Source organism: Heptranchias perlo, chromosome 11, assembly GCF_035084215.1.
Source record: "Heptranchias perlo isolate sHepPer1 chromosome 11, sHepPer1.hap1, whole genome shotgun sequence".
Lineage (NCBI taxonomy): Eukaryota > Metazoa > Chordata > Chondrichthyes > Hexanchiformes > Hexanchidae > Heptranchias > Heptranchias perlo.
In genome coordinates, this window is record NC_090335.1 from 69,232,580 (window position 1) to 69,376,758 (window position 144,179).

Genomic DNA, 144,179 nt, shown 5'->3' on the forward strand with positions numbered 1-144,179 from the left:
TAATCCTACCTTCCATCACCCTGTCCGTAGCCCTGCAGCTTACAGCACTTTAGGTGCAGTTGCAGGTACTTTTTAAAAGAGTTGAGGGTCCCTGCCTCTGCCACCAAGTCGTTTACCCCCTGGGTAAAAAAGTTTTTCCTCATGTCCCCTCTAATCCTTCTGCCAATCAGCTTAAATCTTTGTCCTCTAGTTCTTGAACTCTCCACTAGGGGAAACAGGTACTTCCTGTCTACTCTGTCTGGGCCCCTCATAATTTTGTACACCTCAATCAAGTCACCCTTCAGCCTCCTCTGATACAAGGAAAACAACCCCAGCCTATCCAATCTCTCCTCGTAGCTGCAATTTTCAAGCCCTGGCAACATTCTTGTAAATCTTCTCTGCACTCTCTCCAGAGCAATTACATCCCTCCTGTAATGTGGTGACCAGAACTGCGCACAATACTCCAGCTGTGGCCTTACCAGCGTTTTATACAGTTCCATCATTACATCCCTGCTTTTGTATTCTATACCTCGGCTAATAACGGAGAGCATTCCGTATGCCTTCTTCACAACCTTATCTACCTGTACTGCCACCTTCAGGGACCTGTGCACATGCACTCCAAGGTCTCTCACTTCCTCTACCCCTCTCAATATATTCCCTTTTACTGCGTATTCCCTTTTACTGTTTGCCCTCCCTAAGTGTATTACCTCACACTTCTCCAGATTGAACTCCATTTGCCAGTTTTCTGCCCACTCCACCAACCCATTGTTATCTTCTTGGAGTCGACAGCTATCCTCTTCACTATCAACTACATGGCCAATTTTTGTGTCGTCTGCAAATTTGCCAATCGTGCCCCCTGTGGCACACCACTGGAAACGGATTTGCATTCGCAAAGACATCCATCGACTTTTACCCTTTGTTTCCTGTTACTGAGCCAATTTTGGACCCAATTCGCCACATTTCCCTGTATCCCAGGGGCTTTTACCTTTCTGACCAGTCTGCCAAGTGGGACCTTGTCAAATGCCTTACTAAAATCCATGTAGACAACAGGTTGCCCTGTCTGCCTCTGCCAATTCACTGCTGACCATCTGTAGCACCCTCTTATGGGCCTTATGCCCTCAGTGATGGAGCTGTGCTCGAATCCACCTGCTTTTGACTCCAAGGTTATCAAGTGAACCAAGCTGCCACTTATGGGGGGGGTTCAAATGACATCAACATCCTTGTGTTAGGAAACGGAAAATCAGTCAGTACTGATCTCTCTCCAGTGACCCCTGGTTGAATGTGTGCACACTGGGTGAGGACAGGATTGGGCTGTGTGATGATTTCCCCTTCTGTTGAATAGCCCAAAGCATGATGAATGGCTGCACCACAGGGTGACACCCATTGACGACAGGTGGGTGGGATTGTAACCCCTATTCCAGAATGGGTCAGTGTTTTCAGGAGAGAAGGGAGAACATTGGAATAAACAAAACAGGAAGTACAGGCCTGGATTCTCCTCCCATTGGTGGATTAGTGGTGGGGTGGTCCTAACACCTGCTGCTCACCCGCTGCTACTTCCTCCCAGAACCCTCATTAGCCATGTAGGGTGGTTTGTAGGACAGAAAATGCCTTTCATTGGCTTACCACCTCAGGGAGGGAGGGAAATACAGTTCTTGTGCAGCCTTCTAGTTACAGAGGGACCCGGCATTTACAGCTCCAGCAGTTTTGGGCGTGGCAGCAACAACAAGGACACCAAGGTTTTCAAATGTATTTGTGGAGGTGCTGCAGGCAGGGCAAGGAGGGACCGTCTCATGGGCACTGAGGGCATGTAACCCCATAAGAAGGTGGTACAGATGGTCAGCAGTGACTACCCCAAGAGCAGCCTCACAATGTTGGCAAAGGTAAGTCAAGGCATTCATGCTCTCCCATTAGCTCTCCCACTAGTTCTCTCAGCACCTGGATGTCAGGGGTACTCTGTAGTGCAAAAGGCATCCTGGTGTCCTGGCCAATACTTAGACCGCAAATAACAGCATTAAAAAACGATTATCTGGTTAGTATCTCATTGCTGTTTGAGGGACCATGCTGTGCACAAATGACTTACCACCTTTCAAACATTGCAATAGTCACTTCGCTTCAAACGTACTTCATTCACTGTAACAGGCTTTTAATACGTAAAAAGCAATAAATAGGTGCAACTTCTTCCTTCCTACCTTTCTTTCTTTCTTTCGTTTTTTCTTTCTTTCTTTGTCTCTTCCTTTGTCTCTTTCTTTCTTTCATTAGGCTCTCTCTTGCTGGAGATGGTCATTGCCTGCCACTTGTGTGCTGTGAATGTTACTTGCCACTTATCAGCCTAGGTCTTGCTGCATGTGGGCATGGAATGGTTCACCATTATGACAGGAAAATTCACCACAGTGTGTATTCTGAAACCCAACCCATTCATTGCTGAAGACACCATACAGTTATTCCTCTCCAATCCTTTCTCCCAGCAAATATCATGTAAAGGATGCCAATATTTTTAAAAGCGATCTGTTTAGGACAGCAATGATTAAGATTCTGATGCTTGATGATAAACAACATCATTTTCTTTTGCAGAACCACTGAAGTTCCTTCGTATTAATTTGATAAAGGTGGAAAGTGAAGCAATTTCCATTACCTGGGATACTAACGATGCATTCAAACAGCCTAGTTTCAATGTCACTATCTTCGCAGAGAGTGTTGCAGTGAATAAAACTCAAACTGAGCAAAAAGCAGCAGAATTTAGGAATCTCCAGCCTGACGTTGTATTTCAGATTTTAATATCCACAACTACTTGTGGTCAGCAGCAGACAATTACAAGGAAGGTCAGAACAGGTATGTTTGGTGAACAAAATTTTGCTTGCTCTTTGCATAGAATGTACAGCACAAAACAGGCCATTCAGTCTAACTGGTCTGTGTCGGTGTTTATGCTCCACACAAGCCTCCTCCCACCCCTCTTCATCTATCTCTATCAACATAAGCTTCTATTCCTTTCTCCCACTTGTAGTTTTCAAGCTTCCCCTTAAATGCAACTGTGCTATTTGCCTCAACTACTCCTAGTGGTAGCAACTTCCACATTCTAACCACTCTCTGGGTAAAGAAGTTTCTCCTGAATTCCCTATTGGATTTACTAGTGACTGTCTAATATTTATGGCCCCTCGTTTTGGTCTCCCCAACAAGTGAGTACATCTCTATGTCTACCCTATCAAACGCTTTCATAATCATAACGACCTCTATCACATTACCTCTCAGCCTTCCCTTTTCGAAAGAAAAGACCCCAGCTTGTTCACTCTTTCCTCATAGGTATTAGCTCTCAGTTCTGGTATCATCCTTGTAAATCTTTTTTGCACCTTCTCCAGTACCTCTATATCCTCATCACAGCACATCCTCCCTAAACATGAGCTGTGAAAATGGAGGAGTCAACAGGTAGCAAGCTTTAGGAACAACACCTCATCATTTCTCTGAAGCATTCTGGTCGCTCTCTGGTCTGATCATTGACTTTAGACACCAGACTTTAGCAAAATCCGTCACTTCCTTCGCAACAAGGATGGTGGTAGTTTGAGACTGGATCTGTCTGTGCTCAAGTAGGGGAAAAGACGGGCTGGCATTTTAGATAGGAGGGGTCAGTGTTTTGAATGGGAGGAGATTCTCATCAGAACACAGGGCTGGGAGGGGGAAGGTTGAGCCCTCCCTGTTGACCTGTTCTTACCTTCATCGGAGCTGGTGGACCCGCTGTACTTCATGATCACACCTGTTTTAATTTCATACTTGGTCCTCAGGTTTTCCATCTCTCTCAATTTTTTTCCCATTTAACGCAGGCCTCTCACTTCCTTATTTATTTGCATGTCCTTTATCTGTTATTTCTTTACTGATTCTATTACTTGATTGAGATGATACGTCATTCCATTGGCACTTCCTCCCTGGGGTCGATTTTAACTTACATGACTGGCGGAAACGGGGAGGGTGGGCAGTTAAAAACCAGCAGCTTATTTACCCGCCTGGAACTCGAACCTTTCCCACCGTCTCTGATACTAATCTGCAGGGTTCTAACAGGCAGTGCTGACATCCAACATTCAAATGGTGACGTTTGTATATCACTAATATCAATAAGTTTTGCATGCACGTTATGGGCAAACACCTGTCACATTGCTGGGCCTGCCCTCTGGGAAAGGGAGGACAGGAGCACATCGGAGCACTTTTCCAACCCATCTGCTCAGATACGCCGGTAAACTGGTGGGAAGGTGCCAGAAAGTCCAAGCCTCAGTAACCCCGATATGAAGTCAAGACGGGGTTAGCGGCGTCTGGAAGGGGGGGAGAGGGCTATCGGCACGCTTGCATGACAGTCCCAGCATGAGTCCCGGCTATTTAACATCCCGGGCCTCATCTGTGTGTTGAACATGGGACTCCCACCCGGTGAAAATCACAGGGTGGCTGGTGGGTGGGACCGGGATCTCAGGTGACAGGAGGCCACGGCAGAGGACCCGAGTTCACGGTCCCCCGCATTAAGGTGGATGGGAGAGGTTGGGAGAGCATTGTGGTCAGGGGAGGGTGGTGGAGCACAGGAAGCCCTAGGTTTTCTTGTGGAGCTGCTGCTCTGTATGGCCCACAAGGAAACCCAAGAAATTAAAAGTACTTACCTTTCTATTTCCCAACGTTCAACCACTTCCCAAAACCCGGCAGTTAAAATGACGGTGAGAGGGGGCACAGTGAGAACAGAGCGGTAAGGACTTCACCGTTGTTTTAACTCCCCACACGCATTCTTCTCATTGGGAGTGGGAGGTTATTATCGGGACTAATGTCTCTATTTCCATTTCAAACTAGAACTGCGTCAATTTACGATTCAGGTTTTACTCAAGAAGTAACATTTTTTTTTACTTTCCAAAGTTGCCACGGTGGTGGAAGTGTCGACAAGAATTACAAATGTGGAATTCACATCGGATTTTGAAGATAAAAACAGCCAGAAATACAAGGACTTTGTAAAGAATTTCACAGCCGAAGTAAGTCACTCTTGCCTGTGGAGGGAAAAGTGTCAGGGGACAGATTGGATAGAAAAAAAATAGACCGTAGCATGTGCATGTTTTTGCAAATAAGGTTACATGAGAAGCTATTTTTTCTACTTGTGAGATTTCAAAGTACCTTGTACTCACTGTAGATGGCGAGTGTTTGAATACTGACCAACTGTCCTCACAGACCATCGTTCTCCTCTACCTGATTCCTTTTTAAATTTCTGTTTGGAAAACAATCAATATACAGTGATAGCAATGGTTAAATCATGGACATTCTGGAAGATCTTAACTTTCCCACCATAACCTACCCACAGAGCACATTTTGTTCACTTAAAATGGAAAATTGAAAGAAAGGAAAATAGACAGAACTAGGTATAATTATATAAGGAAAATGAATGATTAGATATTACAGTACTCGGCTATGAATTACAGTATCTCTTATAGGCAAACACAGCAACAGCCACGTTGCACATAGCGAGATCAAGCAACAGACTTAATCCAGGGACTCAGCATTTAAACGAATAACAATTAATCCGATTTTGTTTGTTTGGCTACGAGAGGCAAGACCAGTTGCCATTTAATCCCAGCTGGCTATTAAGAGAGCTAGCCCCCTCCTCACCTCCCACCCCGGATATCCACAGATAGCCTTTGATTAAGGTTAGATGTGGGTAACCTTGCCTTATTGAAATGTGTAATATGAAGAGCATTTTAGCGATGCTCATGTTCTGTGGGGAAAAAAATTAAACAAATCTCAGAAATGGATTTCTGTTTCTTTCGTTTCAGCTGGAAAAAGGACTTACAGCAGATGTCCGGGATTTAATCAGGCGTGGGAAAATTAGAATCATTGTCACATCTATTGAACAAGGTAGCCTGATTGTAAAATTTGGTGTGACGACATCAACAAACGTGAATGTCACTGTATCTGATATCAAAGAAACGCTTACGGAATCTTTAAACAACACGCAACAGTTCGCTGTAGACCTTCAAAACACAACCATTTCAGGTAAGGAATTCCACAACAAGCATTTCAACCACTGGCCTCAGAGGACTTGGTAAATTTCTAGAAGATTTGAGAAAGGCCAAAGATTATCCTGCAGGTGCCACTAAAGATTAAAAAGAACAGAAGGGAGACAAGGCTGAATCATGAAGTGGATAAGTGATTCCAAACTTGGGTTTTAAAAGCCTGAAGAGTTTAGGAAGAAAGGAAGACTGGGGAATGGAAGGAGTTCCACAGTTTTGGGAGCCTGGCAAAGAATGATCCAGAGTAGGTGATGATGGGATGAGGCTTGATTCTAACAGTTGAATTCACAGGGAGGAGGAAGAGCATGCAGGGCCTGACTAATGTTAGTTTGGTGGCTAACGTTGACAAGGTTAAGTTGAAAGAAAATGTTGATTCTATGAGGCCTGGATTGATATTATCAGCAAGCAAAACATTTTGACTCGATCATACTGAGCGGTTACAGGCTTGCAGCTGGCTACTTCTGAATGAGCCTTAGGTTGTAGGTTAGGCTCAGGAGCCCTGTGAAAAACATTAAAAAGTGTAAAATTTTAATTATTTTGTGCTTTAATTTTTGTGAGCAGACAGTGTTGTGTCCAAGAAACTGATTAATTTGCAGTGTCTATAGTTGCCACCTGCAGGAAAAATAACCTGATGGAATTTAATCACCTCGTAAAGTGACCTCATAAACAGAGCAGGAGGGTTTTTTCCGTTTTGCTGTGTTCTAAATCCCAACACTTATTTCCTTTTGGATTCTTGCAACTGGAAGAGAGTGCAGACCTTTATTCTTTATGGCTGGTTCAAAATCCAAGCCCAGAGGTAACAGAATAGTGTTCTGCCTCACTGCACTATCCAACTCCTGTCACATGGGCCATCTGCCCATACTGTTCAGAGATCATTCTGTATTAATAATTTCCAACTATTAGGACATGACCTTTCCATTGGAATAAAGTAAGGAAAGAGGAGTCTTCAAATACTTCTAATCTAGTTAAATTCAAATGAATCAATTTTCTAACACCGATCTGCGCTTATCATTACAGACAGAGACAGCTGCCAACCAGGGCTGAATGACTGTTCAGGTAATGGAACGTGTATAAGATTAAATGCAACTTACACCTGTCAGTGTAATGCTGGGTTCACAGACACAAGCCCCAATACACCTGGAAGAACATGTGAAGGTAGGACATTGTCAGAGTTTAACACAGCTTTAGGTCATTGGGTTAAAGTAACTTTTGCTCCAACTGATTGTTTTCATCTAATTGTTGTTTCAGATGTTGACGAGTGTCAGACTGGGAACAACACATGCTCTGATTTTGCTGCCTGCACAAACACCCCAGGGAATTACTCATGTGGATGTTTCCAAGGAATTTTAGATACCAATCCGGCAAACCCAGGAACACAGTGCAGAGGTAAAGATCTGAAGTGTTGAAATGAGGAGTGTTGGGACAGTAAGGAAGATTAAAAGTGTACAGGTTTGAAATGATTCTTGGTGATATTAATACTGGAGTGCTTAATGTGTTTGTCTGACATTCCTCTCCCCACTATTTTAATAGAGGCATTGCCCATTTGATATGAATGGATTAACGACTTGGTTAAACTAACAGAGGAATGTCACAGAATCATAGGCCCTGATATTTACCGGGAGGCGGGGAGGGAGTGGGGGCGTGTGTCAGCGGCCAGGAAACCCGGAAATACCGGGAAGGTGGAGGTTCTGCAGAATTTAACGGCGCAGAATTAAAAGGCAGAACCTCATTAGAATTTTTTTACTCAATTTCCCGCCAGCCAGTCTGCCAAATTGATAGACAGGCCGGCTACCGGGCGGGATAGCCTGCTGTACATGGGAGAAGCTGGCAATCGAGAAGATTCAGGGTCGTGGTTAGTGGTGGTGGGGGGACTCGTAGTGAGGGGGAAGGGCTAGAGATCGCGGCGGGAAGGGCCAGAGATCGCCGGGGTGGGGAAGGGCTAGAGATCGGGCGGGGGGAGGGGGTAGGGCTAGAGATCGAGAGAGGGGCAAGTCGAGAGATCACGGGGATGGAAGGGCTAGAGATCGCGGGGGTTAGGGCTAGAGATTGCCGGGGGAGTAGGGCTATAGATCGCGGGGGGGGGGGGGTGGGTGGGGTAGGGCTGGAGATCGCGGGGGGGTAGGGCTGGAGATCGCGGGGGGGTAGGGCTAGAGATCGCGAGGGGGATAGGGCTAGAGATCGCAGGGGGCTGGGGTGAGAGATCGCGGGGCAGGGTAGGGCTATAGTTCGTGGTGGGGGGGGGGTGGGGAAGGGCTCGAGATCGCGGGCTGGAGATCATGGAGGGCCTGAATATTACGGGGGGGTTGGCAGATCGCGGGGGTGTGTCTGAAGATCACGGGATGAAAGATCGCCGTAGAAAATGTTCTTGGAGGGGCCGGGGGATGCACTCCTGCTCTTCCTGGCCCCTAAAATCTGAAGAATTGAGTCTGATTTAAATATTATAATTATGGACCCGCCTCTCCAGAGGCCGTCCACGGACCTGCCTCGGTAAAACTCGTAAGATGTGCTTTCCTTCTTGTTTGTGGTCAGGTTTCACATTTATAACAATTTAAACCCCCGACCAAACCCCTCCAACCCATTAGATTGGGGGGGTGAAGGTCTACGGATTGGGGGTTGGGTGTCATCAGGGGCGAATCTCAGTCATCGGGAGTTTGGTGGTCAATGGGGACCTCGGTCACCAGGGGGGCTTAATTAACGGGGGTCATCGGGGGGCTCAGATATTGGGATTCTTCAAGGGTCAGCAGTTACCGGGGGGGCATAGTCATTGGGGATAATCGGGGGATGGGTGGGTGTCAGTCATTGGGGAGCATCAGTCATCGGGTGTCATCCGGGTTGGGAGGTGCGCAGTCATCGGCAGGGGCACAGTCATTGGGGTCATCTGGGGGTCAGTCATCGGGAGGTCGGGGTTGGCGGTTATCACGAGGTTCGGAGACCGTGAGGGCGGTTCGGAGATCGTCATGGGGGGGTGGGAGATCGTCATGGGGGGTTGGGAGATCGTCATGGGGGGGTCGGAGATCGTGTCAGGGGGGACAATCGCGTTTGTAGGATCGCTGCAGGGCCCACAAGCTATCCTATAAAGACACTTACCTGCAGTTTCGGGCCTTCTCGCGTCCTCTCATGTGGCGTGAAGTCGAAGGCCTGGGAATCCCAGCCCCCAGGGGTTAAAAGCAAAAAATCTGTTAAAATGGAGGCCCACAGCCTCCTTGACAGCTTTTAGACACGCCTCCTAAAAGCGGGTTGGTCGCCCACACATCGTCCCGCCTCCGTTAAATCCATAAGTGGGCGGATTGGAAGTGGGTTGCGGGTGGGTTTTAGACTTTTAAAATTGTTACTACCCCCTGCCCCCAACCCACCCGGTTTCCAAGTTAAAATCACGCCCGTGTATTTTCAAAAGGAGTCACTGTATAGTGATCAGGAGCTAGAACCCTAGCTGATTTTCCTTTCTCTGGTTCAGGGGTGCTCTCCCAACTGAGATCAGATAATTCAACACGGACCAAGGATAGAAGACTAGGATCTTTAGCCCAAAATGCTCAGTGATGCACCAGGCAGTGCTTTTATCCATTGGGCCATAAGAAAGATTCAAGGGTCTCATTTGAATGATGTGTTTGTATTCCATTGACTCATCAAAGGAATTCAGGTTCAATATTGACTGAAATGTTCCATTTTTAACTTACAGACCCTAATACGTGTTTCGTAAATCTGACAAATATCTGTGCTTTGTCTGACTGCTTGACGATGACAGTCAGTGAATGCAACAGTAAGTACTTTACCTTCACTGATCTTTATCTGTGATGCAATCCAGGCTCTTTCCTACATCCATTCTAGTTGTCTCTGGCAAGTTTCCTGTGGCTACTTTAAATGCTTTAATTATATTTATAATATTACAAAATCATTATCACAACAACACTGGCGTAACACTCTGAATGTAACTTATTTCCCCTTCATTAACTTGAGCTCTTTATAAAGCCCAACTTGTCCATGACTTGAATATTGTTCTCATATCTGGAGAAGTTCTTCCAGCAACTCCTTGGATTCTGGGATCAAGGGAAAACTTGTAGTCTGACTTTTCCTTTCTTTGTATCGTTGTTCCTCTGAACTTCCCACTCCTGTTCCTCCCAATTTCCAAATATATTTCCTTCAGGCTGATTCCTGTTTCCTTCCATTGACCTCAAACGTGCAGAACTCCTTCCCTTAAACTTCCCTTGTCGTCCTACCCGGCCACTCCAACCCGGGGACCCCAAGACACTTTTAGAGCTGAATAAATGCGGTTGGTTAGTTTGCGATTTGCTCCTAATGGAGCAATATGTAGACATTTCAACGGAAATTGCTTCATTGTGGGCCTGATTACCATTCTCTTCGGAGTCTAGGGGGTCTTTCCTGGGACCTTACCAGTACTCATGCCAGCTCTGAACAGACATGAATATCACTGAGGCCTTTTAGGGTGTAGTGAATGGAATTTCCTGGAGAAGCCCAGAAACTCCCCCAGATATGCCTCCATGATGAGGGGCGATGGGTGGAAGATCTAGGACACAATCCCATCATAACTGGGTTCTGTCCCAAGTTAATGGCTCTCCGTAGGTGGTAATCATCCTGCCCACCCTCCCAGAGTGCAGGCATTTCAGGGCTTTTAACTTGAGTGAAAACTATATTGTAAAGTGACATTGTATCTAATTGCATATCACCATATATAAATGTGATATATAATTAGACACATCACTTTACAATAGAGGTTGGGGTTCTGTCCTAGGTCTGCCACCCGACTCCCCTCGTCAGCTTTCTCCATCATAAATTCCTCTGCCCACGTTTATTATGGGTATTGCCGATGTAAACTCTTCGCTCTGATTGCACAATCTGGTCATGTTTCCCTCAAAATGCCTTCTGAACTTCTTTCTTCAGTATCCAGTTTCTTTCCTCCATAACTAACATTTCTTTTGTAAAAAAATAAGCCTTTATACAAAGCAAAAATAAATCAAATATTATATATTTCACAGTAACATGATTGAATGTATCCATTGAATTATCTTTTGTGTCTTTTAATGCCTTCATTAAGGTTTCCACTTGAAGGCCTCAGGCTTTCCCGAAAGACTGGGCTTGCAGTTGATATTTTTGGCCAGGCCTGTGACTCCGTTGGCTGAATGTGGAATATGCAGTCTGAGCATGTGCAGTGTAACTAATTACCCAGGATGTATCAGTACCATTCAGTCAGCTGTACTGATAAAATATTTTTCTTCAGATTCTTCAACTTTCTGCTCAGTAGCTTTTCTTTACAGAATTTTGGAAAACAAGGGGACAAATTTCAAAAGCCTCATTCAGATAATATTTATATCGAGTGTTATTTTTAAAAGTGATTGTGTCACTGGTTCTCCCTGTCCCCATTCCATAACTCGTAATAAATTGGCAGAACCCAAGTGGAATTACAGGGCCGGTGTGTCTGTGTGAGTCGGTGAGAAAAATGACAGTGTACTAATTACACACCTGTTGTAGCTTTTGTTTTGTGTTCTATGAACTTGAGAAAAAGCCAGTTGGATTCTTTCCTCATTCTAATTTGAATTTTTAGAAAGAATTTTGAAAGGAAACAATGCCTCAATAAGGGAATTAGGTCAAAGGGGAGGGTAGAAGGGAGAAGGAAGCAGGGGCATAGAGAGGGTTGAGAGAGTGTGTGAGGACTGTGGGAGTTGAGGGAGAGGGGTTGAGAGAGACAGATGCAAATGTGCAAGTATGTTGAGAGAAGGGGAGTTGAAAGTAATAGCAAGGGTGAGTAGAGAGAAAGGGAAGTTTGTGAGAATGATACATTGTGAAAGAAGGGAGTTGACTGTGAGACGGGATTGAAACAAAGAGAGAGGAGGGTGAGAGAAGGGGTTGAGAAGTGGTAGGTAGAGAGAAGTTTGATGTGATGACATGTTTATGTAAACACTTCTCATTATAAAAGTGGAATCAGGAGTTTATAATGGAGATAAACACTTTCAGAATTTATGACTTTAAAATGGTAACTGAATTAAAGAGAAGGACAAGGAGAGGGAAAAGAAGAGATTTTGTGACTTAAAAATGGGGACTGACTTACGTCTGCGCACCATGGTCTAATTATTCCCCCTGCCGTCTAATTCAGTTTCAGCTGAAGACTGCTCTTGGTGTTGACTCTCCTTGTGCAATGCCACAGGGGATCGACTCGTAATGGTGAGTAATGATTAGTTGACTATTGTTTCCACAGACAAAAAAGCATTCAGAATGAAGGCAAGATTGAGATCCAGAGAATTCAGCAATGAGTTAAAAAATCCCAGCAGTGAAGCCTACAGGAACTTATCAGCCGAAATTACAAATGTAGTAAGTGAACTAACTTTTGAGTTTGTTCCTGTTCTTAAAAGAAAAATCCCCGTTACAATTGAAGTCGTAGACTCAGTGGGGGCTAATTTTGACTTTGGGTGGTAGTGTAAAATGGGCAATAGTGGACCAGCCGCCCGTTCTCCATCTCTCCTCATTTTCATTCCCAGGATGCAAAATTGTAGCTTTTAAGAAAGACTTGCATTTATTATGTCGTGCCTTTCACAACCTCACGATGTATCAAAGTACTTTACAGCCCATGAAATACTTTTGAAGCGTAGTAGGAAATGCAGCAGCCAATTTGTGCACAGCAAGGTCTCACAAAGAGCAATGTTGTAATCACCAGATAATTTCTACTAAAATTATATTTAACAGATGTTGCAAAACTCAGAATCATAAAGAGGAAAGCACGGGGTTTCGGGCATGAAAAATAAAAAATGAGTATCCATAAAGATTGTTTATTGATGACTCTCCGTCAGAACCGGAAATCAAAAAGGAATGTGCTCCTTTGTAGGATTGATCCAAATAAAGAGGAAAGGGGAGAACAGGAGGTTGGGGTCACAAGACAATAATATTACCTACTTGTACAAAGTGCCAGCTCAAGGGTTTAAAAGCCGATGGACAGATTAAGGAAGAAGAAAAAGTAACAGCAAACTGGAGAATTGTAATTTATTTCATGGGTGTTGCTGGTAAGCTGATTTGTACAGAGAAACTAGTGACAGTAGATTATGAACTGGCGGATGTGTTCTGAAGCTTTTATAGTAATCTTGCAATAGATACACAGTAATTAACTGCAGGGAAACAAAAGTATTGGAATAGTCAGCTGGTGGTGAATTTTCACCCTGTGTTGTGTTGCACAACAGATGTAAAATGGAACTCACGAATAAATACTTCATTTAAGAATCTTTTTTCAGCCATGTAAATGGATTGTGTAACGTTAACAATCACAAACAGTTCCTCGTCAAGGATCAAATGGGCCCCAAGCTCAGATTCTTGGTTTGAACCTGATTGGAGTAGAAACTAGGTGGAGTGGAGGAAGTTGTTCTCATGGGGGGAAGGGTGGAGAAGGGAGGGGGAGGGGTGGATTTCACTTTTGAACAATGTTGATGTGACAAAATTGCAATTTTTGCCTTTATTCCATTTGGTTTATGTAATAATGCTGAAGATGATGACTGCTCCTTCATTTAAATGGAAGACAGGAAACACTCTGGGTGTGATTTTGATGTGTGTGTGGTGGACCCGGGTGTGTGCTGCGCCTGCCTGAAGGGGTCGGCTTGAGATCCATGTCATTTACATTGATTTGGCAAGTTGCTGGCATAAAATGCGCTTCCCATAGGCTGCTCACTGATCTGGGGACGGGAAATCTGGTGGGGCAGCTGATTTTGTAGGACCGGCAGCAACACCTTAAAGGAGAAGGGTGGAAGTGTCAGATGTGAAATAGCACCAGTTTTGAGCAGCAGGAAAAAATTTTACAGCATCTAGAACAGCGAGGGTGTGAATTGTGGAAGCCCGAAATCAACAAAACCCACAAGGGAGTGGCATAAAAACGTCAGCCAAACTTCTGTCCATCTTTCCGTGACTGCAGCTGAGGATCCCTTTAATATATGCTTGGAATGGCTGCCTTCCTACTTCTACTGCCTTATTTGTTGAGCAGGAGCAGGAACTGGCAGTAATCTGGTGGGCAGGGACAAAAATGGCTTTGGGGATCATAATTACATCATCTGACCGTGATTAACGCACATTCATGAGGCTCCCTCCTGCTTCCAGTCAGATTTCCAGCTGCCTAGATTGAGGTCTGCCAGAAAATTGGAATGGGCGGGAACCAAGCAGTGAGTTAGAGCTTCAACCACTCGTGCTACTTTGGTCCCATCATTGCCCAATTTTGAAGTGCAAATGGGACGGTAAAGACATGAAAATCACCACCACTGATCTGTAAACCAAGCAAGCATGATTGATCAGGAAATTTGTTAAGTTAAAGGAGCTTTGTTTTTGGTATAAATTGTACTGTAGATTGTAAGAACTTCAGAAGATGCTGGTGACACAGATGAAATGTGATTAATTACTTATTGGCATTCCATTTCATCATCTAACAAACTGTACCTTTGATCATGAGTGATTGACAGCATTGTCTTCAAAGGTCACAAAACTGCAAATATCTGGGTTCTTCTTCAATAGTCTTTAGTTCTGGTGTAAAGCAACAAACTTCTGTGGGTCTTTGTAACTCACACCATCCACGTGTAACATCTCATCCCAAGATCTATAAAAGAGAAACCAGTTTGTTTCTTGCTAGAAGTCTGGAAGAAACCACTGACTGAAAAAGGGTGTATTAATCCCTTCATGGACTGGTTCTAATTCTCTCACTAATATTGGCTCAAATGGTATCTCTTGAATTTACTGCTTCTGTATGTTATTTTAAATCAGGACAAGTGATTTTATATCCTGTGGTTTGGTAGAAGGATATGTAAATGGCTTCTGAGATGGTGTTCTCCAGTAAGCAACTTACTGTGATTGAGTCAATTGTTAAATCTGGACTATGCGAATCTAATCACAGCAGAGAACTATGATGGAGGTTTCAGTTCTTGAGATACTTGTACGTTTTGTGAACATGAGAATGATGCTAGAATTGTAACAGTTGGGTGGGCCCAGCATTGCCAGTCTGAACATACTCAACATCACTAATGAGATGGGTGAGTGGATGAATAGAACTAGAAGACATTCTTGATAATGGTGACTGAGGCTTTCATTATTACTGGAATTAAAATAATATTTGTGTTTATTCTTTTCAGGTTATACAAACTGTACCAAGTAAATTGAACGATAACAGTTTTAATATCACCATCATTGGTTTTCAAAATGGAAGTGTGGTGGTAAATTTCCTGGCTTTCCTGAGCAACGACTCAAATGTCACCACTGCCACCCTGCAAAGTGCTATTGGTGATGCAATCAAAGCAGTTGATAAGGAAAGCTCTGTCACCGTAACAGGTAGGCATTCTTCGATAGAAAGAACTTTCATTTATATGGTGTCTTTCACAACCTTAGGACATCCCAAGGCGCTGGACAGTCAATGAAATAAATCTGGTGCAATCACTATTGTAATGTAGGGAATCGCGGCAGCGATTTTGTGCACATTTTATTTAAAGGTCCCACAAACAGCATTGGGTTAATAACCAGATCATCTGTTTTAGTGATGTTGATTGAGGGATAAATATTTTCCAGGACACTGGGGAGAACTCCCCTGCTCTTCTTCGAAATACATAAAAATACATTGAATTTACAGCACAGAAAGAGGCCACTCGGCCCACCAGGTCTGAGCCTCCTCCCACCCTTCTTCCTCTGACCCCATCAACATTTCCTTCTATTCCTTTCTCTCTTATGTACTTATCTAACTTCCCCTTAAATGCATCTATGCTAGTCGCCTCAACTATTCTTTGTGGTACTAGGTTCCACATTCTAACCACTCTCTGGATAAAGAAGCCTCTCCTGAATTCCCTATTGGATTTATTAGTTACTATCTTATATTTATTTCCCCAGTTCTGGTCTCCCCCGCAAGTGGAAACATCTTCTCGACGTCCACCCTATCAAATTTGTGCCGTTTAGTGTCGTTTGGTTACCAGCTTCAGGGACTGAAAAGTAACAGTGCTGGATATGGAGCTCTATGTGCTCTCATACCAGGATCGTTTTTTTTTTGGCAACACTACGGCCAAAAAATTGGTTGATCTCTGCGCTGGAATGGGTAGGCCCGAGGCTCACTCAATATTTGCATCAGACCAGCGAGCTGCAGACGCCTGCTGGGCATCCCCAGGCAGCTCGCCAGCAAAAATCGTTCGAATTTAGGGCCACTGTCGACGATTCAGGTAGGTCTTGCAAGAGAGGGTTGATCAGGAGGGAGGGGAGCGTCTGGGAGAGGGGGTCAATGCAAAGATCTGGAGGGGGCTCAAGGCAGCAATCGGGAAGGGAGGCAATTGGTGGCTGGCAGTTGCCCGTGGTATTAATGTGGAGCCTGGAGCAGCACTTACAGCTCCATATTCAGGTAAGTATCTTTAAAAAACGTACCTTTCTGGTGTCGGCCTGCAGCGGTTCCTTTAAGGACTGCTGGTTAGGCTGCACCTGGGCCTGGATTACCTGAACGTAGCCAGCCTGGCATTGGCTGTGTTCAAGGCAAATCAATTTGATAAAGGAGGCATCAAACAGATGTTAGGCCCCTTATTGCTTATGCAAAGAACCTAACCCGTTTCAGGGGCGGGCCTTGGATGGCTCATTTGATGCCTATACCAACATGGTGCGCAGTGCACTGCTGGCTAAAAATGAGCGTGGGTATGCTGCCCACCATGTTGGACACTTTGGCACACATTTTACTGGCATCATCGAATTTCTAGGCCATCTGTGGATTGCTGATCCATTTCTCTGAATTTTGGCATTTTCATACAATAATAGAAAGAATGGGCATCATAGTTTATTTTTATCACTTCATTTAACTGTCTGGTGCTAACTGTGCCTTTCGTTATTTTGCCATTATGTACCTCAAGGTAGCAATGCATCAGTGGGTAGTGGCCAGTGTTTACTGTCATGTGATTATCAGCCTGGTGATTTTCCTGTCAATTAAAATAATTGGGGGGGGGGCATCACAGGCAGATGAGTGAACCCACAGAAAACACAATAATGTGGGATTTTAATTCAATCGGAAAAGTAATGGACATTGGCATTCATTCATTACTATTTCCTATTCTGCCAACTCATCTGGTACTCACTCATTCCCAATGCATTTGTTCCCTCATGCCATACTCTATTTTCCTGAAACCACCTAATCTCTGCCCTCTTGCCTCATGATTTTAATACACTAATATCCTTTGCGCTCATTTTCACCACAACTGAACTTTGCTTTAGTCAAATGGCAAGTGGTAACCTGCAAAGCTGCCACTATTTGATGCAGTAAGTGGACACACATAGTGACTGGGTTATGGGTAGACTTCGAAATAAAAACTTCGGAGCAATTTTACAAATGTGCTTCTTAAAATTTTCTGTCTTTCACTTTCACTGCAGGTTCCACCACTTCTGCTGTGATTTCTACCACCATTTCCTCAACCAGTGCGACTCCTACCACCATTTCCTCAACCAGTGCGACTCCTGCCACCATTTCCTCAACCAGTACGATTCCTACCAACATTTCCTCAACCAGTGCGACTCCTACCACCATTTCCCCAACCAGTGCGACTCCTACCACCAATTCCTCAACTAGTGCGACTCCTACCACCATTTCCTCAACCAGTGCGACTCCTACCACCATTTCCCCAACCAGTGAGACTCCTACCACCATTTCCCCAACCAGTGCGACTCCTACCACCAATTCCTCAACCAGTGCGACTCCTACCACCATTTCCTCAACCAGTGCGACTCCTACCACCATTTCCCCAACCAGTGCGACTCCTTCCACCATTTCCCCAACCAGTGCGACTCCTACCACCATTTCCCCAACCAGTGCGACTCCTTCCACCATTTCCCCAACCAGTGCGACTCCTACCACCATTTCCCCAACCAGTGCGACTCCTACCACCATTTCCCCAACCAGTGCGACTCCTTCCACCATTTCCCCAACCAGTGCGACTCCTACCACCATTTCCCCAACCAGTGCGACTCCTACCACCATTTCCTCAACCAGTGCGACTCCTACCACCATTTCCTCAACCAGTGCGACTCCTACCACCATTTCCTCAACCAGTGCGACTCCTACCACCATTTCCCCAACCAGTGCGACTCCTACCACCATTTCCCCAACCAGTGCGACTCCTTCCACCATTTCCCCAACCAGTGCGACTCCTACCACCATTTCCCCAACCAGTGCGACTCCTTCCACCATTTCCCCAACTAGTGCGACTCCTACCACCATTTCCTCAACCAGTGCGACTCCTACCACCATTTCCCCAACCAGTGCGACTCCTTCCACCATTTCCACAACCAGTACAGCAAGCATCCCAAATGCTTCTGCCACAACCACCACCACAACTATTACAACAACAATCACCACACCTGGCAAAACGCCTACCACACTTAGCACCAACACCCCAATCACACTGCCTCCCTCCACTACACCTAATACCACAACACATACCAGCATCCCTACCATCACCACCCCTACCCCGATACCTACCACCGCCACTCCCAGCACCGCCACTCCCAGCACTGCCACCACTCCTAGCATTACCAACATCATTCGAACCACCACCACTCCTACCTTCACCACAGCTCCCAGCACCACGACTCGTGTTGCACCCTGTGGTAAGTGGAATATTATGTGCGATAACAAAGCCAGTATATAATCACTCTCCATGAATCACTGAGGAGATTCTATGTTGAAGTTTATTTATTTGCTAACATTCTTGTAAATATAGATCATAGGACACCTGTAACTCAATGGCAGGTCAGTATTATAGGGGAGGAGTTCAGGTGAATGCATGAGAATGAAATGTGATTTTATTTTCAATCTTCCTACCTTTCTTTCATTTTTTCTTTCTTTCTTTATCTCTTTCTTTCTCTCTTTCTTCCTCTCATTAGGCTCTCTCTTGCTGGAGATGGTCATTGCCTTCCACTTGTGTGCTGTGAATGTTATTTGCCACTTATCAGTCCAGGTCTCGCTGCATGTGGGCATGGAATGGTTCACCATTTTTCACCGTTATGACAGGAAAATTCACCACAGTGAATATTCTGAAACCCAACCCATTCATTGCTAAAGACACCATACAGCTATTCCTCTCCGATCCTTTCTCCCAGCAAATATCATGTAAAGGATGTCAATATTTTTACAAGAGATCTGTTTAGGACGGCAATGATTAAGATTCTGATGCTTGATGATAAACAACATCATTTTCTTTTGCAGAACCACTGAAGTTCCTTCGTATTAATTTGATAAAGGTGGAAAGTGAAACAATTTCCATTACCTGGGACACTAACAATGCATTCAAACAGCCTCGTTTCAATGTCACTATCTTCGCAGAGAGTGTTGCAGTGAATAAAACTCAAACTGAGCAAAAAGCAGCAGAATTTAGGAATCTCCAGCCTGACGTTGTATTTCAGATTTTAATATCCACAACTACTTGTGGTCAGCAGCAGACAATTACAAGGAAGGTCAGAACAGGTATGTTTGATGAACGAAATATTGCTTGCTCTTTACATAGAAATGTACAGCACAAAACAGCCATTTGGACCAACTGGTCTGTGCCGGTGTTTATGCGCCACACGAGCCTCCTCCTACCGCCTCCCCTTTATCTAACTTCATCAACATAACCTTCTATTCCTTTGTCCCACTTTTTTTTTATTCGTTCATGGGATGTGGGCGTCACTGGCAAGACCAGCATTTATTGCCCATCCCTAATTGCCCTTGAGAAGGTGGTGGTGAGCCGCCTTCTTGAACCGCTGCAGTCCGTGTGGTGAAGGTTCTCCCACAGTGCTGTTAGGAAGGGAGTTCCAGGATTTTGACCCAGCGATGATGAAGGAACGGCGATATATTTCCAAGTCGCGATGGTGTGTGACTTGGAGGGGAATGTGCAGGTGATGTTGTTCGAATGTGCCTGCTGCCTTTGTCCTTCTAGGTGGTAGAGGTTGCGGGTTTGGGAGGTGCTGTCGAAGAAGCCTTGGCGAGTTGCTGCAATGCATCCTGTGGATGGTGCACACTGCAGCCACAATGCGCCGGTGGTGGATGGGGTGCCAATCAAGCGGGCTGCTTTGTCCTGGATGGTGTCGAGCTTCTTGAGTGTTGTTGGAGCTGCACTCATCCAGGCAAGTGCAGAGTATTCCATCACACTCCTGACTTGTGCCTTTTTGATGGTGGAAAGGCTTTGGGGAGTCACTCACCGCAGAATACCCAGCCTCTGACCTGCTCTCGTTGCCACAGTATTTATATGGCTGTTCCAGTTAAGTTTCTGGTCAATGGTGACCCCCAGGATGTTGATGGTGGGGGATTCGGCGATGGTAATGCCGTTGCATTTTTGTACTTTTCCAGCACCCCCTTAAATGCATCTGTGCTATTTGCCTTAACTACTTCTTGTGGTACCAAGTTCTACATTCTAACCACTCTCTGAGGAAAGAAGTTTCTCCTGGCTTCCTATTGGATTTATTAGTGACTATTTTATATTTATGGTCCCTCGTTTTGGTCTCCCTCACAAGTGAAAACATCTTGGGCGTTAAATTGGGCTGTGTAGCGGCCGTTGCTTCAGCGCTACGCGGTCTCTCGAACATTCAAGATGGCGACTTGGCTGCGCATGCACGTTTCCAGTGTGAGCTGCGCCGGATGCCATCTTGGTATAGGAGTTAGCGTATGTGCAAATACCGAACACTGGAATCATGAAAAGTTGGAAGAAAATGCGTGCAATCTGTGTGCAATGCTGATTTAAAGTGAAAGACACCATTTTGGACCTTAACGCTCAACTCAATGCACAGTCTTAATCACGCACTCCTGAACCTGTCTTCGAGTGCCTGGAGGGACCATGCAGGATTTATAGGTTAGTTGCTGAATTATTGCTTATAGCTGCTGGTGGAATAGGAAGTGTTTTTTGAAGCACCCTATCCTCACTGAGAGCTCCTAGAGTATATTTGAGTGGTTCGGCAGGTACTGCCTTATGTTCGGAAAGTTACAAGCATGTTTGAACAACATTCCTGGCAACCATGGGTGGTCTGCTCGGGCTCCCGCTGGGCAGTGAGCATGACTGGGAGCATGCACCCACGCACAGCAGGTCAAACTGCGAGGAGAAGGAGGACGAGGAGGCACAGGAAGCCGTATCCAATGAGGGGTTCAGGGACCATGTCCCTTCCCTCAACATGACCGAGGAGGATTGCATCTGACGCCTGAGGTTCATCAAGGATGCCGTGACCGAGATCTGTCAACTGGTGCGGCCACAACTGCAGCCTCAGAGCCTGGCAAGGACAGCATTGCCTGTGGCTGTGAAGGTCACCGTGGTGCTGAATTTCTGCGGCTCGGTCATTTCAGGCCTCTGCTGGCGAAATGTGCAACATCTCGCAGTATGCAGTGCACTGCTGCAAAAGGGAGGTCATAGACGCCCTGTACGAGATGAGGAACAGATTCATCATCTTCCCTCTTGACAGACAAGCTGAACGGGTGAGCACGTGGGTTTCACTCGCATTGCTGGCTTCCCCATAGTGCAGGGTGCTATTGACTGCACGCACATTGCCCTGCGTGCCCTGCATATCAACTCGGCCGTCTTTGTCAACCAAAAGGGCTTCCTCTCCCTGAACGTGCAGCTGGTGTGCGACCACATACATCAAATCATGGAGGTCGATGCCCGCTACCCTGGGAGCAGTCATGACGCCTTCGTCATGCGGCAGTCCAATGTGCCAGCTATCTTTCACCCGCCTTGGCAAGTCGAAGGCTGGGCAACAAGGACTATCGCCGCAAGCCATGGCTCTTGACTCCAGTCAGGAACGCACGCACATGTGCACAACAGGCCTATAATGAGAGCCATGCTGCCACACACAACATGGTGGAGCACACCATAGGCCTCCTCAAACAACGCTTTCGCTGCCTGGACCGGTCTGGAGGAGCCCTGCAGCACTCTGCTGAGTGGGTGGGCAGATTTGTGGTGGTCTGCTGCATGCTGCACAACCTCGCCATCATGAGGGACCAGCCTTTGCCACCAATGATCGGAGAAGATCCTGAGCCGGAGGAGGAGGAGCAGCAAGAGGCTGAGGACGAAGAGGGAGAGGAGCCAGAAGAGGAAGTGGAGAAAGATGCGCAAGGATGCACCAGGGACCACATGCCTTGTCTGCAAGGGATCTGCGTGCTTGCCTGATCCGTGCCGCTATCAATAATGTCAACTACATCCCCCAACTCACCAACAGTCCTACATTCCCCATCTTTCTGCTCCCACAAAACAATCAAATCACCCTCCACCTGATTGCACATTGGTTTCCCCCTCCGCTCATCGTACAAATAAAAAGCACCACCAAATGCAAATTCAAAGTCACACTTATCAATGAATAAATGAAATTATGGAAACAGAACAGAACTATTCACCCTTGTGCATTGCCTTAGTGCCTGTTGTCCGTGTGCCTTTACCTATCCTAGTGCTCCTATTAGGTGCTTCACCAGTGGCTCGAGCATGGGTGGTAGGAGGCTGCTGGCCTTCAATGGAGGAGTGTGCAGATGGCCTTGGAGGACCACCTGGAACAGCTCTGGACCAGGACGGCCCGGCTTCAGACTGCACCACCTCAGCATGGGCTGCAGCAGTTTGGCCTGGCTGGCCGATAGGCAACAAGGGCATTGGCGGAGTATTAGCGGTTGGAGCAGGAATGCTATCGTCCTGAGAAAGGACAGCAGGTCCGACTGCCCTGGCACCACTGCCACTTTCCCGGGGCGGCACCTTAGCAGTCCTGGTGGTCAGCTGGAGTTCTGTGTCGCCCTGGAAGCCCTGTTCCACAGTGGTCCCCAGAGACATGAGTGCAGCAGTCTGAGCTTCCATTGCAGTAGTCTGAGCAGCAACCGTAGCTTGCAGACCTTTGATGATATCGGTTTGTGCTGCAATGGAAGCCGCGACATTGGCCATTTGACGCTGCATCGTGGTGGTTTCCACAGGTGTGCTGATGAAGGTGACCACCCATTCCATGTTGGAAAGGATGGGCTCCAAGCTCTGCGCAAAGCCCTATACCACGTTGGAGCAGGACTCCTCCATGTCCCTTCTCATTTTGCGCAGGCTTTCTGGCAGGCTTTCCAGTGCCCCAAGCATTTGGTTGTGTACGCCCATCAGCCGTCTTCCGTCGCCTGGCCCATCGAAGTCCTCATCTGACTCCTCTGCAGCAGAACCAGTGAGTGACCTGGCCCGCCGGCAAGCTGGCACCTGCGGTAGCCATTCCCCCCGCCCCAGCTCCTGTGCACTTGTGCCCGGTGTCTCACCACGTGCAGATCCCTTCTCTTAACTAGCCTGTAAACGACGCGCAGTGTCAGTCTCTGAGCTGGTGGAAGCGAGTGTCAGATCGAGTGATGGTGTGGCTTCAGTGTCCTCCTCCTCCTCCTCCTCGGACGGTGCTGCCATGTGTTCTTGGGTATCTGCAATGACATAGGGAAACAGGTTGAGTTGTAGGGGAGGACAGTGTGTCAGTAAGTATGCTGCAAGATTGGTTCGATTTTCAAAGTAAAAAATGGTTGGGTTGGGGGCAGGGGGGCATTGAAATTTGCCACCATTTCAGACCTGCCCCCAACCTGCCCATTTCTGGTTTTCACGGGAACGGGACGAGGGGCGGGAGGCCAACCCTCTCCCAGGAGGCGGGTTGGGCCGTAAAAGCTTTCAAGGAGGCATCAGGCCTCCATTTTTAGCTAATTCCTCATTTCTGGGGGGCTGGGATTCCCGGGCCTTCTGTTTTACGCCTCGTGAAAGGAGGCGAGAAGGCCCAAGACTGCAGCTAATTGTCTAGAAAGGCACAGCTTGTGGGCCCAGAGAAGCAGGAGTGCTTCCCCCAGGCCCAACAAGCCGACCTGCACCAACCCCACTCCCCACCTCGATCACGGACCACCAACCCCGACCCCATTTCTCCTCTCCGACCTCCGACTCCGATCCCAATCCTCCAACCCTGACCCCCGACCACGATTCTCCCCCTCTGACCCTCAACTCCGATCCTGATCCTCCGACGCCCGACCATCCCCCTCAACAATCGTGGGCCCCCGCGATGACCCCTCCTCCTGTCACTGACCACCGATCCCATCCCCCATGATTCATGATCCACGTGCTCATCTATGCCCACTCATGCCCACCTAAGCCCACACGAGCCCATTGCCCACCCACGTCCCTTGTCAACCAATGCCCTTTGCCCACCCGTGGCCCTATGCCCACCCATGCCCCCATGCCCCCGTGTTCATCCATGTTCCCCTGTGGGCCCCCCCCACCCCACATCGCTGCTGAGAGGCTGCACGGAGTTTGTAGTAAAGGAGGTGGAGGAGTGTGAAATGTTGGATGGGATAAACATAATGAGGCAGGAAGTATTAAGGGGTTTAGCATCTTTGAAAGTAGATAAATCGCCAGGCCCGGATGAAATGTATCCCAGGCTATTGAGAGAAGCAAGGGAGGAAATAGTGGAGGCTCTCACCATCATTTTCCAATCCTCACTGGATACAAACGTGGTGCCGGAGCATTGGAGGGCTGCTAACATTGTGCCATTGTTTAAAAAGTGAGGAAGAGATAGACCGAGTTATTATAGGCCAGTCAGTCTAACCTCGGTGGTGTGCAAATTATTGGAATCAATTCTGAGGAACAGCATAAATCATCATTTAGGAAGGCACGGGTTAATTAAGGACAGTCAGCATGGATTTGTTAAGGGAAGGTCGTGACTGACTGACTTGGTTGAATTTTTTGAGGAGGTAACAAAGAGGGTCGATGAGGGTAACGCGTATGATGTCGTGTACATGGATTTTAACAAGGCTTTTGACAAGGTCCCACATGGCAGACTGGTCAAAAAAGTAAAAGCCCATGGGACCCAAGGGAAAGTGGCGAGTTGGATCTAAAATTGGCTCAGTGGCAGGAAGCAAAGGGTAACGGTTGCTGGGTGTTTTTGCGACTTGAAGGCTGTTTTCAGAGGGGTTCCGCAAGCCTCAGTACTAGGTCCCTTGCTTTTTGTGGTATACATTAACGATTTGGACTGGAATGTGTGGGGCTTGATCAAGAAGTTTGCAGATGATACAAAAATTGGCCGTGTCATCGATAGTGAGGAGGAAAGCTGCAGACTGCAGGAAGATATCAATGGACTGGTCAGGTGGGCAGAAAAGTGGCAAATGGAATTCAATGCAAAGAAGTGTGAGGTAATGCATTTGGGGAGGGCAAACAAGGCAAGCGAGTACACAATGAATCGTAGCATACTGAGAGGTGTAGAGGAACAAAGGGACCACAGATCCCTGAAGGTAGCAGGACAGGTGGATAAGGTGGTTAAAGAGGCATATGGAATACTTTCCTTTAGTAGCTGAGGCATAGAATATAAGAGCAGGGTGGTTATGCTGGAACTGTATAAAACATTGGTTAAGCCACAGCTTGAGTACTGCATACAGTTCTGGTTACCATGTTACAGGAAAGTTGTGATTGCACTAGAGAGGGTACAGAGGAGATTTATGAGGAAGTTGCCAGGACTGGAGAATTTTAGCTATGAGAAAAGATTGGATAGGCTGGGGTTGTTTTCATTGGAACAAAGGAGGCTGAGGGGAGATTTAATTGAGATATATAAAATTATGACGGGACCAGATAGAGTGGATAGGGAGGATCTAATTCCCTTAGCAGAGGTGTCAGTGACCAGGGGGTATAGATTTAAAGTAATTGGTGGAAAGATTAGAGGGGAGCTGAGGAGAAATGTTTTCACCCAGAGGGTGGTGGGGGTTTGGAACTCACTGCCTGAAAGGGTGGTAGAGGCAGAAACCCTCAACTCATTTAAAAAGTTACTTGGATGTGCACTTGAAGTACTATAACCTGCAGGGCTACAGACCAAGTGCTGGAAAGTGGGATTAAGCAGGATAGCTCCTTTTTGGCTGGCACGGACACAATGAGCCGAATGGCCTCCTTCTGTGCCGTAACGTTCTATGATTCTGTGATTACGTCGAAACTATCAAACTCTTTCATAATCATAAAGACCTCTGTCACATTACCTCTCAGCCTTCTCTTTTCTGGAGAAAAGAGCTCCAGCCTGTTCACTCTTTCCTGACAGGTATTAGCTCTCAGTTCTGGTATCATCCTTGTAAATCTTTTTGCACCTTCTCCAGTGCCTCTATATCCTTGTCACAGCACATCCTCCCTAAACATGAGCTGTGAAAATGGAGGAGTCAACAGGTAGCAAGCTTTAGGAACAACACCTCATCATTTCTCTGAAGCACTCTGGTAGCTCTCTGGTCTGATCATTGACTTTAGACACCAGACTTGAGCAAAATCCTCCACTTCCTTCACAGCAAGGAAGGTGGGAACTTGGGAGTGGATCTGTTGGTGCTCAGGGAGGGGATAAGACGGGCTGATATTTTAGATAGGAGGGGTCAGTGTTTTGAATGGGAGGAGAACGTCTGTCAGAACACAGGGCTGGGAGGGGGAAGGTTGAGCCCTCCCTGTTGACCTGTTCTTACCCTCTTCGGAGCTGGTGGACCCGCTGTACTTCATGATCACACCTGTTTTAATTTCATACCTGGTCCTCAGGTTTTCCATCTCTCTCAATTTTTTCACATTTAACGCAGGCCTCTCACTTCCTTATTAATTTGTGCGTCCTTTATCTGTTATTTCTTTACTGATTCTATTACTTGACTGAGATGATACGTCATTCCATTGGCACTTCCTCCCTGGGGTCGATTTTAACCGACACGACTGGCGGAAACGGGGAGGGTGGGCAGTTAAAAACCAGCAGCTTATTTACCCGCTCGGAACTCGAACCTTTCCCACCGTCTCTGATATTAACCTGCAGGGTTCTAACAGGCAGTTCAGACATCCAGCGTACAAATGGTGGAGTCTGTATTTCCCTCATATCAATATGTTTTGCATGTCCGTTATGGGCAAACACATGTCACATTGCTGGGCCTTCCCTCTGGGAAAGGGAGGGAGGACAGGAGCACATCGGAGCATTTTTCCAACTCATCCGCTCAGATACGCCGGTAAGGTGCCAGAATGTCCAAGCCACAGTAACCCTGATATGAACTCGGGCATGATTGTGGCGGCTGGAAGGGGGGAGGGGGATCGCTGCACGCTCGCATGACAGTCCCAGCGTAGGTCCTGGGCCATTTAACCTCCAGGGCCTCATCTGCATGTTGAATGTAGGACTCCTGCCCCAACCCGGTGGAAATCACAAGGTGGTTGGTGGGTGGCACCTGGATCTCAGGTGACAGGAGGCCACGGCCGAGGACCCGAGTTAGCAGTCCCCGGCATTAAGGTGATTGGGAGGGCATCGTGGTAAAGGGTGAGTGGTGGAGCAGGGGAAGCCCCAGGTTTTCTTGTGGGGCTCCTGCTCCACATGGCCCATAAAGAAAGCCAAAAAATTAAAAGTACTTATCTTTCCACTTCCCCACTTTCCACCGCTTCCCAAAACCCGGCAGTTAAAATGGCGGTGGGAGGGGGCACGGTGAGAACAGAGCGGTAAGTACTTCACCGTTGTTTTAACTCCCCACACGCATTCTTCTCATTGGGAGCGGGAGGTTAATATCGGGACTAATGTCTCTATTTCCATTTCAAACTAGAACTGCGTCAAATTTACGATTCAGGTTTTACTCAAGAAGTAACATTATTTTACTTTCCAAAGTTGCCACGGTGGTGGAAGTGTCGACAAGAATTACAAATGTGGAATTCACATCGGATTTTGAAGATAAAAACAGCCAGAAATACAAGGACTTTGTAAAGAATTTCACAGCCGAAGTAAGTCATTCTTGCATGTGGAGGGAAAAGAGTCAGGGGACAAATTGGAGAGAAAAAAAATAGACCGTACCATGAGTATGTTTTTGCAAATAAGGTTACATGAAAAGCTACGTTTTCTCCTTGTGAGATTTCAAAGTACCTTGTACTCACTGTAGATGGCGAGTGTTTGAATACTGACCAACTGTGCTCACAGACCATCGTTCTCCTCTACCTGATGCCTTTTTAAATATCTGTTTGGAAAACAATCAATATACAGTGATAGCAATGGTTAAATCATGGGCATTCTGGAAGATCTTAACTTTCCCACCATAACCTACCCACAGAGCACATTTTGTTCAATTAAAATGGGAAATTGAAAGAAAGGAAAATTGACACAACTAGACATAATTATATAAGGAATGTGAATGATTAGATATTACAGTACTTGGCTAGTAAATATCTATTCAAATGCTAATGCATCTTTATTTATACTTAACAGAAAAGATTCCCTCCCAGTTGCTGACTATTGTACAGTATGAACAATGCATGTGTTAACATGTATGCCATTCCTCTGTTTATTTAAAATGATGTGGAGATGCCGGTGATGGACTGGGGTTGACAATTGTAAACAATTTTACAACACCAAGTTATAGTCCAGCAATTTTATTTTAAATTCACAAGCTTTCGGAGACTTTACCTGAGGAAGGAGGAAGCCTCCGAAAGCTTGTGAATTTAAAATAAAATTGCTGGACTATAACTTGGTGTTGTAAAATTGTTTACAATATTTAAAATGAATCATGGAAATGCTGACTCATTTACTGGAGCTTTCTGCTGTAATCTCATTTCCTTGCTCTTCCTTCTAATGAATTAGTACCTTTGTTATTATCGAAGAATTTCATATGAAAGTATTTTGTATGTGACCAATACTGTGCAGCATGATTTCAGCTGAGGGGATTCATTCAACCCCCAACGACTAAAAGTTCTTACGTGAATAATCACCTTGAGCATGCACTTGTCAAATGGGGTCCAGCCATCAAATGGTTACCATCATTGTTGCGTGCTGATATCCTGAACCTAGGGAAGAAAAATATTTCCGTTTATGTTGCACATTATCACAACTCTCAAATACTTCACACACAATAAATTACAGTAACTCTTATTTTACAATTGTAAACAATTTTACAACACCAAGTTCTAGTCCAACGATTTTATTTGAAATCTACAAGCTTTCGTAGGCTTCCTCCTTCCTCAGGTAAATGTCAGGAACTCCTCGAAGCCTATGCATTTATAAATGACAGAACAATACATGGTGATTACAGACAGCCTTTGCAACTGCCCGTTGCCAAGGCAATCACCGTGCTCAGACAGAGAGGTGTAACCTACAGAACCCCCGAATATACATTCAACAAAAAAAAACAAACAGGGAAAAAAAAACAGAGAGAGAGGCAGAAACATCCGGAAGGCAGAGAAAGCCAGCTTTTGTTCGCTGGTGGGCTTTCGAGTAGCGTGACATGAACCCAAGATCCCGGTTGAGGCCGTCCTCATGGGTGCGGAACTTGGCGATCAATTTCTGCTCGACGATTTTGCGTTGTCGTGTGTCTCGAAGGCCGCCTTGGAGTACGCTTACCCGAAGGTCGGTGGCTGAATGTCCCTGACTGCTGAAGTGTTCCCCGACTGTGAGGGAACCCTCCTGTCTGGCGATTGTTGCGCGGTGTCCGTTCATCCGTTGTCGCAGTGTCTGCATGGTCTCGCCAACGTACCATGCTCTGGGGCATCCTTTCCTGCAACGTATGAGGTAGACAACGTTGGCCGAGTCACAGGAGTATGAACCATGCACCTGGTGGGTGGTGTCCTCTCGTGTGATGGTGGTATCTATATCGATGATCTGGCATGTCTTGCAGAGGTTACCGTGGCAGGGTTGTGTGGTGTCGTGGACGCTGTTCTCCTGAAAGCTGGGTAATTTGCTGCGAACGATAGTCTGTTTGAGGTTGGGTGGCTGTTTAAAGGCGAGTAGTGGAGGTGTGGGGATGGCCATAGCGAGGTGTTCGTCGTCATTGATGACATGTTGAAGGCTGCGGAGAACATGGCGTAGTTTCTCCGCTCCGGGCAAGTACTGGACGACGAAGGGTACTCTGGTTGCGTCCCGTGTTAGTCTTCTGAGGAGGTCTATGCGATTTTTCGCTGTGGCCCGTCGGAACTGTCGATTGATGAGTCGAGCGTCATATCCCGTTCTTACCAGGGCGTCTTTCAGAGTCTGTAGGTGTCCATCGCGTTCCTCCTCGTCTGAGCAGACCCTGTGTATTCGCAGGGCCTGTCCATAGGGGATGGCCTCTTTGACGTGGTTAGGGTGGAAGCTGGAAAAGTGGAGCATCGTGAGGTTGTCCGTGGGCTTGCGGTAGAGTGAGGTGCTGAGGTGCCCGTCTTTGATGGAGGTTCGTGTGTCCAAGAAAGAAACTGATTCTGAGGAGTAGTCCATGGTGAGCTTGATGGTGGGATGGAACTTGTTGATGTTATCGTGTAGTCTCTTTAGTGATTCTTCGCCGTGGGTCCATAGAAAGAAAATGTCGTCGATGTATCTGGTGTATAGCGTTGGTTGGAGGTCCTGTGCAGTGAAGAAGTCCTGCTCGAACTTGTGCATGAAAATGTTGGCGTATTGGGGTGCAAATTTGGTCCCCATGGCTGTTCCGTGTGTTTGGGTAAAGAACTGGTTATCGAAGGTGAAGACATTGTGATCCAGGATAAAGCGGATGAGTTGTAGGATGGCGTCTGGAGATTGGCTGTTGTTGGTGTTGAGTATTGATGCTGTCGCAGCGATGCCGTCATCGTGGGGGATACTGGTGTAGAGTGCCGAGACGTCCATCGTGGTGAGAAGTGTTCCTGGTTCAACTGGTCCGTGGGTACTGAGTTTTTGTAGGAAGTCTGTAGTGTCGCGACAGAAGCTGGGGGTTCCCTGTACGATGGGTTTCAGGATGCCCTCGATGTATCCAGAGAGGTTCTCACACAGGGTTCCGTTGCCTGATACGATAGGACGTCCGGGTGTGTTGGCTTTGTGTATCTTTGGGAGGCAGTAAAAGTCTCCCACGCGGGGAGTACGTGGGATGAGAGTGCGTAGGATGCTTTGAAGGTCTGGATCGAAGGTCTTGATCAGTTTGTTGAGCTGGTGGGTGTGCTCTTTGGTCGGATCTGCGGGTAACCGTCTGTAGTGTTCCTGGTTGTCCAGTTGTCGGTATGCTTCTTTGCAATAGTCCGTTCTGTTCTGTATGACGATGGCTCCTCCTTTGTCCGCTGGTTTGATGACGATGTTGCGGTTGGTCTTGAGAGCGTTGATGGCGTTGCGTTGTGCTCGGGTGACATTCTGGACTGTCTTCTGAGTGCGCCTGATGAATCTGGCATTGACGCATTTCCTGACAGCTTGGGCATACATGTCAAGCTGAGGGCAGCGACCCTCCGGAGGAGTCCAGTTTGACTCTTTTCTCTTCGGTTGCTGTACCGCGGATCCCTCTGTCTGCTGTTCCGGATCATTGATTGTCTCATTGGGTTCGCTGTTGAAATCTTGGGGTTTATATTGCAATCTTGGGGTTTATATTTTATAGGCAAGCACAGCATCAGCCACTTTGCACATAGTGAGATCAAGCAACAGATTTAATCCAGTGAAGCAGCACTGAGACGAATAATCATTTAATCTGGTCTTGTTCTTTGGCTATGAAAAGCAAGACTAGTGCCACTTGATCGCAGCTGACTATTAGGAGAGCGAGCCCCCTCCTCACCCCATATCCACAGATGGCCTTTGATTAAGGTTAGATGTGGGTAACCTTGTCTTATTGAAATGTGTAATATGAAGACCATTTTAGCGATGCTCATATTCTGTGGGGAAAAAAATTAAACAAATCTCTGAAGTGGATTTCTGTTTCTTTCCTTTCATTTGGAAATAGGACTTACAGCAGATGTCCGGGATTTAATCAGGCGTGGGAAAGCTATTTTTTCTACTTGATATTTCAAAGTACCTTGTACTCACTGTTGATGGCGAGTGTTTGAATACTGACCAACTGTCCTCACAGACCATCGTTCTCCTCTACCCGATTCCTTTTTAAATTTCTGTTTGGAAAACAATCAATATACAGTGATAGCAATGGTTAAATCTTGGGCATTCTGGAAGATCTTAACTTTCCCACCATAACCTACCCACAGAGCACATTTTGTTCACTTAAAATGGAAAATTGAAAGAAAGGAAAATAGACAGAACTAGGTATAATTATATAAGGAAAATGAATGATTAGATATTACAGTACTCGGCTATGAATTACAGTATCTCTTATAGGCAAACACAGCAACAGCCACGTTGCACATAGCGAGATCAAGCAACAGACTTAATCCAGGGAAGCAGCATTTAAACGAATAACAAGAGGCAAGACTAGTTGCCATTGAATCCCAGCTGGCTATTAAGAGAGCTAGCCCCCTTCTCACCCCCCACCCCGGATATCCACAGATAGCCTTTGATTAAGGTTAGATGTGGGTAACCTTGCCTTATTGAAATGTGTAATATGAAGAGCATTTTAGCGATGCTCATGTTCTGTGGGTAAAAAATTAAACAAATCTCAGAAGTGGATTTCTGTTTCTTTCGTTTCAGCTGGAAAAAGGACTTACAGCAGATGTCCGGGATTTAATCAGGCGTGGGAAAATGAGAATCATTGTCACATCTATTGAACAAGGTAGCCTGATTGTAAAGTTTGGTGTGACGACATCAACAAACGTGAATGTCACTGTATCTGATATCAAAGAAACACTGACGGAATCTTTAAACAACACGCAACAGTTCGCTGTAGACCTTCAAAACACAACCATTTCAGGTACGGTAGCATAGTGGTTATGTTACTGGGCTAGTAATCCAGAGGCCTGGACTAAAATCCAGAGTTATGAATTCAAATCCCGCCACGGCAGCTGGCGAATTTAAATTCAATTAATTAATTAAATTCAATTAATTAAATAAAAATCTGGAATTAAAATACTAGTATCAGTAATAATGGCCATGAAACTACCGGATTGTCGTAAAAACCCATCTGGTTCACTAATGTCCTTTAGGGAAGGAAACCTGCCGTCCTTACCCGGTCTGGCCTATATGTGACTCCAGACCCACAGCAATGTGGTTGATTCTTAATTGCCCTCTGAAATGGCCTAGCAAGCCACTCAGTTGTAAAATCTCGCGACGAAAAGTCATAATAAGAATAAAACCGGACGGACCACCCGGCATCGGACCACGAGGCACCGGACACGACAACGGCAAAACACCAAGCCCAGTCGACCCTGCAAGGTCCTCCTTACTAACATCTGGGGACTTGTGCCAAAATTGGGAGAGCTGTCCCACAGACCAGTCAAGCAACAGCCTGACATAGCCATACTCACTGAATCATACCTTTCAGCCAACGTCCCAGACTCTTCCATCACCATCCCTGGGTATGTCCTGTCCCACCGGCAGGACAGACCCACCAGAGGTGGCGGTACAGTGATATACAGTCAGGAGGGAGTGGCCCTGAGAGTCCTCAACATTGACTCTGGACCCCATGAAATCTCATGGCATCAGGTCAAACATGGGCAAGGAAACCTCCTGCTGATTACCACCTACCGTCCTCCCTCAGCTGATGAATCAGTCCTCCTCCATGTTGAGCACCACTTGGAGGAAGCACTGAGGGTAGCAAGGGCAGAAAATGTACTCTGGGTGGGGGACTTCAATGTCCATCACCAAGAGTGGCTCGGTAGCACCACGACTGACCGAGCTGGCCGAGTCCTGAAGGACATAGCTGCTAGACTGGGCCTGTGGCAGGTGGTGAGCGAACCAACACGAGGGGAAAAACTTACTTGACCTCGTCCTCACCAATCTACCTGTCGCAAATGCATCTGTCCATGACAGTATTGGTAGGAGTGACCACCACACAGTCCTCGTGGAGATGAAGTCCCGTCTTCGCACTGAGGACACCATCCAACGTGTTGTGTGGCACTACCACCGTGCTAAATGGGAGAGATTCAGAACAGATCTAGCAGCTCAAAACTGGGCTTCCATGAGGCGCTGTGGGCCATCAGCAGCAGCAGAATTGTATTCCAGCACAATCTGTAACCTCATGGCCCGGCATATTCCTCACTCCACCATTACCAACAAGCCAGGGGATCAACCCTGGTTCAATGAGGAGTGCAGAAGAGCATGCCAGGAGCAGCACCAGGCGTACCTAAAAATGAGGTGCCAACCTGGTGAAGCTTCAACTCAGAACTACATGCATGCTAAACAGCGGAAGCAACATGCTATAGACAGAGCTAAGCGATTCCACAACCAACGGATCAGATCAAAGCTCTGCAGTCCTGCCACATCCAGTCGTGAATGGTGGTGGACAATTAAACAACTAACGGGAGGAGGAGGCTCTGCAAACATCCCCATTCTCAATGGTGGCGGAGTCCAGCACGTGAGTGCAAAAGACAAGGCTGAAGCGTTTGCAACCATCTTCAGCCAGAAGTGCCGGGTGGATGATCCATCTCAGCCTCCTCCCGATATCCCCACCATCACGGAAGCCAGTCTTCGGCCAATTCGATTCACTCCACGTGATATCAAGAAACGGCTGAGTGCACTGGATACAGCAAAGGCTATGGGCCCCGACAACATCCCAGCTGTAGTGCTGAAGACTTGTGCTCCAGAACTAGCTGCGCCTCTAGCCAAGCTGTTCCAGTACAGCTACAACACTGGCATCTACCCGACAATGTGGAAAATTGCCCAGGTATGTCCTGTCCACAAAAAGCAGGACAAATCCAATCCGGCCAATTACCGCCCCATCAGTCTACTCTCAATCATCAGCAAAGTGATGGAAGGTGTCATCGACAGTGCTATCAAGCGGCACTTACTCACCAATAACCTGCTCACCGATGCTCAGTTTGGGTTCCGCCAGGACCACTCGGCTCCAGACCTCATTACAGCCTTAGTCTAAACATGGACAAAAGAGCTGAATTCCAGAGGTGAGGTGAGAGTGACTGCCCTTGACATCAAGGCAGCATTTGACCGAGTGTGGCACCAAGGAGCCCGAGTAAATTGAAGTCCATGGGAATCAGGGGGAAAACTCTCCAGTGGCTGGAGTCATACCAAGCACAAAGGAAGATGGTAGTGGTTGTTGGAGGCCAATCATCTCAGCCCCACGGCATTGCTGCAGGAGTTCCTCAGGGCAGTGTCCTAGGCCCAACCATCTTCAGCTGCTTCATCAATGACCTTCCCTCCATCATAAGGTCAGAAATGGGGATGTTCGCTGATGACTGCACAGTGTTCAGTTCCATTCACAACCCCTCAGATAATGAAGCAGTCCGAGCCCGCATGCAGCAAGACCTGGACAACATCCAGGCTTGGGCTCATAAGTGGCAAGTAACATTCGTGCCAGATAAGTGCCAGGCAATGACCATCTCCAACAAGAGAGAGTCTCACCACCTCCCCTTGACATTCAACGGCATTACCATCGCCGAATCCCCCACCATCAACATCCTGGGGGTCACCATTGACCAGAAACTGAACTGGACCAGCCATATAAATACTGTGGCTACGAGAGCAGGTCAGAGGCTGGGTATTCTGCAGCGAGTGACTCACCTCCTGACTCCCCAAAGCCTTTCCACCATCTACAAGGCACAAGTCAGGAGTGTGATGGAATACTCTCCACTTGCCTGGATGAGTGCAGCTCCAACAACACTCAAGAAGCTCGACACCATCCAAGATAAAGCAGCCCGCTTGATTGGGACCCCATCCACCACCCTAAACATTCACTCCCTTCACCACTGGCGCACTGTGGCTGCAGTGCGCACCATCCACAGGATGCACTGCAGCAACTCGCCAAGGCTTCTTCGACAGCACCTCCTAAACCCGCGACCTCTACCACCTAGAAGGACAAGAGCAGCAGGCGCATGGGAACAACACCACCTGCACGTTCCTCTCCAAGTCACACACCATCCCGACTTGGAAATATATCGCCGTTCCTTCATTGTCGCTGGGTCAAAATCCTGGAACTCCCTTCCTAACAGCACTGTGGGAGAACCGTCACCACACGGACTGCAGCGGTTCAAGAAGGCTGCTCACCACCACCTTCTCGAGGTCAATTAGGGATGGGCAATAAATGCTGGCCTCGCCAGCGACGCCCACATCCCGTGAACGAATAAAAAAAAAGAATTGAGAAAGGCCAAAGATTATCCTGCAGGTGCCACTAAAGATTAAAAAGAACAGAAGGGAGACAAGGCTGAATCATGACGTGGATTAGTGATTCCAAACTTGGGTTTTAAAAGAAGAGTTTAGGAATAAAGGAAGACTGGGGAATGGAAGGAGTTCCAAAGCCCAGAGGTAAGAGAATAGTGTTCTGACTCACTGCACTATCCAATTCCTGTCACATGGGCCATCTGCCCATGCTGTTCACGGACCATTCTGTATTAATAGTTTCCAACCATTGGGAGATGACATTTACATTGGAGTAGAGTAAGGAAAGAGGAGTCTTCAAATACTTCTAAACTGGTGAAATTCAAATTGAATCAATTTTCTAACACCGATCTGCGCTTATCATTACAGACAGAGACAGCTGCCAACCAGGGCTGAATGACTGTTCAGGTAATGGAACGTGTATAAGATTAAATGCAACTTACACCTGTCAGTGTAATGCTGGGTTCACAGACACAAGCCCCAATACACCTGGAAGAACATGTGAAGGTAGGACATTGTCTGAGGTTAACACGACTTGAGTCATTGGGTTAAAGTAACTTTAGCTCCAACAGATTGTTTTTATCTAATTCTTGTTTCAGATGTTGACGAGTGTCAGACTGGGAACAACACATGCGCTGATTTTGCTGCCTGCAGAAATAGCCCAGGGAATTATTCATGTGGATGTTTCCAAGGAATTTTAGATACCAATCCAGCAAATCCAGGAACACAGTGCAGAGGTAAAGTCTGAACTGTTTTAACGAGGATGTTGGGGACAGTAAGGGATATTGAAAGTGTACAGGCTTGAAATGATTATTGGTGATATTAATACTAGAGTGTTTGATATGTTTTTTTTTTATTCGTTCATGGGATGTGGGCGTCGCTGGCAAGGCCAGCATTTATTGCCCATCCCTAATTGCCCTCGAGAAGGTGGTGGTGAGCCGCCTTCTAGAACCGCTGCAGTCCGTGTGGTGATGGTTCTCCCACAGTGCTGTTCGGAAGGGAGTTCTAGGATTTTGACCCAGCGACAATGAAGGAACGGTGATATATTTCCAAGTCGGGATGGTGTGTGACTTGGAGGGGAACGTGCTGGTGGTGTTGTTCCCATGCGCCTGCTGCTCTTGTCCTTCTAGCTGGTAGAGGTAGCGAGTTTGGGAGTTGCTGCAGTGCATCCTGTGGATGGTGCACACTGCAGCCACAGTGCGCCGGTGGTGAAGGGAGTGAATGTTTAGGGTGGTGGATGGGATGCCAATCAAGCGGGCTGCTTTATCTTGGATGGTGTCGAGCTTCTTGAGTGTTGTTGGAGCTGCGCTCATCCAGGCAAGTGGAGAGTATTCCATCACACTCCTGACTTGTGCCTTGTAGATGGTGGAAAGGCTTTGGGGAGTCAGGAGGTGAGTCACTCGCCGCAGAATACCCAGCCTCTGACCTGCTCTCGTAGCCACAGTATTTATATGGCTGGTCCAGTTCAGTTTCTGGTCAATGGTGACCCCCAGGATGTTGATGGTGGGGGATTCGGCGATGGTAATGCCGTTGAATGTCAAGGGGAGGTGGTTAGACTCTCTCTTGTTGGAGATGGTCATTGCCTGGCACTTATGTGGCGCGAATGTTACTTGCCACTTATGAGCCCGAGCCTGGATGTTGTCCAGGTCTTGCTGCATGCAGGCTCGGACTGCTTCATTATCTGAGGGGTTGCGAATGGAACTGAACACTGTGCAGTCATCAGTGAACATCCCCATTTCTGACCTTATGATGGAGGGAAGGTCATTGATGAAGCAGCTGAAGATGGTTGGGCCTAGGACACTGTCTGACATTCCTCTCCCCACTATTTTAACAGAGGCATTGCCCATTCGAAATAATGGATTAACGACTTGGTTAAACTAACAGAGGAATGTCACAGAATCATTGGCCCCGATATTTACAGGGAGGTGGGGAGGGAGCAGGGGCGTGTGTCAGCGGCCAAGAAACCCGGAAATACCGGGGAGGTGGAGGTCCTGCAGAATTTAACGGTGCAGAATTTAATGACAGAACCTCATTAGAAATTATTTACTCAATTTCCTGCCTGGCAGTCGGCCAATTGGAGGGGCAGGCCGGCTACCGGGCGGGATAGCCTGCTGTCGAAGGCAGAAGCCGGGACCAAATGCGATGGTCCCCGGCAATCGAGAAATTCGGCGGATTGGGGTTGGGGTGATTCGCAGCCTCGCAGCGAGGAGGAAGGGAGACAGAGATCGTGACGGGGAGAGATAGAGATTGCAGGGGGAGAGATAGAGATGACAGGGAAATGGAAGAGAGAGATCGCGGGGGGAAGAGATACAGATAGAAGGGGTAGAGGTAGAGGTCGCGGAGGAGAGATCACGGAGGGCCCAAATATCACGAGAGGGTTGGCAGATCGCGGCAGTGGGTCTTAAGACCTGCCGCGGTAAAACTGGATAGGGTCACGTTTGCGACGTGTTGGAGTCGGGTTTCACAATTTTAACAATTTAAAGCCCCAAGAACCTCTCCCACCCATTGTCTGGGATTAAAATTCCCCATAGTATCTTGCACAGAATGAGGCCATTCGGCCCATCGTGCCTGTGCCGGCTCTCTGAAAGAGCTATCCAATTAGTCCCACTGGCCTGCTCATTCCACGTAGTCCTGCAAATTTTTCCTTTTCAAGTATATATTCCAATCCATTTTGAAAGTTACTATTGAATTTGCTTCCATCTCTCTTTCAGGCAGAGAATTTCAGGTCATAACAATTTGAGCTGAGGCCTAACCAGTGATTTAGAAAGGTTTAGCATATCTTCCTTGCTTTTGTACTCCATGCCTCTATTTTTTTTTATTCGTTCATGGGATGTGGGCGTCGCTGGCGAGGCCGGCATTTATTGCCCATCCCAGCCAAGGATCGGTTATGCTTTTTCAACAGCCTTTTCAATTCGTCCTGCAAGCTTCAAATATTTGTGTATGTGAACAGCCAGATCTATCAGTTCCTGCCACACCCTTTAAAATTGTACCATCTGTATCCTTTGGTTACTGACCCACCCACCACTGGAAACAATTTCTCCTTATTTACTCTATCAAAACCCCTCATAATTTTGGACACCTATATTAAATCTCCCCTTAACTTTCTCTGCTCTAAGGAGAACAATCCCAGCATCCCTAGTCTCTCCACATAACTGAGGTCCTGCATCCCTGGTATCATTCTGGTGAATCTCTTCTGCACCCTCTCCAAGACCTTGGCATCATCGCCTAATATCACCAAATGTTCATTTCCAGCCTTACATCTCTTGGTGATTAATGGATGCCGACATGATAATAAACTATATTTGTTACACAATAGATTTAAAGGGACATCCTCATCCCAGAAATGTCTCAGGCAAGCATTTCTTGCAGTCTTTCACAAAAATGCAAAACGTGATGTGAATGTGGAATGCAATGATGCCACCTAACTTCAGCATCGCTTGTAAATTATATCAAGTGGATAATTGTACCTGTGGATGAAAGGCTTTAATTGTTTATTTTTCAAGTTTTCTCTGTTCTTCTTTCTTGATTTGTTCAGTCCACTTTGTACAGTCCCACAGGTGCTGGTAGCTGTCTGGTATCTCACCTAAGAGGCAATATTTCACATGAGCTTAGACAACAAAGGAGGAAACTTGTATGGCTCTGTAGCAGTGCAAACATGGGCTGCAAAATGAGGGCTACATAGTTGTCGTCGTGTCTCCATTGCCATGCCTGTTGCTCGCAAGCTGGGAGTGGAGCCTCACCAAATTACCCCACAAATGCCAATGGGGCATTTAATAGGAACAATATCACAGTCAAGCCGGCTCCTGTCTCACACATAGGGCATGATTTTATTGGGGAACAGGGAAAAATGCGGGGAGTGGTATGAAATTCCTTTTGGAAAACCCGGAAGTATGGGTTTCCCGGACAGCCGTACGATTTTGATATAAGGACATCTTTTTTTTTGTACGTTTCCCGCCCGACAGGCCAGCCTGATTGACAGACTGGCTATCAGTAGGACGGGAGAGCAGCCAGGGAGAGGACATGAACAGGTATGCGTTAGGTTGGGGGGGGGGGCGGTGGAACGGGTCATCTGGGGGGTGCATCAGGGGGCTCAGTCATCGGGAGGGGGCTCAGTCATCGGGAGGGGGCTCAGTCATCGGGTGGGGGCTCAGTCATCGGGTCATCATGGGGGGGGGCACAGGTCATCGGGGTGGGGCTCAGTCATGGTGGGCTCAGTCATTGGGGGGGGTTTCAGTCGTCGGGGGTCATTGGGGAGTCAGTCATCAGGGGGGTCGGGGTTGGTGGTCATCGTGGGCATCAGAGATCGTGGGGGGGTCGGAAATCGTGGCGGGGTCAGAGATCATGGGGGGATGGTGAAATTTTTTATTGACCAACTCGTCTGCTAAGAGCAGGTTGGTCGCCCGCACATCGTCCCGCCTTCCTTTAAAACCATAAGTGGGCTGGTTGGGGGTGGGTTTTAGATTTTTGAAACTTTTGTTTCCCTCCCACCCCCAACCCACCCGTTTCTTCAAGTTAAAATCACGGCCGTGCACTTTCCGAAGGAGTCACAATATAGAGATCAAGAGCTAGAAACCTGGCTGATTTTTCTCTATCTAGTTCAGGGGTGCTCTCCCAACTGAGATCAGATAACTCAACACGGACCAAGATTGGGATTTTTTGGCCATAATGCTTAGTAATGTACTAGGCAGTGCTTTTAGCCATTCGGCCATTAGAAAGATTCAAGGGTCTCATTTGATGACGTGTTTGTATTCCATTGACTCATCAAAGGAATTCAGGTTCAATATTGACTGAAATGTTCCATTTTTAACTTACAGACCCTAATACGTGTTTCGTAAATCAGACAAATATCTGTGCTTTGTCCGACTGCTTGACGATGACAGTCAGTGAATGCAACAGTAAGTACTTTACCTTCACTGATCTTTATCTGTGATGCAATCCAGGCTCTTTCCTACATCCATTCTAGTTGTCTCTGGCAAGTTTCCTGTGGCAACTTTAAATGCTTTAATTATATTTATATTACAAAATCATTATCACAACAACACTGGTGTAACACTTTGAATGTAACTTATTTCGCTTTCATTAACTCGAGCTCTTTATAAAGCTGAACTTGTCCACGACTTGAATATTGTTCTCATATCTAGAGAAGTTCTTCCAGCAACTCCTTGGATTCTGGGATCAAGTAAAAGCTTATAATCTGATAGGCTGTCCTCTCACCACTAGCCTTTCTGCTCAGTAGCTTTTCTTTAAATATTTTTGAAGAACAAGGGGACAAATTTCAAAAACCTAATTGAAATTACATTTATATTGGGTGTTTTATTTAAAGAGATTTTGTCAATGGTTCTCCTGTCCCCATTCCATAACTCTGGTGATAAATTGGCAGAACCCAAGTGGAATTACAGGGCCGGTGTGTTTGTGTGAGACGGTGAGAAAAATGACAGTGCACTAATTACACACCTGTTGTAGCTTTTGTTTTGTGTGCTATGAACTTGAGAAAAAGGTAGTTGGATTCTTTCCACATTCTAATTTGATTTTTTAGAAAGCGGTTGAATTTTGAAAGAAAATAAAGCCTCTTTAAGGGATATAGATAGGAAAGGAGGGGAGAAGGGTCAAGGAAACTGGCATAGAGAGGGTTGAGAGAGTTCGAGGACTGTGGGAGTTGAAGGAGAGGGGTTGAGAGAGAATAGAGATGAATATGAGCAAGAGGGTTGAGAGAAGGTGAGTTGACAGTGATAGCGAGGGTGAGTAGAGAGGAAGAGAAGGTTGTGTGAGTGATAGATTGTGAAAGATGGGAGTTGAGTGGGAGACAGCATTGAAACAAAGAGAGAGGAAGGGGAGAGAAGGGGATTGAGAAGGGGTATGTGAAGAGAATGGTGATTTGATGACACGTTTACATAAACACTTTTCATTATAAATATGGAATCAAGAGTTTAAAATGGAAATAAAAAAGGCCACAATTTATGACCTTAAAGTAGCGACTGAATTAAAAAGGACAAGGAGAGGGAAAAGAAGAGATTTTGTGACTTAAAAATGGGAATTGACTTACGTCTGCATGCCATGGTCTAATTATTCCCCCTGCCGTCTAATTCAGTTTCAACTGAAGCCTGCACTTAGTGTTGACTCTCCTTGTGCAATGCCACAGGTGATCGACTCGTAATGGTGAGTAATGATTAGTTGATTATTGTTTCCACAGACAAAAAAGCATTCAGAATGAAGGCAAGATTGAGATCCAGAGAATTCAGCAATGAGTTAAAAAATCCCAGCAGTGAAGCCTACAGGAACTTATCAGCCGAAATTACAAATGCAGTAAGTGAAATTACTTTTGAGTTTGTTCCTGTACTTAACAGAAAAATCCCCGTCACAATTGAATCGTAGACTCAGTGGGGGGTAATTTTGACTTTGGGCGGTAATTTGAAATGGGCAAATAGTGAATCAGCTGTCCGTTATACATCTCTCCTCATTTTCATGCCCGGGATCCAAAGTTGTAGTTTTTAAGAAAGACTTGCATTTATGATATAGCGCCTTCCACGACCTCAGGACGTCCCAAAGCGCTTTACAGCCCATGAAGTACTTCTGAAGCGTAGTCACTTTCTTCATTCTAATTTGATTTTTTAGAAAGCGGTTGAGTTTTGAAAGAAAACAAAGCTTCTTTAAGGGAAATAGATAGGAAGGGAGGGTAGAAGGGTCAAGGAAACGGGCATAGAGAGGGTTGAGAGTCTGAGGACTGTGGGAGTTGAGGGAGAGGGGTTTGAGAGAGAAAAGAGATGAATATGAGCAAGCGGGTTGACAGCAGGGGAGTTGAGAGTGATAGCGAGGGTGAGTAGAGAGGACGAGAAGGTTGTGAGAGTGATAGATTGTGAAAGATGGGAGTTGAGTGGGAGAAGGCATTGAAACAAAGAAAGAGGAAGGGGAGAGAACATAGGAAATGCGGCAGCCAATTTGCATACAGCAAGGTCTCACAAACAGCAATGTGATAATGACCAGATAATTTCTGCTAAAATTATGTTCAACAGATGTTGCAAAACTCAATCATAAAGAGGAAAGCACGGGGTTTCAGGCATGAAAAATAAAAAATTAGTATCCGCAAAGAAAATGTATTGATGATCCTTCATCAGAACTGGAAAAGAAAGGAGAGTAAACTCCTTTGTAGGACTGATCCAAATAAAGAGGAAAGGGGAGAACAGGAGGTTGGGGGTCACAAGTCAATAATGTTACCTACTTGTACAAAGTGCCAGGTCAAGGGTTTAAAAGCCTGTGGACAGATTAAGGAAGAAGTAAAAGTGTCAGGCGTGAAAGATAGCACCAGTTTTGAGCAGCAGGAAAAATGTTTGCATCTACAACAGCAAGGGTGTTAAATGTGGAAGTCCTTAAGCCACAAAACCCACAAGTGAGTGGCATTAAAAAGTTTGCTAAACTTCTGTCCATCTTTCCCTGACTGCAGCTGAGGATCCCTTTAATATATGCTCGGAATGGCCGCCTTCATAAGATCATAAGAACATAAGAAATAAGATTGGAGTAGGCCATCCAGCCCCTCGATCCTGCTCTGCCATTCAACAAGATCATGGCTGATCTACCACCTCAGTGCCATTTTCCTGCACGATCCCCATATCCCTGGATGCCTTTAATATCTAAAAATCTATTGATCTCTGTTTTGAATGTACTCAATGACTGAGTCTCCACAGCCCTCGGGGTAGAGAATTCCAAAGATTCACCAGCCTCTAAGTGGAGAAATTTCTCCTCATCTCAGTGCTAGATGGCCTACTTCTACTGCCCTTATTTGTTGAGCAGGAGCAGGAACTGGCAGTAATCTGGTGGGCAGGGACAAAAATGGCTTTGGGGATCATAACTACATCATCTGACTGTGATTAACGTACATTCATGAGGCTCGCTTCTGCTTCCAGTCGGACTTCCAGCTGCCTCGATTGAGGTCTGCCAGAGAATTGGAATGGGCGGGAACCAAGCAGTGAGTTAGAGCTTCAACCACTCGTGCTACTTTGGTCCCGTCATTGCCCCATTTTGAAGCGTAAATGGGATGGTAAAGATATGAAAATCACCGCCACTGTTCTGTAAACCAAGCAAGCTTGATTGATCAGGAAATTTGTTATGTTAAAGGAGCTTTGTTTGTGGTATAAATTGTATTGTAGATTGTAAGAACTTCAGAAGATGCTGGTGACACAGATGACGTGATTAATTTCTTACTGGCATTCCATTTCATCATCTAACAAACTGTACCTTTGATCATGAGTGATTGACAGCATTGTCTTCAAAGGTCACAAAACTGCAAATATCTGGGTTCTTCTTCAGTAGTCTTTAGTTCCGGTGTAAAGCAACTAACTTCTATGGGTCTTTGTAACTCACACCATCCATGTGTAGCATCTCATCCCAAGATCGACAAAAGAGAATCCTGTCTGTTTCTTGCTAGAAGTCTGGAAGAAGCCACTGACTGAAAAAGGGTGTATTAATCCCTTCATAGACTGGTTCTAATTCTCTCACTAATATTGGCTCAAATGGTGTCTCTCGAACTTACTGCTTCTATACATTTTTAATATCAGGAAAAGGACAATGGTCTGGTAGCAGGACATGTTTATGGCTTCTGAGCTGGTGTCTTCCAGGAAGCAACTTACTGTGATTGAGTCAATTGTTAAATCTGGGCTATGCCAATCTAATCACAGCAGAGAACTATGATGGAGGATTCAGTTCTTGAGATACTTGTACGCTTTGTGAACATGAGAATGGTGCTAGAATTGTAACAGTTGGGTGGGCCCAGCATTGCCAGTCTGAACATACTCAACATCACTAATGAGATGGGTGAGTGGATGAGTGGAGGTAGAAGACATTCTTAATGATGGTGACTGATGCCTTCATTATTATTGGAATTAAAATAATATTTGCGTTTATTCTTTTCAGGTTGTACAAACTGTACAAAGTAACCTGAACGATAACAGTTTTAATATCACCATCATTGGTTTTCAAAATGGAAGTGTGGTGATAAATTTCCTGGCTTTCCTGAGCAACGACTCAAATGTCACCACTGCCACCCTGCAAAGTGCTATTGGTGATGCAATCAAAGCAGTTGATAACCAAAGCTCCGTCACTGTAACAGGTAGGCATTCTTCGAAAGAAAGAACTTGCATTTATATGGTGTCTTTCACAACCTTAGGACATCCCAAGGTGCTAGACAGTCAATGAAATAAATCTGGTGCAATCACTATTGTAATGTAGGCAATCGCGGCAGCGATTTTGCGCACATTTTATTTAAAGGTCCCACAAACAGCATTGGGTTAATAACCAGATCATCTGTTTTAGTGATGTTGATTCAGAGATAAATATTGGCCAGGACACTGGGGAGAACTCCACTGCTCTTCTTCGAAATACATAAAAATACATAGAATTTACAGCACAGAAAGAGGCCATTCGGCCCAACAGGTCTGAGCCTCCTCCCACCCTTCTTCATCTGACCCCATCAACATTTCCTTCTATTCCTTTCTCCCTTATGTACTTATCTAGCTTCCCCTTAAATGCATCTACGCTAGTCGCCTCAACTATTCTTTGTGGTACTGAATTCCACATTCTAACCACTCTCGGGGTAAAGAGGCCTCTCCTGAATTCCCTATTGGATTTATTAGTGACTGTTTTATATTTATGTCCCCAGTTCTGGTCTCCCCCGCAATTGGAAACATCTTCTATGTCCACCCTATCAAATTTGAGCCATTTGGTGTTGTTTGGTTACCAGCTTCAGGGACTGAAAAGTAACAGTGCTGGATATGGAGCTCTATGTGCTCTCATACCAGGATCAGGTTTTTTGGCAACACTACGGCTATTAAATTGGTTGATCTCTGCGCTGGAATGGGTAGGCCCGAGGCTCACTCAATATTGGGCCTCGCGTCTCATTTGCATCAAACCAGCGAGCTGCAGACGCCTGCTGGGCATCCCCAGGCAGCTCACTGGCAAAAATCGTTTGAATTTAGGGCCGCTGTCGACGATGCAGGTAGGTCTTGCATGAGAGGGTTGATCAGGAGGGAGGGAGCGTCCGGGAGAGCGGGTCAAAGCAAGGATCAGGAGGGGGCTCAAGGCAGCAATCGGGAAGGAAGGCGAGTGGTGGCTAGCAGTTGCCCGTGGTATTAATGTGGAGCCTGGAGCAGCACTCACGGCTCCTTATTCAGGTAAGTATTTTTAAAAAACGTACCTTTCTGGTGGCGGCCTGCAGCAGTTCCTTTAAGGACTGCTGGTTAGGCCGCACCTGGACCTGGATTACCTGAACGTAGCCAGCCCAGCGCTGGCTGTGTTCAAGGCAAATCAATTTGATAAAGGAGGCATCGAACAGATGTTAGGCCCCTTATTGCTTATGCAAAGAACCCAACCCGTTTCAGGGGCGGGCCTTGGATGCCTCATTTAATGCCTATACCAACATGGTGGGCAGTGCACTGCTGGCTAAATATGAGCGTGGGTATGCTGCCCACCATTTTACTGGCATCATTCAATTTCTAGGCCATCTGTGGTTTGCTGATCAATTTCTCTGAATTTTGGCATTTTCATACAATAATAGAAAGAATGGGCATCATAGTTTATTTTTATCACTTCATTTAACTGTCTGGTGCTAACTGTGCCTTTCGTTATTTTGCCATTATGTACCTCAAGGTAGCAATGTATCAGTGGGTAGTGGCCAGTGTTTACTGGCGTGTGATTATCAGCCTGGTGATTTTCCTGTCCATTAAAATAACTGGGGGGGCATCACAGGCAGCTGAGTGAACACACAGAAAACACAATAATGTGGGAGTTAATTCAATTGGAAAAGTAATGGACATTGGCATTCATTCATTACTATTTATTATTCTGCCAACTTACATCTGGTACTCATTCATTCCCAATGCATTTGTTCCCTCGTGCCATACTCTTATTTTCCTGAAACCACCTAATCTCTGCCCTCTTGCCTCATGATTTTAACACACTAATATCCTTTGTGCTCATTTTCACCACAACTGAACTTTGCTTTCGTCAAATGGCAAGTGGTAACCTGCAATGCTGCCACTATTTGATGCAGTAAGTGGACACACATAGTGACTGGGTTATGGGTAGATATTAAAATAAAAACTTCAGAGCTATTTTACAAATGTGAGTGTTTAAAATTTTTTGTTTTTCATTTTTACTGCAGGTTCCACCACTTCTACTGTGATTCCCACCACCATTAACTCAACCAGTGCGGCTCCCACCACCACTTCCTCAACCAGTGCGGCTCCCACCACCACTTCCTCAACCAGTGCGGCTCCCATCACCACTTCCTCAACCAGTACGGCTCCCACCACCACTTCCTCAACCAGTACGACTCCCACCACCACTTCCTCAACCAGTACGACTCCCACCACCACTTCCTCAACCAGTGCGACTCCCACCACCACTTCCTCAACCAGTACGACTCCCACCACCACTTCCTCAACCAGTGCGGCTCCCACCACCACTTCCTCAACCAGTGCGGCTCCCACCACCACTTCCTCAACCAGTACGACTCCCACCACCACTTCCTCAACCAGTACGACTCCCACCACCACTTCCTCAACCAGTGCGACTCCCACCACCACTTCCTCAACCAGTACGACTCCCACCACCACTTCCTCAACCAGTGCGGCTCCCACCACCACTTCCTCAACCAGTGCGGCTCCCACCACCACTTCCTCAACCAGTGCGGCTCCCACCACCACTTCCTCCACCAGTGCGGCTCCCACCACCACTTCCTCCACCAGTGCGGCTCCCACCACCACTTCCTCCACCAGTGCGGCTCCCACCAGCACTTCCTCAACCAGTGCGGCTCCCACCACCACTTCCTCCACCAGTGCGGCTCCCACCACCACTTCCTCCACCAGTGCGGCTCCCACCAGCACTTCCTCAACCAGTGCGGCTCCCACCACCACTTCCTCAACCAGTACGGCTCCCACCACCACTTCCTCAACCAGTGCGGCTCCCACCACCACTTCCTCAACCAGTGCGGCTCCCACCACCACTTCCTCAACCAGTGCGGCTCCCACCACCACTTCCTCAACCAGTGCGGCTCCCACCACCACTTCCTCCACCAGTGCGGCTCCCACCAGCACTTCCTCAACCAGTGCGGCTCCCACCACCACTTCCTCAACCAGTGCGGCTCCCACCACCACTTCCTCAACCAGTGCGGCTCCCACCACCACTTCCTCAACCAGTGCGGCTCCCACCACCACTTCCTCAACCAGTGCGGCTCCCACCACCACTTCCTCAACCAGTGCGGCTCCCACCACCACTTCCTCCACCAGTGCGGCTCCCACCAGCACTTCCTCAACCAGTGCGGCTCCCACCACCACTTCCTCCACCAGTGCGGCTCCCACCACCACTTCCTCCACCAGTGCGGCTCCCACCACCACTTCCTCAACCAGTGCGGCTCCCACCACCACTTCCTCAACCAGTGCGGCTCCCACCACCACTTCCTCAACCAGTGCGGCTCCCACCATCACTTCCTCAACCAGTGCGGCTCCCACCAGCACTTCCTCCACCAGTGCGGCTCCCACCATCACTTCCTCAACCAGTGCGGCTCCCACCATCACTTCCTCAACCAGTGCGGCTCCCACCATCACTTCCTCAACCAGTGCGGCTCCCACCATCACTTCCTCCACCAGTGCGGCTCCCACCACCACTTCCTCAACCAGTGCGGCTCGCACCACCACTTCCTCAACCAGTGCGGCTCACACCACCACTTCCTCAACCAGTGCGGCTCACACCACCACTTCCTCAACCAGTGCGGCTCCCACCACCACTTCCTCAACCAGTACGGCTCACACCACCAGTTCCTCAACCAGTGCGGCTCCCACCACCACTTCCTCAACCAGTGCGGCTCCCACCACCACTTCCTCAACCAGTACGACTCCCACCACGACTTCCTCAACCCGTGCGGCTCCCACCACCACTTCCTCAACCAGTACGGCTCCCACCATCACTTCCTCAACCCGTGCGGCTCCCACCACCACTTCCTCAACCAGTACGGCTCGCACCACCACTTCCTCAACCAGTGCGGCTCCCATCACCACTTCCTCCACCAGTACGACTCCCACCACCACTTCCTCAACCAGTACGGCTCCCACCAGCACTTCCTCAACCAGTGCAGCTCCCACCACCACTTCCTCCACCAGTACGACTCCCACCACCACTTCCTCAACCAGTGCGGCTCCCACCACCACTTCCTCAACCAGTGCGGCTCCCACCACCACTTCCTCAACCAGTGCGGCTCCCACCACCACTTCCTCAACCAGTGCGGCTCCCACCACCACTTCCTCAACCAGTGCGGCTCGCACCACCACTTCCTCAACCAGTGCGGCTCCCACCACCACTTCCTCAACCAGTGCGGCTCCCACCACCACTTCCTCCACCAGTGCGGCTCCCACCACCACTTCCTCAACCAGTGCGGCTCCCACCACCACTTCCTCCACCAGTGCGGCTCCCACCACCAGTTCCTCAACCAGTGCGGCTCGCACCCCGAATGCTTCTGCCACAACCACCACCACCACCACACCAACCACACTGCCTCCCTCCACTACAGCTAATACCACAACACCTACCAGCATCCCTACCATCATCACCCCGACCATGTTACCTACCACCACCACTTATACCAACACCACACCTGGCACCACCATTCCTATCAACACCATTCCTAGCACCCCCACTCCTACCACCACCCCCACTCCTACCACCACCCCCACTCCTACCACCACCCCCACTCCTACCACCACCCCCACTCCTACCACCACCCCCACTCCTACCACCACCCCCACTCCTACCACCACCCCCACTCCTACCACCACCCCCACTCCTACCATCACCCCCACTCCTACCACCACCCCCACTCCTACCACCACCCCCACTCCTACCATCACCCCCACTCCTACCTCCACCCCCACTCCTACCACCACCCCCACTCCTACCACCACCCCCACTCCTACCACCACCCCCACTCCTACCACCACCCCCACTCCTACCACCACCCCCACTCCTACCACCACCCCCACTCCTACCACCACCCCCACTCCTACCACCACCCCCACTCCTACCACCACCCCCACTCCTACCACCACCCCCACTCCTACCACCACCCCCACTCCTACCACCACCCCCACTCCTACCACCACCCCCACTCCTACCACCACCCCCACTCCTACCACCACCCCCACTCCTACCACCACCCCCACTCCTACCACCACCCCCACTCCTACCACCACCCCCACTCCTACCACCACCCCCACTCCTACCACCACCCCCACTCCTACCACCACCCCCACTCCTAGCATTACCAACACAACTCCAACCACCACCACTCCTACTATCACAACCGCTCCCAGCACCACGACTCGTGGAGCATCCTGTGGTAAGTTGAATATTATGTGCTACAACAAAGCCAGAATATAATCACTCTCCGTGAATAACAGAGGAGACTTTATGTTGAAGAAGTTAATTCATTTGCTAACATTCTTGTTAATATAGATCATAGGACACCTGTAACTCAATGGCAGATCATTATAATAGGGGAGGAGTTCAGGTGAATCCATGAGAATAAAATGTGATTTTATTTTCAATCTTCCTACCTTTCTTTCTTGCTTTCATTTTTTCTTCCTTTCTCTGTCTCTTTCTTTCTCTCTTTCTTTCTTTCATTAGGCTTTCTCTTGCTGGAGATGGTCATTGCCTGCCACTTGTGTGCTGTGAATGTTACTTGCCACTTATCAGTCCAGGTCTTGCTGCATGTGGGCATGGAATGGTTCACCATTTTTCACCGTTATGACAGGAAAATTCACCACAGTGAATATTCTGAAACCCAACCCATTCATTGCTAAAGACACCATACAGTTATTCCTCTCCGATCCTTTCTCCCAGCAAATATCATGTAAAGGATGTCAATATTTTTAAAAGAGATCTGTTTAGGACGGCAATGATTAAGATTCTGATGCTTGATAATAAACATAATCTTTTTCTTTTGCAGAACCACTGAAGTTCCTGCGTATTAATTTGATAAAAGTGGAAAGTGAAGCAATTTCCATTACCTGGGATACTAACGATGCATTCAAACAGCCTCGTTTCAATGTCACTATCTTCGCAGAGAACGTTGCAGTGAATAAAACTCAAACTGAGCAAAAAGCTGCAGAATTTCGGAATCTCCAGCCTGACCTTGTATTTCAGATTTTAATATCCACAATTACTTGTGGTCAGCAGCAGACAATTACAACGAAGGTCAGAACAGGTATGTTTGATGAATAAAACTTTGCTTGCTCACATTGCATGTAAAGCACAAAACAGGCCATTCAGTCTAACTGGTGCGGCCACAACTGCAGCCTCAGGGCAGGGCAAGGACAGCATTGCCTGTGGCTGCGAAGGTCACCGTGGCGCTGAATTTCTGCGGCTCGGTCATTTCAGGCCTCTGCTGGCGAAATGTGCAACATCTCGCAGTATGCAGTGCACTGCTGCAAAAGGGAGGTCACAGACGCCCTGTACGAGATGAGGAACAGATTCATCACCTTCCCTCTTGACAGACAAGCAGAATGAGTGAGCACGGGGGTTTGCTTCCATTGCTGGCTTCCCCATGGTGCAGGGTGCCATTGACTGCATGCACATTGCCCTGCGTGCCCTACATATTAACTCTGCCATCTTCGTCGATCGAAAGGGCTTCCTCTCCCTGAACGTGCAGCTGGTGTGCGACCACATACATCAAATCATGGAGGTCGATGCCCGCTGCCCTGGGAGCAGTCACGACGCCTTCATCATGCGGCAGTCCAATGTGCCAACTATCTTTCACCCGCCTTGGCAAGTCAAAGGCTGGGCAACGAGGGCTATCGCTTCACGCCGTAACTCTTGACTCTGGTCAGGAACCCACGCACACGTGCACAACAGGCCTATAATGAGAGCCATGCTGCCACACACAACATGGTGGAGCACACCATTGGCCTCCTCAAACAACACTTTCGCTGGAGGAGCCCTGCAGCGCTCTGCTGAGTGGGTGGGCAGATTTGTGGTGGTATGCTGCATGCTGCACAACCTCGCCATCATAAGAACATAAGAAATTGGAGCAGGAGTAGGCCAATCGGCCCCTTGAGCCTGCTCCGCCATTCAATAAGATCATGGCTGATCTGATCCCAACCACAAATCTAAAGAACACAAGAAGTAGGAGCAGGACCCGGCCACACAGCCCCTGGGCCCTCTCTGCCACCCACAGGGCATTGACCGATCCGAACTCAGCTTCATGTCCAATTTCCTGCCTGCTCCCCATAACCCCTAATTCCCTTCACTTCTAGGAAACTGTCTATTTCTGTTTTAAATTTATCTAATGATGTAGCTTCCACAGCTTCCTGGGGCAGCAAATTCCACAGACCTACCACCCTCTGAGTGAAGAAGTTTCTCCTCATCTCAGTTTTGAAAGAGCAGCCCCTTATTCTAAGATTATGCCCCCTAGTTCTAGTTTCACCCATCTTTGGGAACATCCTTACTGCATCCACCCGATCAAGCCCCTTCACAATCTTATATGTTTCAATAAGATCGCCTCTCATTCTTCTGAACTCCAATGAGTAGAGTCCCAATCTACTCAACCTCTCCTCATATGTCCGCCCCCTCATCCCCGGGATTAACTGAGTGAACCTTCTTTGTACTGCCTCGAGAGCAAGTATGTCTTTTCTTAAGTATGGAGACCAAAACTGCATGCAGTATTCCAGGTGCGGTCTCACCAATACCCTATATAACTGCAGCAATACATCCCTGTTTTTATATTCTATCCCCCTAGCAATAAAAGCCAACATTCCGTTGGCTTTCTTGATCACCTGCTGCACCTGCATACCAACTTTTTGATTTTCTTGCACTAGGACCCCCAGATCCCTTTGTACTGCAGTACTTTCCAGTCTCTCGCCATTAAGAAAATAACTTGCTCTCTGATTTTTCCTGCCAAAGTGCATAACCTCACATTTTCCAATATTATATTGCATCTGCCAAATCTCCGCCCACTCACCCAGCCTGTCTATATCCCCCTGCAGGTTTTTTATGTCCTCATCACTCTCTACTTTCCCTCCCATCTTTGTATCATCTGCAAATTTTGATATGTTGCACTCGGTCCCCTCCTCCAAATCGTTAATATAGATTGTAAAGAGTTGGGGACCCAGCACCGACCCCTGTGGAACACCACTGGTTACTGGTTGCCAGTCCGAAAATGAACCATTTATCCCAACTCTCTGCTTCCTGTTCGATAACCAATCCTCCACCCATGCCAGAATGTTACCCCCAATCCCGTGATTTTTTATCTTAAGTAATAATCTTTTATGTGGCACCTTGTCGAATGCCTTCTGGAAGTCTAAATACACTATGTCCACTGGTTCCCCTTTATCCACCCTGTACGTTATATCCTCAAAGAACTCAAGCAAATTTGTCAGACATGACTTCCCCTTCATAAAGCCATGCTGACTTTGTCCTATTAAATTATGCTTATCTAAATGTTCCGTTACTGTCTCCTTAATAATAGACTCCAAAATTTTACCCACCACAGATGTTAAACTAACTGACTTATAATTTCCAGCCTTCTGCCTACTACCCTTTTTAAATAACAGTATTACATTAGCAGTTTTCCAATCTGCCGGGACCTCTCCTGAGTCCAGGGAATTTTGGAAAACTATCACCAAAGCATCCACAATCCCTACTGCCACTTCCCTCAAGACCCTAGGATGTAAGCCATCAGGTCCAGGGGATTTATCCGCTTTGAGTCCCATTATTTTACTGAATACCATCTCCTGAGTGATTTTAATCGTATTTAGCTCCTCCCCCCGTAGAGTCCCCTGTTTGTCCAGTGTTGGGATATTCTTAGTGTCCTCTACTGTAAAGACTGAAACAAAATATTTGTTCAGCATTTTTGCCATCTCCATGTTTCCCACCATTAATTTCCCGGTCTCATCCTCTAAGGGACCTACGTTTGCCTTAGCCACCCTTTTTCTTTTTATATAACTATAGAAACTCTTGCTATCTGATTTTATATTTTTTGCTAATTTCTTTTCATAATCTAACTTCCCTTTCTTAATCAATCCTTTAGTTACTTTTTGCTGTCTTTTGAAGAATTCCCAATCTTCTATCCTCCCACTAAGTTTGGCTACCTTATATGTCCTTGTTTTTAGTCGGATACTATCCTTGATTTCTTTACTTAGCCACGGATGGCTGTCATTTCTTTTACACCCTTTTTTCCTCAGTGGAATATATTTATTTTGAAAGTTGTAAAATAACTCCCTAAATGAACACCACTGCTCATGTACCGTCTTACCCTTTAATCTATTTTCCCAGTCCACTTTAATCAATTCCGCTCTCATACCATCATAGTCTCCTTTATTCAAGCTCAGTACGCTTGTTTGAGAATCAACCTTCTCACCCTCTAATTGGATATGGAATTCAACCATGTTGTGGTCGCTCGTTCCAACGGGATCCTTAACTAGGACATTATTAATTAATCCTGACTCATTACACAGGACCAGGTCCAAGGTTGCCTGCCCCCTAGTAGGATCAGTTACATACTGCTCAAGAAATCCATCCCTGATGCACTCAATGAACTCGTCCTCAAGGCTGCTCTGCCCAATTTGATTTGTCCAGTTAATATGATAATTAAAATCCCCCATAATTATAGCTGTTCCCTTATTACATGCCCCCGAGGGACCAGCCTTTGCCACCAATGGTCGGAGAAGATCCTGAGCCAGAGGTGGTGGAGGAGGCTGAGGGGGAGGAGGAGGAGGAAGAGGGTGAGGAGCCGGAGAGGAAGCGGAGGAAGATGCAAGGGTGCACGAGGGATCACACGCCTTGTCTGTAAGGACTCTGCGTGCTCGCCTGATTCGTGCCCACTATCAATAATGTCAACTACATCCCCCAACTCATCAATAGTCCTACATTCCCCACCTTTCTGCTCCCACAGACAATCAAATCGCCCTCCATCTGATTCCACATTGGTTACCCACTCCGCTCATCGTACAAAAAAACGCACCACCAAATGCAAATTCAAAGTCACATTTATCAATGAATAAATGAAATTATGGAAACAGAACAGAACTATTCACCCTTGTGCATTCCCTTAGTGCCTGTTGTTCGTGTGCCTTTACCTATCCTCGTGCTCCTACGAGGTGTTTCCCCAGTGGCTGGAGCATGGGTGGTGGGTGGTTGCTGGCCTTCAATGGAGGAGTGTGCAGATGGCCTTGGAGGACAATCTCGAGCAGCTCTGGGCCAGGAGGGCCCGGCTTCAGACTGCACCATCTCAGCATGGTCTGCAGCAGTGTGGCCTGGCTGGCCAATAGGGAACAACTAGGGCACTGGCGGTGTATCGTGTTGGAGCAGGAATGCTGTCGTCCTGAGAGAGGACTGCAGGTCCGACTGCCATGGCGCCTCTGCCACTCTCCTGGGGCGGTGCCTCAGCAGGTGGTCAGCTGGAGAATGGATTGCTGGAGTGCTGTGACGCCCTGGAAGCCCCGTTCCACAGTGGTCCCCAGAGACATGATTGCAGCAGTCTGAGCTTCCATTGCAGCAGTCTGAGCAGCAACCATAGCTTGCAGACCTTTGATGACATTGGTTTGTACTGCAACGGAAGCCGCAACATTGGCCATCAGACGCTGCATCATGGTGGTTTCCACAGGTGGGCTGATGAAGGTGACCACCCGTTCCATGTTGGAAAGGATGGGCTCCAAGCTCTGCACAAAGCCCTGTGCCAAGTTGGAGCTGGACTCCTCCATGTCCCTTGTCATTGTGTGCAGGCTTTCTGGCAGGTTTTCTAGTGCCCCAAGCATTTGGTGGTGTACGCCCATCAGCGTCTTCTGTCACCTGGCCCATCGAAGTCCTCATCTGACCTCTCTGCAGCAGAACCAGTGAGCGACCTGGCCCTCCGGCAAGCTGGCACCTGCAGTAGCCACTCCCCCCGCCCCGGCTCCTGTGCACTTGTGCCCGGTGTCTCACCACGTGCAGATCCCTCCTCTTAATTAGCCTGTAAACGACGCGCAGTGTCAGTCTCTGAGCTGGTGGAAACTAGTGTCAGATCGAGTGACGGTGTGGCTTCAGTGTCCCCCTCCTCCTCCTCCTCCTCGGATGCTACCGCCACCTGTTCTTGGGTATCTGCAATGACATAGGGAAACAGGTTGAGTTGTGGCAGAGGACAGTGTGTCAGAGAGTATCCTCCAAGATGGGCTCGATTTTCAAAGTAAAAAACGGATGGTTTGGGGGTGGGGGAGCATTAAAAATTGCCACCATTTCAGACCCACCTCCAACCTGCCCATTTCTGGTTTTCATGGGGGCGGGACCAGGGGTGGGAGGCCAACCCGCTCCCAGGAGGCGAGACAGGCCTTAAAACCTTTCAAGGAGGCTTCAGGCCTCCATTTTTAGCTAATTCCCCATTTCAACCCCGGGGGGCCAGGATTCCTGGGCCTTCTGTTTTACGCCTCGTGAAAGGAGGTGAGAAGGCCCGAGACTGCAAGTAAGTGCGTAAAAAGGCACAGCTTGTGGGGCCGGAGGAGCAGGAGTGCTTCCCCCAGGCCCAACAAGCCTACCTGCACCAACCCCCACCCCACCCTGATCACGGACCACCGACCCCGACCCCATTTCTCCTCTCCGACCTCCGAGTCCGATCCCAATCCTCCGACCCTGATCCCCAACCATGATCCTCCTCCTCCGACCCCCGACTCCGATGCTCCGACCCCAATCGTCCCCCTCCGACCCCCGACCTCGATCCTCCTCCATCGATCCCGATCCTCCGATGCCCGACCCTCGCCCTCAACGCTCGTGGACCTCCGCGATGACCCCTCTCCTCGTGACTGACCCCCAATCCCATCCCCCATGACTCGCGACCCCCGTGCCCACCTATGGCCACATAAGCCTCTTGCCCACCCATGCCCTTTGCCCACCCGTGTCCCTTGCCAAACTATGCCCCTTGACCACCAGTGCCCCATGCCCCCGTGCTCACCCATGTTCCCCCATGCCCCCCCCCCCCCAATCCATGCAAACAAAGACTTACCTGAAGACGTCCTCTCCCTGGCAGGTCTCCTGTCCGACTGAGACTAGCCTGTCAATCAGCTAGTCAGTCGGACGGGAAACCGACAAAAAAAAATTAAGAGGTCCTTAAGTCAAAATCGTAAGGACATCCAGGAAACCCGTACTAATGGATTTCCTGACCTAAAATTGATCCCCCCACCACCTTCCCGGCTCTGTGTCAAAATTGAGCCCGATGTGTGAGTCATGTGCCTGTCGTGATCGAACAGCTGCCAGTGTTTGTGACCTGTGAGTGGTGGTTGTGTGGCCTGCAAGTGTGGTACTATGTGTGGGTGAGATGCAGCATGCCAAGTGCAGCATTGCGTATGGATGGGCAGTGTTTGTCGGTGAGGGGGTGATGGTGGGTGTGACGCGTGGAGCAGTGGTGCAGTTGGTAGGATGTGGCACTTGACATTTGCATTCACACACTTTGACCATTTGTGTCAAATCATTGAACTTCTTTCGGCACTGCACCCACGTGCATGGTACCATGCTCCTGGCATTCACGTCCTGCGCCACAGCCTGCCAATGCCTGCGGAGCTGCAGCCTGGAGGGTCTCCTGCCACCCTATGGGTACATGTTGGTCTCCTTTCATCCATCCCTTCCACCAGGGCCTCCAGTGTATCATCCGAGAAGTGTGGGGCCCTCTGTCGGCCGGTCCTGCCATTCTTGCGACCATCTTTCCCTCCTCCTAGGGGACTGTGCATGTCCAATTTAAAATGTGCACTAGCATCTTTAAGAGGTGCAGGCTGCTGATGATGTGCGCTGAGCACGCCCCATTTCCGGCTTCCTCATTCTCCGTGCAGCCTCTCAGCAGCGCGGGTAGCACTCGCTGCACGGAGATCATAGTTAATGAGGTGGAGGAGTGTGAAATATTGGATGGGATAAACATAGAGAGGAAGTATTAAGGGGTTTAGCATTTTTGAAAGTAGATAAATTGCCAGGCCCGGATGAAATGAATCCCAGGCTGTTGAGAGAAGCAAGGGAGGAAACAGTGGAGGCTCTGACCATAATTTTCCAATTCTCACTGGATACAAGCGTGGTGCCGGAGGATTGGAGGGCTGCTAACATTGTACCGTTGTTTAAAAAGGGAGGAAGAGATAGACCGAGTAATTGTAGGCCAGTCAGTCTAACCTCGGTGGTGGGCAAATTATTGGAATCAATTCTGAGGAACAGCATATATCGTCATTTAGGAAGGCACGGGTTAATCAAGGACAGTCAGCATGGATTTGTTAAGGGAAGGTCGTGTCTGACTAACTTGGTTGAATTTTTTGAGGTGGTAACAAGGAGGGTCAATGAGGATAACGCATTTGATGCAGTCTACATGGATTTTAGCAAGGCTTTTGACAAGGCCCCACATGACAGACTGGTCAAAAAAGTAAAAGCCCATAGGACCCAAGGGAAAGAGGCTAGTTGGATCCAAAATTGGCTCAGTGGGAGGAAGCAAAGAGTAAAGGTTGATGTTTTTGCGACTGGAAGGTTGTTTCCAGTGGGGTTCCGCAAGGCTCAGTACTAGGTCCCTTGCTTTTTGTGATATATATTAATGATTTGGACTTAAATGTGTAATGCTTGATCAAGAAGTTTGCAGATAATACAAAAATTGGCCGTGTGGTTATTAGTGAGGAGGAAAGCTGCAGACTGCAGGAAGATATCAATGGACTGGTCAGGTGGGCAGAAAAGTGGCAAATGGAATTCAATCCAGAGAAGTGTGAGGTAATGCATTTGGGGAGGGCAAACAAGGCAAGGGAGAGCACAATAAATCAGAGGATGCTGAGAGGTGTAGAGGAACAAAGGGACCTTGGAGTGCATATCCACAGATCCCTGAAGGTAGCAGGACAGGTAGATAAAGTGGTTAAAGAGGCATACAGGACACTTTCCTTTAGTAGCTGAGGCATAGAATGTAAGAGCAGGGAGATTATGCTAGAACTGTACAAAACATTGGTTAGGCCACAGCTTGAGTACTGCTTACAGTTCTGGTCACCACATTACAGGAAAGTTGTGATTGCACTAGAGAGGGTACAGAGGAGATTTACGAGGATGTTGCCAGGGCTGGAGAATTTTAGCTATGTGGAAAGATTAGATAGGCTGGGGTTGTTTTCATTGGAACAAAGGAGGCTGAGGGGAGATTTAATTGAGGTGTCTAAAATTATGACGGGACTAGATACAGTGGATAGGGGGTACCTAATTCCCTTAGCAGAGGTGTCAGTGACCAGGGGGCATAGATTTAAAGTAATTGGTAGAAGGATTAGAGGGGAGCTGAGGAGAAATGTTTTCACCCAGAGGGTGGTGGGGGTCTGGAATTCACTGCCTGAAAGGGTGGTAGAGGCAGAAACACACAACTCATTTAAAAAGTACTTGGATGTGCACTTGAAGTGCTGTAACCTACAGGACTACGGACCAAGTGCTGGAAAGTGGGATTAAGCAGGATAGCTCCTTTTCGGCTGGCACAGACACAATGGGCAAAATGGCCTCCTTCTGTGCTGTAACATTCTGTGAGTCTATGATTCTATGATTATGTTGACCCCATCAAACTCTTTCATAATAATAAAGACCTCTGTCACATTACCTCAGTCGACTCCTTTCTGGAGAAAAGAGCTCCAGCCTGTTCACTCTTTCCTGACAGGCATGAGTTCTCAGTTCTGGTATCATCCTTGTAAATCTTTTATCACCTTCTCCAGTGCCTCTATATCCTCATCACAGCACATCCTTCCTAAACATGAGCTGTGAAAATGGAGGAGTCAACAGGTAGCAAGCTTTAGGAACAACACCTCATCATTTCTCTGAAGCACTCTGGTAGCTCTCTGGTCTGATCATTGACTTTAGACACCAGACTTCAGCAAAATCGTCCACTTCCTTTACAGCAAGGATGGTGGGAACTTGGGAGTGGATCTGTTGGTGCTCAAGGACGGGACAAGACGGGCTGGCATTTTAGATAGGATGGGTCAGTGTTTTGAATGGGAGGAGAACCTCTGTCAGAACACAGGGCTGGGAGGGGGAAGATTGAGCCCTCCCTGTTGACCTGTTCTTACCTTCATCGGAGCTGGTGGACCCGCTGTACTTCATGATCACACCTGTTTTAATTTCATACCTGGTCCTCAGGTTTTCCATCTCTCTCAATTTTTTCCCATTTAACGCAGGCCTCTCACTTCCTTATTTATTTTCATGTCCTTTATCTATTATTTCTTTACTGATTCTATTACTTGATTGAGATGATACGTCATTCCATTGGCACTTCCACCCTGGGGTCGATTTTAACCTACACGACTGGCGGAAACGGGGAGGGTGGGCAGTTAAAAACCAGCAGCTTATTTACCCGCCTGGAACTCGAACCTTTCCCACCGTCTCTGATACTAATCTGCAGGGTTCTAACAGGCTGTGCTGACATCCAGCGTTGAAATAGTGGAGGCTGTATTTGCTTCATATCAATACGTTTTTCATGCACGTTATGGGCAAACACATGTCACATTGCTGGGCCTGCCCTCTGGGAAAGGGAGGGAGGACAGGAGCACATCGGAGCACTTTTCCAACCCATCCGCTCAGATACGCCGGTAAACTGGTGGGAAGGTGCCAGAAAGTCCGAGCTGCAGTAACCCCGATACGAACTCGGGAGAGGGTTAGCGGCGTCTGGAGGGGGGAGGTGGATAGCGGCACGCCCGTGTGACAGTCCCAGCGTGAGTCCCGGGCCATTTAACCTCCCGGGGCCTCACCTGCGTGTTTAATGTGGGACTCCCGCCCCAACCCAGTGGAAATCACAAGGTGGCTGCAAGGTGGGACCGCGATCTCAGGTGACGGGGCCACGGCCGAGGACCCGAGTTAACGGTCCCCGGCATTAAGGTGGGTGGGAGGGCATTGTGGCCAGGGGAGATTGGTGGAGCAGGGGAAGCCCCAGGTTTTCTTGTGGGGCTGCGGCTCCACATGGCCCACAAGGAAAACCAAAAAATTTAAAGTACTTATCTTTCCACTTCCCCACTTTCCACCGCTTCCCAAAACCCGGCAGTTAAAATGGCAGTGGGAGGGGGCACGGTGAGAACAGAGCAGTAAGTACTTCACCGTTGTTTTAACTCCCCACACGCATTCTTCTCATTGGGAGCGGGAGGTTAATATCGGGACTAATGTCTCTATTTCCATTTCAAACTAGAACTGCGTCAAATTTACGATTCAGGTTTTACTCAAGAAGTAACATTTTTTTCTACTTTCCAAAGTTGCCGCGGTGGTGGAAGTGTCGACAAGAATTACAAATGTGGAATTCACATCGGATTTTGAAGATAAAAACAGCCAGAAATACAAAGACTTTGTAAAGAATTTCACAGCCGAAGTAAGTCACTCTTGCCTGTGGAGGGAAAAGAGTCAGGGGACAGATTGGAGAGAAAAACATAGACCGTAGCATATGTATGTTTTTGCAAAAAAGGTTACATGGAAAGCTACTTTTTCTCCTTGTGAGATTTCAAAGTACCTTGTACTCATTGTAGATGGCGAGTGTTTGAACACTGACCAACTGTGCTCACAGACCATCGTTCTCCTCTACCTGATGCCTTTTTAAATATCTGTTTGGAAAACAATCAATATACAGTGATAGCAATGGTTAAATCATGGACATTCTGGAAGATCTTAACCTTCCCACCATAACCTACCCACAGAGCACATATTGTTCAATTAAAATGGGAAATTGAAAGAAAGGAAAATAGACACAACTAGGCATAATTATATAAGGAATGTGAATGATTAGATATTACAGTACTTGGCTAGTAAATATCTATTCAAATGCTAATGCATCTTTATTTATACTTAACAGAAAAGATTCCCTCCCAGTTGCTGACTATTGTACAGTATGAACAATGCATGTGTTAACATGTATGCCATTCCTCTGTTTATTTAAAATGATTGTAAACAATTTTACAACACCAAGTTATAGTCCAGCAATTTTATTTTAAATTCACAAGCTTTCGGAGGCTTCCTCCTTGTTCAACGTTCCAACGTTCCAACAACGTTCACCTGAGGAAGGAGGAAGCCGCCGAAAGCTTGTGAATTTAAAATAAAATTGCTGGACTATAACTTGGTGTTGTAAAATTGTTTACAATTGTCAACCCCAGTCCATCACTGGCATCTCCACATCATATTTAAAATGAATCATGGAAATGCTGACTCATTTACTGGAGCTTTCTGCTGTAATCTAATTTCCTTGCTCTTCCTTCTAATGAATTGGTGACATTCACATCGTTCACCTGACGAAGGAGGAAGCCTCCGAAAGCTTGTGAATTTAAAATAAAATTGCTGGACTATAACTTGGTGTTGTAAAATTGTTTACAATTCTAATGAATTAGTATCTTTGTTATTATCGAAGAATTTCATATGTAAGTATTTTGTATGTGACCAATATTGTGCAGCATGATTTCAGCTGAGGGGATTCATTCAACCCCCAACGACTAAAAGTTCTTACGTGAATAATCACCTTGAGCATGCATTTGTCAAATGGGGTCCAGCCATCAAATGGGGTCCAGCCATCAAATGGTTACCATCATTGTTGCGTGCTGAAATCCTGAACCGAGGGAAGAAAAATATTTCCGTTTATGTTGCACATTATCACAACTCTCAAATACTTCACACACAATAAATTACAGTAACTCTTATTTTATAGGCAAGCACAGCATCAGCCACTTTGCACATAGTAAGATCAAGCAACAGACTTAATCCAGTGAAGCAGCACTGAGACGAATAATCATTTAATCTGGTCTTGTTCTTTGGCTATGAAAAGCAAGACTAGTGCCACTTGATTGCAGCTGGCTATTAGGAGAGCTAGCCCCCTCCTCACCCCATATCCACAGATAGCCTTTGATTAAGGTTAGATGCGGGTAACCTTGTCTTATTGAAATGTGTAATATGAAGACCATTTTAGCGATGCTCATGTTCTGTGGGGAAAAAAATTGAACAAATCTCAGAAGTGGATTTCTGTTTCTTGCATTCCAGTTGGAAAAAGGACTTACAGCAGATGTCCGGGATTTAATCAGGCGTGGGAAAATGAGAATCATTGTCACATCCATTGAACAAGGTAGCCTGATTGTAAAGTTTAGTGTGACGACATCAACAAACGTGAATGTCACTGTATCTGATATCAAAGAATCGCTTACGGAATCTTTAAACAACACGCAACAGTTCGCTGTAGACCTTCAAAACACAACCATTTCAGGTAAGGAATTCCACAACAAGCATTTCAACCACTGGCCTCAGGGGACTTGGTAAAATTCTCTAAGAATTGAGAAAGGCCAAAGATTATCCTGCAGGTGCCACTAAAGATTAAAAAGAACAGAAGGGAGACAAGGCTGAATCATGAAGTGGATAAGTGATTCCAAACTTGGGTTTTAAAAGAAGAGTTTAGGAAGACTGGGGAATTGAAGGAGTTCAAAAGCCCAAGGGTAACAGAATAGAATTCTGACTCACTGCACTATCCAATTCCTGGGCCATCTGCCCATGCTGTTCAGAGACCATTCTATATTAATAGTTTCCAACCATTTGGAGATGACATTTACATTGGAGTAAAGTAAGGAAAGAGGAGTCTTCAAATACTTCTAAACTGGTGAAATTCAAATTAAGTCAATTTTCTAACCCCGATCTGCGCTTATCATTACAGACAGAGACAGCTGCCAACCAGGGCTGAATGACTGTTCAGGTAATGGAACGTGTATAAGATTAAATGCAACTTACACCTGTCAGTGTAATGCTGGGTTCACAGACACAAGCCCCAACACACCTGGAAGAATATGTGAAGGTAGGGCATTGTCTGAGTTTAATACGGCTTTCTGTCTTTGGGTTAAATTAACTTTTTCTCCAACTGATTGTTTTTATCTAATTCTTGTTTCAGATGTTGACGAGTGTCAGACTGGGAACAACACATGCTCTGATTTTGCTGCCTGCACAAACACCCCAGGGAATTACTCATGTGGATGTTTCGAAGGAATTTTAGATACCAATCTGGCAAACCCAGGAACACAGTGCAGAGGTAAAGATCTGAAGTGTTTAAACGAGGAGTGTTGGGACAGTAAGGAATATTAAAAGTGTACAGGCTTGAAATGATTCTTGGTGATATTGATACTAGTGTGCTTAATGTGTTTGTCTGACATTCCTCTCTCACTATTTTAACAGAGGCATTGCCCATTTGAAATAAATGGATTAACGACTTGGTTAAACTAACAGAGGAATGTCAGAATCATAGGCCCCGATATTTACGGGGAGGCGGGGAGGGAGCGGGGGCGTATGTCAGTGGCCAAGAAATCTGGAAATACCAGGAAGGTGGAGGTTCTGCAGAATTTAACGGCGCAGAATTTAATGGCAGAACCTCATTTGAAATGATTTATTCAATTTCCTGACTGGCAGTCGGCCAAATTGAGGGGCAGGCCGGCTACCGGGCGGCATAGCCTGTTGTAGAAGGCAGAAGCCAGGAGCGATGGCGACGGTCCCTGGCAATCGAGAAGATCGGCAGATTGGGGGCGGGGCGACTCGCAGCCTCATAGTGAGGAGGGAGGGAGAAAGAGATCATGCGTGGGAAAGATAGGGAGAGATAGAGATCACAGGGGGAGTGAAAGAGAGAGATCGCAGGGGGAAGAGATACAGATCAAAGGGGTAGAGATAGAGATCGCGGAGGAGAGATCACGGAGGGCCTGAATATCACGGGAGGGTTGGCAGATTGAGGCAGTGGGTCTTAAGACCTGCCACGGTAAAACTGGATAGGGTCACGTTCGCAACGTGTTGTGGTCGGGTTTCACATTTTTAACAATTTAAACTCCCATGAACCTCTCCCACCTGTCGTTCAGGATTAAAATTCCCCCATAGAATCTTCCAGCACAGAACAAGGCCATTCAGCCCATCGTGCCTGTGCCGGCTCTCTGAGAGCGCTATCTAATTAGTCCCACTGCCCTGCTCTTTCCACATAGCCCTGCAAATTTTTCCTTTTCAATTATATATTCCAATCCATTTTGAAAGTTACGATTGAATTTTCTTCCATCGCTCTCTCAGGCAGAGAATTCCAGATCATAACAATTCGAGCTGAGGCCTAACCGGTGATTTAGAAAGTTTTAGCATATCTTCCTTCCTTTTGTACTCTGCCTCTATTTATGAAGCCAAGGATCGGTTATACTTTTTCAACAGCCTTTTCAACTCGTCCTGCATGCTTCAAATATTTGTGTATGTTAGCAGCCAGATCTATCAGTTCCTGCCACACCCTTTGAAATTGTACCATCTGAATCCTTTGGTTACTGACCCACCCACCACTGGAAACAATTTCTCCTTATTTACTCTATCAAAACCCCTCATAATTTTGAACACTTCTATTAAATCTCCCCTTAACCTTCTCTGCTCTAAGGAGAACAATCCCAGCGTCTCTAGTCTCTCCACATAACTGAGGTCCTGCATCCCTGGTATCATTCTGGTAAATCTCTTCTGCACCTTCTCCAAGACCTCAACATCATGGCTTAATATTACCAAATGTTCATTTCCAGCCTTACATCTCTATTGGTGATTAATGGATGCCGACATGATAATAAACTTGCAGCGCATATATTTGTTACACAATAGATTTAAAGGGACATCCTCATCCCAGAAATGTCCCAGGCAAGCATTTCTTGCAGCCTTTCACATAAATGCAAAATGTGATGTGAATGTGGAATGCAATGATGCCACCTAACTTCAGCATCGCTACATCATGGAGTGTCATTGGGACATTGGCAGCTGACATCAATGTGACGATGTGAGGCGCTCCAAGGTTCTTTCCAAAGTACTGATGATCTTTTAACGTGAACACTTATAAATTATATCAAGTGGATAATTGTTCCTGTGGATGAAAGGCTTTAATTGTTTATTTTTCGAGTTTTCTTTGCTCTTCTCTCTTGACTTATTCATACGAACATATGAATTAAGAGCAGGAGTATGCCATTCGGCCCCTCGAGCCTGCTCTGCCATTTGATAAGATCATGGCTGATCTGATTGTGACCTCAACCCTACTTTCCCATCTATCTACTATAACCTTTGACTCCCTTGTTAATCAGGAATCTATCTAACTCAGCCTTAAAAATATTCAATGACCCTGCCTCCACCGCTCTCTGGGGAAGGGCTTCCTACAGACTCACGACCCTCTGAGAGAAAAAAATTCTCCTCATCTCCTTAAATGGTAGATCCCTTATTTTTAAACTGTGGCCCCTAGTTCTAGTCTCTCTCACAAGGGGAAACATTTTCTCAGCATCTACTCCTTCTAGTCCCTCAGGATCTTATATGTTTCAATAAGATCATGTTTCATTCTTCTAAACTCCAGTGTATACCGGCCCAACTTGTCCAACCTTTCCTCATAAGATAACCCCCTCATCCCAGGAATCAGTTGAGTGAACCTTCTCTGAACTGCCTCCAAAGCAATTTTGTCCTTTCTTAAATAAGGAGACCAAAACTGCAAACAGTATTCTAGATGTGGTCTCACCAACGCCCTGTACAACTGTAGCAAAACATCTCTACTTTTATATTCCATTCCCCTTGCAATAAATGACAACATTCCATTTGCCTTCCTAATCACTTGCTGTATCTGCATACTAACTTTTTGTGATTCGAGTACACCCAGATCCCTCTGTACCTCAGACATCTGCAATCTCTCTCCATTTAAATAATATATTGCTTTGCTATTCCTCCTGCTAAAGTGGGCAAGTTCACATTTTCCCACATTATACTCCATCTGCCAAATTTTTGCCCACTCACTTAACCTATTTATATCCCTTTGCAGACTCCTTATGTCCTCTTCACAACTTACTTTCACACCTACCTTTGTGTCATCAGCAAATTTAACAACCATACATTCGGTCCTTTCATCCAAGTCATTGATATAGATTGTAAATAGTTGAGGCCCAAGCACTGATCCCTGTGGCACTCCACTCATTATATCTTACCATCATGAAAATGAGCCACTTATGCCTCTTCTCTGTTTCCTGTTAGCTAACCAATCCTTTATCCATGCTGATATGTTACCCCCTGCAGCATGAGCTCTTATTTTGTGTAGTAGCCTTTGATGTGGCACCTTGTCAAAAGCCTTCTGGAAATCCAAGTACAACACATCCACAGGATCCCCTTTATCCACGTTGCTTGTTACTCCCTCAAAGAACTCTAATGGATTAGTCAAACACGATTTCCCTTTCACAAAGCCCTGTTGACTCTGCCTGATTGCATTGAGATTTTCTGAGTGCCCTGCTATAACCTCCTTAATCATAGATTCTAGCATTTTCCCTATGACAGATGTTAAGCTAACTGACTGACCTGTAGTTTCCTGCTTTCTGTCTCCCTCCTTTCTTGAATAGAGGAGTTACATTTGCTATTTTCCAATCTGATGGGATCCTTCCAGAATCAAGGGAATTTTGGAAAATTAATACCAATGCATCTACTATCTCTGCAGCCACTTCTTTTAAGACCCTAGCATGAAGTCCGTTAGGACCTGGAGACTTGTTAGCTTTTAGTTCTAATATTTTTTTCAGAACCCTTTCCCTGGTGATTGTAAATGTTTTAAGTTCCTCCCTCCCTTTCACCTCTTGATTCACAATTATTTCTGTCATGTTATTTGTATCCTCTACAATGAAGATGGATGCAAAATATCTGTTCAATTCATCCGTCGTTTCCTTATTCTCCATTATTAATTCCCCAGACTCAATGGCTAGAGGACCAACGCTCACTTTACTTACTCTTATCCTTTTTAAATACCTGTAGAAACTCTTACTATTCAGTCCACTTTGTACAGTCCCATAGGTGCTGGTAGCTCTTTGGTATCTCATCCAAGTGGCAATTCTTCACGTGAGCTTAGACAACAAAGGAGGACATTTGCGAGGCTGATTACCAGTAAAAACATGGGCTGGAAAATTGGGGCTACATAGTTGTCGCCCTGTCTCCACTGCCATGCCTGATTACGAGGCTCCCAGCTGGGAGTGCTGCCTCACCAAATTAACCTACAAATGCCAAAGGCCATTTAATAGGAAGAACATCACAATCGAGCCAGCTCCTGTCTCACACATGCACTTTCCGAAGGAGTCACTGGATAGTGATCAGGAGCGAGAACCCTGGCTGATTTTCCTTTCTCTAGTTCAGGGGTGCTCTCCAACTGAGATCAGATAATTCAACACAGACCAAGGATAGAAGACTAGGACCATTTGGCCAAAATGCTTAGTGATGTACCAGGCAGTGCTTTTAGCCATTGGGCCATAAGAAAGATTCAAGGGTCTCATTTGAATGACGTGTTTGTATTCCATTGACTCATCAAAGGAATTCAGGTTCAATATTGACTGAAATGTTCCATTTTTAACTTACAGACCCTAATACGTGTTTCGTAAATCTAACAAATATCTGTGCTTTGTCTGACTGCTTGACGATGACAGTCAGTGAATGCAACAGTAAGTACTTTTACCTTCACTGATCTTTATCTGTGATGCAATCCAGGCCCTTTCCTACATCCATTCCAGTTGTCTCTGGCAAGTTTCCTGTGGGTAATTAAATGCTTGAATTATATTTATATGTAATATTACAGAATCATTATCATGACAACACTGGTGTGAATGTAACTTATTTCCCTTCATTAACTCTAGCACTTTATAAAGCCCAACTTGTCCATGACTTGAATATTGTTCTCATATCTGAACAAGTTCTTCTCGTAACTCCTTGTATTCTGGGATCAAGTAAAAGCTTGTAATCTGATCGGCCGTCCTTCTCTCACCACTAGCCTTTCTCTACATGACAGACTTTTCCTTTCTTTGTATCGTTGTTCCTCTGAACTTCCCACTCCTGTACCTCCCAATTTCCAAATATAATTCCTTTAGGCTGTTTCCTGGTTCCTTCCATTGACCTCAAACGTGCAGAACTCCTTCCCTTAAACTCCCCTTGTTGTCCTACCCGGCCACTCCAACTCGGGGACCCCAAGGCACTTTTTGAACTGAAGAAATGCTGTTGGTTAGTTTGCTATTTGCTCCTAAGGAAGCTATGTGTAGACATTTCAAAAGTAATTGATTCATTGTGGGCCTGATTACCTTTCTCTCTGGAGTTTAGGGGGTCTTTCCTGGGACCTCACCAGTACTCATGCCAGCTCTCAACAGACATGAATACCACTGAGGCCTTTTAGGGTGCAGTGAATGGAATTTCCTGGAGAAGCCAGGGAATCCCCCCCGCCAGATATGCCTCCATGATGAGGGGCGATGGGAGGAAGATGTAGGACACAATCCCATCATAACTGGGTTCTGTCCCAAATTCATGGCCCTCCACAGGTGGAAATCATCCTGCCCACCCTCCCAGAGTGCAGGCATTTCAGGGCTTTTAACTTGAGTGAAAACTACATTGTATTGATATTGTATCTAATTATATATCACAGTATATAAATGCGATATATAATTAGACACAACATCACTTTCCAATAGAGGATGGGGTTCTGTCCTAGATCTGCCACCCGACTCCCCTCGTCAACTTTCTCCATCATAAATTCCTCTGCCCACATTTATTATGGGTATTGCCTATGTAAACTCTTCGCTCTGATTGCACAATCTGGTCACATTTCCCTCAAAATGCCTTCTGAACTTTTTTTTTGGATCCAGTTTCTTTCCTCTGTAACTAACATTTCTTATGTAAAAAAATAAGGCTTTATACAAAGCAAAAATAAATCAAATATTATATATTTCACAGTAACATGATTGAATGCATCCATTGAATTATCTTTTGTGTCTTTTAATGCTTTAATTAAGGTTTCCACTTGAAGGCCTCAACCTTTCCCGAAAGACTGGGCTTGCAGTTGATATTTTTGGCCAGGCCTGTGACTCAGTTGGCTGAATGTGGAATATGCAGTCTGAGCATGTGCAGTGTAACTAATTACCCAGGATGTATCAGTACCATTCAGTCAGCTGTACTGATAAAATATTTTTCTTCAGATTCTTCAACTTTCTGCTCAGTAGCTTTTCTTTACAGAATTTTGACGAACAAGGGGACAAATTTCAAAAGCGGAATTGAGATAAAATTTATATTAAGTGTTTTTTTTGAAGAGATTGTGTCACTGGTTCTCCCTGGCTCCATTCCATAACTCTGGTGATAAATTAGCAGAACTCAAGTGGAATTACAGGGCCGGTGTGTTTGTGTGAGACGGTGAGAAAAATGACAGTGCACTAATTACACACCTGTTGTAGCTTTTGTTTTGTGTTCTATGAACTTGAGGAAGAGGCAGTTGGATTCTTTCCTCATTCTAATTAGATTTTTTAGAATGTGGTTGAATTTTGAAAGAAAACAAAGCCTCTATAAGGGAAATAGATAGGAAGGGAGGGTAGAAGGGGGAAGGAAACAGGGGCATAGAGAGGGTTGAGTGAGTGTGAGGACAGGGAGTTGAGGGAGAGGGGTTGAGATATGAAAATCAGCAAGTGGGTTAAGAGAGAAGGTTGAGAGATGGAGAGTTGAGAGAGTGGTAGAGAGGGCGAGTAAAGAGGATGAGAAGTTTGTGAGAGAGCGATAGGGCTCAATTTTGAAATGGTAGCAGGTTGGCAGCGGGGGGGGGGGGGCGGGTGAAGCTGCGCATGGCAAACTCTAATTTTAAAAAAAGTTACAGTTTCCGACGCGATCGCAATGTAATTGATGGTGATTAAAGTTCTTTCTGGGTTTCGCGCCCGGCTGTCAACAGGAGCTGCAACGCCAAGGTGGGGGGGGGGGTGCAAGAGTAAGAGAGAGAGCGAGACGTCATCCGGTGCTGGAACGGAAGATCGGGGGGTGGGGGGTGAGGGGAAGATCGGGGGGTGGGGGGTGAGGGGAAGATCGGGGGGTGAGGGGAAGATTGGGGGGAGAAGGGAAGATCAGGGGGAGAAGGGAAGATCAGGGGGACATCGAGGTGAAGAGGGGGAGATCGGGAGGGGTGAAGAGGGGGAGATCGGGGGGGAGGAAGAGGGGCATATTGGAGAGGGGGACATCGGAGCAGGGTGGAAAGGTAGGTTGATTTTGTGTTTTAACTTTCTGCAATGGTTTGTTATTTAATTTACTTTGTTTCTTTTTGCCTGATTTGGCCAGAAGCCATGGGAAAGCCACCCAGGTAAGTTAAAAATTGTTCTAACTACCTAATATGTCACAAGTAGAGTGCCTCAAGTACCTCAATGAGGTACATTTGGTTCTTTAACTATCATCCCGCCAACTTCTGGACTCGGGACGCCCACGCGCACACATGTGCGTCTGCGGGAAACTCGGAAGTCGGCGGGTTGCAGCCGGCTTTCGAACTCGTTCTGCATTTCTGCAATTTTTGCAGCCCCCTGCCCTTGATGCACCCGCAATTTAAATTTAAAATTGAGCCCATAAATTGTGAGAGACGGGGTTGAAACAAAGAGAGAGGAGGGTGGGAGAAAGTGATTAAGAAGGAGTGTGTAGAGAGAAGGGTGACGTGATTGCACCATGACATTTTTACATGAACACTTTTCATTATAAAGGAGGAATCAGGGATTTATAATGAAAATAAATAAGGTTAGGATTGATGACTTTAAAATGGGGCTTGAATTAAAGAGAAGGACAAGGAGAGGGAAAAGAAGAGATTTTGTGACTTTAAAATGGGGATTGAATTACGTCTGCACGCCATGGTCTAGTTATTCCCCCTGCCGTCTAATTCAGTTTCAGCTGAAGGCTATACTTGGTCTTGACTCCCCATATGAAATGGCACAGGGGATCGACTTGTAATGGTGAGTAATGATTGATTATTGTTTCGACAGACAAAAAAGCATTCAGAATGAAGGCAAGATTGAGATCCAGAGAATTCAGCAATGAGTTAAAAAATCCCAGCAGTGAAGCCTACAGGAACTTATCAGCCGAAATTACAAATGCAGTAAGTGAAATTACTTTTGAGTTTGTTCCTGTACTTAACAGAAAAATCCCTGTCACAACTGAAGTCGTAGACTCAGTGGAGGGTAATTTTGACTTTGGGTGATAGTATAAAATGGGCGAAGTTCGATTAGCTGTCCGTTATACATCTCTCCCCATTTTTATTCCCGTTGTTTTGGCTTAGGGACCCAACCACTGGGGGCAGTCATTTAAAGATATGTTTATATTTCATACAAATGGCCCCTAACAGTCACTGGGCGGATAACTGTGCTCTTGACATTCCCTCCAACTGGATTACTTTCACTCTGTTTCAAAAACTGAAGCACACTATTAGAAGCAGAAAAATGCTTCACGCAGCTGGTGATGGATAAATCTCACCAGCAGCGGCCTGGACACTTTCCACCACATGTACACTTAGCCTCTGCCTGCTCCAAAATCCAGCCTGCAAAATTGTAGCTTTTAATTAAGACTTGCATTTATTATATAGTGCCTTTCACGACCTCAGGACGTCCCAAAGTGCTTTACAGCCCATGAAGTACTTTTAAAATGTAGTCATTGTTGTAATGTAAGAAACGTGGCAGCCAATTTGCGAATAGCAAGGTACCACAAACAGCATTGTGATAATGAACAGATAATTTCAAATAAATTACATTTAACAGATGTGGCAAAACTCAGAAGCATGGGCTTTCGGTCATGAAAAATAGAAAATTACTATCTGTAAAGATAATTTATTGATGACCCTTTGTCAGAGCTGGAAATGAAAGGGGAATGAGCTCCTTTGTAGGACTGATCCAAATAAAGAGCCATGATGTGGAGATGCCGGTGATGGACTGGGGTTAACAATTGTAAACAATTTTACAACACCAAGTTATAGTCCAACGATTTTATTTTTAATAATGATATAGTCCAACGATTTTATTAAAAATAAAATCGTTGGACTATAACTTGGTGTTGTAAAATTGTTTACAACCAAATAAAGAGGAAAGGGAAGAACAGGAGGTTGGGGTCATAAGACAATAATATTACCTACTTGTACAAGTACAAGTGCCAGCCCAAGGGTTTAAAAGCCGATGAACAGATTAAGGAAGAAGAGAAAGTAACAGCAAACTGGAGATTATGAACTGGTGGAAGTGTTCTGAAGCTTATATAGTAATATTGTAATAGATACACAGTAATTAACTGCAGGGGAAAAAAAGTATTAGAATAGTCAGCTGGTGGTCAATTTTTACCTTGTGATATGTTGCACGACAGGTGTAAAATGGAACTCACATAATAAATATTTAATCATTTTAAGCTACATAGTTTTTCACCCATGTAAATCAATTGTGTAAAGGGTTAAGGATCACAAACAGTTCCTAGTCTAAGTTCAAAGGGGATCCAAACTCAGATTTTTGCTAATACCGAGGTCTGAATCTAATTGAATTAGAAACCAGGTAGAGCGGAAGGGGTTGTTCTCGGGGGAGTGGGAGCAGGATGGGGGGGGAGGGAGGGAGGGGGGAGGATTTCACCTTTGAACAATGTTGATGTAACAAAATTGCGATTTGTGCCTTTATTCCATTTGGTTTATGTAATAATGCTGAAGATGATGACTGCTCCTTCATTTAAATAGAAGACAGGAAATACTCTGGGTGTGATTTTCATGTGTGTGTGGTGGACCCGGGTGTGTGCCTGAAGGGGTCGGCTTGAGGCCTGTGCCATTTACATTGATTTGGCAAGTTGCTGGCATGAAATGCGCTTCCCATAGGTTGCTCGCTGATCTGGGGACGGGAATCTGGGGGGGCAGCTGATTTTGTCGGACCGGCAGCAGCGCCTTAAAGGGGAAGTGTGGAAATGTAAGGCGTGAAAGATAGCACCAGTTTTGAGCAGCAGGAAAAATGTTTGCAGCATCTACAACAGCGAAGGTGTTAATTGTGGAAGCCCTAAATCAACAAAACCCACAAGGGAGTGGCATAAAAACGTTTGCTAAACTTCTGTCCATCTTTCTGTGACTGCAGCTGAGGATCCCCTTAATATATGCTTGGAATGGCTGCCTTCCTACTTCTACTGCCCTTGTTTATTGAGCAGGAGCAGGAACTGGCAGTAATCTGGTGGGCAGAGGCAAAAATGGCTTTGGGGATCATAACTCCATCATCTGACCATGATTAACGAACATTCATGAGGCTCCCTCCTGCTTCCAGTCGGACTTCCAGCTGCCTAGATTGAGGTCTGTCCGAATTATTGGAATCGGCGGGAACCAAGCAGTGAGTTAATGCTTCAACCACTCGTACTACTTTGGTCCCGTCATTGCCCCATTTTGAAGCGGAAATGGGAGGGTAAAGACATGAAAATCACCACCACTGATCTGTAAACCAAGCAAGCTTGATTGATCAGGAAATTTGTAATGTTAAAGGAGATTTGTTTTTGGTATAAATTGTATTGTACACTGTAAGAACTTCAGAAAGTACCGGTGACACAGACAACGTGATTAATTACTTATTGGCATTTCATTGAATCATCTAATAAACTGTGTCTTTGGTCATGGCTGATTGACAGCATTGTCTTCAAAGGTCACAAAACTATCTGTTTATTGCCAGAAGTCTGGAAGAAGCAACTTACTGGAAAAGGGTGTATTAACCCCTTCATGGACTGGTTCTAATTCTGACATTAATATTGGATCAAATGGTATCTCTTGAACTTACTGCTTCTGTATATTTTAAGTCAGGAGAAGTGATTTTACACTATAGCCTGTGGTCTGGTAGCAGGATATGTAAATGGCTTCTGAGATGGTGTTCTCCAGTAAGCAACTTACTGTGATTGAGTCAATTGTTAAATCTGGGCTACGCCAATCTATTCACAGCAGAGAACAATGATAAAGGTTTCAGTTCTTGAGATACTTGTACGCTTTGTGAACATGAGAATGGTGCTAGAATTGTAACAGTTGGGTGGGCCCAGCATTGCCAGTCTGAACATACTCAACATCACTAATGAGGTGGATGAGTGGATTAATAGAACTAGAAGACATTCATGATTATGGTGACTGAGGCTTTCATTATTATTGGAATAAAATTACAATTTATGTATTTATTACTTTCAGGTTGTACAAACTGTACAAAGTAAACTGAACGATAACAGTTTTAATATCACCATCATTGGTTTTCAAAATGGAAGTGTGGTGGTAAATTTCTTGGCTTTCCTGAGCAGCAACTCAAATGTCGCCACTGCCACCCTGCAAAGTGCTATTGGTGATGCAATCAAAGCAGTTGATAACCAAAGCTCCGTCACTGTAACAGGTAGGCATTCTTTGAAAGAAAGAACTTCCATTTATATGGTGTCTTTCACAAACCTCAGTCCATCCCAAGGTGCTGGACAGCCAATGAAATAATTCTGGTGTAGTCACTATTGTAATGTAGGGAAACGCGACAGCCAATTTGCACACAGCAAGGTCCAACAAACAGAATTGAGATAATGACCAGATCATCTGTTTTAGTGATGTTGATTGAGGGATAAATGTTGATCAGGACACTGGGGACAACTCCCCTGCTCTTCTTCAAAATAGTGCCAAGTGAACTTTTACTTCCACCTGAGAGGGCGGACGTCTCATGCAGAAGACGGCAGCTCCGACAGGGCAGTGCTCACTCAGTACTGCACTGAAGTGTCAGCCTGGATTATGTGCTCAAGTCCTGGAGTTGGGCTTGAACCCACAACCTTCTGACTCAGAGGGAAGTGTGCTGCCACTGAACTACAGGATTTTTATTATATTTTTGAAATGGTGCTGTTTTATTTTTTTAACCGCCCAGAAATATTAAAAGAACATTAGCAAGGAATGAATTGCCTTGTTTTAGTTAGTGGCTTTTTGTTAAGACCGAAGTTAACTCTTGCATGAAGAAGGGGGTAGAGTATGATGGCTTTTTATTCACACAATGATGCCTTGATCTTTATACTGTGGTGGCTTGATCTCAGCCAGGACACTGGGAAGGTAGGAAAACCGAACAGAGGAAAGTCATCCCGGGCTGGCCTCACTCAACTTGTAGTGGTGATTGACAGAAGTTTGGAAAGAGCATTCTTGCCTGCAATGTTAAATAAAGGGAGACAGACTACACCAATGCATGTACAAGGAAACTAAAAAAAATTTAAGCTTCCCTTATCAGGCCTCTTCTGGCCCTCGATCCAACTCCCAGTAGATTTTTCCTCGTGGAGAAATGCACCACTGCTCGTCTGCTCCTCTCCTCAGGCCCCCGGTTATAACAGCAGATCCGACCCTGATGATGTCATCACAGCCCAATTAGCATATATAAAGAGGACCCTGCTGGCTTGGGGTAGGCGTCCTTGCCGCCTGCAATTTAAAATTGTAGATGGTCAGATCGGGGCGAGAAAGGAGTGGATAAGCCCCCCCGCTCCACTTTAACTGTTCTCCCGCCTGCTTTCCACCAGGCGGGCGGGGGGGGCAGTAAAATTGGGGCCAATCTGTAGGTAACATACTGCTGGCTGTGTGTTATCCTGTGGGTAACACACTGTGATCTTCTGTGGTCCATACACCTTGTTGTTTTCCATTATTTTTGGTAATACCGTCCCTCCCCCCCAACACACATACTTTGAGGAGTGTTATTGAATCCCTACGGTTTTTTTAATAAATTTCCCATCTTATCCTGTTTCAGGTACAACCCAGTCGGAGGCTGTTCCCACGGTGCAGACCCAACCAGAAAACCCCGGATGGAGAGTGGCTGTAATAGTGTTGGGAGCTGTTCTAGGTTTGGCTCTGCTAATTATCCTGGCAGTAGTATTGGCAATGATCTATACAAAGAAAAGTTCTCGAAAGTATTACTTAGATGGATCAGACATGCTCTACAAACTCCAACGTTCTGACATATAGTTTGTTGTAGAAAACTTCACAATGGACATATTTATTTGCTGAGGGTTTATGCAGTTTTTAAAACCAATCTTTTGAAATATGAGAAATTCAGGTAAGAAAAATAATGCTGTAAAGAAATACAACATACATGTCAATGCAGAGAAGTTTAAGAATAGCGATATCTTATTCAATTTGGTATTTTTTTAATAAATTGTTTGCTCTGGGAGACTGTATCAAGTAATATTCATGTAACCTGATTAATAAATAATAGGGGTAATTCCGTGATTGGGTGGTCACAGGGAGCATAGGTCAGGGAATAGTGGGCCCGCCACTTGTGATGTTTGACTCATTAAAGTTAATGGAATCACCTTTAGTATCAATCCAGTCCTCACAACAACTATGCCTGATTATTTGATTCTCCCATATTCCCGCAGCCCCCACAGCTACCACCCCATGCCCAATCTATCTTAAGAGCCGCAAATAATTCTTTCCGAATGGGATTTGTGATATTAAGGAACAAAGTTATATTTATAAACAGCGTTGAGAAAAGCGTGTATAGCCCAGTGTAACAAGGACTTTAAGTAGGTTTTAGATTTATCTATATGTTACAATTTTTAATATGTCTTGGCATGTTTGAAGGAAGATTTTAAACCTGATATAAATGAAGCAGTAGATTATGGGAACTATATTTTAGGGAGGGGGCATTCTGTTACTTTGGACCTGTTATCTGTTATTTTTACTTTTGAAGCCACACAATTTAATCCATTCCATACGTTACTATTGTGAGGGACTGGGAGGTGCTGTCCATGAGGACATGGGATGCTGTGTGCTTGTGCTCATTACAGAAGGTACATTATAAGCATCGCATTTATGGCTTAACTGAATATTTGCAACTGTCAGTCGTATAAATACTTCCAGGTAAAAGGAAACAGTCAGAGAATTTCCAACACTTGACTATGAATGGTGAGTTACAACAATATTTGCTGTACTTGCCATTATACATCAAACACTGTCCACAACTAACATTGTAATAAAGCAACTATTGGTCTTTATCTTTCACCTTTAATGTACAAAAATGTTCTAAGGCGCTTCACAAAAATGTAATAAAAAAAAAGGACACTGAGCCAAAGAAGGAGGGGTGACCAAATAACACATGAAGTTGATAATGACGTTCTGTAGATGCAGCGACTGGTCAAAATAGACACAAGGGTCTTCAAAATGTTTAAATTCAAGCATATTTCATGCATCTGTATGTATAGCTAAGGCTTAACAAACACTCCATATATTTTCCAATGCATGATGCCAGAAAACACTTTTTCAAGTGAGGAGTGCATCGACACGATTGTAACTTCGTTAACCATCTGCATCAATTTGTTCCAACATTATTTGATGATACTGCTATTCTTCATGACCAGCTGAAGAAAGAAGTTGATTTTACAGGTGACTGTTTCTGGATTAGGTCAAGAAGATCTCCCACAAAGGAATTTGACATCAGTAAGGATTTAGGTCCAAGCTGAAAACGAGGACTAGGAGCATGTCTCCTGCAAGAAGGTCAGTTTATGATTTCTACCTCAAGAACTCCAACTGAGACAGAGGCAAATTATTCTCAGACCCAGAGAGAACTCTGGGCCATTGTTTTACTTTAGGGAAGTTCAGACAGCAAATTACCGTGGCAACTGATTTCGAAAGACCTGAACTCACTTTGTAAAAGAATCTATTTCGTGCACTGAAAATGTTACATCTTCAAAATATGAGTTTAATGTTGTCTACAAGGCAGGCAAAGAGAGGTTTCTGGCTCACAAGCCCAGCAGAGCATATCTACCTCATGCGTCTGGAAAGTTTGACCATGACATGTTTTTAGACAAAAAGAGGTTAAAGGCATCCATATTTTCTGTCATAGGAGAGTTAATTACCCAAATATTTCACTTGTCCCTGTCTGAAGATGAAATGTCCAAGATTCAGAAAGCTACTGCTATGGATGGAGAGCTGAAGTTGTTGAGAAGGACAATTAGTAAAAGATGGCCTGACACAAGGGAAGTACCACTCCAGCTTGCTACATTTCGACATTCAAAATGAATTCAGCATATGGATAGACTGTTATTCAAGGCAGATTGAGCAGTTACACCACTCCCAATGAGAGGAGAGATGAAGCACTGGATTCACTCGAGCCACATTAGAATCCAAGGTTGGCTCCAGAAAGCGAGAGATCTTTACTGACCTCTGATGAACAAAAACACAGAGACATACATATAATGGTGTTAAATATGTCACAAGTTTCAAGCCAAACAGCAAAAGGTACCCCTTATCAGCTACCAAATATCAGGAAGGCTCTGAGGGAAAATAGGATGTGATCTGTTTGAAATGAAAGAAAAAAATATACGTTCTGATTATTACTTTGATTTCTTTGAAATAGAGTGGCCCTGAAATTCCATGGGTGTTTTCCCCGTAACTCTGATGGGAGACCAGCCAAACTCCTAGACAAGCAGCGGGGAGCTGGTGTAACCGGGTTAGCTGGATCTTCTTCTTTTCTCTGTGGTTTCTACTGGTCTCCCACCAGAGTTACGCAGGAGATTGGGAGAACCCCTGTGGAATTTCAGGGTCATTGTCTTTTTAAAAGAAAAGGGCAGAAGACCTCATACTTACGATGAAAGCTCATTTTACATGCCATTGTATCCCAAATGAGTTATCGCAGACAATGGGCCGCCATTTAACTAAAGGAAATTCCAACAGTTTGTGTAAAGTATGAATTTTGTTACGTCACCCACTGATCAAAATATCAACAGCCAAATGGCAAAGTAGAGAATGCAAATTGCAAAGACAGTCGCAGAAGAAGTACACAAGTCCAATACAGACTCTTACCTCACTCTTCTCAGTTGGTCATTACAGCAAATGAAATACTGAACAGTCCACTAGCTTCAAGACTATTTGGCAGATGAATCAATATACTCCTCCTTGCCAGCAAGCCAGCTTCTGAAACCAAGGTTAGCAAATGATGTACAAGAGAAGCTAGATCTCAGTAAAGCCAAACAGGTCCAGTTCTACAATAAAGGTACCAAAAAGATGCTTTAAGTTTAGAGAAAGGGATGTTGTCTGCATTCAGCCAATAGAAAAAGGGCCACAATGTAAGATGGAAGGATTTTCTGGAGAAATTAGATACCTGCAGAAAATAGAACCATCTTTTGTAGAGATACATGAAAGTCCAGCTGCGCACTCTGTAACAGAAGTAGAGCCACCCAGCCAGTCCACAGTGAACAAAGACAGTCACATTAACAGAGCACAACACAAGACTGTGGCAGATAGTCAACTAAACAGTGAGACAGCACAATACGGCAGCTGGAACCTCTGTTACTCCCATCAACACAATGAATAACAAGCACTAAAACAACAAGAAGTGGTAGAATACTGTGAAAACTGTTCATCAACAATTTTATCTATCAGTTAATTTGGACAAACTGTTAATGCCGGAACTATTTGGGATGAGTTTGCGCGGGGTTCTCCCGATTGTCCTCCGCGAAGAGCCATGGACATGCTGGAATTTGTTGTTGAGTGATTACTCATTCTGAAAAACTTATTTTATTTGAGGAGGGAAATATATTGTTGTAACTTGTATCCGCAGTCAAGTACAGGAAGTTCCCCGACTGTTCCTTCTGATCTGGGGGTGTTTATATGATTAACAGTTGCATGTAGTTAGTAAAATGAACATGTTTTAAGCTCTGGAGTCTTTTCTAGTTTGTTACCGACTTAATGTGCAAACACTGGGTGCATTTACTCTACAAGTTTAGCGATTTCAGCTTCCCACCGACTTTAAATTTGTGTAATGTAAATCAGATGTGAAGGCCTGAAGTGACTCTGAAGTGCAGATTGAGAGTTCCTCCCCCCCCACTTCTCCAGGGTGTCTCACTCCAACAAAATGTGTTGCTATAACCTTCCTGTTATAATAAAACTAGAATAAGAATCCCGTTTGCCAGTGTCTATAAGTTGGTAGTAACAAGTTTCAAAGTACATATTACAACACTGGGATTAATATGAAGATATGTCTGTACTGATGTTCTTTACACTTGGTAAAAAGGTGCTGGGTATTTACCGTTTTTCTGGACATGGTGAAAATGATTTTAATCTTCTGTTCTATAAATAAAATCATATTTCTCGTAAAGCTGTGTGAAATTTGTATTTCAGATTCAGTCTGCATGGATTATTATAATATACCAGTGGATGTTCCCTGGTGTTGTTCACAGTGAGACACAGTAACAACATCTTGCATTTATATAGCGAATTTAACGTAGTAAAACATCCCAAGGTGCTTCACAGGAGCGTTATCAGACAAAATTTGATGCCGAACCACATAACGAAATTTTAGAAAAAAAAGAGAAAATGCTGGAAATACTCAGGTCAGGCAGCATCTGTGGAGAGAGAAACAGAGTTAATGTTTCAGGTCGATGACATTTCATCAGAACTGGAAGAAGTTTGAGATTTAACAGTTTTTAAGCAAGTTCAGAGCCAGGAAAAGGGGTGGGGGGAGGTGGAGGAAAGAACAAAAGGGAAGGTCTGTGAAAGGGTGGAGGGCAGGAGTGATTAAATAACAAGAGGAATGATGGTGCGAGGCAAAAGAGGGTGGTAATGGGACAAGTAAAGTAACAAAAGATGGGCCTAGAGAAACTATGAATTGCAATAGCAGAACCATTACCAGCACCTGGTCTCTGTGTCTCTCTCCACAGATGCTGCCTGACCTGCTGAATACTTCCAGCATTTTTTGTTTTCATTTCAGATTTCCAACATCTGCAATATTTTGCTTTTGTCAAGGAGATATTGGGACAGATGATCTTCCTCTCCAACGCCACTTTAAGACTGGAATTCGGTTCTCACCCCAATTGATTTTTTCCCCCCACTTATGGTGAAGTGATGTAAAGGATGGGGAAGTGATTCGTTACTATGTCATTCTATCAGAACAGTTCCTTACAAAAAAAAACAAGAACTGGTTTTCGCTCAGATATTCATAACAATGGCCTAGACTTTGCTGGAGCAGGGTGTGCCCAATTAGTTTGACTTTTCCCCTCACTCTTCAGCTCAAAAAATGTTTGCCCTGTAAGTTGCTGGAAGTGCGAGCTGATAGTGAGGCAAGGGCAATGGGGCATCTGGGACCTTGATGAACAATGCGACCAACACTCTGGGCTCAATTTTGAAGTGGTGGCGGGTTGGCAGTGGGAGTAAAGGTGCGCGTGGCAAACCCGAATTTTAAAAAAAAGTTACCTTTTCCAATGCGATTGCGATGTAATTGATGGTGATTAAAGTTCTTTCTGGGTTTCTGCCCGGCAGCCCTGATTGACAGGCTGGCTGCCGACCGGAGAGGGACATCGGGGGCTAAGAGGAAGATCAGAGAGGGACATTGGGGGCTGAGAGGGACATCGGATAGGGAGGCATCAGACATCGGAGCAGGGTGGAGAGGTAGGTTTATTTTGTTTTTTTAAACTTTGTGCAATGGTTTTTTATTTAGTTTATTTTTGCCTGATCCAGCCCTTCACCAGGCATGAATCAGAAGCCATGGGAAAGCCACCCAGGTAAGCTTAAAATCGTTTTAACTACCTAATATGTCAGAAGTAAAGTACCTTAAGTACCTCACATTTGGTTCTTTAACTATCATCCTGCCGGCTTTAATTGTCGGTGGGACTTCAGGATTCGGGAAGCACGCGCACACAGGTGCGTCTATGGAAAACTCAAAAGTTGCGGGTTGGAGCCGGCTTCCGAACCTGCTGGGGAATTTTGCCATTTTTGCAGCCCCCCTACCTCCAACGCACCCGCAATTTAATTTTAAAATTAAGTCCTCTATCTCCTTAACCAATGAGATTTAAGTATCGAGAAAGAAACAGAGGAACATCGGAGAAGGAAATTGGCTGAATTAGAGTCAAATCAAGTACAGAAAGAGAAATAAAGAGAGGGAAAGAAAAATTGGATTAAGAGAGTGGGAAAAAAGAGACAGAAAAGAAAAGTAAGAAAAAAATGTTAAAATTTAAATTTAAAAAAAAATCTAACAATAATTTACTACCGTAGGAATGAGCCTCCAGTTTAAATTGTTCCCTTTCTGGGCCGGAGAGGTAGATTGGCATTGCAGGAACATAAATTTCCTCATTTAAAATGGTACTTACATTGTTAAGTAGCAGCCCTAACTTTCTGCGACGACTTTAATTGACAATCAATGCACAAATGCAGCAATTTCATGAAACTCACGGGGAGGTTGAGGGTGAGCTGTTGTTTTTGTGAGGCTAACGGCGGAGCGGCACAAATCTTCCAGCAACTTGTGGCGATTCGCAATTCACGGCGTATCTCTTCCTCGCCACAAGTTGCTGGACAATTTACACATTAACAACAGCGAGCGCCATTAAACTCGCTGTTAATTTTGGCAGCAAATCGGGACCATTAAAACGAGAAGGCTAGGTAGACAAATGCACCATCTGGGGTATTACATCACAGGAAAATCTGAGGTTTGATCCCTGTTCTGTGTTATGTTAACTAATCTCAGCTGAGGCAGCAGCAAGTGCACTACAATTGTCCTTAATGTTTGTAAGTTAGGATGGAGAACGATAAAACCACCCAGGCTGACTGCTATCCATTGACTCCTGCTGAAAATGCGCATCTGTGGATAGTGCATGATGTCATCCAACACCACCCCTCCACACCCCGTCACCACAGCCCCCCCTTCCATCAGTGAAATAACCTGTGGAAGGTTAAATGAATTGAAACTGAGTCAATCACAACGCTTAAAGAGGGAATTAGATAATCAGCTGAAGAAGAAAAGCATTAAATATTTGAGGAAAAGAACAGGGAAATGGGATCAGAGTAGTAGGTTCAAAATAATCTTAGCATAAGCACAATTGGCCAATTGTCTCATTCTTTGCAGATACTTGTAAGATTATAAATTAATGGCATTAGAATGCTCAGCCTTAATATTTTCTGCAACATGATAAGTAATAATTAAAAAAAAAATTAAAATGTATAGGTTACTATTGGTGTGTTATGTGTAGCCTGATTGTTTGCAATCCTAAGTCCAAAATGGCTGTTTGACAATGTTAGAGGTAGAACTACTGTAAGCAATTAAAAATTAACCTGTTTTTTTCAAATAGGAATGGGATATCAAGGACCAAACTGCTTGTGTTTGCTCATTTTAACAAGCAAATAGACACGAGTAAAAGGTGGTGAGTTTAGATAGGGATCTCTAACATACTCGGGGGACGGCCACAGGGGGTCCCCTGTGGCCGTCCCCCTCTCAAACAAATATACCGCTTTGGATATTGTTGAGGGGGATGACTTATCAGGGGAAGGCAGCAGCAGCCAACTTCCTGGCACCAGGGGTAGCTCTGCTGCACAGGCTGGGAGGAAAAAGAGTGGAAGAGCTATAGTGGTAGGGGATTCTATCGTAAGGGGAACAGACAGGCGTTTCTGTGGCCGTAAACGTGACTCCAGGATGGTTTGTTGCCTCCCTGGTGCCAGGGTCATGGATGTCACTGAGCGGCTACAGGGCATTCTCAAGGGGGAGGGTGAGCAGGCAGAGGTCGTGGTCCACATTGGGACCAACGACAGGTAGGAAGGGAGATGAGGTCCTGCATCAAGAATTTAGGGAGCTAGATAGCAGATTAAAGAGCAGGACCTCAAAGGTTGTAATCTCTGGATTACTCCCAGTGCCACGGGCTAGTGAGTATAGAAATAGGAGGATAGAACAGATGAATGCGTGGCTAAAGAGTTGGTGCAGGAGGGAGGGTTTCAGTTTCCTGGATCACTGGGCCTGCTTCTGGGGAAGGTGGGACTTGTACAAGTCGGACGGGTTGCACCTGAACCAGAGCGGGACAAATATCCTTGCGGGGAGGTTTGCTAGCACTGTTGGGGGGGGTTTAAACTAACTTGGCAGGGGGAATGGGATACAGAGTGGAGCTACAATAGGGGGTAATGAGCAGCCAAATATAGAGAAAAAAACAAGTCAGCTTGGAAGACAGGGCAAATATGTGAGGGCAAGGCTGGATGGCATCTATTTTAATGCAAGGAGTCTTGCGAATAAGGTGGATGAACTGAAGGTGTTGATAAACACATGGGAGTATGATATTGTTGCTTTCACAGAGACATGGTTGAGGGAGGGGCAAGATTGGCAGCTCAATATTCCGGGGTACAGAATCTTCAGGCGAGACAGAGGGGGAGGTATAAGAGGAGGGGGGGTCGCAATATTAATTAAAGAATCAATTACTGCCATAAGGAGGGATGATATATTAGCAGGTTCCTCTAATGAGGCCATATGGGTGGAGCTTAAAAACAAAAAGGGGGCAAGCACTTTGATGGGAGTGTACTATAGGCCCCCAAACAGTCAGGGGGAGATAGAGGAACAGATATGTAGGCAAATCTCAGAAAATTGTGCAAATAATAGGGTAATAATAGTGGGGGATTTCAACTTCCCCAATATTAACTGGGATACTCAGAGTGTAAAAGGCTTGGAGGGTACAAAATTCTTAACGTGCATCCAGGAGAGCTTTTTGAGCCAGCATGTAGAAAGTCCTACAAGAGAGGGGGCGGTACTGGACCTAATTCTAGGGAATGTGGCCGGCCAAGTGGAAGAAGTACTAGTAGGTGAGCACTTTGGTGACAGTGACCATAATTCGGTGAGATTTAAGGTGGTCATGGAAAAGGACAGGGAAGGGCCGGAAATAAAGGTTCTAAATTGGGGGAAGGCCGATTTTAATAGGATAAGGCAGGATCTGGCCAAAATGGACTGGGATCAGCTGCTTGTAGGAAAATCCGCATCAGAGCAATGGGAGTCTTTCAGAAGGGAGATTGAGACCATACAATGGCAACATGTTCCCGTAAAGGTCAAGGGTGGTTCCAAGAACTCCAGGGAACCTTGGATGTCAGGGGATATACGAGAATGGATTAGGAAAAAAAGGAGGGCTTTTGGCAGATACAAAAGGCTAAAGACGGAGGAAGCCCTAGAGGAGTACAAAAAGTGCAGGGGGATACTTAAAAAAGAAATTAGGAGATCAAGGAGGGGCCATGAAATAATACTGGCGAGCAAAATAAAGGAAAATCCTAAGATGTTTTATAAGTATATTAAGGGTAAGAGGATGACTAGGGAAAAAATAGGGCCCATTAGGGACAAAAATGGCAATCTGTGTGTGGAGCCGGCAGATGTAGGAGGGGTTCTAAATGAATTTTTTGCATCTGTTTTCACAATGGAGAAGGACGATGTAGACATAGAAATACGGCAGGGGGACTGTGATATACTCGAACATATTAACATCGAGCGGGAGGAGGTATTGGCGGTTTTAGCAGGCCTAAAAATGGATAAATCCCCAGGCCCGGACGAAATGTATCCCAGGCTACTGTGTGAGGCAAAGGAGGAGATTGCGGGGGCTCTGACACATATATTCAGAACCTCTCTGGCCACAGGGGATGTGCCAGAGGACTGGAGAACCGCTAATGTAGTACCATTATTCAAGAAGGGGAGTAGGGAAAAACCGGGGAACTACAGGCCAGTGAGCCTAACATCAGTGGTAGGAAAATTATTGGAAAAAATTCTGAAGGACAAAATTAGTCTCCACTTGGAGAAGCAAGGATTAATCAGGGATAGTCAACATGGCTTTGTCAAGGGAAGATCATGTCTGACTAATTTGATTGAATTTTTTGAGGGGGTGACTAGGCGTGTGGATGAGGGTAACGCAGTGGATGTGGTATACATGGATTTTAGTAAGGCCTTCGATAAAGTCCCCCACAGGAGACTGGTTAAGAAGGTACGAGCCCATGGAATCCAGGGTGCCTTGGCACTTTGGATACAAAACTGGCTTAGTGGCAGAAGGCAGAGGGTGATGGTCGAAGGTTGTTTTTGTGACTGGAAGCCTGTGGCCAGTGGGGTACCACAGGGATCGGTGCTGGGTCCCTTGCTGTTTGTGGTCTACATTAATGACTTGGATATGAATGTAAAAGGTATGATCAGTAAGTTCGCTGATGATACGAAAATTGGTAGGGTGGTAAATAGCGAGGAGGATAGCCTCAGTCTGCAGGACGATATAGATGGGTTGGTCAGATGGGCGGAACAGTGGCAAATGGAATTTAACCCGGAAAAGTGCGAGGTGATGCACTTTGGAGGGACTAACAAGGCAAGGGAATACACAATGAATGGGAGGACCCTAGGCAAGACAGAGGGTCAGAGGGATCTTGGTGTGCAAGTTCACAGATCCCTGAAGGCGGCGGAACAGGTAGATAAGGTGGTAAAGAAGGCATATGGGATACTTGCCTTTATTAGCCGAGGCATAGAATATAAGGGCAAGGAGGTTATGATGGAGCTGTATAAAACACTGGTTAGGCCACAGCTGGAGTACTGTGTGCAGTTCTGGTCGCCACACTACAGGAAGGATGTGATCGCTTTGGAGAGGGTGCAGAGGAGATTCACCAGGATGTTACCAGGGCTGGAGCGCTTCAGCTATGAAGAGAGACTGGTAAGATTGGGTTTGTTTTCCTTGGAGCAGAGGAGGCTGAGGGGGGACATGATTGAGGTGTACAAAATTATGAGGGGCACAGATAGGATGGATACTAAGGAGCTTTTTCCCTTCGTTGATGGTTCTATAACAAGGGGACATAGATTCAAGGTAAAAGGCGGGAGGTTTAGAGGGGATTTGAGAAAGAACTTTTTCACCCAGAGGGTGGTTGGAGTCTGGAACTCACTGCCTGAAAGGGTTGTGGAGGCAGGAACCCTCACAACATTCAAGAAGCATTTGGATGAGCACTTGAAATGCCATAGCATACAAGGCTATGGACCAAATGCTGGAATATGGGATTAGAGTAGACAGGGCTGATGGCCGGCGCGGACACGATGGGTCGAAGGGCCTGCTGTATAACTCTACTCCCCTAGTACACCTACATTGTTATTCTACTGTCATACTTGAACACAAAATCTAGGCTGACACTCTAGTGAGGTACTGAGGGAGTGCTGCACTGTCGGATGTGCCGTCTTACAGATGAAACGTTAAACCAAGGCCCTGTCTGCCCTCTCAGGTGGATAAAAAGATCCCGTGGCACTATTCGAAGACCAGGAGAGTTCTCCCTGGTGTCCTGGCCAATATTTATTCCCCAACCAACATCAAAAACCAGATCATCTGGTCATTACCTCGTTGCTGATGGTGGAACTTGCTGCACTCAAAAAAGCAGAGAAGAAATTTATTATATGGGGTTTTGATAGAGTAAATCGGGAGAAACTGTTTCCTCTGGCAGGAGGGTCGGTAACCAAAGGACACAGATTTAAGATAATTGGTGAAGGAACCAGGGAGATGAGGAGAATTTTTTTTAACACAGCAAGTTGTTATGATCTGGAATGCCACTGCCGGAAAGGGTAGTGGATGCAGATTCAATAATAACTTTCAGAAAGGATTCGATAAATACTTGAAAAGGTAGAAAGGATAGAAGTGGGTACTTTCTAAATGGTAAAAAGTTAAAAACAGTGGATGTCCAAAGGGACTTAGGGGTACAGGTACACAGTTCATTGAAGTGTCATGAACAGGTGCAGAAAATAATCAAGAAGGCAAATGGAATGCTGGCCTTTATATCTAGAGGACTGGAGTACAAGGGGGCAGAAGTTATGCTGCAGCTATACAAAACCCTGGTTTGACCGCACCTGGAGTACTGTGAGCAGTTCTGGGCACCGTACCTTCGGAAGGACATATTGGCCTTGGAGGGAGTGCAGCGTAGGTTTAATAGAATGATACCCTGACTTCAAGGGTTAAGTTACGAGGAGCGATTACACAAATTGGGGTTGTATTCTCTGGAGTTTAGAAGGTTAAGGGGTGATCTGATCGAAATTTATAAGATATTAAGGGGAACAGATAGGGTGGATAGAGAGAAACTATTTCCACTGGTTGGGGATTCTAGGAGTAGGGGGCACAGTCTAAAAATTAGAGTCAGACCTTTCAGGAGCAAGATTAGAAAACATTTCTACACACAAAGGGTGGTAGAAATTTAAATCGGAGATAGATAGCTTTTTGGCAATCAAAAGTATTAAGGGATATGGGCCAAAGGCGGGTATATGGAGTTAGATCACAGATCAGCCATGATCTTATCAAATGGCGGAGCAGGCACAAGGGGCTGAATGGCCTACTCCTGTTCCTATGTTCCTATGTAAAATCTGAATGGCTATGGGGAAAGTGCAGGGAATTGGGACTAATTGGATTGCCCTTACAAAGAGCCGGCACAGGCATGATGGGCCGAATGACCTCCTTCTGTGCTGTATGCGTCTATGATACAATATGAACGAGTTAAACATTTATACGCTAATGTTGCATGGTGCAATTTCACCCCATTGGTTTGTCACCAGATGTAAAGTCAACATTGACTGCGGATAACAAGATCTGCTCCTTTTCCTACCCTTTATTCCTGTGGTTAAAACCAGTTGTTACCTGGTTGCTCATAGCAATGGTGAGGGATTATCAGAGGTTACACAACATTTTTCTGTGTTTCACTTGAATTACCATTTTCATTAATATTACTGAACAGTTGTAGATTTAGAGGACAAATACCATTCAGCTTTCTTAACATAAAAGAAATGATCACAAGGAGAATTTGTGGTATCTGGCTTGCTATTGATTCAGCGTACAAACAAGTACGTTTACTTGGCTATATTTAGAAGAATATGATTTATTAAGGCCACACCTGTATGCAAGTTGGGACTACAAACTGAACAATCTGGTAAAGGTGCTTTCAATCACTTTTAAAACACGAGTGGCTTGTGAGATGTCATCAAAATGGTTGGCAGATAATTGGGTGATCTTGTTGGGTTGGGTTTAAGGGAGAGTATTGACACCTTTACTCCAAGTACAAAACATTACTGGGGGTGATTTTCAGCTGCAGGTGTCCGTTTCTCACCTGAAAAACAAGCAGCCGGCAGTTGAAAATCGGGGAGGCACCTCGGCTGCTCTGTTGATGCCCATGGCTCACCTGATGCAATTTTCAGACGAGCCTGTAAATTGCCGAGCAGCATTCCCTCCTGTTTCCGGCAGGAGGCTGCTTAAAGCGGCAAATCGGATGCCTATAGAACCCTGTTTTCAATTTTCAGGTACAAGTGGGCGAAGTGTTGGTGACTCATGCTCCGCCCATTTGTACCAGGCTTTGAGTGGCCTAAGCAGCAGCCCTTAAAGGGACTGCAAGTGGCTGCTCAAGAAATTGCCCCAAAAATTTTTTTGGGAGTGTTGTTGGGATTGCTTCTCCTGGCTCCACAAAAACACAACGAGGTGCTGCCCGCCCGTGCTCAACCACCAGACCCCCTCCCCTCCATGCCAGGCTGAACCTGCATGTGTCAACTTCCCAGCCTCCCACAGCGGTTGAGCTGCAGCATGGTGCCTGTTTGGCTCTTGCAGCTTACCGGCGGCATTCAAATGAGGCCCGATCCCATAAATGGCTTGGACCTTCCCTAGTCCGGCTTTGGGCGGGCAGCTTGGCTGCTCCGCTAACTCTGTCCCTTTTGGGCAGAAGATGAAAATCGACCCCACTATTCCTAATCTGGAAGTGCACGATACCAATCTTGGGCACCAGTGGACATAGATTCAATTCAGGTGAACTGAGTGATACATTTGGTGAGTGATAAGGGATTGAGAGCAGGTGAGGAATCCATTTTGTGTTAAGCCCCTAAGGCTAAAAGCCTGCAGAACTTTGCTGACATGGCAGTCTTCACATCGGTCACAAACAGCCTGATGTCGAAACTAAACATAGTGTACATTTAAAAGAAAAGACCTTGCATTTATATAGCGCCTTTCATGACCTCAGGACATCCCAAAGTGCTTTACAGCCAATGAAGTACTGTTGAAATGTAGCCACTGTTGCAATGTAGGAAACGCAGCAGCCAATTTGCGCACAACAAGGTCCCACAAAAAGCACTTTGATAATGACCAGATAATCTTTTTTTTATTGATTTTGGTTGAGCGATAAATTTTGGCCAAGACACTGGATAGAACTCCCCTGCTCTTCTTCGAAATAGTGCCACGGGATCATTTACATCCAGCTGAGAGGGCAGACAGGGCCTGGGTTTAACGTCTCAGCTGCAAGATGGTACCTCCATCAGTGCAACACTGAAGTGTCAGCCGAGATTATATGCTCAAGTCTCTGGAACCCACTATATTCTGACCCAGAGGCAAGAGTGCTACCATTCAGCTATGGCTGACACCGTATCAGATTAGATCTGAACTTTCCCACCATTCATGCATGCTTGGAGACTAACTTATCTGTAGTATAGCCATAATAGATACATTCCATACTTGCTCGACTGAAACACCAGCAACTCCTGCTAGACCCTGGGACCAAGGATGTCATGTTGAGAGCATGGAACTTCTTGATAAAGGCTGGTAATTTTTTTATTCGTTCATGGGATGTGGGCGTCGCTGGCAAGGCCTACATTTATTGCCCATCCCTAATTGCCCTCGAGAAGGTGGTGGTGAGCCGCCTTCTTGAACCGCTGCAGTCCGTGTGGTGAAGGTTCTCCCACAGTGCTGTTAGGAAGGGAGTTCCAGGATTTTGATCCAGTGATGATGAAGGAATAGCGATATTTCCAAGTCGGGATGGTGTGTGACTTGGAGGGGAACGTGCAGGTGGTGTTGTTCCCATGTGCCTGCTGCTCTTGTCCTTCTAGGTGGTAGAGATCGCGGGTTTGGGAGGTGCTGTCGAAGAAGCCTTGCCGAGTTGCTGCAGTGCATCCTGTGGATGGTACACACTGCAGCCAAGGTGCGCCGGTGGTGAAGGGAGTGAATGTTTAGGGTAGTGGATAAGGCGCCAATCAAGCAGGCTGCATTGTGCTGGATGGTGTCAAGCTTCTTGAGTGTTGTTGGAGCTGCATTCATCCAGGCAAGTGGAGAGTATTCCATCACACTCTTGACTTGTGCCTTGTAGATGGTGGAAAAGCTTAGGTGAGTCACTCACCGCAAAAATAGCCAGCCTCCGACCTGCTCTTGCAGCCACAGTATTTATATGGCTGGTCCAGTTAAGTTTCTGGTCAATAGTGACCCCCAGGATGTTGATGGTGGGGGATTCGGTGAAGGTAATGCCATTGAATGCCAAGGGGAGGTGGTTAGACCCTCTCTTGTTGGAGATGGTCATTGCCTGGCACTTGTTTGGCCTGAATGTTACTTGCCACTTATCAGTCCAAGCCTGGACGTTGTCCAGGTCTTGCTGCCTGGGGGCACGGACTGCTTCATTGTCTGAGGGGTTGCGAATGGAACTGAACACTGTGCAATCATCAGCGAACATCCCCATTTCTGACCTTATGATGGAGGGAAGGTCATTGATGAAGCAGCTGAAGATGGTTGGGCCTAGGACACTGCCTTCACGAACTCCTGAAGTCCTGGGGCTGAGTTGATTGGCCTCCTACAACCACTGCCATCTTCCTTTGTGCTAGTTATGACTCCAGCCACTGGAGAGTTTTCCTCCTAATTCCCATTGACTTCAATTTTACTGGGGCTCCTTGGTGCCACACTCAGTGCAATGCTGCCTTTATGTCAAGGGCAGTCACTCTCACCTCAGGAATTCAGCTCTTTTGTCCATGTTTGGACCAAGGCTGTAATGAGGTCTGGAGCCGAGTGGTCCTGGCGGAAACCAAACTGAGCATCAGTGAGCAGGTTATTGGTGAGTCAGTGCGGCTTGATAGCACGATCACTTTACTGATGATTGAGAGTAGATTGATGGGGCGGTAATTGGCCAGATTGGATTTGTCCTGCTTTTTGTGGACAGGGCATACCTGGGCAATTTTCCACATTGTTGGGTAGATGCCCGTGTTGTAGCTGTACTGGAACAGTTTGGCTAGAGGCATGGCTAGTTCTGGAGCACAAGTCTTCAGCCCTACAGGGTGTAAAAGAGTGTAAAGATAAACCCAGCAATTATAGGCCAGTCAGTTTAACCTCAGTGGTGGGGAAACTTTTGGAAATGATAATCCGGGACAGAATTAACAGTCACTTGGACGAGTGTGGATTGTTTATGGAAAGCTAACACTGATTTGTTAAAAGCAAATCTTGTTTAACCAACTTGACAGAGTTTTTTGATGAGGTAACAGAGAAGGTAGATGAGGGCAATCGAGTTGATGTGTATATGGACTTTTAAAAAGTATTTGATAAAGTGCCACATGGTAGGCTTGCTATTAAGATTGTGGCCTATGGAATAAAGGGGACAATCACAACATGGATACAGAATTGGCTAAATGACAGGAGACAGAGAGTAGTGGTGAGCGGTTGTTTTTTGAACTAGAGGGAGGTGTACTGTGGTGTTCCCCAGGGGTCGGTGCTAGGACCACTGCTTTTCTTGGTATATATTAATAGGAAACATAGGAACATGAGTAGGCCATTCAACCCCTCATGCCTGCTCTGCCATTTGATAAGATCATGGCTGATCTGTAATCTAGCTCCATATACCTGCCTTTGGCCAATATCCCTTAATAACTTTGGTTGCCAAAAAGCTATCTATCTCACATTTAAATTTAGCAATTGAGCTAGTATCAATTGCCATTTGCGGAAGAGAGTTCCAAACTTCTACCACCCTTTGTGTGCAGAAGTGTTTTCTAATCTCACTCCTGAAAGGTCTGGCTCTAATTTTTAGACTGTACCCCCTACTCCTAGAATCCCCAACCAGCGGAAATAGTTTCTCTCTATCCACCCTATCTGTTCCCCTTAATATATTATAAACTTTGATCAGATCACCCCTTAACCTTCGAAACTCTAGAGAATACAACCCCAATTTGTGTAATCTCTCCTCGTAACTTAACCCTTGAAGTCCGGGTATCATTCTAGTAAACCTACGCTGCACTCCCTCCAAGACCAATATGTCCTTTCGAAGGTGCGGTGCCCAGAACTGCTCACAGTACTCCAAGTGCGGCCTAACCGGGGTTTTGCATAGCTGCAGCATAACTTCTGCCCCCTTGTACTCCAGTCCTCTAGGTATAAAGGCCAGCATTCCATTAGCCTTATTGATTATTTTCTGCACCTGTTCATGACACTTCAATGATCTATGTACCTGAACCCCTAAGTCCCTTTGGACATCCACTGTTTTTAACTTTTTACCATTTAGAAAGTATCCTGTTCTATCCTTTTTTGATCCAAAGTGGATGACCTCACATTTGTCTACATTGAATTCCATTTGCCACAGTTTTGCCCATTTTCCTAATCTATCAATATCCCTTTGCAATTTTATGTTTTCATCTACACTGCTTACAATGCCACCAATCTTTGTGTCATCAGCAAACTTAGATATGAGACTTTCTATGCCTTCATCTAAGTCGTTAATAAATATTGTGAATAATTGAGGCCCCAAGACTGATCCCTCTGGGACTCCACTAGTCACATCCTGCCAATGTGAATACTTACCCATTATCCCTACTCTCTGTTGCTTTTCGCTCAGCCAATTTCCTAACCAAGTCTGTACTTTTCCCTCGATTCCATGGGCTTCTATTTTAGCTAACAGTCTCTTATGTGGGACCTTATCAAATGCCTTCATGGAAGTCCATGTAAATAACATCCATTGACATTCCTCTGTCCACTACTTTAGTCACCTCTTCAAAAAATTCAATCAGGTTTGTCAGGCACGACCTACCTTTCACAAATCCATGCTGGCTCTCCCTGATTAACTGAAAATTCTAGAGGTGTTCAGTCACCCTATCCTTAATTATAGACTCCAGCAATTTCCCCACAACAGATCGCTTTTGGATAGATGTTCACACACAGTTAAGCTGTTAACTAAATCTGGTTCATTACTAGGCTAACTGGTCTATAATTCCCCGGTTTCCCCCTCTCTCCTTTTTTTAAAAAGGAGTGACGTGTGCAATTTTCCAATCTAGAGGGACAGTTCCTGAATCTAGAGAACTTTGAAAGATTAGGGCATCTGCAATCTGCTCATCTGCTTCCTTTAAAGCCCTGGGATGGAAACCATCTGGTCCTGGGGATTTGTCACTCTTTAGTGCTATTATTTTCTTCATTACTGTTGCTTTACTTATGTTAATTTTATCGAGTCCCTGGCCCCGATTCAATATTAGTTTTCTTGGGATTTCCGACATGCTATCCTCTTTTTCTACTGTAAATACCGACGCAAAGTAATTATTCAACAAGTCTGCCATTTCCCCATTGTCAATGACAATATCCCCACTTTCAGTTTTTACGGGGCCAACACTGCTCCTGACCACCCTCATTTTCCTAATATAAAAGTTCTTCGTATTGGTTTTGATATCCCTTGCAAGTTTCTTTTCATACTCTCTTTTTGTAGCTCTTACTATCTGTTTTATGACCCTTTGTTGATCTTTGTATCTTTCTCATTCGCCAGGATCTGTGCCATTTTTTGCCTTTTTGTATGCCCTTTCCTTATGTCTTATACTGTCCCTTACCTCTATAGTTGTCCATGGCTGTTTTTTTTGGCAAGTAGATTTCTTGCCCCTCAGGGGTATAAATCGGTTCTGTATCTTGTTAAATGTTTCTTTAAACATTTCCCACTGATCATCAGTCATTTTACCCATGAACTGATTTGCCCAGTTTACTGTGGACAGTCTCTGTCTCATCCCATTGAAGTCGGCCTTACCAAAGTCTAGAATCTTAGCAGCTGACTCACTTTTTTCCCTTTCAAACACTACATTGAACTCGATCATGTTATGATCGCTGTTGGATAGATGTTCACGCACAGTTAAGCTGTTAGCTAAATCTGGTTCATTACTAAATCTAGTATGGCTTGGCCCCTTGTTGCCTCTAGGACATACTGCTGTAGAAAATGACTTGGGCTTGGGCGTACAGGACACAATTTCAAAATTTGTGGATGAAACAAAACTTGGATGGGTAGTGAACAGTGAGGAGGATAGCGATAGACTTCAAGAGGATATCGACACTCTGGTGGCATAGGCGGATACGTGGCAGATGAAGTTTAACGTGGAAAAATGCGAGGTGATGCATTTCGGTAGGAAAAATGAGGAGAGGCAATAGAAACTAGAGGGCACAATTCTAAAAGGGGTGGAGGAACAGAGGGATCTGGGGGTGTATGTGCATAAATCATTGATGGTGGCAGGGCAACTTGAGAAAGCAGTTAAAAAAAGCATACGTGGTCTTGGGCTTTATAAATTGAGGCATAGAGTACAAAAGCAAGGAAGTCATGATGAACCTTTATAAAACAATAGTTTGGCCACAACTGGAGTATTGTGTCCAGTTCTGGGTACTGCACTTTAGGAAGGATGTGAAGGCCTTAGAGAGTGCAGAGGAGATTTACTAGAATGATACCAGGGATGAGGTACTTAAATTATGTTGACAGACTGGAGAGGCTGGGATTGTTCTCTTTGGAACAGAGAAGGTGGTGTAAGCATAGGCGCAGGCCCCAGGGATTTACAAACAGACATTTTGTGAACTTTTGTGTTTTAAGATTTTTCTGCTGAAAAAAAACAGCAGCCTGTTTGAAAAGTGGGTGTGGCCCAGGTGCGTGTAATGGACAAGGGATTCCGACCAGACCCCTAAGCCAATTAAGGGAAATGTCTAAGCAGACAGAGTTTGTCTGGGAACACAATGAGCCAGGAAGGGCAATGCATACAGTAATTGGCAGGAGATGGAGACACCATTGTTAATCAATGTTAAACCATTGTAAACAATTTTACAACACCAAGTTATAGTCCAGCAATTTTATTTTAAATTCACAAGCTTTCGGAGGCTACCTCCTTCCTCAGGTGAACGATGTGGAAATGGTTCACCTGGTCCACATCGTTCACCTGGTCCACATCGTTCACCTGAGGAAGGAGGTAGCCTCCGAAAGCTTGTCAATGTTAAACCACTTAACCCAGGACCGGTGCGAAGTGAAACCCACTATCAGCCATTACCACCATTGCCTAGATGAAGTAACGCTGAAGGGCAGAAAGCCAAACAAAGGAGGGCTATTAAAATCCCAGACTGGTTGGAAGCAAAAGGACATCACTAAGATTTCTGACTACACAAAAACAGCAGGCTGCAAAAACAGCACCGCATGAAAAGGAAAGTTTCATTTTTTTGGCGTGTAGATGTTTGGAACTTTGTGGGGGGGGGGGGTGGGGGTGGTATAAGAGGAGGCAGTTTTGGGATTTTTCTCTCTTGCTTCCTCGCCTGCTCTCATCTTCGCTTGTCCTCACCTTCACAACAAGAACAGAGCACTTCGCCTGGGGTGGAGAGAAGAAACCACCAGGAGAAGCGGAGCCTCGCTCTTCAACTGTATGGACGAACCTCAAACTGAGACTTGAATACTGCGTGGCGGTACGGAACCAGAAGACATGTTTTCTACAAGGGGAAGCAGCGAGAAAGTCAAGGGACAATCGGGGTGAGCATTGCCCAAGTCCACATCCTTAAGACCACCGGTATTGTGTGAAGGGGTGTTGTGTGTTCCCAACCAAGCCATAGGGGTTGAGTGGGAAGGTTTGTTGGGTGGGGTATAGCATATACTCTACTCTGGGTAGTGACGTAGTGTATTGTATTACGCCACCGTTTTTTTGATATATTGAAGACGGCGCTGTGTGTTAACCTGAATAAAAACTGTACGATTGAGTCCAAGAAACTTGTCAGTGAGTCAATTCTGTTCACTGTAATTCCCATCGTCTAGAACTGTGCAAGGGGAAGGTGATTCGAACCACCGAGGCAAACCACTTAGGTGGAGAGGAGATTTGACAGAGGTGTTCAAATCATGAAGGGTCTGGACAGAGTGGATAGAGAGAAACTGTTCCCATTGGCAAAAGGGTCAAGAACCAGAGGGCATAGATCTAAGGTGTTTGGCAAAAGAACCACAGGTGATATGAGGAAAAACTTTTTTACACAGCGAGTGGTTAGGATCTGGAATGCATTGCCCGAGGGAATGTTGGAAGCAGATTCAATCATGGCCTTCAAAAAAGGGAACTGGATAAGTACATAAGTACTTGAAACGAAAAAATGTGCAGGGCTACGGGGATAGGGCAGGGCAGTGGGACTAGCTGGATTGCTCATGCGTAGAGCCAGCATGGAATCGATGGGCCGAATGGCCTCCTTCTGTGCTGTAACCTATGATTCTATGATACAGTCAGGATGTTGTCGGGGCCCATAGCCTTTGTTGTATCCAGTGCATTCGGCCGTTTCTTGATATCACGTGGAGTGAATCGAATTGGCTGAAGACTGGCTTCTGTGATGGTGGAGATATCGGGAGGAGGCCGAGATGGATCATCCACTCGGCACTTCTGGCTGAAGATGGTTGTAAATGCTTCAGCCTTGTCTTTTGCGCTCACGTGCTGGACTCCACCATAATTGAGGATGGGGACGTTTACAGAGCCTCCTCCTCCCGTTAGTTGTTTAATTGTCCACCACCATTCACGACTGGATGTGGCAGGACTGCAGAGCTTTGATCTGATCCGTTGGTTGTGGAAACGCTTAGCTCTGTCTATAACATGTTGCTTCCGCTCTTCAGCATGCATGTAGTCTTGTGTTGTAGCTTCACAAGGTTGGCACCTCATTTTTAGGTACGCCTGGTGCTGCTCCTGGCATGCTCTTCTACGGTCCTCATTGAACCAGGGTTGATCCCCTGGCTTGTTGGTAATGGTAGAGTGAGAAATATGCCAGGCCATGAGGTTACAGATTAGGTAGGGAGTTCCAGAATTTTGACCGTGCGACGATGAAGGAACAAACAGTCAGTGCCCGCATGCAGCAAGACCTGGACAACATTCAGGCTTGGGCTGATAAGTGCAAGTAACATTTGTGCCACACAAGTGCCAGGCAATGACCATTTCCAACAAGACAATATAACCATCTCCCTTTGACATTCAACCGCATCACCATCGCTGAATCCCCCAACATCAACATCCTGGGGGTCACCATTGACCAGAAACTTAACTGGACCAGCCACATAAATACTGTAGCTACAAGAGCAGGTCAGATGCTGGGTATTCTGCGGTGAGTGACTCACCTCCTGACTCCCCAAAGCCTTTCCACCATCTACAAGGCACAAGTCAGGAGTGTGATGGAATACTCTCCACTTGCCTGGATGAGTGCAGCTCCAACAACACTCAAGAAGCTCGACACCAGCAGCCCGCTTGATTGGCACCCCATCCACTCCCTCCACCATTGGCTCCAGTGTGTACCATCTACAAAATGCACTGCAGCAACTTGCCAAGGCTTCTTCGAAAGCACCTCCCAAACCCACAACCTCTACCACCTAGAAGGACAAGGACAGCAGGTGCATAGGAACACCACCATCTGCACGTTCCCCTTCAAGTCTTTGAAGAAGTAACTAAGAGGAGATATAGGAAATGTGGATGTGGTTTGTCTGGCTTTTATAAAAGCATTTCGGAAGGTACCATGTAAGATATTTATGGCAAAGATAATGGCACGTGGAATTAAGAGGGATATGGCCACAAACATAGGGTGTTTTTTTTATTTGTTCATGGAATGTGGGCATCGCTGGCAAGGCCAGCATTTATTGCCCATCCCTAATTGTCCTTGAGAAGGTGGTGAGCCGCCTTCTTGATCGCTGCAGTCTGTGTGGTGAAGGTTCTCCCACAGTGCTGTTAGGTAGGGAGTTCCAGGATTTTGACCCAGTGACTATGAAGGAACAGCTTTTTATTTCCAAGTCAGGATGGTGTGTGACTTGGAGGGGAATGTGCAGGTGGTGTTGTTCGCATGTGCTTGCTGCCCTGTTGGAGAGCAGAAAGTGTAGGGTCAACATAAAAGGAAGTTTCTTGGACAGGAAAGATAAGGTGAATGGTGTTCCACAGGGGTTTGTCTTATTTAAAAGACATGTAAATAACCTAGACTAGGAATTCAAGGAACAATATCAAATTGAGGAGTATTGCAAATTGTCATGGGGTTGTAGACAGGCCAGCTGGACAGGCAGACAGTAGTAGATCAATGTGGAAAATGTGAAGAAATACAATTTGGAAATAAGAATAGAAAAAGGCAACAGCCCATAATGGTAAGATTTTAAATAGTATGTCAGGATATAAAAAAGGCAAACCGATTTCTTGTTTTTTCAACGTAGAGACAAAAAGAGGGTAATTTTCAATTTCAGCGAGGCGAAAAACTGGCGGTGGTGGATTGGCTGCTTGTTATTGGCCCCCCCCCCACCTCCCAATTTTCTTTCCCATTGTAGTGAATGGAAAGTAAAATTGGACAAGGGAGGGGGGGGGGGCAATAACGAGCAGCCAATCTGCTAGCACCTGTTTTGCACCCTGTTGAGGTTGAAAATTACCCACATAGAATACAAAAAACAAGGAGGTAATGTTAAAATTGTAAAAGACTTTTGTTCAGCTGCTGATGTTGTAATAAGGTGCCCAAAACTGCACACTATACAGGAAGGATATAAAAGTAATGGGAAAGTTGCAATGTTGACTTACTAGAAATTAGGGATTGTTGTTATCGAGAGAGATCTAAAAAGTGAAGATTTCTTTTCACTAGAGCTGAAAAGATGAAGCAGTGACCTGTTAAACATCTACAAGATTCTGAAGGATTATGATCAGGTGAATAGTGATAGATTGTTTCTGCTGTGTGGTGAGGTGGGAATGAGAAGGCACAAGTTTAAGATATTCAGCAAAAGAGAATGTGATTAGACTACATGCTTATGTGGAGAAATTCAGCATCAGATTGGTGGGTCAAATTGGCTTGTTTCTACTCTGTATCATTCTATCTTAGTCAACCAATGAGACGGCATTAGAAAGACAAAAGGGAAACAGCTACTAATAGAGGGATAAAGGGTGAAACACGCATGTAAACAGGGGCATGATTTTGACCTGGAGCCGGGAACTGAGCGGTTGGGTAGATATTTGCGTGAGAAACCTGGAATAGAGTTGAGTGCATCAAGAGCAGCAGGCACATGGGAACAACAACACCTGCACGTTCCCCTCCAAGTCACACACCGTCCCGACTTGGAAATATATCGCTGTTCCTTCATCGTCGCTGGGTCAAAATCCTGGAACTCCCTTCCTAACAGCACTGTGGAAGAACCTTCACCACACTGACCGCAGCGGTTCAAGGCGGCGGCTCACCATCACCTTCTCAAGGGCAATTAGGGATGGGCAATAAATGCTGGCCCCGCCAGCGACGCCCACATCCCATGAACGAATAAAAAAAAAATCTGCAATTGCAACTCATTTGAAGATAATTATTTTTGCTTCCAGGTTTCCCACTTGAGAGCCAGTCAAATTGTTAGGTTGGCTGCCTTTCGGGAAGGAAAGAGGCTGGGAATCGGAGAGAAGATATCGTAGGCCATAGGAGGACAGCGTGTTGTGTGGCACTACCGCCGTGCTAAATGGGATAGATTCAGAACAGATGTAGCAGCTCAAAACTGGGCATCCATGAGGCGCTGTGGGCCATCAGCAGCAGCAGAATTGTATTCCAGCACAATCTGTAACTTCATGGCCCGGCATATTCCTCACTCCACCATTACCAACAAGCCAGGGGATCAACCCTGGTTCAATGAGGAGTGTAGAAGAGCATGCCAAGAGCAGCACCAGGCGTACCGAAAAACGAGGTGCCAACCTGGTGAAGCTACAACTCAGAACAACATGCATGCTAAATAGCGGAAGCAACATGCTATAGACAGAGCTAAGCGATTCCACAACCAATGGATCAGATCAAAGCTCTGCAGTCCTGCCACATCCAGTCGTAAATGGTGGTGGACAATTAAACAACTAACGGGAGGAGGAGACTCTGTAAACATCCCCATCCTCAATTATGGTGGAGTCCAGCACACGAGTGCAAAAAACAAGGCTGAAGTGTTTGCAACCATCTTCAGCCAGAAGTGCCGAGTGGATGATCCATCTCGGCCTCCTCCCGATATCCCCACCATCACAGAAGCCAGTCTTCAGCCAATTCGATTCACTCCACGTGATAATCAAGAAATTGCTGAGTGCACTGGATACAGCAAAGGCGATGGGCCCCGACAACATCCCGGCTGTAGTGCTGGAGACTTGTGCTCCAGAACTAGCTGCGCCTCTAGCCAAGCTGATCCAGTACAGCTACAACACTGGCATCTACCAAACAATGTGGAAAATTGACCAGGTATGTCCTGTCCACAAAGAGCAGGACAAATCCAATCCGGCCAATTACCGCCCCATCAGTCTACTCTCAATCATCAGCAAAATTTTCCACATCGTTCACCTGAGGAAGGAGGTAGCCTCTGAAAGCTTGTGAATTTAAAATAAAATTGCTGGACTATAACTTGGTGTTGTAAAATTGTTTACAATCAGCAAAGTGATGGAAGGGGTCGTCGACAGTGCTATCAAGCGGCACTTACTCACCAATAACCTGCTCACCGATGCTCAGTTTGGGTTCCGCCAGGACCACTCGGCTCCACACCTCATTACAGCCCTGGTCCAAACATGGATAAAAGAGCTGAATTGCAGAGGTGAGGTGAGAGTGACTGCCCTTGACATCAAGGCAGCATTTGACCGAGTGGCACCAAGGAGCCCTAGTAAAATTGAAGTCAATGGGAATCAGGGGGAAAACTCTCCAGTGGCTGGAGTCATATCTAGCAAAAAAGGAAGATGGTAGTGGTTGTTGGAGGCCAATCAACTCAGCCCCAGGGCTTTGCTGCAGGAGTTCCTCAAGGCAGTGTCCTAGGCCCAGCCATCTTCAGCTGCTTCATCAATGACCTTCCCTCCATCATAAGGTCAGAAATGGGGATGTTCGCTGATGATTGCGCAGTGTTCAGTTCCATTCGCAACCCCTCAGATAATGAAGCAGTCTGAGCCCGCATGCAGTATGACGTGGACAACATCCAGGCTTGGGCTGATAAGTGGCATGTAACATTCGCGCCAGACAAGTGCACGGCAATGACCATCTCCAACAAGAGCATCTAACCACTTCCCCTTGACATTCAATGGCCTTACCATTGTCGAATCCCCCACCATCAACATCCTGGGGGTCACCATTGACCAGAAACTTAACTGGACCAGCCATTTAAATACAGTGGCTACAAGAGCAGGTCAGAGGCTGGGTAATCTGCGGCAAATGACTCACCTCCTGACTCCCCAAAGCCTCTCCACCATCTACAAGGCACAAGTCAGGAATGTGATGGAATACTCTCCACTTGCCTGGATGAGAGCAGCTCCAACAACACTCAAGAAGCTTGACACCATCCAGGACAAAGCAGCCCGCTTGATTGGCACCCCATCCAGCACCCTAAACATTCACTCCCTTCACCACCAGCGCACTGTGGCTGCAGTGTGTACCATCCACAGGATGCACTGCAGCAACTCGCCAAGGCTTCTTCAACAGCACCTCCCAAACCTGCGACCTCTACCACCTAGAAGGACAAGAGCGGCAGGTACATGGGAACAACACCACCTGCATGTTCCCCTCCAAGTCACACACCATCCCAACTTGGAAATATATTGCCGTTCCTTCATTGTCAAAATCCTGGAACGCCCTTCCTAACAGCATTGTGGGAGAACCTTCACCACACGGTCTGCAGCAGTTCAAGAAAGCTGCTCACCATCACCTTCTCAAGGGCAATTAGGGATGGGCAATAAATGCCGGCCTCGCCAGCGACACCCACATCCCATGAACGAATTTTTAAAAAAGAAATTTGGAAGGGTCAGACCTTGGAGTGGGGGGTGGGGGTGTCAGACATCAGTGGGTGATTGCCCAATTCCGGGGTCCGATCAAGGCAGGTAAACTTGTTGGGCCTGGAGGGACCAATCCTGCTCCTCCTGGTCCACAAGCAATGAAAAAGACAAAGACAAAGACAAAGACACTCATCTCATGGATCCAGCCCTTCTCGCCTCCTTTTCATTGGAGAGTTTGTGAAGCCATGGGAAACCCTTGCAGGTTAGGTAAAATTAATTTCAGGTTCGGAATCCACAAAAAATTACCTACCTTAAATATTTCAAGTGGGTAAATTGCCCATTAACCATTTGCCAGCTGGCTTTAATAGTGAATGCGATGTCTGGGTTTCAGCTGCACGCGGGCTTCCAAACGTGCCTGGGTTAAACCCAGAAGTGAGCTGTTGGAGCCTGGTTGCGGTTCTGCTGCTAAAATCTACAACTTTGACTACCCACCCGCCCCCAGTCCACCCGTTCTTGGGGGGTTAAAATTATCCCCCCAGGGAGAGTTCAAACAATTGAATGGGAAAAATACATACTTTTGGTGAATTAAATAGAAAGGTTCTTGAAAATAAATTCTATGGTATATTAATAGGACAATATAATTAGTCAGATTTTTAATATTGATTTTAAATTCTGCTTTGACTTTTTTGAAATCTGTGTGTTTTGTCCCTTTTTGGGTCACACCAGGCCATGAACCTCCTGGAACAGAGACAGTGGGTGGGTCACCTGCCCCCAGCACTTCTGCCAATGAGTCTGTTCAGCAAACTGCTGGGAAGTGTTTCACATGTGCCAAGAAATGAGTCACCCTCTAGTTTTACTTCCCCATAATTGTCTGGTTGTAAACAATTTTACAACACCAAGTTATAGTCCAGCAATTTTATTTTAAATTCACAAGCTTTCGGAGATTTTCTCCTTCCTCAGGCAAATGTTTCAAGATCTCCTTGAAGCCTACGCATTTATACATATTGAACAATAATACATGGTGTTTACAGACTGCCCCTGCAACTGCCCGTTGCCAAGGCAATCACCGTGTTCAGACAGAGAGGTGTTATCTGCAGAACCTCCGAATACACATTCAACAAAAAAACAAACAGGGAAAAAAAACAGAGAAAAAAAAACACAGAGAGAGGCAGAAACATCCGGAAGGCAGAGAGAGCCAGCAAATGACCCATTATATTAAAAACAGATAACATTTGTTCGCTGGTGGGGTAACGTGTAGCGTGACATGAACCCAAGATCCCGGTTGAGGCCGTCCTCATGGGTGCAGAACTTGGCTATCAATTTCTGCTCGACGATTTTGCGTTGTCGTGTGTCTCGAAGGCCGCCTTGGAGTACGCTTACCCGAAGGTCGGTGGATGAATGTCCATGACTGCTGAAGTGTTCCCCGACTGGGAGGGAACCCTCCTGTTTGGCGATTGTTGCGCGGTGTCCGTTCATCCGTTGTCGCAGCGTCTGCATGGTCTCGCCAATGTACCATGCTCTGGGGCATCCTTTCCTGCAACGTATGAGGTAGACAACGTTGGCTGAGTCACAGGAGTATGAACCATGCACCTGGTGGGTGGTGTCATCTCGTGTGATGGTGGTATCTGTGTCGATGATCTGGCATGTCTTGCAGAGGTTACCGTGGCAGGGTTGTGTGGCGTCGTGGACGCTGTTCTCTTGAAAGCTAGGTAGTTTGCTGCGAACGATGGTCTGTTTGAGGTTGGGTGGCTGTTTAAAGGCGAGTAGTGGAGGTGTGGGGATGGCCATAGCGAGGTGTTTGTCCTCATTGATGACATGTTGAAGGCTGCGGAGAACATGGCGTAGTTTCTCCGCTCCGGGGAAGTACTGGACGACAAAGGGTACTCTGTTGGTTGCGTCCCGTGTTAGTCTCCTGAGGAGGTCTATGCGATTTTTTGCTGTGGCCCGTCGGAACTGTCGATCGATGAGTCGAGCGTCATATCCCGTTCTTACGAGGGCGTCTTTCAGCGTCTGTAGGTGTCCATCGCGTTCCTCCTCGTCTGAGCAGACCCTGTGTATTCGCAGGGCCTGTCCATAGGGGATGGCCTCTTTGACGTGGTTAGGGTGGAAGCTGGAAAAGTGGAGCATCGTGAGGTTGTCCGTGGGCTTGCGGTAGAGTGAGGTGCTGAGGTGCCCGTCTTTGATGGAGATTCGTGTGTCCAAGAAAGAAACTGATTCTGAGGAGTAGTCCATGGTGAGCTTGATGGTGGGATGGAACTTGTTGATGTTATCGTGTAGTCTCTTTAGTGATTCCTTGCCGTGGGTCCATAGAAAGAAAATGTCGTCGATGTATCTGGTGTATAGTGTTGGTTGGAGGTCTTGTGCAGTGAAGAAGTCCTGCTCGAACTTGTGCATGAAAATGTTGGCGTATTGGGGTGCGAATTTGGTCCCCATGGCTGTTCCGTGTGTTTGGGTAAAGAACTGGTTATCGAAGGTGAAGACATTGTGATCCAGGATGAAGCGGATGAGTTGTAGGATGGCTTCCGGAGATTGGCTGTTGTTGGTGTTGAGTATTGATGCTGTCGCAGCGATGCCGTCATCGTGGGGGATACTGGTGTATAGTGCCGAGACGTCCATCGTGGTGAGAAGTGTTCCTGGTTCAACTGGTCCGTGGGTACTGAGTTTTTGTAGGAAGTCTGTAGTGTCACGACAGAAGCTGGGGGTTCCCTGTACGATGGGTTTCAGGATGCCCTCGATGTATCCAGAGAGGTTCTCACACAGGGTTCCGTTGCCTGATACGATGGGACGTCCGGGTGTGTTGGCTTTGTGTATCTTTGGGAGGCAGTAGAAGTCTCCCACGCGGGGATTACGTGGGATGAGAATGCGTAGGATGCTTTGAAGGTCTGGATCGAAGGTCTTGATCAGTTTGTTGAGCTGGTGGGTGTGTTCTTTGGTCGGATCTGCGGGTAACCGTCTGTAGTGTTCCTGGTTGTCCAGTTGTCGGTATGCTTCTTTGCAATAGTCTGTTCTGTTCTGTATGACTATGGCTCCTCCTTTGTCCGCTGGTTTGATGACGATGTTGCGGTTGGTCTTGAGAGCGTTGATGGCGTTGCGTTGTGCTCGGGTGACATTCTGGACTGTCTTCTGAGTGCGGCTGATGAATCTGGCATTGACGCATTTCCTGACAGCTTGAGCATACATGTCCAGCTGAGGGCAGCGACCCTCCGGAGGAGTCCAGTTTGACTCTTTCCTCTTCGGTTGCTGTACCGCGGATCCCTCTGTCTGCTGTTCCGGATCGTCGATTGTCTCATTGGGTTCGCTGCTGAAATCTTGGGGTTTGTGGTAGAATTCCCGGAGCCTCATTCTCCTGATGAATTCCTCTGTGTCCGCCGCGAGACTAGTGGGGTCCATTTTGGTAGTGGGGCAGAAATTGAGCCCTCGGCTGAGAACTTCGATTTCGTCTGGTTGAAGGGTGTGGTCGGATAAATTGACAATAGACTTCCCTGTGGTTGCAACCGTGGTACCAGGGGAAGCTTGGTCGTTGCTGGTGGTGATGCCGAGTTTCTCAAGCTTCCTGCTCTTGGTTTTCATGTAGGCAGCGTAGTTCCGTCTCCACATCATAATTGTCTGGGATCAGGAAGTCAGTGGGAGGATTGAAACCTCCATGGGGCAATACTCAGATACACAGTTCCACTGCAATTTTTTTTTGTTGTTGAGGATGCTTCATATAATAAATAAAAGTAGATTACTTTGGCAAAACCATGTGTACAGCCTGAATTTTCAAACACATTCTAACAGTGTTTTGCATTGTTTTAACATTTTGTTCATAAATCCTTTAAGTCCCCTTTTGATCATCATGGAGAATTGTTCTAATATTGCAAAGCCAGCTCAGATAAATATTTTGTGGTATTCCCGGAGCTTAGCGTCGATACACTGGGAGTGTTTCCAGCAGATACTGAGGGAGTTGTTCTAATTATATGGAAGCAATACCAGCCCCATAATGCTAACTAAAGATGACAAATTCACTGATAATGTGTCTTGGATACAATCAGTATGATATTTTTGTTAAATCAGCCTTACCTTATCTTTCATTAGTCGACAGCACTTTGCTGTTGCTTCTAATCCAACCGATGTACACAATTAGTAGTAACCTTTTCTAACTGTCAATAAAACAGGTGAGGCAATCAGTTGGCAAAAAAATGGAAATGGTGTTCATTTTTGTAAAATGGAATAAAATAATATGAGGAAAGTCACGGGGGTCGGTCGGTCGTTCCAGTCAGTCCAGTTGAGAATCCCTACGTGGTCAGTTTTCGGTAAAATATTAAAATGCCTACGTGGCAAAGAAGCAGAATGCAAAATGGTTAGAAAGGGTTAATTAGTTAGTAACTGAGATTGATACAAGTGGCCTGGCCCTCCTGCTGGGCCATATGTTTGCTTAGTCAGCAGGCCTGCATTGTCTTATCAATGATAGGTCTTTGATGTGAGTCAAGGACTGGTCTGAATGTCTCCATGTTTATGGCAGATCAATATAGGTAACGAGCTTAGCCAAAGTTGAACGACATTCCAGGTTGGGAGATAAGGAACAGAAGGAACAGGGAAGAACATTCCAAGTTGGAAAGTGAGGAAGTTATCCCCTTTGATGTCTAACAGCAGCATGATCAGCACATGATTATTTATGATTGGCCGGAAATAATGTAACCTCGCATGGCAACCTATGCCCGGCTTATGATTGGTGTTGACCCTCGTTAAGTATGTTCCAACCCCTATTGATTGTATAAAAACGTGTGGATTTCTGTGTTTTTGTTCTTGCTCTGCCAGCATAGAGGGACTCTATCAGGAGTCCAAATCAATGCTGCAGACTAAGAACCCTGCTATTAAAGATGTGTTGAACTTTAAAATGTATTCGACTTCAGTTACTACTGAACCAATTGTAAACAATTTTACAACACCAAGTTATAGTCCAGCAATTTTATTTTAAATTCACAAGCTTTCGGAGATTTTCTCCTTCCTCAGGCAAATGTTTCAAGGGAACCAGACTGAGGGGAAAGAATCCGGATCGTCATTTGGTGGCAGCGGTGGGATCTTAACGGTCGTTCACCGAGAGTTCGCGGAGTAAGAGGCGGATTGTCTCAGACACGGAGGAAGGAAATGGCGCCCCGATGTAAGTAGTCTTAATTTACTATGTCGGTTTTCCTCCAATCCGTCAGTCTGACGACGAATCGTCCAATCGCTAACACTCGTGTGCGTCCTTACAAGATTCAGGTCAGTCTGGCGAATACACAGAAATAGCAGGAAGAGGTCAGTGGTCGAATATCACTGAGGGAATAACGTGTAAGCGGTAGGTCAGTGGTTAATATCACTGAGGGTAGTCAGGGTTTAAGTTCCTGGTGATTGGATATAAACAGCAACTATTGATAAAGACTTAGATGCCGCCAAAAAAAGGCTCAGGAATTAATTTGGAAAAATAACAGAGGTACCTCAGCCAAAGAACTAATTGCTTTATGGAGACAGTACTGTAAAAAAAAATGGATAGAATTAAGTGACTAGACAAATGTTTAAAAGACAGAGACCCGAAAAAGAAAGGTTGTGTTGTTTAAGTGTACTGTCCCTTTAAAAAGCCTGTCTTGATCAGTGTTTTTTTTGTCTGTGTTGTGGGCCACACCCCCTTCTTACTGTGTCTTGCGTGTTTTCTTCCTTTGTGTAATGTATCTGTCTTGTCGTGTGTTTAATTCTGATACTGCCGAATTAAAATTGGAGTTATTGAGGTTAAGTGACCTATTAAATTCTGGTTCTTATAAAGTGTGGGCATGTTAAATTCCAGACATGGGATCTTCAAAAAATTGGCATTTTGAATGTTTATTTTGTGATTGGCTGTGGTTTAAAAAGAGGTTAAAAATTAACGGGATAGATTAAAAAACTATCTGGTATCATTGTGATAGGAAAAGTCGGAAAGCTGGAACAGCTCGGAGCGTTGATTATAATCACATCCACTAAAAGTATGTGAAAAAATAGTGTGCAAAAATATAGTATAAAGCAATCCACAAATGTGAGAAGTAAAAAAATCAGTCAAACCTGTGTGAAGTGAAATTTTGAAGGTGGGAACTTAATCTCAAAAGGGAGAAGGATCAAGTTACTCCTACCACAAGAGCAAGTTAATGTTAACCCCTTCCATCCCAAGAAGCCAGACTGTCATGCCAAGACCAGTTCAAACAGATAGAAATGACCCAGTCGGTTGAGAACTGTCTGAGGCTAACCATTACACAGGTGAACATGAGGTAACAATTGGTATAGGTTATATTAGTAAAATTGTCCCAATCACTCGGAAATGCCAAAGGCTACAATTGACTGAGATATAAGTTTTCACGCTACAGTGAAAAATTGATAAGAAAGGAATGTAAAACAAATCATATGAAAAGGAAGCATAGGTTAGACAATTGGAAGTCCATTACTTGAGCTATGTACTGACACAGGGTACTAAACACCTATCAGTTTTACCCTGCCACAGTATGATAAGGAAGTTTTGACAAGTTCTGGGGCTATTCAATTTTATTTGAAATTAATAGTAGAATACAAGATCTGACCAAAGAGGGGAGACCTTCCCTGACAAATTATATAACTCGCATTGAGACTGCTAAGAAAACTCAACAATTAGATCAACACCTCCTAACTCAAGTGTTAAAACAAAGAGCCACATGGAATGGAGGTGGACATCGTAAAAAGAGATAGGCAAATATGGAGACGTAAAGATCTGTGATAAGTGATATAGCAACTGCCTCAGTTGTTAACACCATTGATTTGACAACATTAGATCAAAAGGTCAGAGATTTAGGGTCTCGCATTAAAGATATATTAAAAGATAACTGAAAATACAGATAAGGAATTGTCTGAGGATCAAATGCAAAGGATAGCTACAGTGCTAGAAACACATGCCCAAACCATTAATAAATTAATAAAAGAGGAATATAACGTATCTTAGCAGGCGGCTGCTAATGATATCTGCTTAATGTGGTTACATCTTGAAAACACAGAGATTAGGACTTGGAGTTAGAAATTCCAGTCTGCAGCCCTGCGTACATCTGTATGTGGGAGAGACAGTGTTTATTTCAGACAGGCTGCGTGCTTCAGAGAGAGGGAGAGAGTGGAACTAGGCAAATTCTCTCTCCTGTTTTGTTTTCTAAATTTGTTTTGGGTATAGGGATTATTCCTTTGGATAAATAAATAATAAATGAAGATTTGACAAATTAATCACTTGGGCTCTCAAGAAGAGCCGCAATGGATTTTCTGTGTTTCTTTTAAAACAGGTGACCCTGGGTTTTTTTTGGACCACGTGAGTGTTGATGGTGCAGGATTACCAAGAGTAGTTACAAAGTTACGGTGCAACCTTTGCTGGAGAAATTTGGTGCAGGAAACAATCCAGTGTTGTTAAAGATTTAAGACTTTAGCTGCAGACATCAGCGGATACCAAATGTCACAGCGTGGTGATATCAACCTGATTCTCTTCTTTTGAAAACATTTTGATTTGTTTTGTTTTAGCCTATTTGTTGTCTTCCGAGACAGAATGCTCGAGGTGGGGAGATATGGGAATTTCTCTAAAGTCATTGAATTGGGCATGATAAAAAAATCAATCTGGCATAAATATACAATCTAGTGGAAGTCAGGAAAGTGTAGTTGAGAATAGTAAATTGATAGCTTTCTCGTGGAGATATTTGTGTCCTTGCCTATAATGAATAATGAGAAAACTACACTCGAAAGCCTGGCCACTACCCTGACATCGGGACCATGCAGAGGGAGATAAGCACTCTAGATACCCCTGATCTTTTTGATAAGATAACCTGAAAACCTAAGAATGGCTACAGTGGACATAAAAGATACAAATGTATGTTGCCATCATCTGAAACGGAGATTAGGATGAAGAACATGATTACAAAGGCCTATGGCCTGGTGAGCTATTGCAACCACTCTTTAAACAAACCAGTTGCTTTTACAGGACTGAATCCTACAGGACATATGATGTGTGCCATGGAAAATGTTCGGAAATACCATGAGGAAGAAGAGACTGGCCAGCAGAAAGTTAATATCCAAGAACACTAAGCTCATTCCTATGAGATGCTGCTAGTATGCGGAGATACATGAAGAAGATACATTGAAGAATGAGTCTCAGACAGGCTCAGTTACTTGACAACAGCACAACAGGAAAATGGTTAATGTGGTCCAGGCGAGTGAGAAATCCTTTTAAATAAGGCACTGACACATGGTCCATAGAGAAACCAACTAATTAATGAAACAGTCAGGAAACACTGGTATCAATCAAAAGGACTGAAATTAAAGTAAAGAGGGACAGTAATTTGGATTTCCAAAATTCAGGGTTAGGTTCCCATCAGTTAACAATAAAATTGGGAGAAACAATATTTAGAAGATATCCGCACGATGGATACAAAATTACAAGATTATGAGGGGCCCAGATAAAGTAGACAGGAAGTATCTGTTTCCCCTAGCAGAGGGTTCAAGAACTAGAGGACGTAGATTTAAGCTGATTGGCTGGAACAAAATTAAAGGGATGTGTTACTAGACATGCTGTCACTGTGTGTCCACATAGTGTTGGACACAGCCCAGAAGCACAGTGTGGGTTTAATAATACCGGTACCAATCGGGATATTAACTGTACCATGGAGGCCCTAGAGGCGGATCTAAAACCCACTTAAGTGGTATATGCCGGAGAGGGCGAATACTGTGTTACAACTAATTTGAAAACGTTTAAATATGCCAATCTAACTTGTGATATTTTAAGTCCAGAATTCTACTCCATTTCTGAAGTCCTGGTTCGGATTGGACCCGAGGAACTGGTAGAGATACACCGGCATAACCTCACCACCGTACAAGTTTCTGAGAATGTCAGAAAGGACTTAAAAGCATATCAGGACACATTTGGGTATTTGACACCCCTGTTGCCTAAATACTTGAAAGCATTGCGAATGGAGATATGCCTCTCCCAGAAGGTTTATTATAACCTACAACAGGACAATAACAACATTAAGCATGACATTGACCAAATTAAAGTCACCATCTGGTGAAATGACCTCTGGAATTTGGGACTGAATATACAGATCCATCTTTGGATTAGATTAATTTCATATGTATTAGTCGTAGTGCAGTTTGTTGTAATGTGCTTCTTGATTTCCATTGCATGTAATAAATGTAAGCAGAGGATGAAGGGTTTGGCAAAGATAGTAAAACAGAGCCTGGGTGAGAATGTCCCCATTGTCTCTGTGGTTTCAACTAAGAACACATCTTAATGGTACCGGGAGTAGCACCCGCTGGGGTAAGGTGCATGTAAAAGGGAAGACAATTATAGTTTGATAGGATTATCAGATGCTCTGCCTCTCTTCCACCCGGACTGGTGGCCAACACGAAGGGAACCTGGTTAAGATGAGGTACAGCATCTAACGGGATATTGTAGGGAGAATTTGGATTAAGGGATATAATGGGGAGGGCACCAATTCACAGGTGTAAAATGGTCTGAAAGGTACCATTCAGTCTAGTTAGGCTGGAAACAAAATATAAAGCACCATAGGATATTTGACGATTTTAGCCTTTTCAAACTAACATGAATAGGTTTAGCTGACCAAGGACATTCGCAACTTACTTGAGAGATGTTTAGAAGGAGTCTGTTCCTGAGAACAGATAAGATACAAAGGCGTATTGATGAAACATGTCTGTGTTCGATTGGGACTTCTCTAGTTCAAGGGCTAGTCATATTCATTGTTATAATTCTTATAGTTTATTGCTTACTTAAATGTTGCTGCACTGCAGAACCTGCAGAACTAGTGAGCACCGTAATAATTGGTTATCATGATATGATAAAATGGGGGAATGAGAATCCCTACGTGGTCAGTTTTCGGTAAAATATTAAAATGCCTACGTGGCAAAGAAGCAGAATGCAAAATGGTTAGAAAGGGTTAATTAGTTAGTAACTGAGATTGATACAAGTGGCCTGGCCCTCCTGCTGGGCCATATGTTTGCTTAGTCAGCAGGCCTGCATTGTCTTATCAATGATAGGTCTTTGATGTGAGTCAAGGACTGGTCTGAATGTCTCCATGTTTATGGCAGATCAATATAGGTAACGAGCTTAGCCAAAGTTGAACGACATTCCAGGTTGGGAGATAAGGAACAGAAGGAACAGGGAAGAACATTCCAAGTTGGAAAGTGAGGAAGTTATCCCCTTTGATGTCTAACAGCAGCATGATCAGCACATGATTATTTATGATTGGCCGGAAATAATGTAACCTCGCATGGCAACCTATGCCCGGCTTATGATTGGTGTTGACCCTCGTTAAGTATGTTCCAACCCCTATTGATTGTATAAAAACGTGTGGATTTCTGTGTTTTTGTTCTTGCTCTGCCAGCATAGAGGGACTCTATCAGGAGTCCAAATCAATGCTGCAGACTAAGAACCCTGCTATTAAAGATGTGTTGAACTTTAAAATGTATTCGACTTCAGTTACTACTGAACCAGACTGAGGGGAAAGAATCCGGATCGTCACAGTCAGTCAGACACTCTCTCTCTGTCTGTGTAATCTGACACAATGTATATTCAGTGTACTGGGACGTACTGTTCTCCGTGGCTGGCCCGTTTGAACAACAATGACACCTTTTGATTGGTGTGATGGTGTCCCAGCCTAATACAAGATATGTGATTTGAGAACCTTTCACTCATTCAACTGACGAAGGGGATAATCTCCGAAAGCTTGTGATTTTAAAATAAAATTGTTGGACTATAACCTGGTGTTGTAAGATTCCTTGCATTTGTCCACCCCAGTCCATCACCGGCAACTCCACATGATAATTTAACAGTAAGTGAACATTTATCTTAGTGATCATAATATGATAGTTAGGTTTGAAAGGGAGAAACATAACAGTTACTAACATTCTAGATTTTGGTAAGGCTAACTTTAATTGGATGAGACAGACACCGACAGCAGCAAACTGGTCAAAACAGTTAACAAGTAAAACTATAGATGAACAGTGGGAGATGTTCAAAAAAGAATTTAGCTTAATACGAGACCAGCATATACCCCTAAGAGGCAAGAGCTCTACTTACCAAATAAAACAGCCATGGTCGACAAAAGAGGAGAGAGGTATTATAAAATTAAAGGAAAGAGCATACAAAAGTGCAAAGAACAATGAAAATCCAGGGGAATGGGAGACAGCAAAGGAAAACAAAAAAAAGATAGTAAGAGCTGCAAAAAGGGAATTCGAAAAGAAACTTGCGAGGGATATAAAGATTAACAAAACGTTTTTATAATTATATTAGAAGATAAAGGGTAGACAAAGGTAATGTATGTCCTTTAAAAACAGATGTGGGAAATACTGAAATGAAAATAAGGAAATGGCAGACTTGTTGAATAATTACTTTGTATCAGTCTTCACAGTACAGGAAGAGGATAATACACATGACATTCCAGGGAAACTATTAATGAATCAAGGACTGGAACTTACTAACATTAAATTAAGCAAGAAAACAGTATTAGAAAAAATAATTGTACTAAAGACTGACAAATCCCAAGGACCTAATGGTTTCCAGTCCAGGGTTATAAAAAGGAAGCAAGTGAGGAAATTGCAGATGTTTAGCCATAATCTTCCAAAACTCCCTTGATTCAGGAATTGTCCATTTAGATTGGAAAATTGTAAATCTAACTTCATTATTTAAGGAGAGAGCGAGAGCGCGAGAGAATAGACCTGCTAGACTAACAGCTGTTGTGGGGATGTTATTGGAATCTATAATTAACGACAGTGACGGAGAACTTAGATAATGTGAGCTGATTAGGGAGAGCCAACATGGATTTGTAAAGGGTAGGTCGTGTCTAACGAACCTAATTGAATTTTTTGAGGCAGTAACTAAAGTAGCAGGCAGGGAAATGTCTATGGATATAGTTTAAATGGAATTCCAGAAGGCAGTCGATAATGTTCCACATGAGATACTGTTAGCTAAAATTTAGGCTCATGGAATTAAAGGCAAATTATTAACCTGTTTAGGAGGTAGGAGTACAGATAATGAGCATATTGGAAGGAAGTGACTAGCAGTGTCCCACAGGGATCGGTGCTGCAGCCTCAACTATTCGCTATATTTATTAATGACTTAGTTAACACAATAGACAGCCATAAATCCAAGTTTGCCAATGACAAAGATTGGTGGCATAGTAAGTAGTGTAGTCGGGAGCATAAAATTACAAAGCAAGTGGGAAAAACTGGCAGGTGGATTTCAAAGCAGGTCAGTGTGAGGTCATCCATGTTAGACCAAAAAAGGATAGATATGAGTATTTTTTAAAATGCTGACAAGCTAGGAACAGTGGAGGTCCAAAGAGATTTAGCGGTCCATGTATACAGATCAAAACAAAAAAAAAAAATCAAAAATGCTAATGGAATATTAGCCTTTATAACTAGCAGGCTAGAATATAAAGGGGAGGAAGTTTGCTATAGCTATACAAAGTCCTGAATAGATCACATCTGGGAGTACTGTGTACAGTTCTGGGCACTGTACCTTAGAAGGATATATTGGCCTCGGAAGGAGTGCAGTGCAGATTCAACAGAATGTTGCCAGGGCTCCGAGAGTTAAATTATGAGGAGAGATTACATAAAAAAGGTTGTATTTCCTGCAATATAGAATGTTTAGGGGTAATTTGATTGAGGTTTTTAGGATTTTGAAAGGAATTGATGGGGTAGATAGAGAGAAACTTTTTCCGCTGGTGAGGGAGTCTGGGACAAGGGGACATAACTTTAAAAATCAGAGCCAGCCATTCAGGAGAGAAGTTAGGAAACACTTCTTCACACAAAGGGTGGTAGAAATGTGGATCTCTCCAACAAAAAACAGTAGATGCCAGCTCAATTAATAATTTTAAATCTAAGACCCCCAAATAGTCAACGGGAAATTGAGGAGCAAATATGTAAGGAGATTACAGACAGCTGCAAGAAAAATAGGGTGGTAATAGTAGGGGACTTTAACTTTCCCAACATTGACTGGGACAGCCATAGTATTAGGGGTTTGGATGGAGAGAAATTTGTTGAGTGTATTCAGGAGGAATTTCTCATTCAGTATGTGGATGGCCTGACTAGAGAGGGGGCAAAACTTGACCTCCTCTTGGGAAATAAGGAAGGGCAGGTGACAGAAGTGTTAGTGAGGGATCACTTTGGGACCAGTGATCATAATTCCATTAGTTTTAAGATAGCTATGGAGAATGATAGGTCTGGCCCAAAAGTTAAAATTCTAAATTGGGGAAAGGCTAATTTTGATGGTATTAGACAGGAACTTTCAGAAGTTGATTGGGAGAGTCTGTTGGCAGGCAAAGGGACGTCTGGTAAGTGGGAGGCTTTCAAAAGTGTGTTAACCAGGGTTCAGGGTAAGCACATTCCTTATAAAGTGAAGGGCAAGGCTGGTAGAAGTAGGGAACCTTGGATGACTCGGGAGATTGAGGCCCTAGTCAGAAAGAAGAAGGAGGCATATGACATGCATAGGCAGCTGGGATCAAGTGGATCCCTTGAAGAGTATAGAGATTGCCGGAGTAGAGTTAAGAGAGAAATCAGGAGGGCAAAAAGGTGACATGAGATTGCTTTGGCAGATAAGGCAAAGGAGAATCCAAAGAGCTTCCACAAATACATAAAGGGCAAAAGAGTAACTAGGGAGAGAGTAGGGCCTCTTAAGGATCAACAAGTCATCTATGTGCGGAACCACAAGAGATGGGTGAGATCCTAAATGAATATTTCACATCGGTATTTACGGTTGAGAAAGGCATGGATGTTAGGGAACTTGGGGAAATAAATAGTGATGTCTTGAGGAGAGTACATATTACAGAGAGGGAGGTGCTGGAAGTCTTAACGCGCATCAAGGTAGATAAATCTCCGGGACCTGATGAAATGTATCCCAGGACGTTATGGGAGGTTAGGGAGTAAATTGCGGGTCCCCTAGCAGAGATATTTGAATCATCGACAGCTACAGGTGAGGTGCCTGAAGATTGGAGGGTAGCAAATGTTGTGCCTTTGTTTAAGAAGGGCGGCAGGGAAAAGCCTGGGAACTACAGACCGGTGAGCCTGACATCTGTAGTGCGTAAGTTGTTAGAGGGTATTCTGAGAGACAGGATCTACGGGCATTTGGAGAGGCAGGGACTGATTAGGAACAGTCAGCATGGTTTTGTGAGAGGAAAATCATGTCTCACGAATTTGATTGAGTTTTTTGAAGGGGTAACCAAGAAGATAGATGAGGGCTGTGCAGTAGACGTGGTCTACATGGACTTTAGCAAAGCCTTTGACAAGGTACCGCATGGTAGGTTGTTACATAAGGTTAAATCTCACGGGATCCAAGGTGAGGTAGCCAATTGGATACAAAACTGGATTGACGACAGAAGACAGAGGGTGGTTGTAGAGGGTTGTTTTTCAAACTGGAGGCCTGTGACCAGCGGTGTGCCTCAGGGATCGGTGCTGGGTCCGCTGTTGTTTGTTATTTATATTAATGATTTGGATGAGAATTTAGGAGGCATGGTTAGTAAGTTTGCAGATGACACCAAGATTGTGGCATTGTGGACAGTGAAGAAGGTTATCTAGGATTGCAACGGGATCTTGATAAATTGGGCCAGTGGGCCGATGAATGGCAGATGGAGTTTAATTTAGATAAATGTGAGGTGATGCATTTTGGTAGATCGAATCGGGCCAGGACCTACTCCGTTAATGGTCGGGCGTTGGGGAGAGTTATAGAACAAAGAGATCTAGGAGTACAGGTTCATAGCTCCTTGAAAGTGGAGTCACAGGTGGATAGGGTGCTGAAGGCAGCATTCAGCATGCTTGGTTTCATTGGTCAGAACATTGAATACAGGAGTTGGGATGTCTTGTTGAAGTTGTACAGGGCATTGGTGAGGCCACACTTGGAATACTGTGTACAGTTCTGGTCACCCTATTATAGAAAGGATATTATTAAACTAGAAAGAGTGCAGAAAAGATTTACTAGGATGCTACCGGGACTTGATGGTTTGACTTATAGGGAGAGGTTGGATAGGCTGAGACTTTTTTCCCTGGAGAGTAGGAGGTTTAGGGGTGATCTGATAGAAGTCTATAAAATAATGAGGGGCATAGATAAGGTAGATATTCAAAATCTTTTCCCAAAGGTAGGGAAGTCTATAACGAGGGGGCATAGATTTAAGGTGAGAGGGGAGAGATACAAAAGGGTCCAGAGGGGCAATTTTTTCACTCAAAGGGTGGTGAGTGTCTGGAACGAGCTGCCAGAGGCAGTAGTAGAGGCGGGTACAATTTGGTCTTTTAAAAAGCATTTGGACAGTTACATGGGTAAGATGGGTATAGAGGAATATGGGCCAAGTGCAGGCAATTGGGACTAGCTTAGTGGTATAAACTGGGCGACATGGACATGTTGGGCCGAAGGGCCTGTTTCCATGTTGAAAACTTCTATGATTCTATGAGATTGATAGATTTTTGCTAGCCAAGTGATATTGAGCCAAGGCGGGTGGATGGAGTTAGGATACAGATCAGCCATGATCTCATTGAATGGTGAACTCCTGTTCATATGTTCCACATGTACACACACACACGCACACAGACTCTGCTTTACACTCAGCCAAACCGTTTCAAAATTATTTGAAGAAAAGCTTCTGTGCAGAAGGTGCTATGATACATCCTGGTAAATTAGGTAGATTGCACTTACTCAGACTGTATAATCCAAATTCAGCTCACAGAATCGGGCTCTGGACAAAATAGCAGCTCCAGGCACTGGGTTTTGACAGAGGCGGAGGCCTTCAAATGAAAACTTTAATGAAGACATTAAAGGATGCAAAAGAAAATTCAATGGATACATGTAATCACATTATTGTGAAATATGTAATTTTTGAATGTTACATGTTATTTCAATCTAGATTTTGGATATTGGAAATTTAAGTGATTGAAAAAAATGAAACAAATCTGAAGTTATTTTGAGCAATTTGTGGGAACCCAGTGTTCAGATTACACAATTACAAGGTGATACAGTCTCACCATAACATAGCTGCTGAAGTGTGTCACACACTGACACTTGAAATATAAAGAAAAGCCTGTCACAGTGCCACCTACAGGAACACCTGCTGCAGGTATTTACAATGGGGTTATAACTGGTGCGCATTGTGCTCTTTTTCTTTCGGGTGTAAAACAGGATCAAAGCTTACGAATTTAGCAGTGGGACAGCCTGCGCCCAATCTGCACAAGTGCTGGTCCCACTGCTAAATTCGTGGGCCCTTTATTTAGGCATTTCGGGCGAACGTCTAAAATAGGCGTTATGCCCTTTAAATATGTAAATTGGGGCAAAACACCTGTTGAAGGATCCCCACCCAGAAATTATGTCAGCGATGATGGGGCAGGTGTTGGGCCTGCCCCATTCAGGATTCTTCAGCTGGCCCTATGACCGCTAACATGAGTTAAGTTAATTTTGTTTTTCATAATGAAATGTTCCTGTGGAACCAGGAGGAAGAGTGCTCCTCCGACTCCACAGGGGTCACAAATGATTTCTCCCCACCCCCACAGTCCGTTCCAATTCGCCTCCCCGGGACATACTTAAGGGCAGATGGCAGCGAGGCAGATGACCCAACATTGATCTCCTCGCTTGGCCTGCTTCCGTGGAGGTGCGACGAGCGCCGGCATCTCACCCCTGAGTATGCTGATGATCCTCGGGCCGTTTGGTTCAGGCACGTGCTGGTTGGGCCCAGACCAGAATCCACCCAATATGTTTTCAATGACATGTGCACCCCACGTACTGAATTAAATATGTAAAATATTGATGTAATTACTGTTGTTGCAGACTATTCATCTTGCACTTTAAATGATTTTCCTGTCATCAGTATTTGCATAACGTGATACCTTATTGTGTTTATCTCATTAATGATTAATGGATTGCAAGTGACCAGAGATCTAAATATATTGTTCAAAGCCGAGAGTAGCTCTTTATACCTTGTAATATGTGCCTGTTCCCTGGGTTCTGAATCTGCCCTATTTGCATTATAGGCAGATTCGGCAAAATGGGGCCAACTGTGCAATCGTGAATTTGCATGGTTAATCAGTTGACTCGAGGAAATGCAAAGTGGACAACATGCTAATTTATCAGCATCTCAAATAGAATGAATAAATCTATTGTCTATGTTTGAGGGTAGGGTAGGGCTGAGACTATGATAGATCAAAATTGAGTTTCACTACCAGTATATTAAAAAAAATGATGTTGAACCGAATCTTACTCCTAATTGCAACCTACAAATGTGGAACAAGAATTTGAAATAATAACATTTTATTTTTCACACATTAAGTGGGACCAGCTTGTGAAAATCTACATTTACATTCTAGTTGCAGGGTCCAACAGTCTGGCAACAACAGCTTTTACTACATCCAGTGCTTCAACATCGAGTCAGGCAACCAGTACAAGTACAGATGGGTCATCAACATCCAGTCTTACAGCAGATACTTCAACAACTACTCCAGGAAGTCTGTCATCACCAACAACTGAAAAAATTACTTCCTCACCAATCGTGTCGACATCTTCAGAAACAGTCACAAGCGCATCTTCATCGGTTACTAATCCTTCCTCAAATACTTCAACTCAAACAATGAAAAGTACATCAGTTGCAAGTACATCAAGTGTGCCCACTTCTATCCCAACATCTGCAAGTACATCAGGTGTACCCACTTCACACCCAACAGCACCAACATCTGGTACAAGTGTGCCCACATGTACATCATCTGCACCTACAGCTGGTACATCAAATGTGCCCATTTCTGTATCAACTACACCTACCTCTGGTACATTGAGTGTGCCCACATCTACGGCACCTGGACCTACATCTAGTACGTCAAGTGTGCCCACTTCTACATCAGTTGCACCTTGTTTTTTCGTTCATGGGACGTGGGCATCGCTGGTGAGGCCGGCATTTATTGCCCATCCCTAATTGCCCTTGAGAAGGTGGTGGTGAGCCGCCTTCTTGAACCGCTGCAGCCCGTGTGGTGAAGGTTCTCCCACAGTGCTGTTAGGAAGGGAGTGCCAGGATTTTGACCCAGCGACGATGAAGGAACGGCGATATATTTCCAAGTCGGGATGGTGTGTGACTTGGAGGGGAACGTGCAGGTGATGTTGTTCCCATGTACCTGCTGCTCTTGTCCTTCTAGGTGGTAGAGGTTGCGGGTTTGGGAGGTGCTGTTGAAGAAGCCTTGCCGAGTTGCTGCAGTGCATCCTGTGGATGGTACTCACTGCAGCCACTGTGCGCCGGTGGTGAAGGGAGTGAATGTTTAGGGTGGTGGATGGGGGTGCCAATCAAGCGGGCTGCTTTGTCCAGGATGGTGTTGAGCTTCTTGAGTGTTGTTGGAGCTGCACGCATCCAGGCAAGTGGAGAGCATGCCATCACACTCTGACTTGTGCCTTGTAGATGGTGGAAAGGCTTTGGGGAGTCAGGAGGTGAGTCACTTGCCGCAGAATACCCAGCCTCTGACCTGCTCTTGCAGCCACAGTATTTATATGGCTGGTCCAGTTCAGTTTCTGGTCAATGGTGACCCCCAGGATGTTGATGGTGGGGGATTTGGCGATGGTAATGCCGTTGAATGTCAAGGGGAGGTGGTTACACACTCTCTTGTTGGAGATGGTCATTGCCTGGTACTTGTCTGGCACAAATGTTACTTGCCACTTATCAGCCCAAGCCTGGATGTTGTCCAGGTCTTGCTGCATGCGGGCTCGGATTGCTTCATTATCTGAGCGGTTGCGAATGGAACTGAACACTGTGCAATCATCAGCGAACATCCCCATTTCTGACCTTATGATGGAGGGAAGGTCATTGATGAAGCAGATGAAGTTGGTTGGTCCTAGGACACTGCCCTGAGGAACTCCTGCAGCAATATCCTGGGGCTGAAATGATTGGCCTCCAACAACCACTACCATCTTCCTTTGTGCTTGGTATGACTCCAGCCACTGGAGAGTTTTCCCCCTGATTCCCATTGACTTCAATTTTACTGGGGCTCCTTGGTGCCACACTCGGTCAAATGCTGCCTTGATGTCAAGGGCAGTCACTCTCACCACACCTCTGGAATTCAGCTCTTTTGTCCATAGAATCATAGAAGTTTACAACATGGAAACAGGCCCTTCGGCCCAACATGTCCATGTCGCCCAGTTTATACCACTAAGCTCGTCCCAATTGCCTGCACTTGGCCCATATCCCTCTATACCCATCTTACGCATGTAACTGTCCAAATGCTTTTTAAAAGACAAAATTGTAAAATGTTTGGACCAAGGCTGTAATGAGGTCTGGAGCATCGGTGAGCAGGTTATTGGTAAGTGCTGCTTGATGGAAAGTGTCGTTGACACTTATCACTTTGCTGATGATTGAGAGTAGACTATGGGGCAGTAATTGGCCAGATTGGATTTGTCCTGCTTTTTATGGACAGACCATATCTGGGCAATTTTCCACATTGTCAGGTAGATGCCAGTGTTGTAGCTGTACTGGAACAGCTTGGCTAGAGGTGCAGCTAGTTCTGGAGCACAAGTCTTCAGCACTACAGCCGGGATGTTGTCAGGGCCCATAGCCTTTGCTGTATCCAGTGCACTCAGCAGTTTCTTGATATCACGTGGAGTAAATCGAATTGGCTGAAGACTGGCTTCTGTGATGGTGGGGATATCGGGAGGAGGCCGAGATGGATCATCTACTCGGCACTTCTGGCTGAAGATGGTTGCAAACGCTTCAGCCTTGTCTTTTGCACTCACGTGCTGGACTCTGCCATCATTGAGGATGGGGATGTTTACAGAGCATCCTCCTCCTGTTAGTTGTTTAATTGTCCACCACCATTCACGACTGGATGTGGCAGGACTGCAGAGCTTTGATCTGTCGCTTAGCTCTGTCTATAGCATGTTGCTTCCGCTGTTTAGCATGCATGTAGTCCTGAGTTGTAGCTTCACCAGGTTGGCACCTCATTTTTCGGTACGCCTGGTGCTGCTCCTGGCATGTTCTTCTACTCCTCATTGAACCAGGGTTGATCCCCTGGCTTATTGGTAATGGTAGTGAGAGTGAGGAATATGTCAGGCCATGAGGTTACAGATTGTGCTGGAATACAATTCTGCTGCTGCTGATGGCCCACAGCGCCTCGTGGATGCCCAGTTTTGGGCTGCTAGATCTGTTCTGAATCTATCCCATTTAGCATGGTGGTAGTGCCACACAACATTTTGGATGGTGTCGTTAGCGCGAAGACAGGACTTTGTCTCCACGAGGGCTATGCGGTGGTCACTCCTACCAATACTGTCATGGACAGATGCATGTGTGACAGGTCGATCTAAAGCAACTACTTCTTAAATTAATTTGTACTGTATTTCAATGGCCTTCCCGGTTGACTTATTCATAAGTCTATTACCCTTTGACTGACTTCTCTGCTCACTTCTAATACCGTATATTTTAACGTGTCTCTTTGTTTCAACTTGTATCCTATGCCAGTGAACATAAGTGGATCAATCCTTTTTTAAAATCTTGAAAGCTTCAGTTAGGTTACCTTTTCAAACTTTACAAAAAGAGTGTTCAAGGGAAAGATTCCAGAACTCAATATTAATCAAGAAAGAAGTTAAATGGAACTATGAACGGTGGTCTCTCAGACGATGTTTGCCATCGAGCACTCTGAATGGTGGGTGGGGGAGGGTGATAGATGAAACGAGTAACAGCTGTGCTTGGAAAAGCATGGTGGATGTCCTGAAAGGCGCTAGATAAATCTTGATCGAGACTTCGAGGCAATAATGTCTGAAATAATTGCTAACAAGCAACAAAGGCTACAGCAAACAAATCATAGTGTAAACTTTATACAACAATTAACGTGCAGTTTCATAACAGGAAAACGATTAGAAATGGAAAGTCTTTCCTTATGATTAAGGTGTTTCAATAACTTTACAATAAAGGCTTTGCAAAACCATTTATTGTAATGTAATCGCATTTATGTATTATTACGTATACTAGAAATGTGACAGGATGCCAAATGCTTTGTTGTTCTATCTAAAGTGAGTTACAGACTTATTAGCATTCACTCAGAGATAATAAACATAAGACAGGAAATTATGCATGGAGACTTATTATGCTTCGATCAAATTCTTATCTGGTGTTTTAGCAAAGGCATCAACCTGTTCATTTTAAATGGATTAACTCAGTTGAAATAGTGGACAAAGGAATTGGATATAAATGCATTGAGCTTGTACGATAATATCATGCAATGTAACTTGCAGAATACAGTCCTACAAAAAGTTCACAAATGGTGGCGCAAGCTGTAATGATAAGTTTCATCCTCCATCAGCTAGCAGTGTAATGTATCAACCTGGGTTTCTCGGCTTGTATTGGATTAATGTAATGTATCTAGGTCCAAGTTGACCTAACATACACTCCATGTCAATGGTCTTTTAAATAATGTGCTAGATTATAACCTCAAACCCAAAGGGGGTTGTGTGAGATACGCCGAGCTGGGGCATTTTTTTCATTCCTGTGACGGAGGCTCAAATCTAATTCATTTTGATGGGATTTAAAGTTTATTCTCTCTGTAAGGATCTAATTGAAATGATCCTGGCTGGTCTCAGCTCAGTTTTTTGTGGGTGTGAGCTTACAGTTGACTATAATTTGACATTACCAGGTAGTAAGTGGGAATTGCTCAGAAAGGAGATGGCTGGTGCTGGAGACAGAAATCTAGTTTGGTGCATCAGGTATTACCATTCTGAGAAGACGTTAAGGCATCATTGAGATAATGTTGAGAGCTTTAACCTGTATCTAAAGACTAAGAACAAACTTACATTTATATTGTGCTTTTCACATTCTCAAGATGTCTCAAAGTGCTTGACAGCCAATGAAGTACTTTTGAAGTGTAGTCACTGGTGTAACGTCGGCAAATGCAACAGCCAATTTGCACAGAGATAGATCCCACAAACAACAATGAGATAAATGATCACATAATCTGGTTTAGTGGTGATGGGAGAGGGATAAATGTTGAATCATTCAATACAGAAGGAGGCCATTTAGCCCAGCATACATATGCTGGCTCTTTGAAAGAGCCAAACATTTAGTCCCACTCCGTTTCTATTTCCCCATAGCCCTGCAAACTTCTCCTTTTCAAGTGTGTGTGTGTATATATATATATATATGTATAATTCCCTTTTGACAGTTACTATTGAATTTGCTTCCACCACCCTTGCAGACTGTGCATTCCAGATCATAACAATTCACTGCATAAAAAAAGTTCTCCTCATCTCCCCTCTGGTCCTTTTGCCAATTATCTTCAATCTGAATCCTCTGGTTATTCCCTCCTGCCAGTAGAAACAGTTTCTTCTTATTTACTCTATCAAAGCCCTTCATAATTTTGAACATCTGATAAATCTCCCCTTAACCTTCTCTGCTTTAAGGAGAACAACCCCAGCTTCTGTAGTCTCTACCACATAACTGAAGTCCCTCATCCCTGGTATAATTCTAGTAAATCTCCTCTGCACCCTTTCCAAGGCCTTGACATCCTTTCTATAGTGTACTGCCCAGAAATGGACACAATACTCCAGCTGAGGCCTAATCAGTGATTTGTAAGGTTTAGCATAACTTTCTTGCTTTAGTAGTCTATGGCTCTATTTTCAAAGCTCAGGATCCCATATGCATTGTTAACAGCCTTATCAACTTGTCCTGCCACCTTCAAAGATTTGTGTATGGGAACCCCCAGGTTTCTCTGTTCCTGCACCCCATTTAAAACTATATCATTGTGTTTATATTGCCGCTCCTCATTCCTCCGAAATGCATCACGTCACGCGTCGCACACACACATGTATACGTCCCTCCAGTCGGAAAAACAACTCGAGAGGGCAGATGGGGCCTTGGTTTAACATCACATCAGAAATGTAGTACCTCTAACAGTCATCTTCTAACTCAGAGTCAAGGGCTCGACCACTGAGTCAAGGCAGACATAACATTTCCCGTTTATCTTGATCTTTGGCATATAAAGTATGTTCCATTCCTCAAAGTTCATCACATTTACTTCAAGTGAACAAAAGTTCATCCCTCAAAATAATATCTGAAAAAAAAGGCCCAACTTTATTGCAGCAGTTCATTATTCAATTAATAAAATAAATATAAAGATCCTAAATGGAGTTTGGGTTTTCTTAATAATGATAGCAACTGTGACATGCAAGGAAAATAGTTTTCATACAACAGTAAGGCTGATGATAATGAATTACCATCAAAAGGACAGAATATTATCGTTGCTAACTCACTTTCTCAGTTCTATTTTCTAATAGGTACAGATCCACAGCATAAAGCTGACCATCTCACCCGGAGGCTACAAGGATAGGCAATGTGAGAAAATGGAAAATTTAGCTCAGGTGCAATATACAGTGCTTTTTTCAGGTTCATTGTTGGGACCAAGTAGATAGAGCACTAATTTTGGAAATCTGACTTGGAAATATTTGGTCATAATGGATGTGGGGGGCGGGGAGGAGGGAGGAAGGGCAAATTTCTGCATGTTTGTATTTTTGATACCGATCAACCTCTGGCAGAAATATGACACCAGATGTAAAGTCTCATTTGGGCGGTGTGACTGCTGGTTCTCGTTTTCCAAGATGTGACAGTGGCTCTCTGTTGAAATTAGAGTTATTATAGGGCAGGTGGATCGAATTAATTGCAAGTGCCTTCAATTTACTGAATCACCATAGGCACATCGAGAATAGGACTAAATCGGAGAAGTAAGGTGCGAAAGAGGATAGAGAGTGGCATTTGCTTCTATCAAGTTGGTGGTCATCGGAAGAAAAATGAGATATGGACATGTAAGTAAAATATCATCTTACAAAGACCATGCCTGAAGGAGAAGCTTCAAGAGGTCAGAATGTTCTATCTAAGCCTAATAGAGGAGCAATAAATAAGAGAATTCAGGATCGCCACTTAGAGATTTGTAAAATCATAGCAAGTGACTTTATGGTGTCCTCTGTGATTCAAACTGATCTACCTGTGGCAGCCAAAAAGTCACAGCAATTTTTAACTTTTTCACTACTAGGCCATTCCAATCACCTGTGAAAGGGATTTCTGGTGCATTAGGCAAACCACTTCATTAACCTACATTCAAGAACTTATTGAGGCACTGTTCCAGAATGGCCATAATCCAATAAGTAGATGGGTAAACATTTGGAGAGACAGGACCTATTCTGCACTCCCTCCTACACCCATGCATAAGTTATGTGCAGTGCACCAGTAGTAATGGTCAGCCCAGAAGCATCTTTACACATTAATTTCTTCATCAATAAAGTTAATGGTAAATTTGGTGCTGATTATGATTGTTAATTGAAGAATGGTCACTTAATTCAGAAATATTCTGCCATCAATGGTAAATATTAAGAATGAAGCAAAAACTATATTCCCTAAGTCAGTGCTCCAAAAAAAAACCTGCAATTGGTGCCTTAGTGCACTGCAACAGCAACAAGCAGCCCCAGAACAGTGGGCCAGAGGGTTCCCACGATCAGCTGTGGGCTGGTGCTGAGTAGGGGCCAAGGGGTTCTCCAAAGTGAGGTAGGATACGCCGACAGGGCCCACTTCACGGAAAGTATCTGGCCGAAGCAGTGTCAGAGGCCAAGGGGCAGGTCATGCGGCTGTTCTTTCACTTTCAATTAGAGTGGTTTCTGAACACCAAAGGACATACTCTTTAAAAAAAAACTGATACCTAAAAAGAGAGTCAGTTTTACAATGTCACAAACTGTTTTTGACTCTCTGTATGCATGCCTATAACTGAAGCAGAGGTTTGTGAAATCTTAACTGCATAGCAGAAATCTGGAAAACAAATTGTTGAAGTGGGTATTTAAACTATGCCAGTATCGGAAGTGAGGAGCTTTCTAATCACTAGCCAATCCCCTCGCCTTACCTGGACAGCTGTGTAAAATTAAACAGGTTCTGCTTCTTCTCAATATTATTGACATAATGCCTCATCATGTTTCATTGCAATTCTTTACCCTTTTACGCAGGGAAACAATCTGTAAAATACCTCTGGAAGCTATAAATAGGATTTTGTGCACTAAGCAGTTAGTGCGTTAAGTCAGTGATTGGAGGTGTTTCAATTTCAATATGGAGCCAAAAGGAGTTTTTCACTTAATTTTAATAGCTGCAAGTTTAGGTAAGTCTATCAATAAATATTTCATTTGGTTATCCTACATTGAGCTCCCAATTGGTATTATACTCGTTTAATATTTATTGTAATATATTGTATGTCAGATGCCATCAGGAGAGTGGGAAGCAGAAGATAAATGAGCTGCTTTACAGGGCTGAACAAGAGAGAGTGGGAGCTGAGAGTTAGGAGTCATGGAGAAGCTGTTCCTGCTTTAATAGACAGTGAACAGGTTTCACAAAAGATTGGAAGGATGTGAAAAAATGCTGGATAATAACAAACATTAATATAATAAAAAAGGAAAGCTGCAAAAAGAAGAAATGAGAAAGGCTAAGAGTAGGAGAAAATTAGCAGTAACATGAAGGGCAATAAAAGCTTGGAAAGAGGTGAAAAAAAGTGTTAAATCATATAAACAATTTTACAACACCAAGTTATAGTCCAACAATTTTATTTGAAAATCACAAGCTTTCGGAGGCTTCCTCCTTCCTCAGGTGAATGTCAGGGAATTCTCGAAAGTGTCGCATTTAAATTCAGAGAACAATACCCGGTGATTACAGATAATCTTTTCAACTGCCCGTTGCCAAGGCAATCAAAGCGTTCAGACAGAGAGGTGTTATCTGCAGGACCCCCGAATACACAAACGGCCAGAACACAAAACAGAGAGAGAGAGAGAGAGGGAGAAACATCCAAAAGGAAGAGAAAGACAGAAAATGACTCGTTGTATCAAAAACAGATAAATTTTGTTCGCTGGTGGGGCCACGTGCAGCGCGACACAAACCCAAGATCCCGGTTGAGGCCGTCCTCATGGGTGCAGAACTTGGCTATCAATTTCTGCTCGACGATCCCGTGCCGCCGCGGAGTACGCTTACCCAAAGATCAGTGGCTGAATGTCTTTGACTGCTGAAGTGTTCCCCGACTGGGAGGGAACCCTCCTGTCTGGCGATTGTTGCACGGTGTCCGTTCACCCGTTGTCGCAGTGTCTGCATGGTCTCGCCAATGTACCATGCTCCGGGGCATCCTTTCCTGCAACGTACGAGGTAGACAACGTTGGCCGAGTCACAGGAGTATGAACCACGTACCTGGTGGGTGGTGTCCTCTCGTGTGATGGTGGTATCTGTGTCGATGATCTGGCATGTCTTGCAGAGGTTGCCGTGGCAGGGTTGTGTGGTGTCGTGGACGCTGTTCTCCTGAAAGCTGGGTCATTTCCTCCCAGTCGGGGAACACTTCAGCAGTCAAGGACATTCAGCCACCGATCTTCGGGTAAGCGTACTCCGGGGCGGCCTTCGAGGTGCGCGGGATCATCGAGCAGAAATTGATAGCCAAGTTCCGCACCCATGGGGCCGGCCTCGGCCGGGGTCTTGGGTTTGTGTCGCGCTGCATGTGGCCCCACAAGCGAACAAAATTTATCTGTTTTTGATAAAACGGGTCATTTTCTGTCTTTCTCCTCTCGCTCTCTCTTTTGTGTTCTGGCCGTTTGTGCATTCGGGGGTCCTGTAGGTAACACCTCTGTCTGAACACTTTGATTGCCTTGGCAACGGGCAGTTGAAAAGATTATCTGTAATCACCAGGTATTGTTCTCTGAATTTAAATGCGAAACGTTCGAGGATTCCCTGACATTCACCTGAGGAAGGAGGAAGCCTCCGAAAGCTTGTGATTTTCAAATAAAATTGTTGGACTATAACTTGGTGTTGTAAAATTGTTTACATTTGTCAACCCCAGTCCATCACCACATCATTAAATCATATACAACAACTTGCATTTATATAGCGCCTTTAACATAGTAAAACGTCCCGAGGCGCTTCACAGGAGTGATTTTCAAACAAAATTTAACACCGAACCACATGAGGAGATATTAGGACAAGTGATCAAAAGTTTGGTCAAAGAGGCAGGTTTCAAGGAGCGTCTTAAAGGAGGAGGGAGAGATAGAGATGTTTAGCGAAGGAATTCCAGAACTTAGGGCCTAGGCAACTGAAGCCACCGCCACCGATGGAGGAGTGATTAAAATCAGGTCTGCGCAAGAGGCAAGAATTGGGGGAGCAGAGATCTCAGAGTGTAGTAGGGCTGGAGGAGGTTACAGAGATAGGGAGAGGTGAGGCCATGGAGGGATTTGAAAACAAGGATGAGAATTTTAAAATTGAGGCGTTCCCGGACTGGGAGCTAACGTAGGTCAGCGAGCACAGGGGTGATGGGTGAACGGCACTTGGTGCAAGTTAGGATACGGGCAGCAGAGGTTTGGATAAGCTCAAGTTCATGAAGGATGGAAGATGGAAGGCCAGCCAGGAGAGCATTGGAATAGTCAAGTCTAGAGGTAACAAAGGCATGGATGAGAGTTTCAGTAGCAGATGAGCTGAGGCAGGGATAGAGTTAGGCAATGTTCTGGAAGTGGAAGTAGGCGGTCTTGGTGATGGACCGGATATGTGGTCGGAAGCTCATCTCAGGGTCAAATAGGACGCCAAGGATGCGAACGATCTGGTTCAGCCTTAGACACTGACCAGGGAGAGAGATTGAGTCGGTGGCTAGGAAATGGAGGTTGCAGCGGGGACCAAAGACAATGACTTCGGTCTTCCCATTATTTAGTTGGAGGAAATTTTAGGTCATCGACTACTAGATGTCAGACAATCAGGTGTGACAAATGAGACAGTGAAGGGGTCGAGAGAGTTGGTGGTGAGGTAGGGTTGGGTGTCATCAGCATGCATGTGGAATCTGACATTGTGTTTGAGGGGCAGCATATAGATGAGAAATAGGAAGGGGCCAAGGATAGATCCTTGGGGGATTCCAGAGGTAACGGTGCAGGAGTGGGAAGAGAAGCTATTACAGGTGATTCTCTGGTTACAACTGGATAGATAAGAATGAAACCAGGCGAGCGTTGTACCACCCAGGTGGACAATGGAGGAGAGGCGTGGTGTGACTGCAGACAGTTCGAGAAGGATGAGGAGGGATAGTTTACCATGGTCACAGTCACATAGGATGTCATTTGTAACTCTGATAAGAGCCGTTTCAGTCGTGTGGCTGGGGCGGAAACCTGATTGGAGGGATTCACGTACAAGAACACCCAAATCCCTCTGACTACCAACACCTTAGTCTCAAAAAATATTCTGCTTTTCTATTCTATGTTCCTACCAAAGTGGATAATTTCATATATCCCCACATTATACTCCATCTGCCAAAGGCAACATGAGGAAAAACTTTACCGGCCACACCAGGCCATGTACCTCCTTTGATAGAGACAATGGGTGGGTCACTGCTCCCAGCACTTCTGCCAATGACTCTCTTCAGCGAAGTGTTTCACATGTGCCAAGAAATGAGTCACCCTCTAGTTTAACTTCCCCATAATAATGGGCACGATTTTCGCGTCGGGTTACCTGCGGGTTTCCAGCGGGGGGGCCCCCGAAAATCCCGACATCTGGTCACGTGACCGGTTCGTGCCGAAATCCCGCCCACTTCCGGGTACCGCGCTGACGTGCGGGGCTGCGCGCGCAAGCCCCACTGGTGGGAATCCCGCAGGCAATTAAAGCCAGCGGGGTTCCACTTGAGTGTACTTACCTTGCTTGTTGAGGTCAGTTAATGAGCTGAATCAGCTGTCAAAAGAGGAAGTGTGGGATTTTAGGTTCAAGGCAGTGAGTTTCCCACACTGGGGGAAACAGTCTCTCTCCAACCAGGCGTGTTGCAGCCAGCAGCCTGTGGCAGGTGCCAAGGTGCACTCCACGGGGGAGAGCCCTCACCCACGCAGGAGGCCACCGCGTCACATAGGGCAACCCCTGCCCTCCACCACCCACCGCCAAGCCAGAGGACAGACCGACACGAAACCGCAGCTCCAGTCCGAGGAACCACCCAACTACCCTGCACAACCCCTCAGACCAACACCTGCCAGTTGGGTGGTGCGTGGACACCCTCGGAGGACGAACAGCATGACCAGCCCCAGCAGCCTCGCAGTCCACGCCGTCCGCCGCAGAGACGTGGAGCCCCCCAACACGGTGTTGTTGCACGCCCACCTGCACAGCAGGAGGGAGGCCTACCGCAGGGAGAGACGCATCGCAGAGGGCACTACCCTCGCCACAGGGTCCACAGACCGAGGCGCAGCTCCCCGGACCTCTCCGAGCAGCAGTGCACAGGGAGGCGCAGATTCGCTCGACATGTAGTCGTGGAGATCTGCAGGCTCTTTCGTGCCGAGCTGCTCCTGGCTGGCCCCAGCACCAACTGCTTACCTGTCGCTGTCAAAGTCACCACTGCCCTCCACAACTTCTCCTCCGCATCCTTCCAGGGTGCAGCCGGCTACACCGCCGATGTCTCTCAGTCGTCTGCGCGGAAGAGCCCTGCAAATACACCTGCACCTACTCTGCAGTAACACGATGGGTGGCATCAGTGGTGGGTCCTCATAGTGATACCCAGGAGCGGGCATTATTGGACACAACGGACAGGATTCGCGGAGACATGGCAGTGGTGGTGTCAATATAATGTGTGCTGTTTGTTGCTCTGAAATTCAATATAGGTAACACCCAGGACAAACCCTCAGACACCCTTGTGCACCCCCTTCATGCTCACGACACGTTTGCCTTACGCTGCCAACTGCACATATGTGATGCATGCCCTGTGGCTGCAGCACAGGTGGTGGCAGGTTGAGTGAGGCTGGCCGTGAGGGAGATGCACGAGAGGGTGAGTATGGGATGGAGCAATGAGATTGTATGAGGATTGGGTTGCGTGTTAGTGGCAGGATGAGTACTGGCGAGGTGAGTAGGTGGAGGTAAGATAAGGATGGGGTTTGAGTGGGTATGAAGGGTGATGTGACAGAGTAGTGTTGGCGGTGCCGAAGGAGATGTGGGGTGGGGGCAGTGTTGTGGCAGACGGAGTGTAGGGGAAAGACTTCGTGTTCTCACTGTGGCTGACCTACTGCGGTCATTGCAGTGCCCCCTGCACTGTGTGCAGTTGGGCCATATGTTGGTGGCGCAGGTGACCCCCTCTGCCACCTTGAGCCAGGCCTTCTTGGTGGCAGAGGCAGGCCGCTTCCTCCCGCCTGCCGGGGGGAAGATCTGTGTCCTCCCCCTCCTCCTCACCCCATCTGATGATACCTGGGGTGAGGCATCATTAAACTGGGAGCAGCCTTCCCCCTGGGCTGCTCCATGCTGCAATTTGTTCCATTGGTTGCAGCATCTGTCAGTGGAGGACTGCCCCTTTAACTAGAGAGCCTCCAGCTGACAGATCGTACTGTGCATGCGCAGCCCGCCCGACGCGCAGACCAGCAGCGTGGACCCCGGAGGAGCAGGTAATTGATTCCTATTAGTGTGTTGCCTGCTACGATCGCGCGGGCAACCCACTAATTTCACCGAGCGTGTTGACCACGCTCCCGGAGGACCACCCGCTGGGAACCCGCAGGCCTGCTAAATTCGAGCCCAATGTGTCTGGGATCAGGAAGTCAGTGGGAGGATTGAAACCTCCCTGGGTCAATACTCGGAAACAGTTCCATTGCATTTAGTGATTTTTGTTTCGTTGTTAAGGATGATTAACATAATAGATAAATGTGGTTTATGTTGGCAAAACCATGCATACAGCCTGAATTTGCAAACATTTTCGATCAGTGTTTTGCACTGCATTTAAAAAGGTGTTTTTTCTTTAGAAATCCTTTAAGTACCCTCTTGGTCATCATGGAGAATTGTACTAACATTGCAAAGCCAGCTCCTATAAATGTTTGTGTGGTATTCCCGGTGCTTAGCATCGATGTAACCCTGCTATTCAAGAAAGGAGGGAGACAGAAAACAGGGAACTACTGGCCAGTTAGCCTGACATCAGTTGTTGGGAAACTGCTGGAATCCATTATTAAGGAAGTGGTAACAGGGAACTTAGAAAATCATAATATGATTAGGCAGAGTCAACATGGTTTTATGAAAGGGAAATCACGTTTAACAAATTTATTACAGTTCTTTGAGGATCTAACCACCAGGGTAAATAAAGGGGAACCAGTTGATGTACTATATTTGGATTTCCAAAAGGCATTCAATAAGGTGCCACATAAAAGGTTATTACACAAGATAAAGGCTCACGGGGTTTGGGATAATGTATTAGCATGGATAGAGGATTGGTTAATGGACAGAAAACAGAACATAGGGATAAACAGGTCATTTTCAGGTTGGCAGGTTGTAACTAGTGGGGTGCCGCAAGAACAGTGCTTGGGCCTCAGCTATTTACAATCTACATTAATGACTTCGATGAAGGGACTGAGTGTAGTGTATCCAAATTTGCTGATGATACAAAGCTAGGAGGGAAAGTAAGCTGTGAGGAGGACAAAGATTTTGCAAAGGGATATGGACAGGCTAAGAGAGTGGGCAAGGTGGCAGAAGGAGTATAATGTGGGGAAATGAGGTTATTCACTTTGCTAGGAAGAATAGAAAAGCAGAATATTTTTTAAATGGTGAGAAACTATTACATGTTGGTGTCCAGAGAGATCTGGGTGGTCTTGTACAAGAGAAAATTAGCATGCAGGTACAACAAGCAATTAGGAAGGCAAATGGCATGTTGGCCTTTATTGCAAGGGGGTTGGAGTGCAAGTGTAAGGAAGTCTTGCTACAATTGTACAGGGCTTTAGTGAGACCACACCTGGAGTACTGTATACAGTTTTGGTCTCCTTATCGAAGGAAGGATATACTTGCCTTAGAGATGGTCCAACAAAGGTTCACTGGATTGATTCCTGGGATGAGAGGGTTGTCCTATGATGAGATTGAGTAGAATGGGCCTATATTCCTTGGCGTTTAGAAGAATGAGTGTAGAAGAGCATGCCAGGAGTAGCACCAGGTGTACTGAAAAATGAGGTGCCAACCTGGTGAAGCTACAACTCAGGACTACATGCATGCTAAACAGCGGAAGAAAAATGCTATAGACAGAGCTAAGTGATACCACAACCATCGGATCAGATTAAAGCTCTGCGGTCCTGCCACAGCCAGTCGTGAACAATTAACGGGAGGAGGCAGCTCTGCAAACATCCCCATCCTCAATGATGGCAGAGTCCAGCACGTGAGTGCATAAGACAAGGCTGAAACGTTTGCAACCACCTTCAGCCAGAAGTGCTGAGTGGATGATCCATCTCGGCCTCCTCCTGATATGCCCACCATCACAGAAGCCAGTCTTCAGCCAATTCGATTCACTCCACGTGATATCAAGAAATGGCTGAGTGCAATAGATACAGCAAAGGCTATGGGCCCCGACAACATCCCAGCTGTAGTGCTGAAGACTTGTGCTCCAGAACTAGCTGCGCCTCTCGCCAAGCTGTTCCAGTACAGCTACAACATTGGCATCTACCCAACAATGTGGAAAATTGCCCAGGTATGTCCTGTCCACAAAAAGCAGGACAAATCCAATCCGGCCAATTACCGCCCCATCAGTCTATTCTCAATCATCAGCAAAGTGACGGAAGGCATCGTCGACAGTGCTATCAAGCGGCACTTACTCACCAATAACCTGCTCACCGATGCTCAGTTTGGGTTCTGCCAGGACCACTCGGCTCCAGAACTCATTACAGCCTTGATCCAAATGTGGACAAAAGAGCTGAATTCCAGAGGTGAAGAGAGAGTGACTGCCCTTGACATCAAGGCAGCATTTGACCGAGTGTGGCACCAAGGAGCCCTAGTAAAATTGAAGTCAATGAGAATCAGGGGGAAAACTCTCCATTGGCTGGAGTTATACCTAGCACAAAGGAAGATGGTAGTGGTTGTTGGAGGCCAATTATCTCAGCCCCAGGGCATTGCTGCGGAAGTTCCTCAGGGCAGTGTCCTAGGCCCAACCATCTTCAGCTGCTTAATCAATGACCTTCCCTCCATCATAAGGTCAGAAATGGGGATGTTTGCTGATGATTGCATAGTATTCAGTTCCATTCGCAACCCCTCAATCAATGAAGCAGTCCGAGTCCGGATGCAGTAAGACCTGGACAACATTCAGGCTTGGACTCATAAGTGGCAAGTAACGTTTGCGCCAGACAAGTGCTAGGCAATGACCATCTCCAACAAGAGTCTAACCACCTTCCCTTGACATTCAACGGCATTACCATCGCCGAATCCCCCACCATCAACATCCTGGGGGTCACCATTGACCAGAAACTTAACTGGACCAGACATTTAAATACTGTGGCTACAAGAGCAGGTCAGAGGCTGGGTATTCCGCAGCAAGTGACTCACCTCCTGACACCCCAAAGCCTTTCCACCATCTACAAAGCACAAGTCAGGAGTGTGATGGAATACTCTCCACTTGCCTGGATGAGCGCAGCTCCAACAACACTCAAGAAGCTCGACACCATCCAGGACAAAGCAGCCCGCTTGATTGGCACCCCATCCACCACCCTAAACATTCACGCCCTTCAACACCGGCGCACTGTAGCTGCAGTGTGTACCATCCACAGGATGCACTGCAGCAACTCGCCAATGCTTCTTCGACAGCACCTCCCAATCCCGCGACCTCTACCACCTAGAAGGACAAGAGCAGCAGGCACATGGGAACAACACCACCTGCACATTCCCCTATAGCAAGTGTGTAATCAGAGCACTGTCATTTCTGCCTCTCTCTCTCTCAGACACACAGAAACTGCTTTAAAAAAACATACTACCTCGGTAAAGCTTTAGAAACTTGTCCTCTTGTTTTTCAAAATTATTTGAAAAAAGAGCTATTGAGCAGAAAGTGTTATGATACATCCTGGTAAATTAAGTACATTGCATATGCTCAGACTGTATAATCAAAATTCAGCTCACAGAGTTGGGTTCTGGACAAAATAGCAGCTCCAAGCCCTTTGAGAGAGGCTGAGGCCTTCAAATGAAAATTTCATTAAAAAAAGGCATTAGAACCATAGAAAAGATACAGCATGGAAGGGGGCCATTCGGCCCATTGTGTCTGCGCCGGCTCAAAGAACAACCAGGTGCCCATTCTAATCCAGCTGTGGCCTTACCAGCGTTTTATACAGTTCCATCATTACATCCCTGCTTTTGTATTCTATACCTCGGCTAATAACGGAGAGCATTCCATATGCCTTCTTCACAACCTTATCTACCTGTACTGCCACCTTCAGGGACCTGTGCACATGCACTCCAAGGTCTCTCACTTCCTCTACCCCTCAATATATTCCAGTTTACTGCATATTCCCTTTTACTGTTTGCCCTCCCTAAGTGCATTACCTCACACTTCTCCGGGTTGAACTCCATTTGCCACTTTTCCGCCCAATCCACCAACCCATTGATATCTTCTTGGAGTCCACAGCTATCCTCTTCACTATCAACCAGATGGCCAATTTTTGTGTCATCTTCAAATTTGCCAATCATGCCCCTTACATTCAAGTCCAAATCATTAATATATACCACAAACAGCAAGGGACCCAACACTGAGCCCTGTGGCACACCATTGGAAATGGATTTCCATTCACAAAGACATCCATCGACTTTTACCCTTTGTTTCCTGTTACTGAGCCAATTTGCCACATTTCCCTGTATCCCATGGACTTTTACCTTTCTGACCAGTCGACCATGTGGGACCTTGTCAAAAGCCTTACTAAAAGCCATGTAGACAATATCCACAGCACTACCCTCATCGATCCTCCTCGTCACTTCCTCAAAGAATTCAATCAGATTTGTAAGGCATGACCTTCCCTGAACAAATCCATGCTGACTATCCCTGATTAAACTATGCCTTTCCAAGTGACAGTTTATCCAATCTCTCAGCATTGATTCTAATAGTTTGCCCACCACCGAGGTAAGACTGACTGGCCTATAAATTGTTTGGCCTTTCCCTCATAACCTTTTTAAATAATGGTACTACATTTGCAGTCTTCCAGTCCTCCGGTACCTCCCCTGTATCTAGTGAGGATTGGAAAATGATCTTCAGAGCATCCGCTCTTTCCTCCCTGGCTTCCTTCAATAGCCTAGGAAACAATCCATCTGGCCCTGGTGACTTATCAACTTTCAAGGATTCCAGTCCCTCTAGTACTTCCTCTTGTTATGTTTACCTTATCCAATATTTCACACCTCTCCTCTTTAACTACTACATCCAGATCATCCCTTTCCTTTGTGAATACAGAGACAAAATATTCACTTAAAACCCTACCCACATCCTCTGCTTCTACACACAAGTTACCCTTATCATCCCTGATAGGTCCCACCTTTTCCTTAGCTATCCTCTTATTCTTAATGTACTGATAAAACAGCTTTGGGTTTTCTTTAATCTTACTAGCTAATATTTTTTCATGCCCTCTCTTTGCTTTCCTTATTTACATCATCCCTGTACTTTCTATACTCCTCTAGGCTTTCTGCAGTATTTAGTTTTCTGTGACAGTCATAAGCTTTCTTTTTCTGCTTTATCTTACCCCATATACTTCTAGACAACAAGGGGGCTCTAAATTTGGCAGTGCTACCCTTTTTCTTTGAGGTGACATGTCTGCATTTTACCTGTAGAATTTCACTTTTTAGTGCCTCCCACTGGCTTGCCACTCATTTCTCCTCAAGTAGTTGTGTCCAGTCCACTTCTGCCAAATCACCTCATAGTTCTGTAAATTTTGCCTTCCCCCAATTTAAAACATTTACTCCCGATTTAACTCTGTCCTTTGCCACAATAACGCTAAAACTAACTGAATTATGGTCACTATCCCCAATATGGTCACCCACTGTCACTTCACCCACTTGCCCATCTTCATTTCCCAAGACTAAATCTAGAATTGCATCCCCTCTTGTTGGGAGTAATCCTGAGATTACTATCTTAGAGGTCTTGCTTTTTAATTTATTTCCTAATTCCCCATATTCTGCTTGCAGGACCACATCCCTTTTTTAAAAAAAAAAACAATGTCGTTGGTACAGATATGGACCATGACCTCTGGCTGTTCACCCTCTCCCTTCAGAATGTCCTGCAGCCGCTCCATGACATCCTTGACCCTAGCACCAGGGAGGCAACATACCATCCTGGAGTCACGTCTGCGGCCGCAGAAACGCCTATCTGTTCCCCTTACGATGGAATCCCCTATCACTGTTGCTCTCCCATTCTTTTTTCCCTCCCCTCCTGTGCAGCTGAGTCACTCGTGGTGCCATGGTCTTGGCTCTTGTTGCATTCCCCTGATAAACCATCTCCCCCCCCCCCCCAACAATATCCAAAGCAGAATATCTGTTTGAGAGGGAGATGGCCCCAGGAGACTGCTGCTCCACCTGCCTAGTCCTTTTACTTTGCCTGGCAGTCACCCATTTCCTTTCTGCCTGCATAATCTTTACTTGCAGTGTGACCACCTCACTAAACGTGCTATCCACGATAAATGTCAGCATCGCAGATGCACCACAGTGAATCCACCTACAGCTCCAGCTCCAGCTCCAAAAAGTGGTTCACCAGTAGCTGCAGCTGGACACACTTCCTGCCCACATGGTCACCAGGACCGGTAGTGTCCATGACTTCCCACATAACACAGGAGGAGCATATCACAGGCATGAGCTCTGCTGCCATAACTTGCCTTAGATTAAGCTCATTAGTTACTCCCTTTAAAAAGGAGTTTACTCCTTTAAATTACTCTTAATTTAGAGAATGTTAACTGCACTAGGGACCTTGATTCACTAAAAAACACTACTTGCTATAACTAAATTAAGTTTAGTTTTTTTTTAAAAATTAGTTTTATGCTATAAGTTACTGAGCCCACAGTCCTAAGAAAGAAAACAGAAGAGATACTCACCACCAACCTGCCTTATCTGTGACATCACACTGCAGTTTTGTTTTGTTGTTGCTGTGACCCACTCTCGGTACGCTCCTCTCCGCTGTCAGAACCCTTGCCCGGTCAGGTCAGGTCAGGTCAGGTCAGGTCAGGTCAGGTCAGGTCAGGGCTGGGCTGGGCTGGGCTGGGCTGGGCTGGGCTGGGCTGGGCTAGTGACCACCTCACCAAATTCCCAATTATAGACTGTCAATAGCTGCTACTCCATGCATGAGCAAAACCCTTCTGAATTTATGCTAGCTAGAATGCCAATCACCTGAGTCAGCCCCAGCTGACAGTAGATTACCAGTTCTAACCAGTCACCTAATTAACGAGGTGACCAACTGCCACTTCAGGCTGCTTGTTTACCACCAACTGAAAACTGCAAGTTAAGATGAAATTTAAGTTAAATGCTTGATGCCAAACTTAGTCAAATTTTAGATAAGGATCAACCCTTAAAAATCCCCCCACTCAGCAAATTCCCAATTACAGGCTCTGTCGAAACCAGACTCCGTCGATAGATGCTACTCCATGCTCCCTACTCCATTAAAGGACACAAAAGAAAATTCACTGGATAAATGTAATCATATTTTGGAAATATATAATTTTGAATGTTTCATGTTATTTAAACCTTTATTTTGGATATTGGAAATTCAAATGATTGAGAAAAAAATGTGGATGAGAAAAAAAACAGAAATTATTTTGAGCAATTTGTGGGAATCCAGTGTCCAGATTACACAATTACAAGGTGATACAGTCTCACCATAACATAGCTGCTAAAGTGTGTCACACACTGTGACACTTGAAATATAAAGAAAAGTCTGTCACAGTGCCACCTACAGGAACAACAACACCTGCTGCAGGTATTTACAATGGGGTTATAATTGGTGCGCATTGTGCTCACCAATTTAGCAGTGGGATAGCCTGCGCCCAATCTGCACAAGTGCTGGTCCCACTGCTAAATTTGTGGGGCCCTTTATTTAGGTATCTCGGGCGGACGTCTAAAATAGGCGTTATGCTCTTTAAATATGTAAATTGGGGCGAAACGCCTGTTGAAGGATCCCCACCCAGAAATTATGTCGGCGATGAGTGGGGCAGGTGTCGGGCCTGCCCCATCCAGGATTCTTCAGCTGGCCCTGTGGCCTCTAACATGAGGTAAGTTAATTTTGTTTTTCTTAAAGAAAATTTCCAATGGAACCAGGAGGAGCAAGAGTGCTCCTCCGACTCCACAGGAGTCATAATCGTTCACCCCCACCCCCCGTAGTCCGTTACAATCCCCCTCCCCGGGACATACCTGAGGAACGATGTCAGCGAGGCAGATGACCTGAAATTGATCTTCGCGCTTGGCGTGTTGCCTGCAGAGGCGCGACGAGCATCTCGCTCCTGAGTATGCTGATGAGGCATGAGGACCAATTTCCAATGATCCTCGGGCCTCTCGGATCGGGCGCGTGCTGGTTGGGCCCAGACCAGAATCCACCCCAGTGAGTTTTCAATGACACTTGCACCTCACTTACTGAATTTAAGATATAATATATAAAATATTGATGTAATTACTGTTGTCGCAGAATATTCATCCTGCATTTTAGCATAATTTTTTTTTATTCGTTCACGGGATGTGGGCGTCGCTGGCGAGGCCAGCATTTATTGCCCATCCCTAATTGCCCTCGAGAAGGTGGTGGTGAGCCGCCTTCTTGAACCGCTGCAGTCCGTGTGGTGACGGTTCTCCCACAGTGCTGTTAGGAAGGGAGTTCCAGGATTTTGACCCAGCGACAATGAAGGAACGGCGATATATTTCCAAGTCGGGATGGTGTGTGACTTCGAGGGGAACATGCAGGTGGTGTTGTTCCCATTTGCCTGCTGCTCTTGTCCTTCTAGATGGTAGAGGTCGCGGGTTTGGGAGGTGCTGTCGAAGAAGCCTTGGTGAGTTGCTGCAGTGCATCCTGTGGATGGTACACACTGCAGCCACTGTGCGCCGGTGGTGAAGGGAGTGAATATTTAGGGTGGTGGATGGGGTGCCAATCAAGCGGGCTGCTTTATCTTGGATGGTGTCGAGCTTCTTGAGTGTTGTTGGAGCTGCATTCATCCAAGCAAGTGGAGAGTATTCCATCACACTCCTGACTTGTGCCTTGTAGATGGTGGAAAGGCTTTGGGGAGTCAGGAGGTGAGTCACTCGCCGCAGAATACCCAGCCTCTGACCTGCTCTCGTAGCCACAGTATTTATATGGCTGGTCCAGTTAAGTTTCTGGTCAATGGTGACCCCCAGGATGTTGATGGTGGGGGATTCGGCGATGGTTATGCCGTTGAATGTCAAGGGGAGATGGTTAGACTCTCTCTTGTTGGAGATGGTCATTGCCTGGCACTTATCTGGCGCCCAAGCCTGGATGTTGTCCAGGTCTTGCTGCATGCGGGCTCGGACTGCTTCATTATTTGAGGGGTTGCGAATGGAACTGAACACTGTGCAGTCATCAGCGAACATCTCCATTTCTGACCTTATGATGGAGGGAAGGTCATTGATGAAGCAGCTGAAGATGGTTGGGCCTAGGACACTGCCCTGAGGAACTCCTGCAGCAATGTCCTGGGGCTGAGATGATTGGCCTCCAACAACCACTACCATCTTCCTTTGTGCTAGGTATGACTCCAGCCACTGGAGAGTTTTCCCCCTGATTCCCATTGACTTCAATTTTACTAGGGCTCCTTGGTGCCACACTCGGTCAAATGCTGCCTTGATGTCAAGGGCAGTCACTCTCACCTCACCTCTTGAATTCAGCTCTTTTGTCCATGTTTGGACCAAGGCTGTAATGAGTTCTGGAGCCGAGTGGTCCTGGCAGAACCCAAACTGAGCATCGGTGAGCAGGTTATTGGTGAGTAAGTGCCGCTTGATAGCACTGTCAACGACACCTTCCATCAATTTGCTGATGATTGAGAGTAGACTGATGGGGCGGTAATTGGCCGGATTGGATTTGTCTTGCTTTTTGTGGACAGGACATACCTGGGCAATTTTCCACGTTGTCGGCTAGATGCCAGTGTTGTAGCTGTACTGGAACAGCTTGGTTAGAGGCGCAGCTAGTTCTGGAGCACAAGTCTTCAGCACTACAGCTGGGATGTTATCGGGGCCATAGCCTTTGCTGTATCCAGTGCACTCAGCCATTTCTTGATATCACGTGGAGTGAATCGAATTGGCCGAAGACTGGCTTCCGTGATGGTGGGAATATCGGGAGGAGGCCGAGATGGATCATCCACTCCGCACTTCTGGCTGAAGATGGTTGCAAACGCTTCAGCCTTGTATTTTGCACTCACGTGCTGGACTCCGCCGTCATTGAGGATGAGGATGTTTGCAGAGCCTCCTCCTCCCGTTAGTTGTTTAATTGTCCACCACCATTCACGACTGGATGTGGCAGGACTGCAGAGGTTTGATCTGATCCATTGGTTGTGGAATCGCTTAGCTCTGTCTATAGCATGTTGTTTCCGCTGTTTAGCATGCATGTAGTCCTGAGTTGTAGCTTCACCAGGTTGGCACCTCATTTTTAGGTACGCCTGGTGCTGCTCCTGGCATGCTCTTCTACACTCCTCATTGAACCAGGGTTGATCCCCTGGCTTGTTGGTAATGGTAGAGTGAGGGATATGCCAGGCCATGAGGTTACAGATTGTGCTGGAATACAATTCTGCTGCTGCTGATGGCCCACAGCGCCTCATGGATGCCCAGTTTTGAGCTGCTAGATCTGTTCTGAATCTATCCCATTTAGCACGGTGGCAGTGCCACAGAACACGTTGGATGGTGTCCTCAGTGCGAAGACGGGACTTCATCTCCACGAGGACTGTGCGGTGGTCACTCCTACCAATGCTGTCATGGACAGATGAATTTGCGACAGGTAGATAGGTGAGGACAAGGTCAAGTAAGTTTTTCCCTCGTGTTGGTTCGCTCACCACCTGCCGCAGGCAAGTCTGCCAGCTATGTCCTTCAGGACTCGGCCAGCTCGGTCAGTAGTGGTGCTACTGAGCCACTCTTGGTGATGGACATTGAAGTCCCCCACCCAGAGTACATTTTGTGCCCTTGCTACCATCAGTGCTTCCTCCAAGTGGTGCTCAACATGGAGGAGGACTGATTCATCAGCTGAGGGAGGACGGTAGGTGGTAATCAGCAGGAGGTTTCCTTGCCCATGTTTGACCTGATGCCATGAGATTTCATGGGGTCCAGAGTCAATGTTGAGGACTCCCAGGGCCACTCCCTCCTGACTGTATATCACTGTACCGCCACCTCTGGTGGGTCTGTCCTGCCGATGGGACAGGACATACCCAGGGATGGTGATGGAAGAGTCTGGGACGTTGGCTGAAAGGTATGAT

General features: G+C 45.6%; 2 protein-coding genes across 2 annotated transcripts; both read left to right on the plus strand.

Annotated features, from left to right (window-relative positions):
- The first annotated feature begins 9,734 nt into the window (after window positions 1-9,734).
- Window positions 9,735-76,563, plus strand: LOC137326862 (uncharacterized). The gene is made up of 16 exons (XM_067992244.1): window positions 9,735-9,756; window positions 11,050-11,165; window positions 15,104-15,299; window positions 17,358-18,002; window positions 19,189-19,446; window positions 20,510-20,609; window positions 22,402-23,055; window positions 27,529-27,679; window positions 32,286-32,505; window positions 36,231-36,368; window positions 36,461-36,598; window positions 63,739-63,876; window positions 68,204-68,284; window positions 71,606-71,718; window positions 74,788-74,983; window positions 76,349-76,563. Exons 1-16 carry the CDS (start codon window positions 9,735-9,737, stop codon window positions 76,561-76,563), a joined length of 3,381 nt encoding a protein of 1,126 aa, XP_067848345.1.
- On the plus strand, window positions 40,735-63,119 carry LOC137327526 (mucin-22-like). The gene is made up of 8 exons (XM_067993428.1): window positions 40,735-40,756; window positions 42,052-42,164; window positions 44,766-44,961; window positions 47,011-48,316; window positions 48,476-49,305; window positions 50,848-51,105; window positions 61,085-61,197; window positions 62,847-63,119. The coding sequence occupies exons 1-8, from the start codon at window positions 40,735-40,737 to the stop codon at window positions 63,117-63,119; spliced, it is 3,111 nt and encodes a 1,036-aa protein (XP_067849529.1).
- Window positions 76,564-144,179: the final 67,616 nt, after the last annotated feature.

Excerpts from the sequence above, each read along its gene's own strand:
- LOC137326862 (XM_067992244.1), top strand. The coding sequence starts at position 9,735 with ATGACAGTCAGTGAATGCAACA. Across the intron at positions 18,003-19,188 it reads TACCACCATTTCCTCAACCA|AACCACTGAAGTTCCTTCGT; the intron begins GTGCGACTCCTA and ends TTTCTTTTGCAG. Across the intron at positions 63,877-68,203 it reads CCCAGGAACACAGTGCAGAG|ACCCTAATACGTGTTTCGTA; the intron begins GTAAAGATCTGA and ends TTTAACTTACAG.
- LOC137327526 (XM_067993428.1), top strand. The coding sequence starts at position 40,735 with ATGACAGTCAGTGAATGCAACA. Across the intron at positions 48,317-48,475 it reads ACCACCACTTCCTCAACCAG|CACCATCACTTCCTCCACCA; the intron begins TGCGGCTCCCAC and ends CAGTGCGGCTCC. Across the intron at positions 49,306-50,847 it reads CACCACCACTTCCTCCACCA|AACCACTGAAGTTCCTGCGT; the intron begins GTGCGGCTCCCA and ends TTTCTTTTGCAG.